This window comes from Triplophysa dalaica, chromosome 14, assembly GCF_015846415.1.
Source record: "Triplophysa dalaica isolate WHDGS20190420 chromosome 14, ASM1584641v1, whole genome shotgun sequence".
Classification (NCBI taxonomy): Eukaryota; Metazoa; Chordata; class Actinopteri; order Cypriniformes; family Nemacheilidae; genus Triplophysa; species Triplophysa dalaica.
This window is the reverse complement of record NC_079555.1, coordinates 2,444,160-2,568,045: the sequence shown is the minus strand read 5'-3', so window position 1 is coordinate 2,568,045 and position 123,886 is coordinate 2,444,160. Positions and strand designations below refer to the sequence as shown.

The 123,886-nt window shown below is 38.4% G+C and overlaps 8 protein-coding genes across 10 annotated transcripts; 3 read left to right on the top strand and 5 right to left on the bottom strand.

Moving 5' to 3' along the window:
- Nucleotides 1-3,262: 3,262 nt before the first annotated feature.
- On the top strand, nt 3,263-5,078 carry si:ch73-167i17.6 (regulator of G-protein signaling 9-binding protein). The gene has a single exon (XM_056766579.1). It carries the CDS (start codon nt 3,813-3,815, stop codon nt 4,539-4,541), a length of 729 nt encoding a protein of 242 aa, XP_056622557.1. The 5' UTR covers nt 3,263-3,812; the 3' UTR covers nt 4,542-5,078.
- A 4,245-nt stretch (nt 5,079-9,323) lies between these two features.
- Nucleotides 9,324-14,170, bottom strand: LOC130436055 (uncharacterized). The gene is made up of 13 exons (XM_056766964.1): nt 14,064-14,170; nt 13,501-13,712; nt 13,280-13,417; nt 12,874-13,012; nt 11,831-12,386; nt 11,599-11,740; nt 11,219-11,362; nt 11,082-11,140; nt 10,783-10,958; nt 10,292-10,686; nt 10,085-10,181; nt 9,812-10,001; nt 9,324-9,650 (listed from the first exon to the last, which is right to left on the bottom strand). Exons 2-13 carry the CDS (start codon nt 13,503-13,505, stop codon nt 9,508-9,510), a joined length of 2,184 nt encoding a protein of 727 aa, XP_056622942.1. The 5' UTR covers nt 13,506-13,712; nt 14,064-14,170; the 3' UTR covers nt 9,324-9,507.
- A 7,076-nt stretch (nt 14,171-21,246) lies between these two features.
- LOC130436054 (uncharacterized) lies at nt 21,247-26,288 on the bottom strand. Its single transcript, XM_056766963.1, has 13 exons — nt 26,156-26,288; nt 25,532-25,743; nt 25,311-25,448; nt 24,905-25,043; nt 23,795-24,398; nt 23,564-23,705; nt 23,166-23,309; nt 23,029-23,087; nt 22,730-22,905; nt 22,238-22,632; nt 22,027-22,123; nt 21,754-21,943; nt 21,247-21,592 (listed from the first exon to the last, which is right to left on the bottom strand). The coding sequence occupies exons 1-13, from the start codon at nt 26,276-26,278 to the stop codon at nt 21,450-21,452; spliced, it is 2,562 nt and encodes an 853-aa protein (XP_056622941.1). The 5' UTR covers nt 26,279-26,288; the 3' UTR covers nt 21,247-21,449.
- An 8,766-nt stretch (nt 26,289-35,054) lies between these two features.
- Nucleotides 35,055-42,306, bottom strand: LOC130436056 (uncharacterized). Its single transcript, XM_056766965.1, has 13 exons — nt 42,193-42,306; nt 41,496-41,695; nt 40,990-41,127; nt 40,776-40,890; nt 40,146-40,344; nt 39,076-39,217; nt 38,810-38,965; nt 38,672-38,727; nt 38,430-38,605; nt 37,920-38,320; nt 36,349-36,445; nt 36,091-36,271; nt 35,055-36,009 (listed from the first exon to the last, which is right to left on the bottom strand). Exons 1-13 carry the CDS (start codon nt 42,235-42,237, stop codon nt 35,855-35,857), a joined length of 2,061 nt encoding a protein of 686 aa, XP_056622943.1. The 5' UTR covers nt 42,238-42,306; the 3' UTR covers nt 35,055-35,854.
- A 3,314-nt stretch (nt 42,307-45,620) lies between these two features.
- golim4a (golgi integral membrane protein 4a) lies at nt 45,621-59,311 on the top strand. Of its 3 annotated transcripts, none has more exons than XM_056766709.1 (16): nt 45,621-46,173; nt 49,291-49,365; nt 50,230-50,279; nt 50,862-50,915; nt 51,326-51,476; nt 51,840-51,922; nt 52,681-52,764; nt 53,901-54,068; nt 54,186-54,386; nt 54,524-54,801; nt 54,938-55,014; nt 55,136-55,203; nt 55,330-55,467; nt 55,630-55,698; nt 55,782-55,868; nt 57,243-59,311. In XM_056766709.1, exons 1-16 carry the CDS (start codon nt 45,897-45,899, stop codon nt 57,372-57,374), a joined length of 1,992 nt encoding a protein of 663 aa, XP_056622687.1. In that variant the 5' UTR covers nt 45,621-45,896; the 3' UTR covers nt 57,375-59,311. The 3 variants fall into 3 exon arrangements, with proteins under 3 accessions (XP_056622687.1, XP_056622686.1, XP_056622685.1); XM_056766708.1 differs by having other exon boundaries at nt 45,623-46,173; nt 54,536-54,801; nt 55,282-55,467; XM_056766707.1 differs by having other exon boundaries at nt 45,623-46,173; nt 55,282-55,467.
- A 975-nt stretch (nt 59,312-60,286) lies between these two features.
- LOC130435906 (protein tilB homolog) lies at nt 60,287-65,045 on the bottom strand. The gene is made up of 7 exons (XM_056766782.1): nt 64,852-65,045; nt 63,057-63,183; nt 62,685-62,778; nt 62,480-62,607; nt 62,047-62,189; nt 60,840-61,037; nt 60,287-60,541 (listed from the first exon to the last, which is right to left on the bottom strand). Exons 1-7 carry the CDS (start codon nt 64,860-64,862, stop codon nt 60,430-60,432), a joined length of 813 nt encoding a protein of 270 aa, XP_056622760.1. The 5' UTR covers nt 64,863-65,045; the 3' UTR covers nt 60,287-60,429.
- Nucleotides 65,046-65,720: 675 nt separating this feature from the next.
- On the bottom strand, nt 65,721-87,534 carry serpini1 (serpin peptidase inhibitor, clade I (neuroserpin), member 1). Its single transcript, XM_056765528.1, has 9 exons — nt 87,463-87,534; nt 71,348-71,610; nt 70,876-71,100; nt 69,348-69,542; nt 68,289-68,493; nt 68,001-68,110; nt 66,873-66,959; nt 66,476-66,565; nt 65,721-66,395 (listed from the first exon to the last, which is right to left on the bottom strand). Exons 2-9 carry the CDS (start codon nt 71,598-71,600, stop codon nt 66,322-66,324), a joined length of 1,239 nt encoding a protein of 412 aa, XP_056621506.1. The 5' UTR covers nt 71,601-71,610; nt 87,463-87,534; the 3' UTR covers nt 65,721-66,321.
- A 361-nt stretch (nt 87,535-87,895) lies between these two features.
- pdcd10a (programmed cell death 10a) lies at nt 87,896-94,936 on the top strand. The gene is made up of 8 exons (XM_056766863.1): nt 87,896-88,056; nt 90,160-90,329; nt 91,467-91,520; nt 91,958-92,075; nt 93,292-93,418; nt 93,848-93,926; nt 94,229-94,311; nt 94,425-94,936. The coding sequence occupies exons 2-8, from the start codon at nt 90,240-90,242 to the stop codon at nt 94,504-94,506; spliced, it is 633 nt and encodes a 210-aa protein (XP_056622841.1). The 5' UTR covers nt 87,896-88,056; nt 90,160-90,239; the 3' UTR covers nt 94,507-94,936.
- The last annotated feature ends 28,950 nt before the right edge of the window (nt 94,937-123,886 follow it).

Genomic DNA, 123,886 nt, shown 5'->3' with positions numbered 1-123,886 from the left:
GGTCTTCCAGCAGGTGCAGCCTCAGACACATCCTGAGTCATATCGTAAAGTGAAACAATATACAGCATCAGAATTGTTGTATTGAAAATACTGTGGTTACAGATTTAAACACGGACAATATCGATCGCGATAAGCGGTCTTTTTTATAGGTTAACTGTTGTTAAGCATAAGTTTTTTTTATTCATGGCATCTCACAGCGAGTTAATTGCAGGCAAAGTCCCTGAAGAGATGCTTGGAAGCATCTCCCTGAAAGGAACAACGGTGACATAACCGAAGCAAAGTGTTTCCCCTGTCTGGGATTCTGTCTGCAATGTTCCTGCTATAAGTGCAGATACATAATCATCACACAGCTCGAACTTTGACCTGCGTTTGCATGTGCGCTATGAGGGTAAGGTGAAAAACAAAATCAATATTTACTCCTTATTAATGCATGACTGATCCTCTGTTCAAATATATTTGGCATTCTAAACTCAACATGTCGTCTTTTTCATAAGAGCAAATATTCCAGAGCTGTTCATCCCAATAATTTTGTTCTCTCTAGCAAACTACACCATATGGTTTTAAAGACCATTGCTTTGAATAAAAGCCTCCGAAACAACACCAGAATCATGGGTTTGATAGCACCCATAAGAAAGAAAAATCACATAATAGACCGCTTTAAAATCTCAGTTGTTTCTCCTCCTAGACATCAGTGAGATTTAATAAAGAGCTGATGGAATTTTATTCTGTCTCATCTGCGTCTCAGGTATTTCTCCTGAGAGAAAGAGTCAGAAATGATGTCTCCATTAGAGATTCTAAAAAAGGTCTCAACAATGTCGCAAACTGAGCTCAGATTTGAAATGGCCCTGAAAAATAAGTAGCATGGAACATTGCTTTTTATTTCTAAAATCACTATAATTTGTCAGCTCACAATTAATAATGCAGAGCAAGACATGTAATCCATCTGTCCCTGGATTCATTATGTCAAACAAGTGTCTGTCTGTTAATGAGAGGCTCAATCTGGCATAAGATGTTTTGAAATGAGATGCTATTGAATGTAACACATGGTTGAGTGGTTGCTAGTGGTGATTAAGTGAAAGTAACCCATGGAAAACAAAGCCTTGTCATTAAACTGAAAACTATACAATGCTGGAGATGTTATTCCTTACGTGACTCACATTTCCAGATGCATCATTCGGAAAGATTCCCTCTTTCTTGTTTAAATTAATGAACTCAATACAAGACAAGATAAACTACATGGCCACTAAACAACATTTTCAAAATCTTCTGTGTTCTGCAAAAGAAAACCATGCAGGTTTGGAATAACCGGAGGGTGAGTGAATTATGTAAGAATTAGCTGTTTTGGGGTGTACTGGCTCTTTAAATCCGGTATGTATAAATACTGTATGATTCAGAACTGAACACTTGATCCACAGTTTCAGAAATGCATCTAATAAGGTTGCCATCCGTTCGCATCGGTCTGCGTAGAATTAACACGCTTTGAAATATCGTGTAATACGTACTCCAAACTTCAATTTTGCGTGCATACCCAAAGTTCGTGTGCCCCTTGGTGGAGAGCAGCCATTGTGAAATGAACAGGAAACATTGAAATAATGAAAATAGTACTGTTGGGTTGAGGGTTTAGGTTAGATTATAATATGCACGCAGGCTAACATTTGGGCTGGGGGACATGTTAATAAGACAAATTGCCATTAAATATGCACGCACACAAAAATTGGCGTATCACATGCATGTGAAAAAGTTCAAATGATCACTCACATTTAAAATCAGTGCCAACAAAGTTATCTAGACTGTTCAAAAGATTGTTCTTGCACTAATACAGCTTGTACTTTGAAGTAAGCTATTCTTTCTGTGTTACCCCTGCGGAAAAAGAGACTGCACAGGTGGAATATGTAAAGATGAAACATGACCCTATATATTCAAAACAAATATGGAGTCTGCCCCATATTGTAAATATGGCAATAGGCCAATTATCTAGAGGCATCTTATGAGTAGCCTATTTGATGTAAGTATAATTTTGGCATGTTTGCTTCGTCTAAATCAAGAATGACTTGCTCTTTTAAAGTCCAAATGTAAGCCTTTGTAAGCTCTGCTGGTTAACAGAATAAACCCTGTAAGCTACTCACCGTCAACACTTCAATTCATGGATAAAGTTGTGAGGTGTTCCCAACTCACTGAGCTACATGCTATATTTTGCTATAGACTCAGGCAGCCCTACCTTTAGTGTTATGGTTTTATGAATATCGACTGATTAAATACGACAATGCATGTTCTCATGTGACTCTGTCACCTGTTATGCTTTAATATAATAAAAAAATACTGTATACATTTCAATGCATAACACCTTTGCCTTGTTTAAAGTCAAGCCATATCATACATATATGTATGTTTAAAAAACTGTACATTTATGTATATAAAATCATAACATAATATAATATACAGTTCCCTAAGTTTTTGTGTGAATAAAGTACAGAATGATATTTCTGAATGCTTTGCAATTGAGACTGGAATAGTGTCATTTTGTCAGAGTGATGTCATTAAAATAGTTTTACTAAATTAACGATTAAAGTGATTTTTGACCAGGTAACATTTGTGCCTGCTTTCGATAATAATAACATTTCTATTGAATTGAACATTTAAATACAAATGTATAGTTCAATGGATAATTTAGCTAACCTTTCATTATACAATTTGAGATTTTTACATCATCTGAAAGCTGAATAAATATGATGTATGAGTTTTTAGACTATGAGAATATCTGACTGAGATACAACCGTTTAAAACTCAGGAATCTGAGAGTGCAAAAAAAAATATATTGATAAAATCGCCCTTGAAGTAGTGAATCAGAGGCACTGTGGCAGACCATCCACTCACAAAATTTTTTTTTTTATATATTTAAGGCAGGAAATTTACAAAATATTTTCATGGAACATGATATTTAGCTACTTAAAATCCCAATGATTCTGGGCATACAAGAAAAATCGATCGATTTGACCCATACAATGTATTTTTGTCTTTTCCAGACTGGCTTTGTGATATATATAATATAACATAATAGGTTCCGTTATACTTTTACAGGTTTATAATATTAGAAAAAATTGTATAAAATGCTATTGGCCAACCAATCGCGAAACGTTTGTGTGATCTTCCAGCAGGCTACTATTAGAGAACATCCTGCACTGCCTGTCTATTCCGCTAGCAAGCTTTTATTGGAAGGCTGAGCATCACCAAAGCCTAGAGAGAATAGCGGATTGCTGCATTCCGAGTATCTCTACATCATAATCGGCTCGGACAAACAATACACGTGAAAACCACCGGAAGAGAAGGCAGACATTTGTTGACGTTCCATCTTTAGAAGATCCGAATGTTTACACCGCTCTTTCGGAATGCCCGCGTGACGTCATACGAGGCAGACGTACCAGTTGGAGTTTCGAAACAAACACCTGTTAACCTTCACATGGACATCTGGCGCGCGTTAACGTTTCGCGCAAAGAAGAGGAGCGAGCGTTTTCAGTTCACGCTCCGCACGCCCACTGCGCGGACACACTGAAGCCGTGTAATCTCCGGCAGCGAAACTAAAGCCGTTTAGGGATCCATTAAGTGATAAGCCCGACTGCTCTCTGTCACCGTCAGGGAACATGGACGGTGAAGAATTCGATGCATTTGTATGGCTGCTCCGCTCTCTTGGCAACTAGAAACCGCCAGCATCAGCACCAACGCGTTGCTGTTGGTATTATTAATAAAGCGGACTGACCATCTTGCACTTTGTTTTCTGGATTTCTAGGAAGAGTGGTATCCATAGCTACCCAAACATGGGCAAAGATGAATGCAAAACGATGTTGGACGCGCTTAACAAAGTGACGGCTTGCTACAGGCATCTGGTCAGCGCTTTGGGGAGCACGTCGGATTCTCAAAATCTGCGCGAGGAGCTGAAAAAGACCCGCAAAAAGGCGCAGGAGCTGGCCGTGGCCAACAGGACCAAACTGACGGCTCTGCTGAAAGACACAAACACCAGCAAAGATGACCGCGCGGAATACGAGCGCCTGTGGGTGCTCTTCAGCAGCAGCATGGAGCTGCTGGAGGTGGACATGAAACGATCGCTGGAGATCGGGCAGGATTTCCCGCTGAAAGTGCCGACGAGACACCTCATCCAGACCGGGATGACCGGCAGCACCACGACCGTGGCGGCCAGAGCCATGAGCGTCCAAAACATGAAGTACGAGGGGGATGCGAACATCGACACCACCGACCTCAAAGAGCTGGAGAATGAGATCGAGAAGGTGGACCAGATGATGGAGGAGATGGAGATGAAGGTCCAGGTGGCCCCGTGGGCCGTGGAGGCGAAACAGGAGGCGGGCGCCGAGTTGAAATCCACAGTCAGTGTCGCAAACTCATCAGTCGGGGTTATTTCCATTTGCGAGGAGGAACCTAAAGAAACGATCGAGGGAGAAACTGATTTGATGAAAGTATTCGCGGGGATCATTTTCACCGCGGTTTTACTCATTGCTGGAATTCTGGGATATTTGGTGATCAATCTTTGAGTGACAGTTACTCTCTATAATGGCCGAAGATTTTGATACATATATTATTTGGCCTGTCAGGATGACAGTGGCTCAGGGCTTTAGATTTTCCGTCTGAATGTACATGTAAGGCAACGACATGTTGCGACAGTAGACATGTATACAACTTAAAAATGCTCTTGGTGTTGAGTATTATCATCTATTTAAAGAGAAATGAAGAATACTGTTGCTTCTACTAAGTTAAAGGTTTAACAACCGATCAGGAGTTCTTTTATTGGGAAACGAAATTCACTACATCACGAAAATGTAGGTTTAGCACACACATTCAATAATTGTCATGCAAAATATTTTACACACTTGAGCATGTAAGTAGGGCTTTCATCACTGATGAAGAGAAGGTAAAGTTTACGACTGCGATCACAGATAATTCAACAGGTAGGCCTGTCTGATTTTGTTCAGTTTGTATAGGTGGCATATCTTTGTATTTTTGAGGATTTTGGAACTCCTCTCTCAGCAAACTGCGTGGCCCATCACTGTTTTGTTCACTGAAGTAATGAAGCTTGGGTGGTTTGTCTTTTCATATTTGGCAACAATTTAATATGATAGTTGAATTGTACATATGAATTGTACTTATGGTGAAACTAGTGTACATACAATATATTTATTATAATAAATCAAGTAAATGATGCTTGCATTTTCTTTGAAGGTTTAGGCCGGACCTAAAGCATATTTCCTTATTTCTCCTCACATATCTTATGCATTCATACTTTTTACTGGATGTGGTTATTAGAATTTATAAATACAAATTCTCACAGTTTATTTATTCAGAATTTGGGATTTAGATTGACTTAAGTATTTTTGGCAGGTTCTTCTTGCTCAACATATTAAAAGGATATTTATAGAAGTATTTAGAATCCTATTTAGTACTAGTTTGAAGCTCTAGTACAGATCAGACTGAGTTAGTATTTTTTTCCTTTTAATGTGATTAGTAAGTCCTCTTTAAAGCCAAAGAGTGCACTGAGCCACAGACTACGTCATTTACTGCTTGTCTTTTACACAATACTTTTAGGTGATTATCAGTCTATATGTTAACATTTTCCCTCACTAAACTAAGAGCACATGATACAAATCTCATCATATAGCCTATAATCTCCTGTGTACAATATGGCCGAGTTAAATCGATTAATGAAGCTCCCTGCCGTGCCCTGTGACTCAGGAGCCCATAATGATGGGAACAACTGCTTGTTAAGTGGTGTCAGGTAAGAAAATCGATGCCATTTAAAGGCCAAGTTACACATCCTGCAGGTGTCTAACATTTATTGGGAACGCCTGAGAGTGATGATTAAAACTGTTGCAATGTGTACAGTCCAACATTATAGCCGTTTGTTCATAAGCTGAAAAGTAAAAGGTTTCCCACTATACATTTACGTAGGCTATTTGTTTAGTCTACAAATATGATTAAATTCTGCATATAGTTCAATTATCAAACATGCCTTCTTTAAATGGAGAGATGTGTTTCTTTAGGATGCACATGGACTTCAACCCTTAACTCTGAACCTCAACAACCTTTTCATTTCTGCACAAATTAACATTTCTACCCTGATGTAGAACATATGGTGGCCGGGAAGTGCAAAACAAAACAATAAGTCACAAAACTAAAAACAAATATAAAAGCGAAATAAAAAATAAGGACAAATTGGAAAACAAGTAAATAAAACACAACAACAAATCACATTAACCCAAAGGGACAGATTAAAGACTCTGCTCATGCATGCAGTGTGAAAAAGTACCAGACACACATCTACTCCGATGCAAGAAGAGACAGTTTCAACTTTTTTAACAAAATGGCATTCGAACGATAACATGCTCTGAATCACATATGCATGTCCTTCTTAACATTGAGCATCCTGGATATCTTGATTGATATTATTTTCATCCAATCAGCAGTAGCTATCTCATTCCATCAAAATACCTACTTTTTCCTGTTTGACTGATTTGTTGTAGTGTTTTCTGACTTGTCGTTTTGTTTCCTGACTTGTCGTTTTGTTTCTGATTTGTCTTCTGATTTTGTTTTTAGATTTGATATTGCGTTTTCAGATATGTCATTTTGATTTAAGATTTGTTTTTTTAGTAAAAAAAGCATTTAGTTTTGTGATTTGTTGTTAAGTTTTGCACTTCCCGGCCACCGTGAAAAACAGCCTTAACATCCTTACAGGGCTTGTCTGCCACCTGGTGGACAATGACTGTCTCGAAACTACCGGTATTCTTTCAAGTTTTTTTTATGATTAAACAACACGAATGCTCGCCATTTATATACCTCCTTCTTTTCAATTAATTATGGGGTTTCACGTGAAGTATGCTGTAAACCCGTATCTCGTTTCAAATAATAAACATGTTAGAAGTATCTGTATTCATGAGTTGTTATAAAATGATCATGAGAAAGTTGTCCAGGTTTCTTTGCTGTTTTGCTTTTTCCCATGATTGCCAACACCGCTCCATTACAGAGACCTGACATAAGATATATAAAACAATTTAGACGAAGCCTTTTTGTCTTCTCAAATGTCTGTCTAACCAACAGAAATACAAAGAATATTAAAGATATTTTAGGACTTTAAATGTTGCTCATGAATCGTAGCCAATCGTTTTTTTAGGCTACTGCTTAACGCAGCATTTTCAGTATTGCTTAACCAAAACATGACAAGGCACTTATTTTATACAACTAAAATAAAACAACACAACACAAAAACTTTACAAAGGAATAAGGCACAAGAAAACAAGTTCAGTTGAGTTCATGAACTTGCCAACAGCTTTGGGCGCAAGAGATTCTGACACTAGTAAACAAGGCGCGCGCGAGTCTGACTGCAGGACGCGGGAATTCTGAGGTAAGACGAACTTTGGAAACTTTCGCCTCACAATTAATTTGAAAAAGCGGTAAAATAACACAAGAATAAGGTTTAAGGTTTGGCACTTAGGTTTAAGTCACATACAGGTGATGGGGTCAGTCAAAATATACATTGATTTTCAGAACCGCACCTTTATTGTAGGCCTAACTGCAAGGAAGATGCCACGGAAGCTTCATATTTACTTTACTGTTTACTGTTTTATGTGATTGGTATTACTACGAATTAGAAAAACATCTTGACCAGGTTGTTCATGCAATAGCTTAAATACAATAAATTCTAACAATATAATAATTCAACAAAAATACATAAAGGCCCTGTATTATAGGGGCCGTTTTGCCGGTAAGGGATTAGATTAAACCAGGACAGGGCATAAATTAAATTTAGTCGTTTACAAAGTTTACAAAAAAACATTACTTTGCACAGTGCTCAAATTGAACCAAGTCTCACGGGGGTCCCCCATAAGACATTTTTTTGGTGGGGGTTACTTTGCAATATACAAATTAAACATAATAAACATTATTTCATAATAAAATGCATAACTATATACTATTTATTAAAGACAGGCTTACATAAAAGAACTGTCTTTTTATGTATTTTAGATGAAATCAATGCAGGCTTGGTGAACAGAAATGACTTTTGAACAGTAGTAGACGTCCAACAGAATAATTCTACCATTACAAATGCAATTTTTACTATTTTCCCTAAAAACAACTGGACGATTGATACTTTGTGATAATAATGTTTGTTCCAAAAGGACTTGTTTGACTGCAAAAAACGAGTTTATTAGATCTCAAAAATTGTAACCGGCCGTCTATCTGTGTGTTAGTGTTGTGGGGAGGCTTCCATTTCCCGACTGGGTGTTGAAGTTTATTATTCTCCATTTTTAAGCTTAAGTTATCTTCACCGGAGCAACACCAATCGAGCAGTCATGTCCACGATGTCCTGCGCTTAGCTGTCTTTACGACGTGGGGCGGGGCGTTTCAAATTAAAAGAGACAGGACACTGATCGCACCCAATTGCGTATAAATAACACGCTAATGCATTATCGTCTAATACGTACTACAAATTGCGATTTTGCGTGCATATGATACGCCAATGTTTGCTTGTACCTGGGTGGAGAGCAGCCATTTTTAAACGTACATGAAGAGGAAACACTGAAATATTTAAAATAATAAGGTTAGGTTTAGGGTATGGGTTAGGGTAGAGGTTATAATATGCACGGACGCTAACATTAGGTTTAGGGTTTGGGGACAGGGTAATGAGACAAATTGCTGTTTAATATGCAAACACGCTAATTGGCGTATCATATGCACGCAAAAAAGGCGTATTTATGCACGCAAAATTGCAATTTGGCGTCCGTATTATACGGTAATGCACAGCGCGTGTTATTTATAAGCAATTGGTGCGAATGGGCTGAGCCCATAAACAAACTTAATATAAATTATTGTTAATAATTAATTCACGAAATTTACAATATCGATAGCATGAATTTAATCACGTATGTCATTATCAATTTTACTCCAATAAAAATAACTCTAAGTCTATTTTTTTCTTCTTATGGGAGGTCCCTAATGCCTTATGGGGGTTCCTCGATCCCCCCAGTCCCCCTTAAATTCGAAGCACTGACTGTGCATCTTGAGACAAAAATTGAACTGATCATATAGTTAGGTTTTTTTCAATAAAGACACCTCTAAAATTTAAATTAGTTTGGGACTAGTCTTATCTCAAACCGCCCCATACTGTTTAAGCGCATTAATGAATCAATCCAGGTTTATATCATTAAACAAATATGGATTGGCTAACTGTTTTTTATAGAACAATACATTTGTAATTCCGCTTGTACACTCTTGAGGGTGTGTGCTGTTCAACCAATCAGATACTTAGATTCTGTAATTTTTATTTGTCATCACCAACAAAAAGAAATGCATAGACAGCATTTAGAAGGACCTGCATTGTATGTTTATAAAGTTCCCATAACATGCATTCATAGACAATAATTTGACGGAAATCTTTAAACATTTTTAAAAGCCAAGATCTACCCTGAGAAAGCAAAGACATGATTACTAAGAGGAGTCTGAGAGGATCTAAATTTCACTCGATTGAAGAGGCTGATATTTGATCTGTGGTCGTCTGGTTCTGTAGATAAGAACACCACACACCATGCCAACCGCTGCCAGGAGACATCCAGCAATGAAAACAAGATTCAGGTTCAAAGCTGTAGAGGTCACTGGAAACAACAAAGGAATCAGTTAATGTGTTGTGTAGTATTTGTAGTATGAAACGTCAGCCATATTGCCAGTTGTCTTTGCATTTAAAAGTGTGTCCACTTACTTTTAGCAAATACAGAGTGATTACTTCCTTTTTAAATAAAGTATCCAAAATCGTTACCTTCACGCTCCACGCTCCTCTTCAGTCGCAGGGGTCCCTGAGAGATTAAGTGACTGGCGGTCTCGATTGCTGCCTCTCTTCTGTGATGATGGTGGGATGGTGGACTGACGGTGCTGTTCGTGCAGCCCTGAGAACAGCGGGTGAAGGGATTGTATGCCTCACATAGGATTACTGAACAGCTGATGAACACCTTAAGAGAAGAGAGGAATGCATAAGGTTTTCTGCTGACAGACATGTACAAATCTTTGTTTGATTTAAGTTTGTTTATTTTACCTGATCATGAAGGCCAATAAATTTGAAGGCTTCCAAACTAAAGCGGACAGTTGGCTCATGGCTTGTGTAGAACTCTACCGTTCCATCCAAGGCACACCTGAAGAAAAACAATGAATGGACTGCCAAACACGAAACACGATACAGAAAAGCTTACAGGCTCCAATGTGAATTCATTTGCGTCTGTGTTTCTTGTTGACCTGTTCTTACCCATTTTGAATGATTGTATAGGGCGTTGGGTAGCTGGGGTCATTGTATGGTGTCGCAACACATGACTCGACAAAAAGCTCGGTGTCGTTGATGGAAGACTGGGATTCAATCTGCATGTAGATCCTATCCCCAAGATCAAATTCTGCTGGATAGGAGTTCATCATTGCGGTGTAGTCTGCCGTTGGGAAGAGTCCGAAATTGTACGTAAGGGTACCGAAGCCTTTCTCTGTAACGGTGTATATGTTTCTCCTCGCAGTGAACTCCATTGAAATGTTGTTGCTCTTCTCATAACGACAGGAGAACTCAATCTCCACCTCATGCTTTCTCGTAATAATGCTGTGAAGGTCGTCGGTTGAGACAATTTCGTTTTTGAAAATGATATAGCGTTCATCTTCCTGTGAAAAGAATCATATTGGGGATTTTTATTTTGTTTCAATGGAGGAAAATGCAAGTACTTTTCAACTTGTCCAAAAAAAGAGAGAAAGATTTGCCTCGATCAGGGTACCACAAGCGTTGAGGGAAATGTTTGCTGAAACGTGAGTGTCGTTTGAGTTCAAGGTACAGGCTGGATCGTTGAGTCGCAGAAAGTCCTTGTGGAGGCCAATAGAGTGTTGCTGCTCGATTTCAACCACCATGTTGGTTCCAGTGCAGGTCACGTGTGCATTTACTGTGAATACAAGCAATCAAGAATGAATCGACGATTTTGCATTGTTTGTGATACATCTTAGAGCTCTGCTTGACACTGATAAAGAATTCAATAAAAGTAAATAATCAGAATTTTATAACAAACCGTTGTGACGTCCAACGTTGACAATGATGCATCTCATTTCAGACTGATAGATGTTCGCTCTGGAAATAGGTAGGAAGAGTTAACTTTAAGGGTTGCTGGCAGTGTCTAAAACAAATGAGTATGAATACTATGCCCACCCATCTGAGGCCTCAGCGATGAAACATATGGGAAAACTTTCTCCAAGGTCATCCCTCATTGGTGTCCATCTGATGGCGTACTCTCCAGTGCTCAAAGCATGCTTAGTTATGTTCAGGGGGCCACTAATGATGACATCATGGACCCTGGGTATAAAACAGCACATATTAAAAACATTCGCTTTAGTGAATTAAGGGGATCAATTAATTGTAAAACCGCCACGTAAGCAGTGTTACTTAATAAAACTAAGCTAAATTATTTCCTTTCATTATTTTTTCATGTCAAATGTTATTTTTCTAAATAATTGTTTGTTTTATGCAATACAATGCAACGGTGTGTATAACTAAGCCTATGAAATGTTGTGAATATTTTGAGTGCTTACGTGGTATAAGCTGCTGTGGCCTTAACCCGAATTTCAAGTTCACGGAGTGGTGCGGCATGGATTTTTTCTCCATTTTGGGGCGTAGGGGACAAAAAGTGAGGAATGTAGAGTCCCTCAGTGCATGAAGGAGCAGGTGGATCAACTAAAATGATATCCAAACAAAGGTTTGTAAACGACACACTTAAGTTAAAACCCATAGTCAAAATCCATTAAATTACAGAGATGACCTTACCAAGAAAACTAAATTGTAGTGGGATCTTGCTTAACGGTTCGTAAGAACGTTGATGTGACGTTGTGGTCTGCGGCCAATACCACCCTGGGGTTGTCATTGGAGGTGTGGTAGGTTGTTGGTTATAGTTCCACCACCCCCATGGGACAGGCGTTGGTGGCATGGTATTTTGTTGGTTCTGCCACCACCACCATGATGGTGTAGTTGTAGCAACATTATTTTGTTGATGATTCCACCACCACGGGGTAGTCGTAGATGTTTCGGTAGTTGTAGGAGGTTCAGTAGTTGAAGGTGGTTCTGTAGTTGTAGGTGGTGTAGTGGTAGTTTGCTGTTGATACCACCACCACCAGTATGGGTTTATTGAAGGTGTGCTGGTCGTGTATGGCGTTGTGTAATATGCTGAAGGGTTTTGCCTTGCACTCCCTAGAGGGCACCTGTAAGACCGCGAGCCATCAGAGTAGGCGAGAGTGGTGTGTTTTTTTGGGAAGTCCTCCAGAACCAGCTCAAATCCATAGACACCTGTGTTGTATGTACTGCTGTACTCTAAAGTGCAGGCACCCTATGGGGAATAAATATGAACACATTAAAGGGATACTTCATCAAAAAATGTATTCACCTTCGAGTTATTCCAAATCTGTATAACAATTTATTTGTTCTGATGAACATCAGATATTTGGAATGATTCTTATAACCAAACAGATCCCCCCCCCATTGACTCCCATATTAGGAAAAAAAGAGTCAAAAGTGCCCCAGAACAGTTTGCTGTCCTAGATTCTTCTAAATGTCTTCTTTTGTGTTCAACAAAACAATGGGGGGCAGGATCTGTTTGGTTACAAGCGTTCTTCCAAATATCTTTCTCTGTTTTATCAGAACAAAGAAATGTATACTGATTTGGACCAACTAGAAGGTGAGTAAATGATGACAGAATTTAAATTTTAGGGTGAACTATCCCTTTAACATAGCCTCAATTGAACTTTTCACATACGGTATTGTGAACGTTTGTCATGCCAGAGATTAAATCCCAAAAGATTTACACCTTTTCTTACCTGATTTAGGTGAAAACCACTTGGCTGGTCACACGTGTAACATTCACTGTTCTGCTGAAGTCCATATCTGCATCTGACCTTATCACCGTCTGAGTCAAAGGCCATTATGTGGTAGGTACGAGGGCAGTTTTGGGGCACACTTTATGATTTGAACATACAAAAACAAGTTATTCACCAAGTCAATTGTTGCAGTATACTGTATTTGAAAATAATCCTTAAGTGATCATTTACTTCTGATGTTGGTTTGTGTGTATTTTATCCATTAAGAACAACAATGAGAAAACGATTTAAATGTCAAATTATTATAAGACCATGACTCTAATATGGTCCTGACACTTTAATAATTCTTATTCGTTGTAAGTCTCACTAATACATATTTCAATGTCAATGAAAAAAACGGTCTTACCGTATAAGTGGTAAAATAGTGGTGAGAGGGGACCGGTTGGGTGCATTAGTGTCAGATCTTATGCCAAGATCTACATGCGTCCACAGTATCCAACTATTAACATAGTTTACAGTGGGCACCCAGCAGCAGGAATTAGCCCTATAATACAATCAAAAAGGATCAGAAAACACAAAATAAAATGTTTTTTAATCAACAAAGCAAAATAGTGTCAGAAGACTTACTGCATATCAAATGGTGTGTTTCCGTGGACGTTTCTTATGACAACAGCTTCATTTTGGGTCCAAGAGTTAGTGTAAGCACTTCTGCCATTAGAGCTGCGGTCAACCTGTCCAAAGAGCCGACTGCTCTCATAGCCACAGTCTCCAGAGGCGCAGTAATAGTATTGATAATCATAATAGCTCTCATCATAGTTTGCCTTGATCCGAAATTCAACCTTTTGATTAAAAATAGACACTTTTTTTCTTACACTACAACATAACAGCAGTTACATCTGCATCTGTGAATGTGTTATATGTTAAAAAAATTATCTGAAATTAAACGGATACTTTTCTTTATTTTATAAGAACTTTCAAATTACAAAAAAGCTCTGAAAGCAGGTATCTTTATCAACTTTATTATTTTGTTGCTGCATTTCTTTGTTTGGTTTTTTAAATAATTGTACTTGCTTATTTTTAATATTTTTAATGAAAAATACTTTTTTGAAAAACATTTTCTACAGATATGCATTTTAACTTATAGAAAAAAGTTACTAAACATTTTATTTAAAATTTCAAAATAGCCTTACCCTGATGCTCCCATCTGGATTGGTTCCTTTAGTTGTGAAGGTCAATGAGCCTCCATAATAGTGTCCTGCTGAAGCGATGGACACTAGAAGAAGTAGATTCAATACCACTATTGAAGACATCATGGTACCTGAATCCTCCAGCTCACTCTACCTGTAACGCTCTTCTTTGCACATCCTTATATACATCTCAGGTGTGAAGGGAGGGGTTGTGAAGCTTGAACTGTGTGCTTTTCAATCACATGCAAAAAACAAAAGGGCATTTCCTTGCCTCTTCTGAGAAATCACATGGGTAAAATGTGAAACTACTGATCAACTGTTTCCATCCAAATTTTATATTGCATAGAATGCTTGCCAGTCCAGAGTATTAGAGTTTTAGTTAGTTTCTACCTTTTAAGTTTCAGGTTTGCTTTTCTGCAGCTTGTTTCTGTTGTTAATAGTACACATTTCCAGAAAATAAAATATAAATCTAAATGCATTTCCAGAATGGATATATGGATGTAATGTAATGTAACTGTGACAAATGTTTTCTCCTAATATTAATCTTGTCTTTGTGTTTACTTTAGTTACTGCTTTCTCTTGCATTCCTCTAAAACAATGATGTGACGTTGGGTGTAAATCCGTTTCAAACAATACTTGTTTGCTTTCTTAAAAGTTAAAGAAATAACTCATCTTTGAGCTGAAATTCTCAGAATAGAAGTATATTAATATAATTTGACATCTTAAAGTTATTTCAAAAGAAAAGTTTGTTGATGAATCAGTTTTCCAAAAGCTTATCAAAGTAAGAAAACAATGTAAATCCATTCAGGTAAAACCTGTTATCTGAGATTTTTTCGCTATCGATTATACCTTCGGTTTATGATGAATAAGATCACCAGCCTTTTAAAACAAGTGGCACAAAAACTAAATCTATTTGATTAGATGTCTTATAAAAATAATAAGTCTAATTTTATAGCAATGAAACATGAGTTTTTCTAAATACGATATATGTCCTGAAACCTACACATTTCTTGATAACAACAAAACCACATATAACGAAACTAAAATGTAAATCATATCAGGTGAGAATCATTTCACTATCGATTGATAATTGAAAACTATATTTAATCAAATTCTTTCATTTATAAACAGTATATCTCCAAAATCATTCACAAAAATATAAGCAGAGAACACATCGATCAACATAATATTAGCCACTACAATAAATATAGGTTTTTAATTAGGTCGTAGCCATTTATAAATTCATACCAAAACTTACTCAGTTAAATATTAATTTGAAATCAAATCAAATAAAAATACGAATGACTGTAATACAAAACACAAATTTTTAATATTTCTCTGTATTTTTCACTGAGAACTCTAATGATAAAGAATAACAAAGTTCTGTGTTCATGACAAAATCTGAATTTAAGTATACTGCGTTCACAATGACAAGAATGTTTTTTGTTCCTGTTCAGATCTTGTTGTCATAGTCATCAAACAAACACCAAACACTAATGTACATAAGACAACGGCAGTGAGGAAACTTTAGTTTAAAAAACAAATACTTAATTTAAGGGCTCAGTGTCTACTTGTTTAGAATTGATATTGAAAACTTTATGCGTAAAAATTCATGACAACACAATGTCTTTTGACGGGTCTGTTGTGGTTTTTTTGGATTTCTTTGACACAAATGATTTCTTCAAATGAAATCATTTTCTCAAATCATTTCTCAAATGATTTCTTTGACACAAATGATTCAAAATGACATTTTGAATAAAACAGCACATAGCAACACAGTTTTCTGTGACGAACAGTTCTAATGCCTTAATGTTCATTTTAATCATACAGTGTCTTGGAATCAATGACGTGTTGTAGACACAGTGTTAGTCTCAGATCCTAAAACTGCTCAGAAACATAATAGAAACAACTGAGACAATGAGACAATTGTTAAAATGACATTTATTTAATTTAACCACTATAAGCTTTTTATAAATATACAAATAGTTAGTTTTGTAAGAGCTTGTGACATTTCTAGTTTGTCATCTTGTGACTTCTAGTAAAAGGAATAATACTTTTAAACCTATAAAATCATGCAAGAAAAGGCCAGTAGTTAGTTTTGTTTTGAGAAGGTGTTGTCTTTTAATTAATATAATTATTCTATTGTATTTACAAATTGTTCTTTGTTCTTTTGTTACATGATGACCAGGATTGACAGGCATGTGTTATAAAATGAATTCTCGGTAACACATTCAGGAAACAGAAACCGGTTGTATTGCATAAGCAAATGAAGCTGAGGAAAACTAAATTATCTAATGCTGGATTATTGTATGTCCATCTTTATTATGCTTTAAAATTTGTATGCATCTTTACATGATGGCAAAACAAGCCCAGTAAAAATAACGCTGAAGTTACTATACAACATAGTGCATCATTTTTGCGACCAATTTTTTAAGCCAGTTCTACATGAAATTTTAAGCAGCATTACCTTAATTTCTGTAGGAGGCATTGCTTAAATTTTTGAGTTACCCTGACCCTATTCCCAGTGAGGGATTTTGCTTAATGTTTTAGGTCGGTGTGACTCAGAATTTTAAGTTGTTTTTACTAACACATTTCTGTTATTTCTTCCATAAAAGTCTTGTTTACCCTCATAATAAAATGTAAGCTCATTTAGATTAATAATTGTATGTTCTTAAAACCTGAAATACAGAAACACTGGACAGCTGTAAAATGTTAAAAGGTTTATTTTTTCACTGAATGAATTTAAACATTAAACATACAGCAGTTCTGACATTTAAATTTCATTGCACAACAAAACAAATAAACAATGCTAAACAACAGACATAATGACAACATTATAATAACAGTAACCATCAACATGGATAAGGCTAGTGGTTTTTAATGTTTTTTTAGTATTTGTTGTGTTGTATGCATGAGTGTATATGTGCTTTTTATGACAGTGAAGAGTTATGTAATATTATATAATTTTTGTGTGTGGTCTTGTATGCTTGCATGTTAAGTGTGGTGCTGAGCTGAATATGGAGATCTGGAGTATGGAGACCCCCCTCTGGTAATTAGATCACTGTGTGCTCCGCAAAGGCACATTAACTTTACCATTATTGTCCTGAAAAAAAACAACATGATGTTAATGTATTATATCAATATAGTATAAAATATATAATTATACCAGACGCGATTTCTTTAAGACTGCAAGGGAAGCTCAGCTTCCCCTATAATTGTCAAAAAATGAATGGTCAAATATATGTACTATTATGTTAACATTTTATTGACTAAAAATGCGTTAAACACGTTCATCTCGAATGAAAACAATTTCGTTCAGAATCAGCTACTTAGGTCGGCTGACTCGATTTCCTTCTCATTCATTCCCGTAGTGTACAGTGCATTACTCTGTTGATGCCCAGCGTCCATTGACTTCAATGGGGCTGCTTTAAACAGTTTTTTTCAGTGCTTAGAAAACAGATTGTCATTGGATAATGCTGCGAATATGTCCCGCCCACGGACGCTCAGCGTCTCTGGGATGAATGGAGGAGTGGGCTGGCCCGGTCTCCGGGCGTCTGCGTGATGATTGGAGGGTCTGTCATCTCTTTTTAATCCACTTTATGTCCTTAAACGCTCGTTTTTTGGGGTCGACAGCTTATAAAAACGTATTTCTCATTTTTTTTAGCTTGTTTGCTATACACATTGTCACATATCAGCTTTTAGACATTTTTTTTTTTTTTTATAAATCATAAATGACTAGGAGGCGGCAGCTTCTCGCAATGCACAGAGACGGTTGGTCTGGGCGTGGGCGTGGTCTTCAGATTATGACGCGTATCACTCTGTGTCTCCATTTCCAACTCAGTCCCATCGCGGATTTTGCATGTGTAGTCGAAAGACAAACTGCTGCAACCTTCATCGTATATTTCACACAATTTCACACCACATTCATTGTTTCAGTTTAACATAATTCCCACATTTCCTCCCGTTGACTCAAATATATATATATATATTAGATCGTTTGTTCATTAATTCATATAGTCTGAACTAGCCAGCTAGCAAACTGCACACGATGGCAGACAGTGCTAATATTGTCGACCTGATTTTGGCAAAGCCATTAGAAAGTCTTCCTTACGAGGAGAAACTTAGAATTAAACAGCAGGGCTGATCAACACCTAAGATTGATTTAGTGCAAAAATAGGGAAAAGTAACAGGTCTTTTCAGCTCTCTTGGTATGACAAAGTTAGCTGGCTGACTGGAAGTGCTGTGAAAAAGAAAATGTACTGCTGGCCATGTCCTTTAAAGTTATGGCCATCACTTTGATTCAGGGAGACTGAGGTCTGAACTTCAAGTCCTGTATTCAGATCAGGACTTGCAGAGTAACAGGGGAAAGCTGTGTGATTACTTGGTGTTCCTTAAAGACATGGAGTTGGACAGTGCAATGCCTCAGCTTTACAAACTGTTCTCATTAGTGGCAACAATTGGAGCTACATCTGCAGGTGTAGAAAGGAGCTCCTCCTGTTTAAAGCGGCTCAAGTCCTACACCCGTAACACAATGGGCCAAGGCCGCTTAAGCAGCCTAGCTCTGCTGGCCATTGAGAGGACACTGGTCAAGTCACTGGAAAAGACGCCTAGTTGGTACGACAGGGTTACAGAGCATTTTCTTGAAAAGGAACGTAGGGCAGAATTTACATATAAATAAATGGACAATTTTTATGATTTAGGCCGAAAATGAGCTTCCCCTCTTTAAAAGATCAGCAGCCGCCACTGAATTATACATACTGATAAAGAATCAATGTGAATATGTTACAGGCATAGGTCTGCTGCATCATGTGGATTCAGCATAGGTTCTTACCTAGTTCTGTATAAGTTCCTCACTATGAAAATCAGGTCTCCTAAGATTATTTTAATGCATACTGGAATTTGCTTCGCCAAAATATAAAACAAACACATAAAAGTCACAAAATGGAACTTTACCAGAACTTCGCAACATTGTCATAGTGTTATGTCACACTAACAAAGTTGATTGTAGATATAACACTTCAGCGTTTTGTTCACTCACACTGCTCAGTATGCAAAATGTGTGATTATGATACACACAAACAATTATATAAGAAAGTAGAACAATAGCCTAACAATTAGCAGACACAATTATCCTCTATCGTATCTGCAAAGTGACAGTGTGCAGTTTTATGGAGCTTTCTTACCAACACAATGCATTGAGATTTTGAGCCCGCTGTTCTGATCTCCACCTCGCACTTCAAGCTCACTGTAAACGGTCACACCTTGTCTGCACCTCAAGATGCAACATGACAAAAGATAACAGAAAACATTAAGAACAAGGCGTTTGTCGCGTTGCATCTCATCGCAAGCACGCGGTATAGATAAACAGATGAAAGGTAGACAGATGAAAGGTTTGAAATAAAGCAATGACTGCTTCGCGGTCTTTTTAACTCACGTAAAAACGTTGTCTGTTAATGTGCCGTTGTTTGAAATTAAAACTAAAAAGCTGAAGGAGCTGGACGGCGAATACAACTCTCAACGTGTTTTCATGCCTTCATAAAAGTAAGCAATCGTGATTATTTTCCATAAATCTCATTTATGAAAAGAAAGATGTATTCTCACAGAAGTCGAAGTGCACTGTGCACGATTGTTTCTGAACATTTGATATCTAGGAGCTTATTTATAACACTATACGTACACCCTAACAATTAAACTTATTTAAAATAAAAACACTAAGAAACATGTATCTTCTCACTTTTGGTGGGATTTATTTTATAAAAAAATTTAGTGTAATACAAGTTAAATTTACTCACCTTTATCGTCTGAGGAGATGCTTTTCAGAAAATGGCCGCTAGCCTTGAAAGCCAGTTAACTGCTGTGTCACGTGATCTAACCAAATCTTAAAATGTTTAGTCAAATTGACTAATAACCAGATTCATGCAACTTTACTAAAAATGACTTGCTGTGCTTTCCCCTTATTTTAACCAAACCGCAATCTCAATACATTTTGTAACATTTATAGCAAGATATTGAGTAATGTTCATAATGATTTTTGAGGAATCTCAGCCTATTTAATTGAGCCATAATTACTATGAAACTGCATATTTCCTGTCAATTATTAAACATGACATGACATGCTAAATTGCGCAAAAATCAACTTTTTTAGATTGCCTAATCTACTGAATCTACACACAGGCTGGCGAGCGCCTCAAGAGAGCCCCGCCCTAGAGAATCTTAGGGATACACCGATATTTAAATTTTGGCCAATAACGATAACCGTTGACAATTATTGAATTGAGTAAAATTTCCACTGCATTTGTCATTTGCTCTGCAGTCTGACAGGCTTCGGACAGACGGGAGAATACTTGTCACGAAGCAGATTGGCAGAACCCTGGCACAGACAGGTAAAGGTTAACAAAAAATATTTTAATAACTATAAACAGAAAATAAAAAGGACTTTTATACATAACAGGCACACAGTAACTCGTGAGCACGCAAAAAGGTTCTCTTGAGCACGAGAAAGTCTTCTGTTTTTTATTTTCACCAACGTCCCTTCCACGGCTCGTAAAAACATGGCATGGCACTCATTTTATACAACTAAAATAAAACAAAACAACACAAGTTCATGAACTGGCCAACAGCTTTGGGCGCACAAGATTCTGACACTAGTAAACAAGGCGCGCGCGAGTCTGACTGCAGGACGCGGGAATTCTGAGGTAAGACGAATTTTGGAAACATTCGGCTCACAATTTGAAAAAGCGGTAAAATAACACAAGAATAAGCTTTAAGGTTTGGTATTTAGGTTTAAGTCACATACAGGTGATGGGGTGAGTCAAATGTACCTTTATTATAGGCCTAACTGCAAGGAAGATGACCCTGAAGCTTCATGTAGTTTAAACCAGGACTATGGCATTAGTTAAATTAGGATATTTAAGTCGTTTACAAAGCTTACAAAAAACATTACTGTGCATCTTGAGACAAAACAATTGCACTGATGATATAGTTTAAGACCAGTGCAAGTTGTTTTTGACAAATCTAAAATTTCAATTAGTCTGGGACTAGTCTTATCCCTTTCTGGGAAACCGCCCCATACTGTTGAGGTATGAGGTTTGTATCAGTAAACCACTATTGATAGGCTAAACTGTTGATTTTTATTTCTAATTCCACTTGTACACTGAGGGTGTGTGCTGTTCAACCAATCAGATGCTTAGATTCTGTAATTTTTATTGTCATTAGCAATTAAAATAATTCCATAGAAAGAATTTAGAAGGATCTGCATTGTACATATATAAAGTTCCCATAACATGCATTCATAGACAATAATTTGACAGAAATCTTTAAACATTTTTAAAAGCAAAGATCTACCCTGAGAAAGCAAAGACATGATTACTAAGAGGAGTCTGAGAGGATCTAAATTTCACTCGATTGAAGAGGCTGATATTTGATCTGTGGTCGTCTGGTTCTGTAGATAAGAACACCACACACCATGCCAACCGCTGCCAGGAGACAACCAGCAATGAAAACAAGATTCAGGTTCAAAGCTGTAGAGGTCACTGGAAACAACAAAGGAATCAGTTAATGTGTTGTGTAGTATTGGTAGTATGAAACGTCAGCCATATTGCCAGTTGTCTTTGCATTTAAAAGTGTGTCCACTTACTTTTAGCAAATACAGAGTGATTACTTCCTTTTTAAATAAAGTATCCAAAATCGTTACCTTCACGCTCCACGCTCCTCTTCAGTCGCAGGGGTCCCTGAGAGATTAGGTGACTGGCGGTCTCGATTGCAGCCTCTCTTCTGTGATGATGGTGGGATGGTGGACTGACGGTGCTGTTCGTGCAGCCCTGAGAACAGCGGGTGAAGGGATTGTATGCCTCACATAGGATTACTGAACAGCTGATGAACACCTTAAGAGAAGAGAGGAATGCATAAGGTTTTCTGCTGACAGACATGTAAAAATCTTTGTAGGATTTAAGTTCGTTTAATTTACCTGATCATGAAGGCCAATAAATTTGAAGGCTTCCAAACTAAAGCGGACAGTTGGCTCATGGCTTGTGTAGAACTCTACCGTTCCATCCAAGGCACACCTGAAGAAAAACAATGAATGGACTGCCAATCACGAAACACGATACAGAAAAGCTTACAGGCTCCAATGTATGTGAATTTATTTGCGGCTGTGTTTCTTGGTGACCTGTTCTTACCCATTTTGAATGATTGTATAGGGCGTTGGGTAGCTGGGGTCATTGTATGGTGTCGCAACACACGACTCGACAAAAAGCTCGGTGTCGTTGATGGTAGACTGGGATTCAATCTGCATGTAGATCCTATCCCCAAGATCAAATTCTGCCGGATAGGAGTTCATCATTGCGGTGTAGTCTGCCGTTGGGAAGAGTCCGAAATTGTACGTAAGGGTACCGAAGCCTTTCTCTGTAACGGTGTATATGTTTCTCCTCGCAGTGAACTCCATTGAAATGTTGTTGCTCTTCTCATAACGACAGGAGAACTCAATCTCCACCTCATGTTTTCTCGTAATGATGCTGTGAAGGTCGTCGGTTGAGACAATTTCGTTTTTGAAAATGATATAGCGTTCATCTTCCTGTGAAAAGAATCATATTGGGGATTTTATTTTGTTTCAATGGAGGAAAATGCAAATACTTTTCAACTTGTCCAAAAAAAAAGGGAGAAAGATTTGCCTCGATCAGGGTACCACAAGCGTTGAGGGAAATGTTTGCTGAAACGTGAGTGTCGTTTGAGTTCAAGGTACAGGCTGGATCGTTGAGTCGCAGAAAGTCCTTGTGGAGGCCAATAGAGTGTTGCTGCTCGATTTCAACCACCATGTTGGTTCCAGTGCAGGTCACGTGTGCATTTACTGTGAATACAAGCAATCAAGAATGAATCGACCATTTTGAATTGTTTGTGATACATGTAGGAGCTCTGCTTGACACTGATAAAGAATTCAATAAAAGTGATTAATCTGAATTTTATAACAAACCGTTGTGACGTCCAACGTTGACAATGATGCATTTCATATCAGACTGATAGATGTTCGCTCTGGAAATAGGTAGGAAGAGTTAACTTTAAGGGTTGCTGGCAGTGTCTAAAACAAATGAGTATAAATACTATGCCCACCCATCTGAGGCCTCAGCGATGAAACATATGGGAAAACTTTCTCCAAGGTCATCCCTCATTGGTGTCCATCTGATGGCGTACTCTCCAGTGCTCAAAGCATGCTTAGTTATGTTCAGGGGGCCACTAATGATGACATCATGGACCCTGGGCACATATGAACAGCACATATTAAAACAGCACATATTAAAAACATTCGCATTAGTGAATTAAGGGGATCAATAAACTGTTAAACCGCCACGTAAGCAGTGTTACTTTATAAAACTAAGCTAAATTATTTCCTTTCATTATTTTTTCATTTCAAATGTTGTTTTTCTAAATAATTGTTTGTTTTATGCAATACAATGCAACGGTGTGTATAACTAAGCCTATGAAATGTTGTGAATATTTTGAGTGCTTACGTGGTATAAGCTGCTGTGGCCTTAACCCGAATTTCAAGTTCACGGAGTGGTGCGGCATGGATTTTTTCTCCATTTTGGGGCGTAGGGGACAAAAAGTGAGGAATGTAGAGTCCCTCAGTGCATGAAGGAGCAGGTGGGTCAACTAAAATGATATCCAAACAAAGGTTTGTAAACGACACACTTAAGTTAAAACCCATATTAAAATCCATTAAATTACAGAGATGACCTTACCAAGAAAACTAAATTGTAGTGGGATCTTGCTTAACGGTTCGTAAGAACGTTGATGTGACGTTGTGGTCTGCGGCCAATACCACGCTGGGGTTGTCATTGGAGGTGTGGTAGGTTGTTGGTTATAGAACCACCACCACCATGGGACAGGCGTTGGTGGCATGGTATTTTGTTGGTTCTGCCACCACCACCATGATGGTGTAGTTGTAGCAACATTATTTTGTTGATGATTCCACCACCAAGGGGTAGTTGTCGGTAGCGTGGTAGTTTGTTGTAAATGCCACCACCACGGGGTAGTCGTAGATGCTTCGGTAGTTGTAGTTAGTTCAGTAGTTGTAGGTGGTTCAGTAGTTGTAGGTGGTAAAGTGGTAGTTTGCTGGTGATACCACCACCACCAGTATGGGATTGTTGAAGTTGCGCTGGTCGGGTATGACGTTGTGTAATATACTGACCGTTTTTTCCTTGCACTCCCTAGAGGGCACCTGTAAGACCGCGAGCCATCAGAGTAGGCGAGAGTGGTGTGTTTTTTTGGGAAATCCTCCAGAACCAGCTCAAATCCATAGACACCTGTGTTGTATGTACTGCTGTACTCTAAAGTGCAGGCACCCTATGGGGAATAAGTATGAACACATTTAAGGGATACTTCATCCAAAAATGTATTCACCTTCGAGTTATTCCAAATCTGTATATCAATTTATTTGTTCTGATGAACATCAGATATTTGGAATGATGCTTATAACCAAACAGATCTCCCCCCCATTAACTCCCATATACGGAAAAAAAGAGTCAAAAGTGCCCCAGAACAGTTTGCTGTCCTAGATTCTTCTAAATGTCTTCTTTTGTGTTCAACATAATAAGTAATTTTATTTGTTCAATGGGGGACAAGATATGTTTGGTTACAAGCATTCTACCAAATATCTTTCTCTGTTTTTATCAGAACAAAGCAATTTAAACAGTTTTGGAACAACTAGAAGGTGAGTAAATGAGGACAGAATTAAAATTTTAGGGTGAACTATCCCTTTAGCATAGCCTCAATTAAACTTTTCACGTACGGTTTTGTGAACTTTTGTCATGCCAGAGATTAAATCCCAAATGATGAACACTGTTTTTTACCTGATTTAGATGAAAACCACTTGGCTGGTCACACCGGTCACATTCACTGTTCTGATGAAGTCCATATCTGCATCTGACCTTATCACCGTCTGAGTCAAAGGCCATTATGTGGTAGGTACGAGGGCAGTTTTGGGGCACACTTTATGATTTGAACATACAAAAACACGTTAATCACCAAGTCATTTGTTACAGAATACTGTATTTGAAAATAATCCTTAAGTGATCATTTACTTGTGATGTTGGTTTGTGTGTATTTTATCCATTAAGAACAACAATGAGAAAACGATTTAAATGTCAAATTATTATAAGACCATGACTCTAATATGGTCCTGACACTTTAATAATTCTTATTCGTTGTAAGTCTCACTAATACATATTTCAATGTCAATGAAAAAAACGGTCTTACCGTATAAGTGGTAAAATAGTGGTGAGAGGGGACCGGTTGGGTGCATTAGTGTCAGATCTTATGCCAAGATCTACGTGCGTCCAGAGTCTCCAACTATTAACATAGTTTACAGTGGGCACCCAGCAGCAGGAATAATCCCTATAATACAATCAAAAAGGATCAGAAAACACAAAATAAAATGTTTTTTAATCAACAAAGCAAAATAGTGTCAGAAGACTTACTGCATATCAAATGGTGTGTTTCCGTGGACGTTTCTTATGACAACAGCTTCATTTTGGCACCAAGTGTTAGAATAACCACTTCTGCCATTGGAGCTGCGGTCAACTTGTCCAAAGAGCTGACTGCTCTCATAGCCACAGTCTCCAGAGGCGCAGTAATATGGTTGATAATAACATGAAATCTCATCATAGGATTGCTTTATGCGAAATTCAACCTTTTTGTAAAATAGAGACCAGTTTTTATATTGGTTGTGAGTTACACTTCAGCATCACAACAGTTACAGTTCAATACATCTGCATCTCTGTAAATACGTTTGAAAAGTAATCTGATAATAAATTTGTACTAAAAAGAAAAAAATCTGTTCAGGGCACAGTTGGTTTTATCAGATTGATATATAATAATTGCAACTGTTTGGGAATTTCAATACATTTACACTATTTGCAATAGAATATGCATTTTGATATTCTAAAATTACTTTATTGCAGAGATTTTTGCCAGGTTAAAAAAGTTTTTTGAATAACAAAAGCCCCTAAAACACTTATGCAGTATTTCATTTCTACGTCACTGAAAAAAATATTCAAAGTTAATAAATACACTTCTTTATCATAAAAGAAAAATAGCCTTACCCTGATGCTCCCATCTGGATTGGTTCCTTTAGTTGTGAAGGTCAATGAGCCTCCATAATAGTGTCCTGCTGAAGCGATGGACACTAGAAGAAGTAGATTCAATACCACTATTGAAGACATCATGGTACCTGAATCCTCCAGCTCACTCTACCTGTAACGCTCTTCTTTGCACACCTTATATACATCTCAGGTGTGAAGGGAGGGGTTGTCAATCTTGACCTGTGTGCTGTTCAATCACACGCAGAAAACAAAAGGGCATTTCCTTGCCTCTTCTGAGAAATCACATGTTTAAAATGTGAAACTACTGATCTACTGTTTGTGATTCTTAAAGCAAATATCTCTCCAAACCATCCAAATTCTTTACTGCATAGAATGCTTGCCAGTCCATAGTATTAGTGTTTTAGTTAGTTTCTACCTTTTAAGTCTTAGGTTTGCTTTTCTGCAGCTCAATTTCTAAAATGTGTTGTTAATAGTATACATTTCCAGAAAATAAAATATAAATCTAAATGCATTTCCAGAATGGAGATGTGAATGTAATGTAATGTAATGTAATGTAACTGTGACAAATGTTTTCTTCTCATATTAATCTTGTCTTTGTGTTTACTTTAGTTACTGGTTTCTCTTAAATTCCTCTACAGCAATGATGTGACTTTGGGTGTAAATCCGATTCTTGTTTGCTTTCTTAAAAGTTAAAGAAATAACTCATCTTTGAGCTGAAATTCTCAGAATAGAAGTATATTAATATAATTTGACATCTTAAAGTTATTTCAAAAGAAAAGTTTGTTGATGAATCAGTTTTCCAAAAGCTTATCAAAGTAAGAAAACAATGTAAATCCATTCAGGTAAAACCTGTTATATGAGATTTTTTCGCTATCGATTATACCTTCGGTTTATGATGAATAAGATCACCAGCCTTTTAAAACAAGTGGCACAAAAACTAAATCTATTTGATTAGATGTCTTATAAAAATAATAAGTCTAATTTTATAGCAATGAAACATGAGTTTTTCTACATACGATAAATGTCCTGAAACCTACACATTCCTTGATAACCACAAAACCGCATATAAACGAAATTAAAATGTAAATCATATCAGGTGAGAATCATTTCACTATCGATCGATAATTTATAACTATTAATCAAATTCTTGACAGTATTTCAACAAAATCATTCACAAAAATATAAGCAGAGAACACATGCATGGATAAAAATATATTAGCCACTATAAGGCCATTCTTAAACATACTCAATTAAATATTGATTTGAAATGAAATAAAATAAAATAAAAATATGAATGACTGTAATACAAAACACAAATTTTAAATATTTTTCTGTATTTTTCTCGGACAACAGAAATGATAGAAAATAACAACAAAGTTCTGTGTTCATGACAAAATCTGAATTTAAGTATAATGCGTTGTCATCTGAGCATTAGATTTATCTTCAGCATCACAATGACAAGAATGTTTTTTTTCTTTTTCTTTTGTTCCTGTTCAGATCTTTTATAAAAACAAACCTTCTATTTTTACTTGAGTTGTTGTCATAGTCATCAAAACAAACAACAAACACTGATGTACACAAGACAAAGACAGTGAGGAAAGCTTAGTTTCACTTTGTGTACAACAAAAAATAAATACCATTGCATTAAAGGGCTCATAGTGTCTACTTGTATAGAATTCATATTGAAAACTTTATGTGTCAAAATTTATGACAACACAATGTCTTTTGACGGGTTTGTTGTCGTTTTTTTCCAAGTCTCAGATTTCTTTGCCACAAATGATTTCTGTTGACATTATGAATAAAACTGCACTACATAGCAAAACAGCTTTCTGTGACGAACAGTTCTAATGCCTTAATGTTCATTTTAATCATTTTAAGCATACAGTGTCTTGGAATCAATGACGTGTTGTAGACACAGTGTTAGTCTCAGATCCTAAAACTGCTCAGAAACAAAAATAGAAACAACTGATACAATGAGACAATTGTTAAAATGACATTTAATTTAATTTTACCGCTGTAACCTTTTTATAAATGTACAAACAGTAAGTTGTGTAAGAGCATGTGACGTTACTAGTTTGTCATCTTGTGACTTCTAGTTAAAGGAAAGAAAAATATGTCATTTATCAGTCGAATTGCATCTTTCGTCTTGCTATGTAAAGCACTTCAAACCTTTTTATATGGAATTTTCTGGAGGCCATAATACAACACAAGCAGCCTTAGGCAACGTTACTGACTTTATTGCCTTTTGGCAATATTTATATATAATTGTTCTATTGTATTTAGAAATTGTTCTTTGTTCTTTTGTTACATGATGACCAGGATTGACAGGCATGTGTTGTAAAATGAATTCTCAGTAACACATTCAGGACACAGAAACCGGTTGTATTGCACAAGCAAATGGAAAACTAAATTATCTAATGCTGGATTATTGTATGTCCATCTTTATTTTGCTTTAATATTTATATGCATCTTTACATTTTGTGACGCATTGTTGTCTAGAACTCATTGAGGTAAAAGAATAACTAAGATCTGATCATCATGTTTCTGACATCTCTGTTCCTGGACCTGCAGGTGCTGGTAACCACCGTCACGGCCTCGTACTACTATGGAGGCTCAATGACTTTTAACTCGAGAAGAAACATTAATGGATCCTACCAGGTAAGAATCTGTAGTGGTTTTGAATTTTTCCAAACCATTTTGTATTTGTTGGGTTGATGAAAGTAGCATTTAAAAGTAATTCAAGGTGTTCTACAGACTGCAATCAAAATGTAAGTTTGTTGACTTGTAGGAGTTTGTTTGTCTTAAGGTTACTTTTAAGGTAGTGTGCATCACAGAAGGGTTTAATAAGTGTTTATCTTAAAAAATGTATGTTTTTCATGTGTGCATAAAAAAGGATAATCAAATTAAATTATGATGCCTAATTTCCCACAAATACATCAAAGCTTTTAAAACTTAATCGACTGTATGTACTTTATGTACAGTGAGTTTACAGTTTACAGCACCAGCATTACCGCTCAGTCTCCCCAAAGTTTATCTCTTGTTAAGAGGTTGTCATGAATTGTTTCTCCATCCAGGATAGTTATTTATAGGAGCAATATTAAAACTAATCTAATTCAGGTTGACAAAGGGATCCCCGAGTGTTCAGCTTTTAAAGATAGAGCACACTACAGTATTTTGCATATACAAGATGAAAAAAACTAGAGCCGTAAAATTATCAGGCATGTACAGGTGGCAAACTTTTTGGCTAAGTTAGTTTAATGAGCCAGACTTTGTGTTAACATTAGAAAAAGCATTAGCTCACATGAACCAACAATGAGCAAAATAATTTTTTAGCATACATTAATATTTGTTAATATTAGTTTATGCCCATAACATTTCTCATGTTTTAATTTCAACTGATACAACTTTTTAGTTCATGTTAGCTAATGCAGTCACAAGCGTGGTAGTCGAGGCCAACAAAACCCAGACCAAGACAAGAGTGAGACCAGAGGGTGTCGAGACCAAGACAAGACCAAGACTTTGAGGGGAGGAGACCAAGACAAGACCAAGACTTTGAGGGGCGGAGACCAAGACAAGACCAAGACTTTGAGGGGCGGAGACCAAGACAAGACCAAGACTTTGAGGGGCGGAGACCAAGACAAGACCTAGACTTTGAGGGGAGGAGACCAAGACAAGACCAAGACTTTGAGGGGCGGAGACCAAGACAAGACCAAGACTTTGAGGGGCGGAGACCAAGACAAGACCAAGACTTTGAGGGGAGGAGACCAAGACAAGACCAAGACTTTGAGGGGCGGAGACCAAGACAAGACCAAGACTTTGAGGGGAGGAGACCAAGACAAGACCAAGACTTTGAGGGGCGGAGACCAAGACAAGACCAAGACTTTGAGGGGCGGAGACCAAGACAAGACCAAGACTTTGAGGGGCGGAGACCAAGACAAGACCAAGACTTTGAGGGGAGGAGACCAAGACAAGACCAAGACTTTGAGGGGCGGAGACCAAGACAAGACCAAGACTTTGAGGGGCGGAGACCAAAACAAGACCAAGACTTTGAGGGGAGGAGACCAAGACAAGAACAAGACTTTGAGGGGCGGAGACCAAGACAAGACCAAGACTTTGAGGGGCGGAGACCAAGACAAGACCAAGACTTTGAGGGGCGGAGACCAAGACAAGACCAAGACTTTGAGGGGCGGAGACCAAGACAAGACCAAGACTTTGAGGGGCGGAGAGCAAGACAAGACCAAGGCAATCCAGGACAGAGTCGCGATTTGTTCCACAAAACTCTAAAAAGTCATAATAAATATTACTAGAAGTAACTTGTGTGATTTATTGTGCAGAAATGAATGTGTATTTTGGTATGTTTTATGTTCCATGTTTTATCACCCTCCTACTATAACATATTAACATTTTTGTGCATGTAAAAATTCCAACTAAACATTAATTTAAGTCTGCGACCTTATACAAAACAAAAAATTCAGTGACTTAATTAGTTTCATTGCTTTTTTATCTGATGAATAGCAAAATAGCTGTGTGTTGCTCAGAAATGCACAAAAGTTCAGTTTAATAGTGTCAAGGTCCTGTCCTTCCAGTCCTGAGTATTCGGACCTTGGGGACAGAGCCGTGACAATATCATGTCTTGTGTGTGTTTGTTTCGTCTTGTGTGGAGACACATGGCGGTTTGTTTTGACATTTCGCCACTTGTGTTCCGTGTAGCTCCGCCCCCATCGTCTCTCTGTCTAGCTTCCCCTTAGTGTTTCTCCCTCACCTGTCTATGCCTCTTCCCGCTAGTTGCACTCATTGTTAAGTCTTGTCACCTGTCCGTCCCGATCCCTTTGTCATCGCTCCTCATTAGTTTCCCCTTATTTAATGTCCCTGATTCCCTTGTTGGTCGGTTCTTTGTACTTACTAGTTACTCCGTGTTAATACTTCGTGTTCGTTATTACCTGTTGCTACTTCGTGTCTGGATTACCTTATTCCTGCTTCCCTTGTGTTTGGATTTATTATTTAGATTATCCTAAACTTTGTTTTGCCCCCTCGTGGGAAGTTTTCTGTTTGTCAGTATTGTTTACTTTCTTGTTTGCCCCATCGTGGGTTTATTATTTTGTGCCTTAATAAATATTGTTTAACCCCTTCACTTCTGCCTGCGTCTGGGTTCTGTCCGACCGGACGTGACAAATAGTGTCTTTAATTTAAGTCACTTATTAACTAAAGGTTTATTGAATAATTATACAAAATCAATATCATATCAGATGTTATGAAATAAAAAAACAAGATCTCATAAGTACCCATTTTACAATCAAATCTCATATATTGTCATTTTCTTGACAGGTTTCTTTAAGAAAATCCCCCGTTCTTATCTTACCAGCAGTTAGAGTGACAAAATTAACAGAAGAATCAAATAAGTTGGTATTATGGGCAAAGGGGCCCATGCGCGCTTGGAGCCCAGAAAGGGGAAGAAAATTGCAAATAACAGCGTTTCCGAAATATTCGTTCTGCCGTGTGCTTCTCTGGCCCATGCACATGGAGGTACACACAAACAAAACAGTGTTTCTAAATGAGGAAGTCTGTCTTTTGATATAGTCTTTTACGAGCCCTCTAGCGCCTTTAGTTCAGAAGAAGCAGAGCGACATATTTAGCGACTTCTGATTTATTGTTGTAATTTGAGTTTAAAAACCCTCGCAGTTGTCTTAAATCTTAAAAGGTAAGAGGTTTGCTAACACTTTCTTTGAAGCATGTTTGTATAATGCATTATAAAAGTAGTTTTTAAGCATTGTAATGCACCTTTTAATGCATTGTAATGTCTTATAAATAATTGTTATTACAGTTAAGACATTATAATTCAATTAATTACTACACTACATATTTTAAATTGGTTATAATTCTGTACAACTACGTATAATGCATTACAACACACATTATGAAGAATTATAATGCATTTTACACTTCAATAACCCTTTATAATGCATTATACATTCATGGATCAAGTTTTTTTTTACTATTATTTGGTGGTGTTTTCTTGCCAATTATGAATTATTTTATATTGATGTAATGATGACAGTAACTGCTTTACTTTACCAATATTTAGCCTTCATTTTTAGATAATCTGAAGTGCTTTTACATACATTGCTAAATGTATACATACCCACACTAATGATGATGTTGTAATAGGCTTAAGAAGTATACTTGTAATACTCGTTAATGCTGTTTACTGTAAAACATTATACACTTAAATAAGAATGAGAGTCGCAATGTGCTTGTTATAGAAACAAATTACTCTAAACTGTATACTATATAGAAATATAGTATAATGATTGACAAAGACTGCCCTTTTATTCTTAGAAAAAATTAGGATGAAATTGTAGAGAATTGCACTTAAGAACATTCTTAAGACTTTCCTTTAATTTAAGTCTTACTTCAGAACAGTTCTTGTGAATCCTGCATGTTTGTGTTGAATGATGGAAAAATCTGACAGATCTGAATTGCACCACTGAGACCAGGGACAGTCGAGAACGTCAAGACCGAGACAAGACCATGACCTTTAAAAATAGTCTTGAGAACGGTATAGAGACCAAGACCGGTCTCAAGTACTACAAAACTTCCCGTAACTAATGATAAAAAAACAACCAATTGTAAAGATGTTTTGCTTGTTGCAACTGCCAAAAAACACAGAGCCATATAAAAATAATACATCTTCCCATATAAGGTCTAATGGTCTGGTCAAGGATATTTTAAATATTCCTTCAACATCTTTTGAGACTAACTCTAGGTTAAGTTTCTGTTTGAACGCAGATATTTCTATGTCGTCACGCTTTATGATTAGAAGTGATTCGGATCTATTAAAAACACTTTAACATAACAGGGTGTCACAGACCGATGGATATGCTGCGTGACTGTCTATAAAAGAAAACACGCCATGCAAAAGAACATTCAGAGGAAAAACGATTAAATTACCTGCTGAATAAGATAAATGATGGTGCAATGAAACAAAACATGTGAGGAACACACCAAACTGTACGAACCAGAAGTTGGAATGGAAAACTTGAGTGACAAGACAGATAAGAGTTTCATTACTGCCATTCATTTCTCACAGGCTAAAAAATATGAATCTTTTATGCTCAATAGAGCACAAGATGTTGACCTAGTATGTGAATTTCCTCCTTTTGATCGACATGTGCTTTCACGACAGATTTACATTCAGTTTTGTATTAAATCGTCCAAACAGATGTAGATCCACAGAAACAAATGAAGAGTTCCAAAATGAGATAAAAAAAATCATGTTTTTTTTTATGTTTCATTTCTTATTGTGAAAGCCACCTGAATTTTTTTAGTTATAATGGCTTATATCAAAACAAACCAAATGAAGTATGATTGAAATAAATTGGAACGAACAAAAAAAATGGTTTTGGAACCAAACTCTAATGTATAAATAATTGAGACAAGGATTTACTGACAAAGTTAAAGTAAACATGACGTTGTTTTTGTGCACAAAGAAAAAATATATACAGTAAATGTTTAAGTACATCTTGGCCTATCTTCAGTGCTCTGCTCTTAGATCTCGGACTTGGAATTGTGTACATAAACTTTTTTCTTTTTCTTTAATAATGAATTAAACCTACATAATTTGAAAAACTTGAAATATACAAACTGCAGCAAAAACTTTTTTTGTATATTTCATAGGTCTAACCATGTAGACAACACATCTTAACAGTGTTATGGCTTCAGTTTCAGCTTCATATTACTCCCTGGATTAACCAAGGGCCTATTTACTGTACATACAATATATATACGACTTTAAGTACACATTGCAGTATAAAAAGTGTGCCAATTATTTTCACTATTCTCCATCTTAGCCGTTCAACAGATTTGTCTGTTTGAACAATAAACACAATCAGGATATTTCAAGCTTCACCATTGAAAACAGCAGCATTAAACCTTGAAATTAGCTAATCATCTGAAAAGGTTTTTGTATTTTAGGGCAGAACAATATTTGAACCCATGCAACTCATCTTCATGTGTGGCCCAAGTTGACAACATATACTGTATCAGTTTTCTTAGTTGTACTTATCCCAACTACGTGTCTTTTGTGGTCATGTAAGCAAACATTCATTCAGTGTGCTAAATGACACATTACAGCACAATCCACAATGATCTGTCAATTCTTCGACAGGGTACACCTCTCTACAGTATTTCTTCCTGCTTGTTTCGAAATACTCACTTTGTTTTGCAGGTAATGATTGACAGATTTTTAATGATTTTTTAAGAGAATGCAGAGAACTCAACACACCTGTCAGTCATAGTAGCAGTACAAAGGAAACATTGAAACAAGATTGGTTTCCTTGAAATGAAACTGATTGTATTTTTGAGAATACATAACATGTTGTCGCATTATTTTGTCGACTCCATGCACATTAAAAAACCTGAAATTATGGTTAAACCATGACTCCAATATTAATAAAAGATAATCAGACAATAACATAAAAAGGATATATTGAATTGCTCTCTAAACATTTTACATAATGACCAAAACTATACCATTTAAACCGATGCAAATAAAGAAATTACTCCTTTAAAGCTTTTTACACAAATATTTACTTTCTAACATGCGCTTTAATAAAGTGGGTTTGCAGATTTCTATACAATCCTTGTATTCAGCAAAAAATGACCAACCTTTATCTTCCTTTCTTTTCATTTTTCAAGTTCCAAGAAAAGCTTAAACTCTTAGAGAAATAACACATGAATTTCATGTGTTTTATATGTAATCATGTTGTTTTTTCATGGGATTCGTACTACAATGTTTTAATAGAAGATGTTTCACATCCTTTCTCTTAGGGAATGCATTTTTTGATTTCAAAATATCATTCTTTAATATTCTGATAACAAATAATTCATTCTTAATCTAGTCTAAATCATATAATCTTTTATTTGCCTGAAAAAGCAAAATGAACTCAAGTGATATGAACTCAATCCCACATTTTTGTCACTTTATTTCATACACCAGGAAGTTCATTATTTCCAAAACACCTTCACATATAATAGCACAGGAATGATTCTGTGGACTGTGCTCAAGATCTTTATTGGGAGCATTTCAACCGCTAAGTTGATAAAGATTTGTTTACAGAAAATGCCCTAATATAGACACGACTTATTACGTATTTTTTTTGACACTTTATTTAGTTTCATTTAAAGTCTAATGTACCGTAAACTTCTGAATAAACAATGACAGCACACGAATGTGCTTTAAAGAAGATGAAATCAAATAATGTCGATATTTTAATCTTTCTCTTTCCTATATAGTAAAGGTAAGGGTATCACCCATTTAGTTGTAACTTTTTGTCTTATTCTCATAGATTATTAATAATTTACTGATTGTATTTTGTCCCAGAACTGTTTAGAAGTACAGTTAATAAATGCCAGCTCATTCTCAACATCCATGCAAAAGTTCACAAAACCTTCACAACAATACATGACCTAAAAAAGGTGGCTTATGTTTATTAAAGCATGTTATGCCAAAGAAAAAAAAGACAGTAAGGCTCTAAACTGAAAGCAACAGAACAATAACAGGCATTCAAAAGATCATTGTTGCTCTATTTACCTTACAAAACTGTTTATTTAAGTTATGAAGATATGTCAGCAGACAGGAACGCCTAGAAACTCCATTTATAACTTGGGTAGATATTGGTTGTGCATCTAGTCTATATGATCTCAGAAACTGGACAAAAGATGTGTACGGTCAAGTCCTCGTGATTTTTTTGCCTTGTACACCAACAGCCCCACCAGCATAATGATGGTGATGATGAAGAGTCCCGCAAAGACACCGGTGCTTGTGCTGATGTGCACAGCACCTCCATTAACTGAGGCTACAAAATAAAAAACAAGGGTCAAGACCCTTATTAAAAGTCCCCAAAGTTAAAAGTATGTTTAACTCAATCTTAACGTACCATCCACCGCGTGCTGAGTCTCTCTCGACACCCGCAGGGGACCCTGAATTATGTAATGTCTGGCTGTTTCTTGGTTCAAATCTCGTCTACGTCTGGCAAGGGATTGGCTGAGACAGCCCTGGGCACATCTGGAGTTTGGGCTTCCTTCCGCGCACAGAATCACAGAGCAGCTGATGTACACCTGTCCACACAATATTACTCTGATGAAGTCAAACAGTCCCGCTCACATCGATTCATTGTTCCATATGATTGACATACCTCATCGAACAGTCCTGTGAACTTGAAAGCTTGGATCTCAAAATCATACTTCATGGAATCGCCTGGGTACACCTTGACTGTTTCGTCCAGAATACACCTATATATAAATCAAAAAATTTGTAAAAATTTTCCTTTTCAGATTCAATATCCCTTTGTTAAAAGAAGCACTAAAAACAATATATTCATTGTGTTCTTGTCTTATTAAACAATGCATTATCGTAATATCTGTATTTATCATCACTTAAAATAAGCAAAACAGAAATCACTAGAAAACCCCAAAAGATCAAGTGTCTGTGGATTATGAGCTTGGACTGTCATGAAAACCCTGCATTTAACCAACATATAATATTTCCTGATATGCTGCCAGGAGGTGTGACTGTAGAAAAAAGCCATTGTGAAATAGGACTGTGTGATTTTGAAGGACACTTCCCGCTTTCTTCACGAGAACGAACTCAAAACCTTTTTATTGATAGCCTAGAATCTTAAACCTGCAACCAAAAGGTTTTCATTTTGGAAAGTACAGTGTGCCATGAATATACCTGATCCCACTGGTTATGGGATAGTACTTAGAAACCCTACACTATATATTAAAAACACTACATCTATCATTAGAAGTGCCTGCTTTTGATATTGCTCATACTTTTGTCTGGCAGACTATACAACAGGTTAAAAATGCCAAAGACGGACACTTAAAAGTACTCATATTTACATTTATTTATATAGAACAGTGGTTCTCAACCTTTTCAGGGTCGCGACCCCCTGTAAACCCATTTTAAGAACTGGCGCCCCCCCCCATACTGAACAATGAGGATAGTTAAGATAATGTATAAAATATGTTCTATATATAAACTATATATAAAGGAGCAAAAAACACCTGTATATGACAGATTGATCTCAAGAGATCCGTTTATAAATGTAACAACCCTGCTGATAAAACCATCACAGAAATTAATGGATCCATTAAAGTATAGTTTATTATGTTTATTGTAATATTTTACTAAAACAAAATATTAAAGAGTAAATATTTTGTGGTTTTTTTAGGGTGCTTCTTTGGTTTATTGAGTGCCAACAACAAGTTTACGTACATATAAGGTGTAAAAACACTTTCATTTTCTAATCACAGGCAGTTATTATTTCCTTACTTCTTGACTGACTCCCAAGTGAATTATTCGGCTTGTCTGTCTATCCCCTCCTTTCTGTCAGCCTACTCTGATCTGATTGGTCAGATGCTCTGCTGTGATTGGTCTATCGGGTATAGCGTTGCAGTGTCGCAAATGGAACGTAAGTGTGCATTACACGCAGTGACGCAATTCTGACCCGGAACGGAAATTATTATATCAGCCGACTCGTTCGCGTGATTCTGAGTCGACTCCTTTTTTTTACCAAGCCAAGAACTTTGTTATTCATTCACTTTTGGTTTTAAAACTTGCCAGACTGCTAACATTCACACACAGAAACATTATACACTACATGATATGTAATTTAAAGAACATTGTAATAGTTACTCTTTAATGCTTTTATTTCTAAGTGGCTTTAGATAAAAGCACAATGTGATGATGTTTAAGTCTCACCCGTCCTTGATGATGTCATAATAGACAGCACTATACGGGTTGTCCTCTGGAGTGGCCCTGCACGACTCGATAAAGAGTCTGACCTTCGGGAGAGCGGAGTGAGCTTCAACGCCCATGTATAGCGTCTCCATCAGTTTAACCTCCACTGGATACAGGTTGGGGTCCACTCGACTACTGAAGCTGTTGTCTGTGTAAACTTCAAACGAGTAACCGAATGTGCCGAAGCTGGATTCGGTGAAGATGTAGTCAGATTTATGGTTGACGTAGTGGCTGGAGACACTGGCCAGTTTGGGATATTGGCAGGAGAAGCCAATCTTGACTTGGTTGCGTCTGGTGATAACGGCATTGCGTGTCTCAAAGGAGTCGATCTCGTTCTTGAAGACCATGAAGTCTCCTGAGTCCTGAATGGAAAGATTTATCATGCAGAAGCAGCTACCAGCTTTACTGAGCTGCCAGGTACTTTACAAGCAAAATTCAAGACAACCTTTAAAACACAGCAAGTTACCGTACCTCGACGGTAGTGCCGCAGGTGTTGAGTGACATCGTACCCAGGATGTGAGTGTCGTTGGACGAGAGAGAGCAGGTGGGATCTCTCAGCTGAAGCCAGTTCTGATCGATTCCCTCCATCGAGGCTTTATTCACGACAATGCTGATACGGTCACTGCCACAGATCACTTCTGCTTCACCTTAATACATACAAGTTTAGTTTCGATATCAAGTGCATTATGAGACTTTTTAAATAAATACATTACCTGTCAGAACCCTCGCTCTTGCCACGACCACGACGATGCATCTCATCTCCGACTGACTAGTAAAGAAGAAACAGACACAAGCTTCTCAGAAAGTACACATGATCATTAACCAACCGTTCCAGATATACCTCCTTATACCTGTGAAGCGTCTCCGCTGTGAAACACACAGGTACGTGGCGATGCAAATCCCTCTCCTGCGGCGTCCAGGTCAATGTTGCCACGGTAACTCCGTGTCCCTCATCTCTCAGGGTCTTAGACATATTGAAGGGCCGGCTGACCTGAAAATCTATGATGCTGCAAAAGACAGATCAGATCATTCATGGCGTGGGCCTGTACAGAAAGACACTGAATTTTCTTTACAGTCAAGTGTGGATAAATATATATTTTTTTAAACAACATCAGACCTGCTGCCTGAGCTTTTGGCTCGGAGTAAGATCTCGTGAGCGTGTCCCACAGCGGCGTGATGTACATCTCCTTGTAAAGAAGATGGTGTCAGGAAACTGGGCTTGTCTACACCCGGCACACAACTCTGAACCGGTGCGAGAACTGCAAGACAGGGTTACAGGGAGACGTTTAAATACACTGGCCTACAGAATTCATGAATGACTTTGAAAAATAATCCAAAATATGAACATTCTGTCGTCATCAACTTGTCATTTGTTTGTATCCCTTTCATTCACACGGGTGTTATTATGTACTTTATAATAGAATCTGGATATTAAGTGCAACACAAATTTCACAAAGACGTATTATTATAATACTTAACAAATACTGTATTGTACAAACAATACAAGCTCACTTTTGCTTTTGTTTCCATTCCACAAGATAAAGAACTATAGAAAGGGTTTATCCATGTTTGTTCTTTTGAAACGTCTTACATGTTCTCTATTCTCTAATAAAACCAGTTATTCTGGTTATTAAACACAATCGACTATCCAAGAAAAAATATATATTATTTTGCTGGACAATAATAAGTCTAATATCTGTCGACTGTACAATACAATACTTCTCATTACATTTATTTTTAACATTGTATCAGACCGGGTTGACAGCCGCAAGTTTTAGATTAATGCATACAGTTGCTTGACAATCATAAAATCAAGACATGAGGAAACAATCTGATATAATTAAAAGGAGTAGCTCACTTCAAATTTGGCCCCCATTGACTTTCTATTGTTGGAATAAAAATGACTTTGGAAAGTGAATGGGGGCAAATTTTGTAGTGAACTTCTACTTTAAATTGTTTCAGATTGTTTCGTCATGTCTATTTATTTACTTGACAAGTTTTCATGTAATAACTGGCATGTCGTTATAAAATAACATCTTCAGGATTTACCGTAACTAAAACATGCTTTAATTGACCGTTAACTACAATTAAAGACATCTTCCACCCTGACGTGATCATTTCTAACACAGATAATCACATTTTGGGGGTAAAATACAGAAAACCTATTTGCATGTGATTTTCACATACTTTCTACTCCAAACTGTAGAGGCACTTGACTGAGCGCTGTGGGGTTGGAGTTGACAGTCAGATTAAAAGCATCTTTGACTGAAGAGACTCCGTCACTGTTGGTCACAGTTATTTCTGAAACGGGATAATCCTCCAGCATGAGCTCGAACACATGCAGACCCACATCCAATGAACCGGTTCTGTGAAGAGTACATGAGTCCTACAAACAATCAAAATAAACAACGTTAACCAATGACACACAAAAAAAGTATAAAACATCCCTGGAGTGTCTGTCTTTGCCAAATATTATATACAGTATTTATATAAATATTATATATACTGTAGTGGTTCTTAAAGGGGGGGGGATCAAAGATGGATCCAGGGGGAGCACATATTTTGTGTCATTTTATGAAATATAGAAATTTATCAGAACTCTCATGCAACCAAACATCAGAAAAATAAGACCACCAACCAAAAGATTGATGTCGTTGTGTTTTTGATTAAAATTCTTTATTCGAGAGGGCCACAAAGCGATGCAGTCAACACAAAAGGGGCCTTTCAACAAAACAATTCGAGAACCACTGACCTAAATTAACAGACACAATGCATTTTCCGCCCAAACAGCGTTTTTTTATCATTAGAAAGTAATACCTCATCCAGATGTACGTTTGGGTGATGACTGCTCATGTCGGATTTGCATCTCACAACATCTCCATCTGGGTCGTGTGCCAGCAGGTGCAGACTCTGGAAACAATTCTGAGGAATCCTGATGACAGAACCACAACCGCATTTACAGACAAAGACATTTCATGAGATCTATCTAATAATAAACACGTTTTGTTTGTGTCATTCTTAAAGCACATACCTCATGAAGGGTATTGCTGCTGAAACAGGGGATCTGTTTGGAGATTGAGTGTCTGACCGTCGTCCAGTGTCAACATGAGCTTGTAGTGACCATTCACCGACACTATGAACATTATCTTCCCAGCAGCAACCCGAGTTACTGAAAGACAACAGGTTTTATACATTTTTTTGTGTTTCGATAAATAATAATCGAGTTCACATAGCTAAGAGCTGATAAATGCCTGATAATCTTTGCCCTACTTGTTGACATATTGGCTACTTTACTTATTAACTTAAAAAGTTGACTAAGAACAACAGCTTTTATAGTGTCAATATGGGCATTTGGGTTTTTATGCACATTTTTTCGTCAAATGAGAGTTAAATTAAGTATTTATCAATACAAAGTAATAAAGCGTTACCCTGCTCATTAACTTTTACATTAATATGCAACAGCAATTAAATAATACAAAATATAAGAATAGCTTATTAATAAAAAACATGATTACTCATGAATATAACTGATCTCACCTGAGTATGAGGGGAGCATTACTGCTGACATTGGCGATCATGTGAACCTCTGACTGGCACGATAGACTCTCAACCAAGTGTTCTTCATCTGTCACTTCAGGTCCTGTTTGGATGATTTCTCCACAGGTTGCGTTCTCACAGGTCCAGTCGAGATGAGTAACACAGAGACCCCTGCTGGACTCTCTGAAGTAAAAGTGCATCTGCCACATAAAGAGGAGACGGGGCTAGTTGTCACACAGAATCAATCTTTCTCATTTGATTTCTGACGTGAACAGGCTATTTCACATGGGCCCAAAAAGTTGAATGAAAAATTCAGCGTTTTATTTCCAGAACAAATACTTTTGTTCGCAATTTCTTACAGTATCATAATTATGCAGTACAAAACTATTCAGAAATAGCTAGTATACATGTATAAGGTTGACAAATATTGTCTTTCAAATTATTAAAAAAGCATGAGCTATGAGATTTACCTTAAAAACATCTACTAAACCTTTCCAAAACTCATTCAGATTATATTGTTTATTCTGTAAAGAACAATGTTCACTCAACAGCTATTAAAAAAGAACATTCTGTAAAATATATGAAAATATGAAGAAAAGGTTTTTTATAAATAGCAATAAGCATAACGATAACAATAGATTCCAAAGTAAATAATATGAGACAAACTTATTTGTTTCTAACCTATACCCTCACTCACCTCCACCAATCCATCTGGATACCTGTTTCCAGGGGTGAAAGTCATAGACCCCCCAAAGAAACCTCTGGCTGGGCCCACAGTGAGAGCAAAGCTCACCAGCAGCAGTACCGCGGTACGTGCCATCGTTTCTAATGAAACAGCACTGTGTGCAAAGGCATGAATATAAAGAACTGGGCGGACACTTTCTTTTTCTGTTATAGTCTGACTGGTTCAACCAGAATACAATTATGTGAAGAAACACATCTTTTCTATTTATAATCTCTAATAACAATCACTATTGTGTTTGAAAAGATACACACACACACAGGGGGGTATTTATCTGGGTATTAATGTCAATTTTATTTATAAAATACATATTTTTGAATCTTACACACTTAATCTATGATGCCATAGAAGAAACATTTTTCACTTCCCCAAGTTAACCATTTACTGAAAGGTTCATATTTCTTTCTTAGCTTTCTTACCAAACAAACTTTTTTTTAAGTTTTCATTTTTTTTAAGAGAATGTTCTATTTATGTATACAAATTGTAAATATATAAAATGTAAATGTTAATGTATTAAGGAGCTCTACCAACGTTTAATAAAATGATCAACTGCAGACACTTCATTGCTTTTAGTCTGGACATATTTATCATATTTCTCCTGTTGACTTAAGAAGCGTTTCTTGCTGCAATTGGCCAAAAGAGGGCACCCTTGCTTATTGTAGTTGCTGCAATTTACTAAGAAAGGATAAACATTTTTAGATAAGAACAAAACATCACACGTCCATCATAGCAGGGGAAACACATTCTGACAATATTACAATCAGATAATTTTGTTTAATAAGCAAAAAAATCTAATTCAAACTGATGTATAGTTGACAAACCAGTATATTTTTATATCTAAATATAAAACAAAAACATAACATTAAAGCTAAATCAATGACTAAAGTGTAATTAGACTACAAAAAAAGAAACAGACTCTTATCATAAAAGAACAAATATGATAAATGGCATTGCATGGCATGAAACACATGTTTCACCTGTTGATATAAGTGTGTATGGCTCCAGTCCAGACTCTTCACAGAAGTCCACATAATAAACAACTAGGGTATATACAGTAATACTTATAATACAACATTTTAGTACACGCGTTGAAGGAACACTGTGAACCCGGATCACAAAACCAGTCTAAAGTAGCACAGGAACATCTTTCGGTAAAGACTAAAATTGTATGGGTCATAATAATTGATTTTTCTTTCATGCAAAATTCATCAGGCTATTAAGTAAAGATCATGTTCCATGAAGATATTTTGTGAATTTCCTACATGACATATATAAAAACTTAACTTTTGTGAGTGGATGGCCTGCCACAGTGCCCCTGATTAACAACTTCTTAGGCAACTTTCTCAATATTTAGATTTTTTGCAGTCTCAGATTCCCAGTTTTTAAACAGGTTGTATCTCAGCCAGATATTGTCCTATTCTAACAACTCATACATCAACAGAAATCTCATTTATTCGTCTTTCAGATTATGTAAAAATCTCAATTTCAAAAAATTGACATAAGACTGGTTTTGTTGTCTAGGTTTAGGGTTCCCCGCTGCATCTCTTTTCTTAATCGACCATGTTCTTCCATCTAAATTGGTATGAACCGGATATTTTATGGCATATATATTTATATTATAAGGTGATAATGGTTGGACAAAACAGCAGTTGATGAATAAATAAATAAATAAACAACTGACATACTGAGAACATCTTCTAAAGCTGGATTAATCTATGCGTCCAAATAAATGATCGGCTCGTCCGACAGATAGCGACAGATCCACTCGACATCTATAAAAGTTTTCATATTGGTTCTCAATAGTGATTTGTGAACATACTGTACTGTAATTGCTTTGTCATTTATCTGCATGGTTTTTACATCACATAAATAATAATGACGCGAATCACATATAATTCTAAACTATTGAGTTTAAAAGTAAACTTTGACCCAGAGCTTAATTCCTGTTTGATTTGTGTTGTCAACAGTTTGAGTTACCTTGTTTACTCAAGTTTTGTCATGTTTATTCACCAAAAAGTTAAAAGTAACATTATGCATCACAGTAATGGCCTATTTTTTGCTAGTGAATTACCAATGCTCTATGTATGCTACTGTTAAAACTGTTTAGGTTATAGGCAGGCTATACTGTATATACTAATGCACATAGAGGATATTAAGACATTAGCACATTGCAAGTATTGATAAAATACATACAGTACATTAGAGATAATGACAAACTTCCTTTTTAAGCGAAAGTGTTGGTGTTAAACAAATCCCATTGTGTTGCTTATGTAGTTTATGTATTAGATCCTTGAAAAAAAATCTTGTCATCTTTTACACAGGTGCAAAGTATGCTAAACAAAGAATTCGGACTGTGCACATGAAAACCTGACCTATATGTGTCAGTTCTCATAGCTCTTTAATGAGGAGAAAAATATTTTAAATATGAAATATATGTCATGCACTCCATCCAGGGTGTATCCTGCCTTGATGCCCGATGACTCCTGAGATAGGCGCAGGCTCCCCGTGACCCGAGGTAGTTCGGATAAGCGGTAGAAAATGGATGGATGGATATATGTCATGAACAAACCTATAATTTATTCGTCTTGTTGAGCTGTCTGTTTCTCTCTCTGTTTTTTCCAGTATTGTACAGCAAAATGGTCAATGACCGTTATTCCATTGTGCTATATAAATAAACTCAACTAAACTAATGATATAATATCTGCACATAGTTATTTTAGTGCAAATAGCAAGATATTAAGAGACTTAATACTCAATGGACAGAGCTTTAGGATAGGGGAAGGGGGAAACACATCCCAAACTTCTGTTTGGTGAGGCGTGTGGCACAAATAATAATACTTACTTCAGCTTCAACTAAGAGGGAGGATATCTTTTTAAAGGATTAATTTGAAACTACACAAAAGGTTTTTGTGCAGTATATAACATTCCCAGACAACCTGTCTCCTGCTGCGTAAACATTCAAAAGCGTTCATTTATTCTTTGCGAATAAAGCTGACTGAATGTGCATCTTTAGTACATTTATTTCCCTTTATCACTCTTACTGCGTGAATTAGAATTGATATATTTTTTTAAAAATTGTTTTACATTGAACATTTATCAAATATAAAAACAACACAGGAATGGGTATCTCCTGTTGTGTGTAGCCTACTTGTAAAAAGTGTTTCTATTTTAGCTTAAAAACATTTAAATTATGTCTAAAATATGTATAATAAATGTCGTACTAATACTTATGATAATTCAGTTTAATGCATAGTGCAAAATTACTTTCTTAGCTGACAGTTTTTAGGAGCTCGAAAGGAACACACCCCTCCCATCGCAGCCTCCTTGATTGACGTGAGCCTCTGCCAATCGTAACAGTGGAGCGTTTGTCAGAGGCGGGACTTCCCTAAGCTCCAATGCTGGATATTGTACAGCAGCTCTAGGTGACACGTAACGAAAGGTACGTCCAGGGCCTTCTTAAACTTTACGTGAACAAGTTAAAACGACTTATTTCCATAATGTAAGTAACGCGACAAAACTTCCACCCACTACGACAACCGTTTTCAAGTCAAATTCATCTCTTAAAACTTTGCAAAAAAAAAAACACCTCGAGACTTTTCGAAAGACGAAACGCACAGAAATGCGTTATGTTTTCATAGCATCTGGACATATATTTTTTCATGAGGAATCTCGCAGCTGTCTCGGCACCGAAGGGTAAGGAGGGAACCATTCCCAGGAAACTTTCTGTGGACTCCAGGAGGACGGCGATCATGGGCAACGGCGTGTGCTCCAGGAAGCAGAAGAAGATTTTCCAGTCGCTCTTACTGGTCACGGTGGTTTTCGGGATGATTTATGGTGGGATGGTGTCTTACGAGATGCACAAACAGCTGACCAGGACAGAGGCTCTGGCATTAAAATACCAGCAGCACCAGGAGTCTCTCTCAGCTCAACTTCAAGGTAAAAAAAATATGACGTCACGACGCAGATCCGCGTTACATTGTAGCAAAGTTTCAACATTGATGCGAGCAGTGTGTTCGAGTTGCGTCCTTGGTGTTCAATGATATTAACTTGTTTGGTCTGGGCTGATAAGAAAAACTTTGTTGGTTGGTTGGTTGTATAGAATAGAATCAGTGCTGCTGCCTAGTTGTTAAAAATCTGTGGCTGTATTACAAAAACATCCCCCCAAAAAAACTTATTTAGTAATTTAAAACCTATTTAAAACATTGAATTTGTCAAATCTTAACTTGGGCCTGATGATAGGATGTCCCCCTAATGTAGTAACAGCAGCCAGGTTGCAGATTATAGATAATTTTGTTATGAGAAATTTTGCAAATTTGAGATGATGAGATACTGACAAGTAAAACCTGTTTCTGCAGGTTTTCCAACCATTTTGACGTTTCATAAGTGTTTTATATGTTAATAAAGATGCATTTATTCTTATATTCTGAATTTGGTTGCATTGCATTTACACACAGTTGGTCATGTGACAGAAAAAGCTTCATAAGACAACTTTCATTTTGTAAGAACTGTGGCATGTAAACCGTGTGTTGTTGAGTGTGTGTCACATCTAGCACAGGAAATGCAGCGTTGCAGTAAAACAGGTCCATTCATGCGCGATGAATAGTTAAGATCAACAGCAGTTCCTCGGTTCAACTGGTTACAGAAGATTCTTTACATTCTTTTCTCCTTTGAAGTATAGAGTCCAATGAACCTGTCCTACGGTATAATAGTTTTCAAGTATTTGTATATACTACGTTTGTATATAACACAGCATTATATACATTGAATACATGCGCTTCATGTGAAGAAGGATTGGGGACATATCTAGTCCACTGTTTTGCACTGTTGCAAAGATGCTTTAGAGACTAAACATTATGTAGATAAGGAAAAAACTAATAATAAAGAACAGGAAAACTATATAATACACACATGCTTTTGAAATATGTCTATTGGTAGAAAGTGAAAGAATCAAAAAAAGTTTTGTTGAAGAACGAATGAAGGAATGGACATATTCAAGGAATGAGGTTCATTCATGAGTTCACTCAAGTACAGGATTGCTTCCTAAAATTAGAGTATTTATCAGTTGTTTTTATTTTTAGTACTTTTTATATTAAAAAATATGTAATTTGGTTAGACAAAAGAGACAATCTTGTCCAAAGCTCACTTTATTGGCAAAGCTGATGTTGTGGTGAGGTGGCGATAGGGTCACGAACAAACACAGCAATGTTTTGATAGCGCCACAGAGCCACAGTGTTTACACTTTTCTGAGAGTCATCCTGCGATCCGTCTCTGCATAATAAGCTAAAGGTTGAAAAACGGCCCACATCGCCTCTCATCAAATGCTATTCCTGAAACCATCATCATTATTTCCCTGAGCAAAGCACTTAACCTCACATTACTCCTGCGAAACTCGACCTGTGAGAAGTGTACCGAAAGGCACTTTGGATAAAAGCGTCGGCTTACTTTACAATTTCGCTGTTATCCTAAATCGTCGTTTCTGAAATTGAATGCACTGAAAGTAACTTTGCATGGAGTTATCTTTGCATAAGGGTGTGGAATAAAGAATTCACAACAAATCATGCTGTTCAGATTGTTCTGACTAACTTCTCAACCTCCGGGCAAACATTCTCGCTGTAAAACATAAACAAGGCTTTTAGGTCACGACTTATTACCTGGAACGATTCCAAGAGATAATATTATACCAGTTCGGCTTCATGAACACTTTGGTTATCACGACTGGCTTTTTTGTGTATCTGCGACTTTGTTTTCCAGCCGTTGTCATTGACTCATTACTTTCATGTATTTATTGGCTTATAACCTGTGCCTAAAATCTCACTCTTTCGCTCTTTTGTGTTTGTGTGTTCTGGCTCGATTCACCCCTCTGTAAGTGTTTTATAGCTACAGAGAGGAAGAGAAGAAATGGCCCTTGTCTTTCAGATTAAATACAAAGGAAGCAAAACTAAACGAAACAGTTGGCAGTGACAGATTCAGCCGTTTTGTTGCTTTGCCATATGGACTTCCATTTGTTTCATTGCTAAGTTTCTTTCATGGCTCTTTTAAGAAGTTTAGAGTTAAGCTTTGTGTGTGTTTTCATACGCAAGCATAGTTTGTTTGTTTGCGCACTATTTATTTATGTAACTTACAATTTGTATGTTTTATCACGCATGTACGCCAACAAACGTATTGGAAAAGTAATGTTACAGTGCTAAAGATGACACGAGACCTGTATATATTCTTGTACACTGGTTTATACAGTAATGAATTTAGTTGTGAATTCATATATGATAAAGCAATGTTTCTGTGGACTGCTTTCGAGCTGTACAGCCAAGATTAATTTCATTATTTCTAGATGCCCTGTAGATATATGACCGCTGTATCGCTTAAAAGTGAATATGAACGCGTTTTCTTTGCAGTATTTGAGGCCTGAATAAATACAGAGCATTAGAAACACTATTTTAATTAGAAATTCGGAAGAAATATTTCAGGGAATGAAACAAAAAGGATAACTTTACCTAAACACGTACATATAAATGGTAAATTAAATGTAAAATAGTTTTTCACGGTTGTAATTGTTTCATCACTTTTTTCACTTTGTGCATTTTGCTTTAATCTAAAATGATTTACCGAATGCATTACAAGACAAGCATTCTATGAGCATGTCTGTTCTCTTGGGATTAAACCCATGACCCTTGTGTTTCTAATGCAATCATATTTTTTACTGGATGTGTCTGGTTCGTCATTTTATTGGAAGGATATGTGAAGTCAAGAGACGTGAGGACAGAACCGCAACTTCACCCTGATGTTGAGACGAACACAAATATGAGGAGGGAGGGTCCTGTCAGGCTTCATTTCCTGTGGCATTTGAGGTTCGAGGAGGGTCATTGTATTGCATAACCGCTCATGTTACATTTCAAAAGTCATTGCACATTTAGGGCAGTTGGGTAAACCTTTCCTTGATGCCATCAGAGACATTAAAGGAGGCCAGAGCTGGCAGTTGAAGGGTCATCGGTTCACAAAGCGGAAGTATTCTTAAAAAATTGCACCAGTTAATTTGTCTTTATCTCTTTCTTCTAGTTGTTTACGAGCATCGCTCCAGGTTGGAGAAATCTCTTCAGAAAGAGCGTCTGGATCATAAAAAAGCTAAAGAAGGCAAGTGGAATTTATGAGTGCATAATTATTCATCGATGAAGAGGAAATGACTCGCAGCATTCCAGAATATCCATGATTGGATAAAAATACAAACCGAAGCCACTGATGCACGCTGAGATCACAGTGTAAAGATAATTGCTTGTTTTATTGGCTTTCACAATAGAAAAGTGACAACAGACATTGTGGTTTCACTCTCTGGATGTCTAAATTGAAGAACGAGGTTTCAGTCGACAGCCAAATGTCTATTCCAGGTTTCACATCCTGAAAGACGAGTAAAGTCTTCCTGTGCCACATAGCATCTTATTTCTAAAGAGGCAAATTATGTTTATTTATTTTTATGTTCAAATTATATGTGCATTCATATATTGACTCATTTATCTCTGTTCTTAACATGAACACTGTTTAAGATGTGGGCTTCCTTAGATGAACACGTGTTCCTTTCTCATATTCTTAAAGGGATAGTTCACCCTAAAATAAATATTCTGTCATCATTTACTCACATTCGAGTTGGTCCAAATCAGTATACATTTCTTTGTTCTGATGAACATAGAGAAAGATATTTGGAAGAATGCTTGTAACCAAACAGTTCTTGGACCTCATTGAAAAATTACTTTATCATTTTTGTTCTGTTAAACACAAAAGTAGATATTTTGAAGAATGTGGGAAAGCAAACCGTTCTTGGTCACTTGACTACCATGGTCATTTTTCCTACTATGGAACTCAATGGTGGCCAAGCATTCATCAAAATATCTTTCTCTGTGTTCATCAGAACGAAAAGAGTTAGTAAATGATGACAGAATTTTCATTTTCGGGTGAACTATACCTTTAACCCCCCTTACCTTTTGTTACCTTTGTTCCTTACAGATTTTCTTGTACACAAACTAGAAGCCCAACAGTCTCTCAACAAAGACAAGGTAAGTCATCCAAATCATGACACCGGATCCAAACAAAACATAAACAGCATCAAATACATTGACTTTGGTGTAAATGTAATGGTCGGTCAGTAGCACATATTTAGTAACTGGTAAAGTGGCTCAATCTGGTACTTGAAATGTCACATTGAACATTCTTTAATTATTTCCTTTAGCACAATGGATATTTCACCCAAATTCTGTCATCGTTCATTTAACCTTATGTGATTCAAAACTCGTATAAGGCTGTTTATTCCGTGGAATACAAAAGAAGATATTTAGAGAAATGTCTCAATGGTTTTTGTGTCCATGCAATGGAAGTCAATGGGGGTTTCGAATGACATAATGGTGAGTAAATGATGTCAGAATTTTGGGTAAATCATTGATATGTTTCACTGCTACAGAGCTTGTCTCTGTATGGTGTTATTGTAATCAAATGTACATGCCCTGCAGCCCGATGCCCATCTGTTTCCTGCTGTGTGATTGGCTCACATGTCTTTGTCTGCCGTGACCTTCGGTGGTACCGTGATGCAGCTCACAAAATGATCACATCTGTTTGTGTTTTGTGTGTTTGTTTGTTTACAGCAAGATGCCAGCGTCAGGTTTAACTCTCTGCATTCTCAGCACCAGATATTAAAGGTCAGTGGCAACCGTTTTCTACATGCTTGTTCTATAAAGCATCTGATTCGTAAATTCCCTTTTAGTAAAAAACATTCAGACAAACTGTAAGGCTTAAAGTGTTTTATATTATTTTGAGTTTTATTTTTAGGTATTGTTTAAAGTTTATAACCCAGGGGCTCACTAGGAGACTTCAACCGATTTCCAAGGGGGGGACACAAAGAAAGAAGACATAAGAATTAAAATAAGCTAAAACAAAAGTAATTTCAGTGTTTGGATATTTTAATAACAAAAATCTTTCAAAATTGTGATATCAAACTCCAAAATATTATTTTGGCTAGAAATTGTGTTTGAGCTACTGATATAACTCATCCGTACTTTTGCAAACAGATCTTATATAATCCACTGTTGTGTGTGTATTTATTCACCAGAATCAACATGATGATCTTAAAAAACAGTATTATGAACTACAAGAGCGACATCAGCTACAAGGAGACGAACACAACAGGGCTGTAGATGAACACAAACAGAAACTAGATGAACTTCATCAGATCAAACAGGCTGAGGTTTCTAAACTCCAAGGTATCACAATATCATTCACAAATGTCTTTGCACACTATTTATTACTTTACTGTTTATTCAACATACATTAAACATTACATTTCAGCTCCTGAACAATAATAGAGACCAAGATAACATAGACACTTTTAACACCTAGAAATGCCAATACGCATGCATTTACTAAAATCCATCCCAGAACATTTTAACTTCACTCTGGCAACCACCCACAACCCAGTAGCATCCTAGTGATGCCACTAAATTGTACATGCAGTATAATGCAACCTGGTCAGGGTCTTAGTCAGGTTTTTGGCTCCACCTGTTGTTTGAATGCAGTAATTACAAGCTGCAGTCGGTTCATGTTTCTCCTTTCTCTCTTTTCTTCAGAGAATGTTTATAACCTGCGTGAGGAGAACAAGCAGTTGAGAAAAGCTCATCAGGACATCTATGTCCAGCTTCAGGATAATAGGGTAATGCCCCAAGGGATTATGGGTATTGTGGTTTATTTGCAAATCTCACAGACTGTCAACTGTAAAACTACCACATGCAAATGTGGGGCATGACATGCAAATGGTATTGTTATTCAGCCTCATTTCCAAGAACCATCTCTTTTTTTCTATAGACGGTTTCAGCGGCAACAAAATAAACAAACTTTTTGTATGACTTCCTTTCTTCCGCAGAACACAAAAGAAGATATTTTGAAGAATGTCGTTAACTGACCCCCATTGACTTGCATTGGTTTTGTGTCCACACAAGTGGACAAGTGAATGGGGACCAGTGCTGCCCGGTTACCCACTTTCTTCCAAATATCTACTTTTGTGTTCTGCGGAAGAATGAATGTCATACAGGTTTGGGTGAACTGGCACTTTAACTTCTGGCAGACCTCTGCAAAGAATCAATAACTGTTGAGTCTAATTTTATACAAATAATAAATAATAAAATATTTATAAAAATGATTTTTTTTCTAAATTAAATATAGAACAACTGCCGGACCGATAATCAAACATACACCAATAATTTACTTTGGGCCAGGTACGCCTGTCAGATGAAATCGTCTATATAACATACTCCCATCACATTACATACTATTGATATTCTTTAGTTCATCAATTATGAAAGTAGGATTATATTTGTAAGTTTCTGTATCTGACACCTATATCATAAGACCTGGGTGTCAGTCTGCAGTTTGGCTTGTTTCATTTATGTTTGATCATTTTTTCTCTCATAGCAACAGCACAAGAACTTGAAATCGTCCCACGACCAGCTTGTGTTGACCCTGGAGGACCACAAGAGTGCGCTAGCAGCAGCCCAGGTGTGTGTGTGTGTGCATTAGGCTGGGACATGAGTGTGGGTCCTTCTTAATATGCATCCTCGTTTCCTCGCTCCTCCGTCCTCCATCCTATGACCCGGAAACCGATCGAGCACAGCCATCTTTAAGGATGTAAGGAAGGGGTGGAGCTACGACGCGAGGATGCAAAAATAAGAATCAAGAAGCACCCTGTGTGTGCTGTGCATGCATTCCAACAATTGCCCTACTGAGAAAAAACCCCAGGAAAAATCTTAATCGTTTACTACAAACATCATCACAAACCATGAAATGTTTACCATTGAAACCATATTTTGAGGGTTTTAGACCATGTTTTGATGGGAAATGATGTCAACATGTGTTCCTGTGGCTCTATTAGGGGAGCATTGCGTTAGGAGTGGAGTGATTTCCCAGTTTAGTCCCCAAGGAGCGCATATACTTATAAATATTTATAGATGGAATGCACTGTAAGTCGCTTTGGAAAAAAGGGAATGCCAAGTAGAGATGCACAAATATAACATTTCTCCAACGATACCGACAGCCGGTTATTGATATCTGCTTACACTGATTTTGAAGATTAAATGAATATTTCTTAACTTTCAGAATGTTATCAATTCATTTAATGACTATTAATATTGAATCTCAAACTGGTGATGCTTCTTAACATTTTCTAAATACAGAGCACAAATCCATTGCATTTTCCTGTCTTCTTTTGATTGACAGGATTGTGTCTGTTTTGAAACTAGCGGCAGTGTGAAAAGTGCTTTTATAGACAAACACACCAGTAGAGACCCAAAGAGATTTCTAGATTATAGTTAAATCACAGCGATTCACATTTTAACTCATAAATCCATCAGGACTTCTGTGATGGTTTCTTTCACCAGGGTGATCTGGAAAGATAATCCACGGAGCATTGTGGGAAATATGCTCAGGGCCTGTTTCAAACATGCACGAAAATTACAGTTTTTTTTGCTGTAGTGTGCTGCAACTGTTTAGTTGATATTCTCCTCAATGTGTTAACCCTGAACTCACTTTATAAAGCAGAATACAACAGGAACGGTGAACACGCATACTGAGGAGAATGTATATTTGAAATGGTGTATTTTTTGACCGTGGTTCTTCCCGGTCTCTGTGTTATCCAGGTTCAGGTGAATGAATATAAAGAGCTGAAGGAGACTCTGAATAAGATGCCCAGCATGAAACAGACTGCGGCTCAACCTCAGCAACATGGGGATGCTCGAACTGTGCAGCCGATGCAGAACAGAGCACCTGCTCACACCGAAGAGCAGCTCCAGGAAACCGATCGACAGGTATTAAAGCCTGTTCTTACAAACAACAAGACTTATATAAGAATCCATGCATGTTTATTCTGAGGTTAAGGTGTTGAAGTTTTACATTACTCACATGTGCGTCTCATGTGGCCTCAGTCGCACCACAAGGATGAGGATGGAGACGTGGGAGGAGCAGAAGAGCGGAGGAGAGAGCTCGCGGAGGAGGAGATGGAGCAGGCGGGGCAGCCTCAGAAACTGGATGAGGAGGACTTTGATCTAGCCCATAATGAGGTGGAGGAGCCTCTGGCCAACCAACCAGATGAGAACGCAGTAGAGAGAGAGAAACGCGCTCAAGAGGTGAGATGAGATTTAAATCATTGACATGTTAACTTGATTCCAATTGCAAACATACGGAGACGATCCGCGTTCCAAAATGTACCTTTTGGTCGTCGATGTTTTATTCACCTCCATTCTGTTTGAATGACTTTACACAGTCTCACCCCCAGGTGGCGCCAGAAGAGGCTCAGGTGCAGCATGCGCAGGTGGAGCGGGTGAAATCTGCTTATGAACAGCAGCAGGAGCAGCAGCGTCTGGCTGCGCAGCTGGCAGACGAGCGCAGACAGCTGCATCTGCGTCAGGAGGCTCTGCAGAGACAGCAGTTACAACAGCAGAAAGAGAGAGAGGAGCGACTGCATCTGCAGAGAAAGAGAGAGGAACAACAGAACAGAGAAGCTGACCTTAAAGAACAACAATTCCAACAAGAGATGCTCAGGTGAAAGACCTCCTCTTTTCTTCTCTTCTCTTCTCTTCTCTTCTCTTCTCTTCTCTTCTCTTCTCTTCTCTTCTCTTCTCTTCTCTTCTCTTCTTTAATTCATCAAGTAAATACTGTCATGTTGTGTATTCATCAGGAAGAGGGCACATTATGAGAGCATGGATGCTGATGTTGTCCAAGGAGAGGAAGACGCACGTATCACAGAGGAGAAAGGTCAGACTCCATGTGACGTCACCAGCACTTGACATCCATCCAGATGAAAAAAAGTGAACGTTTAGTGCAAACCTCAGTGTTTTTCTATTTCTGTAGGTGATATTTTATCTTTTATTTGTAGAGAGGACCAAACATCAAGAAGAACCCAAGCGTGGTGGAGAGGAGCATGTTCTCCAGGAGGATATAAAGGTGTGTTATAGCAGTTCTGTACACTCTTTATAAATGTGTGAATGTCTTTGTTTTGTGACGGTATACGTCGACCCATAGCACCCTGTAGAAGCAGATGTTGACCCTGAGAATGACCCTAACAATCAGGGCGAGGATGAGTTCGAGGAGGCGGAACAGCAGCAGCATGGTGAGGCAGAAGAGGAGGAAGAGCCGGTACCCGTGGGACACCCTGACATGCACCTGCCCAATAAGAATGAACACCAGCACGCTGAGGAACAGCTGGTGGTGAGTGACAGACACGCATCACAGTCAATCACAACGTAGTTGTTTATGTTACTTCTTTGGAAAGGAGACATTCAGACCAATGAAATTGACCAATGCTACTCATCTCAAGTTTAGTTGAATCCGAAAGGGTAGCGTTAAGATTTAGTTTTGTGTGTCGTGCAGATTGCTGGAAACCCGGACCAGCAGGAGGACAATCTGGATGAGCAGTACCAGGAGGAGGGAGATGATGAGGTCACAAAACCACACAAACACACAGTGACATAAAACACAGTGACAATAGATTATTCTTTAACATGATGATCTTGTGACTGCAGGCTCAGGACGAGATGATGGAAAACCAGAAGCGCGAGGCGGGGAGAGAGGAAGGGGGAGACCCCTATAATGAGGAGAATGGAGAACAGGTACAAAAGACAGATGTGAAAATATTCAGACATGTACTTCTTTATGTATTTGGATGAATTATCGCTTTTTGTGGCGTTACTTTTCTAAGAAAAGAAGCTTGGGTGTTATGGAAAATGAAACCGATCAGCTTACATTGAAGCATCTGTATCCCCAGACCAGAATATTTAACAGATTTATGTCTGGGATTTTATTTAGATCATTTGGTTATTATAGAAAGAATATCCAAATTGTATACATTTGCATTTATTGAGATGACTCAAGATTCAAAAATGTTACAAATTGAAAATATTTTGATCTCTTTTACAAATGCACAATGATAATAATAACAGGAGAGGGGAAAAAATGGCATAGAAAAACTAGCATGTAAAAAGAAAATGTCTAGAAGGACATCTACCCATATACACATGTGTGGTAATTAAAATGAAAAATTAAATAATTAATGTTGCACAGGGTTAGACAAAGAGCTTCACAATAGGGAGAATAAAAAAACATGTAATATATGCAAACTTTAACAATGTAGAAGAGACATTAAGAAACAAAAAAGATATGGAAACATTCAATGTCATCTAATCTCTTTCAACCCCGTTTACAATTTCAAGGTTCAAAGTTTATTATAATCCCGAAGGGTGATTTTTTTTTTTTTTTTTTTATGCAATTTCCCTGAGATCCAAGTTAAAAATAAAGCATATAAATGGATTCCAAATATGATTTAAATATATTTAAATGTCTGTGATGTACAGATCTGAACTTGAATTTTTATTACTTTCTATTGAAAGTTGTGATGTCAAAAAAAAAGTATTTCCAGAAGAAACCGTCCAAAACTGTTTTTATTTAAAAGCACTTTAATACTCATAAAACAAGATATATTTACTGTTTACATGTTGATGTTTGCACTTCTTCTATTGTACAAGTTGCCTGTGTAACTGTAGACGGGCGGCAGCGGCACAGTCGGGTGAATCAGATCAATTCCTAGTGTCCGATTACTGCCGTGCCATCTCATGACCCGCCTCAGTGCACTTTCCCTTTTCACATCGTCTGTGACATTCAAGCAGAGGTCTCAGGAAATATTTAAAAAAATTTGAGAAACACCGAGTTAAATAATGAACAATCATACAGAGCTGTGCATATATAAAGGAAGTGTCGACATGTCATCATGTTGCTTCAAGCCCATATGACTTCCATAAAACACAACAGGTGAATTTCTAATGAATACCCTAGTTTGGCCCGCCGTACATAGGAACATTTTTAGGTTTTCAAATGACACATACGTAGATGTGAGTTTATGCATCTTCCTGTGCAAGCAAGCAGTTCTTTGCCATAATATGTTAACCAGACTTTATGAAGACGAAAATGAATTTCTTTTGTGCGTATAGGAAGATGCCCGACATCAGGATGCCATGAAGAAAGATAAACGCCCCGCTCAAGATGAGGAGAACTACGAAGAGGAAGAGGAGGAAGAGCAGGGTAACGCAGATCAAGCAGCCAATGGCAGGGCAGAGATGTGAGCCGTTGGGAAGGAAGGACAGCTGGATTTAGATCCTTTTGAACATTGAACCCAATGCGTTGGCTTGTTCTGATGAATAAGAAACATGTTCCCTAACTGGTCTGCGTTAGTCAAATGAAGATGCACGAAAGCAGCGCTGACCACTAACAGACCGGACGCCCTGCTGTCTGTCTATGCGATTTGTTCAAATTAAGAATAAATACACTACAGGACTTTTGCTCGAATTTTGCACAGATTTTCAGTCTGGACTCAAAGTCTGTGCCAGTCTGCAGATTTGATCAAATATTGATTTCAAAAAGTCTGCAAGTGTATGATGTCTAGTTTAAAACAAATCTGTTCAGATCTTAAAAGTCTTGTAGTGTATTCCAGCCATTAAATACGTACGTTTGGCTTTTTAACTGATGTTGCAGGTTTGTTGCACGGATTTTAAAAGCGCAGATTTTAGCCGTCTGAAAGATTTCCCAGGTGACACTTTTCATTTGACACTGACATTATTATTGAATGATGTCTTTCCTCGCAGCTGCACGTGTCTTCGAAGTAATATTGTAATACTATTTAAACAATACATAGCTTTTCAAATGGGTGAATCTTCCTTTCAGGTGTTTGGAATTAATGTCATATTTAACAATAACATGATGCACACAAAGGAAACTCGGAGTGAAGGACAGGCAGCAGTCAACAATCAGCATTGACTGCTCAATTTGCCAAACACTGGCCACGCCCATCGACCACATTTAACTGAATGAAAATATGTTAATAATGCATTATCAGTGTGATTTGACATTACACATTCATGTAGTGACGTCTATAGATCCAAACAGATGTAGTGACGTCATTCTAGCACGCAAGTGTTGCTGTCGACAATTTTCAATTACTTTTTTATCTTAGATTTGTGTTAACTGTACCGCTGCCGAACCAAAATCGTTCCGTTTTCTATTTTAAACCAAGTGCCTCACGATACAGGAGAGATTTTGACAGTCTCTTGCCAAGATGCTTCGGCTACTGACCTCTCGTCAGAGGTCTCCTTTATGGTAACACATTTGCCTTTTGTTTTTTATTCCTAATTGTCAAGTCAATTCACAACTGCCAAGTAGTATTCTAGTATAAACTAGCATTAGTATTCAAAGCTAATGGGCCTAGAAGTCGGTTGCCTTATAACATTCAACATCAGTCTAGAGTTTAATGGCACATTGAAAGAGATTTGATAATAATGAGACATCGTGTTCAGATATTTGCATATTTGAGGAGTAAACAACAGTTGCACGATTTACACACGATTGTTTGTCCAGAATGTATACTGAATCACTACAATAATGGAATATCGTATTTATTTTGTATTTACTTGTTCTGTCTTATATATCATCTTTCTTGTTTTTTATTTTCAAGACACCAGATTTTTAGACTGGATAGTTGATGTAATTTTTGTGAAACCAACTTTGTTTGATACTTTGTATTTAAATAAATGTATCTATATGTGTATACAATTTTGTAAACGTGAAATATATCCGTTTTGAGAGGTTAATTTGTGTTCCATCTTGTTGATAATGGCATGTGAGCAGAATAGAAAATTGGTGGAAGGGTTTTATAGTTTATCTTCCTCTTTTAATCCTGCACAAACGTTGAGACTGGAGGCTGACCTATTTTTTCTTGCTTGTTGACCTTGAGTAGAAAGAGAGTGTTTTCTTCCATCTTTTATCCACCCTTTATGTCATTCCAAATGTATATGGATTTCTTTCTTCTGCAGGAAACGCAAAATAAGTTATTTTGAAGAACGTTGGAAACAAAAAAAAAACTTTGACCTCGTTGACTTCCATTGTCCGCACACAAAACCACCGAGACATTTCCCAAAATATCTTCTTTTGTGTTCCACAGAAATGACAGAATAAGTTGTATTTTTATTTTCTTATCTTTGAAAATAAATGAAGACACTATAAACTATGTTCCTGCTGTTAGATAATGCCGCAATAATATGTTTTGACTATATAAATGCTGTGTTTGTGTTATTCTCCTGGCAGGCATGTGTAATGAATCTTTGCAGATTATGTTCTCCATGGGGAAGCCGCGGTCTGGTGACAAACAAAGCCGCCTCTCGCAGATTTAATAATCTGTATAATTTTGTCAGATCTCTCGTTTCTTCTCGGCTCAGACTTGAAATTGACAACAAAATTAACACAGAATACTGAAGCGCATATGAATTAGTGATTGTGCTGAAAGGCGGAGGCGTACTATAAAGCGTCACGCTACACATTAAGCGAAGGCCTATATGAAGACGTTGTTTTTTTCAATATGTGAATTGTGAAATTCGGTGATGTCGGGGTTTGGTAAGCAGTTCATCGATTGATAAAATAATTGTAAATCTTTTTTTTTACTAGAACATAGTCGGTATATTGTTTTAAATATAGTAAACGCAATATCATTACTACGGCTTATATACGGCAATTTGGATCAATTACATTTGTGTAAAATTTAGCCCTGAAAGTGAAGTTTAACTTGAAGTCGCAATAAAGCGAATAAACTTTATTTTGGAATCATTCAGTTCTGATTGTACTTTTAAGAAATCGCATCCATGTCGTGATTCTGGACATCCACCTGACCCTCTGAGAACCTGCGGTGACATCATCAGCCGATCAGCAGAGTCACATTACTGCATCTGATTCCGTCTCTCTGCCCTCTTTTCACACCATGTCAGCTGAGCATCGCTCAATAACACCCGAGAACCGACACGGCTGTCAAAACAGTCTTCAGGATAGTGTGAACTTCAAGATCAGGGTTGGCTGGTCATTGAGCCACCGAATAGCCCGAATAACCAGCAGCAGACGCTCTGCTGATGAACCACAAAATGTCAACAGATTACAGATTTTGGGTGTTCAGCTTAACTTTTCTAAATTGTATGGATCAAATGTAAAGCAGAGGTACATAAATAGCTTTAATTTGTCATGAAAATGCACATGATCATTGAAAACGTTGCATTACAGAGACTTGCAGTATTTGACAGTACACTGGATTAGACATTGGCTTTAGGTTCTGTCTTCGAGGCTTAAATTCAAGAGCTGCCGTCACAGAATAATACAAAACCTGGCTGCCGCCGGTGACGGAGGAGGAACGCAATCTTCCGGCAGCTTTGGGATGCCATCCAGAACCAGGAGGTTTGGCAAACAGGCGAACACGCTGCAGAGAAAACACATAGGTGAGTCTGAATCTCTCGGCTCGCTCCGAACACTTGATGATGGAGCAGTTCTTGAGCCAAATCTTTATTTCGCTAAATTATGATCTCATCATCTCGTATGGCTATTAACTCTGGATGTAATGTGGTTTTCGAGACAGATGACCTCCCTCCCATATGGCTTTTGACATTAATTGAAAGATGTAATTTACTGATGAGTCCACTTCTCATGTTTTGACATGGAGTTATTGAAAGCTGAGTGGTGTTCTATAAATAACCTGAAGATAAATCGGCCGGTCTCACCGTGAGCGGTAGTGCTCCAGAAACTGGCAGGGGTTGCGTTTCAGGGTCAGAGACCGCAGCGGCGTGTTCCTCAGCAGACACAACTCACTCAGGGAGGAAATACTGTTTTCAGACAGGCACAAGTGCTGGATAGCGGGAACTTTTGGCAGCTGACGGACGGACGTCAAATGGTTCCGATGAAGATTTAGGATTTTACATCTGTAAAAACACGGGCATGCTCTCGATCACATTTAAATAGATTTTGCGATTGAATCTAGAATTTAAATCTGTCTCTTTTTGGTTTAAAATAAAAAAGATTTAGCTAGCACAGTATATAGAGAATAATTGTTGAAAAGGGTCTCCTTACTTTAACCCAATTCACAACCGTTTAATATAACAATGAATTATATTTTTGAGCTGTCAGGTCTTTGGATTTAAGTAAAGCAACCTTTTAAATTATGGATTGCACCTTTAAAAAGTAAACGAAAAGAAGACTTTGACTTTTACCACCTTTGTTTATTACATCGATCAAAGTGACGCGTTCCAGAAACACGTGTGGATTATTTGTGATGAAAAATATATTAATTTTAGAAGATAAAATCTAGAATTTGATATGCTAATATTTGATATTCTCAATTCAGGACTGTCGAACGATAACTCGTGATTGCACATCCAGAATAAAAGTTTGTGTTTACATAATATTTGTCTGTGTACTGTGCATATTCATTATATATTTATATCCACACGTACACATACATTTATACATATTTAGGATTTTGTATTTACAGTATTTATATTTACAAATCATTTATATTATATATACATATATGTTTTTTCTTAAATATATGCATGTATGTGTCGGTGTTTACAAATACAAAATTAATATGCACGGTAAACAGACATATATTATGTAAACACAAACTCTTATTTTGAAATGATACATAATTAACAGTTTCCTATTTACTTTAAAATAAAATGGTCATATGAGATTACACCACAAGGCTTAAATTGCACAACATGTATTTTATTACACGAGCACACACAACAACTACTGCCATATAATGGGATGGCGTCCAGTGAAAACTCACTTTCTTGCAAAAGGGAATGATTATTAATGCTACATTACACTCCTGGCTGATGTACAACAGATGAGATGACCAGATTATAGTCTACATCTGTACGCTATAGTGTTAGCATGTATTCAGAATCAAATGATTTAGTTTCACACCTTGGCAGTCTGACAGAACTGAGATCTTTCAGGGAGTTGTCCACCAGCTGAAGATGTTCCACTCGAATGAGTCTCTTCAGAATACGAGTAAAGTTCTCTAGCTGGTATGGATCACCCAGATCCTGATAAGACAAGTTCAGTACCTGCCCATAAAACAGAAACAAAGATGACATCGCTTTAATTGCTCTTGTATTGAGATTATTTTACGTATACAATCCACATTCATTTTACACCTCCAATACTCTTCATGTATTTCAACAACTTTCTGTTTTTATTTCTTAACAATTTCCGAAACAAAACACAACTGCGGTGGTATTTTGAAGTTTGAAAGATGCAGTTGGTAGGGTGTTCCTGGTAGACCGATGGACATGGTTATTAATACCAGTGATGATGTCAGCATTATGATTATTATAAATGAACAAGTTAGGCTCACCGCACAGTTCTCCCAGTTCTCCTGAAGTCTCTCCTCCCATTTCTGTGTTCCCTCCTCTCTCCTCTTTCTCCTGCCGCCTCTGAGAAATATGTCTTCGCTGTTAACAGACAGCTCCTCTTCAGCGGGGCCTGTTTGAGGACATCATCTAAATAGATGCAATAATACAGCGTATATATCATAAATCACCTGATAAATGAAGTCTTACCCTCTCTGACTCTTGGGCAGGCGAGCTGGTCTCCACGCACATCATGCTCCTCTAAACAGTGCCACGAGGCGAACCTGAACCGACTGGATGGCAGCTACATGAAACAACATTCAAGACACCATACAGACACATGGGCTGTCAATCAAAGCACGCTCTTCATTCACAATACTGACCGAAGTAAGTCATTGCACCATAACGTTGATATTTAGCGTCACACACAAATCAGTGGTATTACTTTACTTAAAGCATATATGTATAATGCATAATATTTGTAACTACAGTTTATACATTATAACACTCATCGATTCATTTTTAAACTCAGCATTTTAATAATTCTTACTAACAACATTTAATGTATTACAACATACTTACTGGTGTGGCAACAATGCCGGAGTCTGGAGTCAGTTCCACCGAGAGAGGAGTGTGTGTATCGCTTAACTCAGAGAAGTGAGATTGAGACTTAGGAAAACTTTCACTGCTGGTAATCACTCCAGAGGAACTGGAGAAGAGAGAGAGAGAGAGAGAGAGTGAGTGAGTGAGAGAAAGAGAGTGAGGGGGAGAGAGAGATTTCTTTTAAAAGTATTCAAGCAAAGTTTCTTTACATTTTGAACCATGTACATTTTATGTGATATTATGGTCTGTTAAGCAATAGTGTTGTTTGTTAATTATCGGTAATCTCGTGAACAGCCTTAACCATAGAAAGCATTTTGTCCGTCGGGAGTTTATTGCATTTTTAGACATTCTGTCATAATACTGAAATGATTAAACTGTTAACGCATCAGAGACATAAAACTTTTGTTGAAGCACGTTTATGTGGTTAAGTTGACTGAATCATATTAAATGTAATTGTTGACTTTAATTCATGATTTTACTATAATAATTCTATGTGAATAAAGTTGTCAAGTCAACTTTCAAAGAAACAGAGAAGTTTCTTTTAAGGAAATTAAAAAGGTATTATTGGATGTTTTTCTAAACCGTAATATTATGAAGAACAAAATAAATATGACACTGTCTGTGAAATCCAGGCTTCAGACTCATAATCTTATTATGAGATAAGGTGCATCAAAGTTTGATTTTCACTATGATTTTAATCTTTCAATATTAAAGATGTCAAACCTTTACATTACTGTGTGTGAGATGATTTTATGTAGAAAGCATTAAATAACAAAAAATGACTTGCTGGGTCTTACATCCACAAATGTCAAATATTTTTCTTTTGTATTTTAATAATTTGTTCCAATGCAAATCAACACAGTAGTCACATAAAGGGCATTTTAAGGTGCTTTTGAACCGTTTTTTAACAGCACATCTGTCTGAAGCACAAAACACAGCACGCACACATGATGTGCTGTAGAATACGTTCTCTATATAGGCAGCTCAGTAGTTGTTGAGACAAAGCCGCAGCAGGTAATGAGATCCTGGGCGTCCTCACATCCGCTGGGCTGAGGCTCTGGTGTACATTACTCTGAACTCTGCACCCTGATCCGAATTAAAGCCAGCTGTCACTAGAATAGCACGTCACCAGACATTATCTCAAACAATTGATAGTAGAATAGATAGATAGAATAGATTTGATAGATAGAACTTTATTGTTCATATGTTTTCAATTGCACAGGTATTAATACACTATGTCTAATTTTTTGGTTGTGCTGCTGCTTGCCTTATAGATACATATATATTACCTGCTGAAAATAAACACTGATAAATCCTAATGGATTCAATGGTTAGATTGGGAATTGTATTGATTTCAATGGACACTATAATGGTCTCTGTTGGGAATGTGTTGGGTTAAATTGGAGGGCTATTCTCAGGCAAATGGAATCCTATAGAACACCATTAAATCCTACTGGAATTTTGTAGTGGATTTAATGGTAAACAGCTTGGTCTATTATATTATTTGCAATGGATAACATCAGATTTTCAGTTGTTTTATTCAGAGACACTTAACGATTAGCTTTAGTGCCATGTGAGTATGCAATATTGTGAGTATTCAACATTAAATATATTTATAACATAAATTGTGACAATATTAAACTATTTAAACATCAAGTTCATTTAATGCCCATATGTGATGCAAAAACAGCATCTTAACGGTGTGAAACAATAAACTTAAACCCACGAAGCAGACATTTTCAGGTTACAAATAAACAAAGCGAAATTTTCTTACCTTTCGGACATCTCCTTCGGTTCTGACAGATCCCTTTGGCATCGACACGCAGTTAAGATTGTTATCAATGAAGAATATAACGCGCTTTCCCATTGATGGTGGAATAGCAGTCGTGTTAAAGTGCGACAGGTGAGTGCGAGTTCTGCGCATGCGCGAAACGCCACCAGGTTCAGTGATCCGCGCGCCGAGGTCAAACAGGGCAGCGAGTGCGCGCGTGTCTAAGGTTGCACTTCGGTGACTTTAGGAAAGAGTCCCAGTGTGATTGAAAGCAGTGTTTCATATACAAATACTAATAGTGAAAATGCTTCTCATGTTTATTCTGATAATCTGCAATAAAAATAGAATGAAAAGTTGGATTTTACATAAATATGAAGCTATTTAGTAGAAGTGTGCGTTATTTCTAAATGATTTGAGAAAGTTTAAATCCAATTTAGAAATATAACAAAATATTTTATATTTCATTCATAATGTTATGGTTTTTAAATCTTACAGTGTTGTTTGTTAGAGTTAAATTTGAGCTTTAGTTTTTTTTCCAGAGGTTTATATCTCCCACAGAAAGCAGATGGTGTTCACAGAGTTCTCAAACGCATCATGTCCTTCATCTTTGTTGTTATTTTGTGAGCAAATCTCTTTTTAAAAGCTGGGATGATTCAAACCCAACATTTGCTTTTCCCACTTTTGATGAACGTATTATAAAGAAGAAAATGTTAATAAATGAAATACTATGATCGCTTGACATTGATCACACACAGTCCTGTAAAAATGTTGTCTTTGTTATATTGTTCAATAGCCGAAGTGTTTCAGTGTTGTTTTTGTGTAAAGCTAACAGGTCAAACTCAATCCTGCCGTCATTGAAAAACAGAGAGAGCTCTCATTGACATTCATCTTTATTTCTGAAATAGAGATAACAGCTGGTATATTTTTTAAACCATCATACCAAATGCAGTCTCTCCAGTCCGCCTGAGTTTCCATGGCAACAGCGCTACCTGTACATCCAACCTTTCATTAAATCAAAAACTCATATATTTATATAATAAGGCATATTAGTATGTGAGCAGTACTTGAGCCACGTGGAAAACCAAGACGGAACCGAAATTAGGACTGAGATAACATTGAGAATACTGCGCACGTCATAAACACAATAGCAAATATACAGATCTAAGAATACAGGAGTGAACAATGCTGGTGTTGTCTAAGACATGTGATGGAACATGAGTCCGTGTAATGGAGCGGTTGCAAAGACGTATTAAATATTTACAGCTTTGTATTTCTGGTGTGGTTAAAGCTTATCAAAACACAATCACCTTTATCATATAAATATTCTGCGTATATAATAGTTTCTCATGTGTTAAGTAAACAACGGCGACGTCATGAACCAACAAACTTGTTTTGTGTGATGATTTAACTTTGCGATTTGTAGAAGATACAGTTAGTAACTCGGTTTGGTGTAACATTGCCATCACAGCAGTTTTACATATCAAAGTTGTCGTCAAAGGGCTCGATGACTTCAGGGGTCATGACGCGGCCCATGAAAAGGATTGACCCTATGAAAGAAAGAGAAATGATTCACAAATAATACACTCACACATTTGTTTATGTGTATTTAGTACAGTGGCCATTATACCTGTTTTTCTGTTTCTGATGATGAAGAAGAAGGGATGATCGGCCATGACCTGAGGGTACAACACCAGCGTCCTTGTCAACGCAATCATACCTGCAAGAGATAAGACGTGATTGTGAAAGAGTCTTACCAAGACCACACGATGACTCTGACACATGGTGACCAGCAGGGGGTGCTTTTAACATTTAACAATCTACAAAATTCTCCAAGCAGTCTAGTGCACTGAAACACAGAAAAGCGCATATAGATTAGAAAGGAAGTGAAGGTCAAAGAAAAAAGACAAGGTAAAATGAAGAAAGACTGATAAGGAGAAAATCAAATAGTAAGAAGAGCAATGAAGCGTGGGGAGATATAGAGAAAGTGTGAATATTAGATAATGAAATTAGAGAAAAATAATCACCTGATCCCGCAGCCCCCTCTGCCCCCTCCTCTGTCACTTCCAGGCAAGCTTTCTGTACCACCTTCCCAATAAATAGATTCTGTCCATCTATAGACCAATAGAGAATAAACAAAGATCGATTTAAAAATCCATTTCATTCTCTAAATTATTCATTAGCGGATATCATTATGGATTCAGGGATTAAGAGAATTGACGCTTTGTGTATGATGTTTTCATAGAGATTTATGATTCATGTTATTTTACCATGTAGGTTTAAACAATAACATTTCTTCATCTTATCATCGTCAGAATCTATAACAAGTGCCGTAGAACCAAGTCCTGCATGTCCTTCAGCTGTCAATTACGTTTTGGTGGCCATCCATACCCATAAGAAAGAACAAAATCTTTTCCATATCTCAATATTTCTTCCTAGACATTCCCAGAGTTTTTAGCAGCATCTAGTGGAGACATTGCGAATTGCAACCAACGGCTCATTCCACCCTCCCTTTTCACAGCAGTACGGCAGCTCACACTGGACAAATGCTTTTCGCTTTTTTGCTGAAGAAATTAACGTATTACAGCAGTTTGTCCGTATCGGGCTACTGTAGAAACCACATGATGAATTCCAACCCGTGGTGTATGTTGAGAGAAATAGCTCATTGTACGGTAATAAAAACATTCAGCTTTATTATGTAAGGTCTTTGTACACCTCTGAAGACATAGTAATGTATATAATATTGCATTTCTTTCAATAGATCCGCCAGAAAAAAAGATGCACTGGACCTTTAAGTCTCATCTTTTGTAAGAGATGAGAGAAAGAGTCAGAAATCTGACAAATGTCTCAAAGTTTCAGAAGGGATGCCAATAATGTGTCAAACTAAGCTCAGAATTGTCAAGTCAATATTATTGCAGTCTCAATCTGAATTTTTCGCATCAAATTTACCCAAATCCAGATTATTTACCTCTGCAATCTACATTCATTTTGGATTTGATGAGTATTCATGAAACAGTCTCATTTTTTTCCATTTTATTTCTCTTATAGGTCATTTTAGATGAAATATCATAGATACTCAAAAGAAACTTTAAACTCTATCAAATCTTCTGAGCTATGAAAACGCAAAAACGCAGGTCAACAGATTTAATGAGTACCTTCTGTCTCAGCTGTCATGGCTGACAGATCTGCGTCTTTGGTGAAGATGTTCTTGATGCCCAGCTGCTGCAAAGTTTCCTTCAGATCCATCTTCTGTTCCACCTTAAATCTAAATGCGCGAATACGCATGAACAGGTCAATTTTTGGCTTCATTGCTTTTGATGCTAAAATATCAAGTGACCTCACAAATATGACAAAACCCCCCTTTAGTTTTAAATTTTGCATTAAATGAGCCACAACCCCCCCTCACCCTTTTCATTTGTCCCTGGTGATGATTCATGACTCACCTGGGCAGGTAGACCTCCACCTTCTGTCTCTTGACATTGTTGGCCCACTCCTCCAGCAACTGAGCTTTGATGATGGGCTCCAGGCTGGCCAGAGGAACCTCTTGACGGGGCAGGACAATCATCATGCTCATGTCTTCACCGTCATAGAGCATCTCCAAAACCTGATACACCCCTCCTGCCTCTGTGGTGCCATCGCTAAACTCTCCTGAACAGCAAGAACGGGATGAGTTAGTGCGCAAAACAACACTGATCCTCAATGAATTCCATTAGATAAACACAAAACCACCGAGACGTTTCTCAAAATATCTTCTTTTGTGTTCCACAGAAGCAAGAGTCATAAACAGGTTTTTGAGGATGAATAGGCTTTTGTTCTTTGGGTGAGATGGATGTGACAGGCGCACTGCAATCATTCTGCGGGACCCTAAAGACTCGACCCTGAATCAACCTGACCAATCAGCAGCGAGCCATGAAGAAACAAAACTATTGAGTCAAATACACACATCATGCAAACACAAGTCCAGGATGGAATATAGCAAAGATCCATCTGTGTCTGTCTTCTTGACTCATGCTTTTTGATTTTTAGTACAATATGAGTGTGTTAAATTCTTAACTTTAGTCTTATATGTGGACTTAAAGTCTGGAAGTTTTGATTGTTTTTACTTCCGTGTTTTGACGCATTTCCGAGTGAAATTAAATTTTGAGTGAGAAAAACAGTGGGCGTGGCTTTCGTCTTTCTCTGCGATTTGATTGGATGCGTGAAACAGCAGTTGCATTTAGAAATGGAACTGGCAGCAGACTGACAGTTGAAGGGGAGGAGTTAACGGAAGCTCCGCCCAAGCCGACTAAGATACGTCATTTAAGATAGATAGTCATTACAGGAAGGAAGTGCATTTTCAGATTTTAACTGAAGATTATGAAGGCAAACGAATTAAAAAAAGAGAATGACCCACATTGATATACTATTTACAATTAACGCTGCAATATTTCATGAAAAAATAAGAATTGTCAATTTTAATTTCAATGGGACTTTCTATCCCACACATCACTGTCTGTTCTCACCGTAGTAAAACTCTCCCTGTTGGTACATCATCAGGGTCTGGACCTCACTGCCATCATCTTTGGTGAAGGAGAAGGTTCTGGTGTTTTCTGGTCTGAACTGGTTCTTCCAGCTGCCTCTGAAGTACATGGCGTTCACCAACATGATCTTTGTAGCGCTGCTGAAGTCATCAGCCGACACCAGGTTGTGGATCTTGCCTAAAGAATAAACAAACCCACAGATAAAAGTAAACGCCACATCTAACCCATCTTCACTTCTTCTTGAAACAGGAAAGAAGAGGCGAGCTTTTGAACTGCATAAAATCTTCATCCAATGCTTTGAACTAGTGCTGGAATCAGACAGTCCTTTTGCAGAGAAAATAGATCTTTCTGGAAATATCTTTGAGCACAGAGTCATTATCATTCAGAGTATGACTGATCTACTTGAGTGTCCTACTTTACTAAAGTCAGCATGATTCTCCTGAACACTATCCATCCGACCATATTTAAAAGACCTGAAAAAAACATTACTAATTGGATTACGGTATGAGCTATGACTATATTGAAGGTGCATTTCTACTTAAGTCGCATCTGATATAAATGTCAAAATGTAGAACTAATCATACACAATTTACATAAAACATCATAATAAATTGAATAAAGGGATAAGGGAAGCATTGCAAACTGCCAGTTTAGAGGTTTCTGGTTTACTGTTTTCTGGGTTAGTTTAAAGAATGAATTAATGGCAGATTTAATATACATAATGTAAATAGATTTATGTCAAATTTATAGTTGGTCTCTTCACAGAAATTAGAAACAAAAAACTCATCGTGAACTTACAAGCGTATCCAAAATTTTATTCAATGCGGCATATTTGTGAATCACAACCTAGCAGGAAGGTTTTATAAAACAGACACATGGAAATATAATGTATAACAACTGAAATTCAATCGTTTTACCATTCAAAATTTGTGTGCACAACATCTGAAAATCCTGTTTTGCACATTAATGCAATAAAAAAAATTGCAAACACAGATTGCTTTTTGTGAATATATTATGTGTATGTATTCTTTCATGTAGATTAATTATGAGATAGGTATTAAGTGAAATTGGCTACAAATGTGTGAATTAAATATTTTTGTAAAATGGTCTTTAGACTAATCTTACTTGAAACTATTTAAAGCTGCAATGTATTACTTGTTTAGTTAAAAATAAAAATATACAAAATCAATAAAAAAATGAAACAAAACTGTCTCGCCCTGATTTACAACTATAAGCTTAATCCATACATTGCCTCGGGTCAGATTTTGCTGGAAATGTCAGTTTGATGTCATTTGACTTCAATCCTCATTAAAATAAAATTAAGTTGTTAAAGTAACCTGTAAATAAAATAAAAAAAATAGTTTTCAAAAAGAGATATCTATTGTAGCAAAAGTTGTACATTGTGACTTTAAAAGACAAAGATGATTTCTTCGATATGTCCTGCCCCATCTTACCGTTTAATTGGGAAACGCACTGTTGGAGATGTACGTACGGCTGTAAGTTAACTTACTCTCTGTGTGGTTTTCGACCCATGAGTTAATGTGTTCAGACACAGCTGCTGATTCGCTGAAGTCCACCGTCTCCACCTCAGCTCTGAATAAGATCTTCATGAGTTGCAGAAAGTCTTTGTTGAAGCGGACCCCCGTCTGCAGGAAGAGCGAATTTACCAGCCGTACCACATACGTGTCTACAGACAGCGCTCGGGTGAGGTTGCTCATCAGCGAGAACTCCTCATCTGTGGAAAACATGTGGGAAAATGCTTTAATGTTAAGTCTTCTTCTTTAATTCATAAACCTCCATTGTCTTGTATTATTATTCCAACTTTTTTATTTTTGTCTTAGAGTCAAATGTAATAATGCCATGATATGTAAGCAACTGTGAGAAAATGTGGAAAATGAATAGGAACAATCATAACCGAAAGTTGGAAAAGGTCAAAACGTGAAAAGTAACGAATAAAATGCGTTGCATTTTCATGCTTTTACCTTCTCTTAAATTGCTGTAGCCCAGCGCCTGTCTGATCTCCTCTAAAGAGGATCCGCGGGCACCCAGTTCCACCATGCCCAGAGCCAACTCCACGCTCAGAGGAGAGAAGATGATGTTCTCCTCACCCCCCAGGATCTGAAGCTGGTGGTACATTCTGACCGAGAACTCCGCTGTTACGTCCAGGGGAGCGTCTGCCGCCTGGCAACCGCAACCCCTTAGCAACATGAGTGGTAAGAGTCCGAGCAGCAGCATGATGAACGTGCTGGAGAGAGATGAGAGAGAATGTGTGAGAAGAAAATGATAAATATAACCGTGTGTGGATGACAGACACATCACCAAATTAAACACGAAAGGGGAAATGTCGTGAAAAACAGGATTTTAGTACTATAGTAGTGGCCACAAGTGATGTCCAGACAGCTTATTTGGTGCTCATTTTGTGAAAATATATTGTGTGTGGTACAAAATGGAGACAGCACTACAATAGTTTAAAAAAGTATTTATTTGACAAAGTTATTTGTCAAAAAGGCAAACTACCATGTATACTGGGTCTTGACTCGGTAAGCTTTGCTCGTGTGTTCTGTGTTTGAGCAAAGCCTCTTTAAATTCTTCTCAAAACGGGCATCACTTTTGACTACTATTGTATATACTTTAGCATAGTTGTTGATGATACTGTATGTCTAAAGTATCTCTAGCTCATCTTTTGTAGGACCTGCATTATACCATGAGAGTTGTACTCTGCACTACATATACAATGTCTAGTATTTACAACCGTAGAAATAATAAACATCATTATTTATTCTGCAGTTCTAGATGTTTTGTTGTCGTTCCAGTCCAGTGTCTGTTGAATTTCAACAAAATCAAACCTCAGGAGTGACATAAAATCATCCAACATCAACGTTAAAGAGTGACAGCATGACACATGAAAACCATGATAACGATCCAGGTAATCACATAAAAAATATTTTGAAAAAATACTTTTCCTTAATGCATATAGATGTATAACCGTTGTATTGCTCAAAAGTGAATATGAACTTGTTATCTTTGCAGTATTTGAAGTCTGAAAAAATTCAGAGCATCTTTTCTGTTATTTTCAGCTGTTTCTCTAGATTTCATGTTTTGCAAATTGATGCAAACAGAAGCAATATTATAATTTAAAGATTGGGATAAATGTTGTTAGTAGTTCACAGATTTAATAGAAATAACATTACCCCTTAAAGCATACCTATAAATAGTAAATTCTGAAAAACTGAAAATAATTTTGAAACAGGCTCTTTATTTTTTCCAAGGCTGTATAGATACGCGCGTGTATGTGTCTGTATAAAGTATGTGTATGTATTTGTTTTCTCTTTCCTTACCTATTTCGGATTATTTTTAAGTAATATATCCTCAAAAGGGCAGTAAATCGCTTCCCAGCTCATTCTGATTCACAACTTTCTTGTGGAACATTCTTCCTAACTCGGCCCGGTCAACATCCCTCACAACATTCAAAACACTACTTAAAACCCATCTCTTCTGTGAATACTTTATAGACAACAAAAATAAAAAAAGAACCTCTCAACAGGCAATGGTTTAGCTTTTGTTGAAACTAGTAACTTTATATTAGCACCTATTGTATTATTTCTCCTGTTTGACATATCGCTTATAGCTCTGTGAACTCTCTGTTAGTCGCTTGGGATAAAAGCATCTGCAAAATTACTAAATGTAAATTACACGATGCATCTGTCACAATGGTAATGTAACCAAATTACAGAAATGTGAATAATATTGTTGGTGAAAAAATGGATACATATGTTGCAGGCGTGATGCCGGGTTGCACATGTGTACAATATGGCCTTTTTAGTCGTCTAAAAAGCATGTATGCATCTCTGCAATATGTGCAAGTAAAAGTGCACATGACTGAATGTACACACACAAACTGACATATGCATGGAACTCTATCTTCATACTAACATGCCACAGTCGGTGCTTTTGTTGTTGCCAGGCAACAGCGCTTTCCACACAAACAAAGAATGCAGAGGAGAATGTGGCCTTGTGCCATTGTGTGATGGAGAGAGGCGGCACAGGTTGGGATGAAGACTCAAGAGTGTGTGTGTGTGGGTAACAAGCATGTGCTGCTATTCTATGTTTAAGAATGAGACCTGTTTGTGTTTCAAGACTCCATTTGAATAAAAACAGCTAAACCAGTTTTTATTATTTTTCATAAATAAAATAAAAATTCACCATCATTCACATTGTAAAAATAAAAATTAGCCTGATTTGACATACAATGTTTTTTACATTCAAAGATGATACCTCAATACCCTCAATTTTTATTTTTGCATTATTGCGTGTCTCAATTTATTAAGAAAAATGTTTAAAGCAGCCAAGGTCACGTGATGGAATTTGACCAACCATCAATTAAAAACGTCTTGGTTACGTATGTAACCTCAGTTCCCTGATGGAGGGAACGAGACGTTGTGTCGAGAACGACAGATGGGGTTCGCCCTTGAGAACCAATCAACTCTGACTACTATAGAAAAGGCCAATGAAATTTGGCGAATGAAATTTGCATGCCGGGCTCCGCCCCCGGATATCCGGTATAAAAGGAAGCCGGCGTGCAGCATTCATTTACCTCTTGTTCTGAAGAGCCTGAGATCCTCTCACGACTGCAGCAGAATACGATACGTGTTTGTGGCATAAGGGACACAACGTCTCGTTCCCTCCATCAGGGAACTGAGGTTACATACGTAACCAAGACGTTCCCTTTCTGTCGGTCTCTCGACGTTGTGTCGAGAACGACAGATGGGGTTATCTATGGAAAACGCCACAAACGCTGTATCGCGTCACAATCTCAGCGAAGCGACGGTAACAAGCCTGGGCGTGTCAGCTCGACGCTTTCGTGAAACTTGTAACCTACCAGTGTGGTGGTCGGGGGGTTCCAGAGCTTTCTGGGAGAAAGATGGGTACAGCCCTGACCGGTAACCTTTCACGGACGGGGCCTTAGCTCTCTACAGGCGAGAGGCCGTCCGGCTCGGGTTTACACCGGGAAAAGCGCAACTCTTAATCAGAGAAGCGCTGCAGAGGCCACCTCCTACCCGTGGGGAGGAATATGGTGGAGATATGATATGGTCTCGTCCTTGGAGGAGAACGCATGGAACGGGCGGACTGGGTAGTGCCGCGAGGTGGAGGTCCACCTGGGGAAGCTCATGGGTTACCATGTGTGGGAACCATTGTCATGAGGGTATAACAGACGGAACAGCCCACGGAGGGGGTGTTACTGCGTCCGATAGCACAGGTCCGGTTAGAACTATCTGTGATAGGTCATAAGGTTTCCCGGCCTAAGGGGGAAGGCTGCTCTGCCCAGCCAACCCCCAGGAGGTGCTTGCTTAGTGATGGATGGAGTGCCTGTTCTTAACCAGTGTCTGGGTAAGAAGGAAGGTTGGTGAGGTACCAATTTTCTTAGCCATGTGTTTGGGTAAGAAGAAAAGGGTAAATAGCACACTGACCCAACCTCTTGGAGGGTGGGAAGGTGCTTTCGCAGGCATACGCCCCCCCGGATGCCAGTCCTACATGTCGCCACGCAGGACGTGGGCTGACACCGGGTTTACGCGAAGGTTGTTAACCCTTGCGAAGGTGTTTGGGCGTAGCCCAACCCGTAGCTCTACAGATGTCTGCTAGAGAGGTGCTTCTGCCAGTGCCCAGGAGGTGGCTAAACTCCGGTGGAGTGAGCCCTCACTGCCAATGGGCATGGGAGATTCTGAGATCGAAATGCCGTCGTAACGGCATTCACGACCCAGTGCGCCAGACTCTGCTTGGAGACAGCCTTCCCCTTCTGCTGTCCTCCAACACAAACAAGGAGCTGGTCAGAGCTACTGAAGCTCTGCGTGCGGTCCAGGACACAACACGGATGGGGTTGGGTCTTCCTCCCCAGTGGGGAGCGCCTGCAAGTCCACCACTTGGTCCCCGAAGGGAGAAGTGGGAACTTTGGGCACGTATCCGGGCCTGGGTCTCAAGATAACGTGAGAGTTACCAGGGCCGAATTTAAGGCAATCCGGGGACACAGAGAATGCTTGGAGGTCCCCTACCCTCTTGACGGAAGCGAGCACCAACAGGAGGGCCGTCTTACTCAGGTGAGGAAGATCGGAACCTCTGAGGGGCTCTCAAGAGGGTATGGAGCGGAGATGAGGCGGATTCCGCCCTCTCGCGCCCATTAGGAACCTGGTGACCAGGTCGAGTTGCCCTAGAAACTTTCCATCAACTGAGTCGTGATGAGTAGCGATAGCGACTACATACACTTTCAGTTTGGAGGGGAGATCTTAGTCTCCAGTCTCGTGAGAAGGGGAACACAATCCTGATCAAGCACCTCAGTGAGTCTTTTCTCGTGAGAGAGAGAGACACCAGGACGAGAAGAGGCGCCGTCTAGAGGCGTGTGACCGCCTAGTAGATGGGGCCCTAGCCTGGGTGATGGTCTCAGCCATAGAGGGGGAGTAGCCATCTCAGGATTTTCTCGTCCCGTCTAGAGACCAGACATGGGTGTTCCAGAGGTCTGATCTGGGATGCCAGAACGTGTCCTTCCCCTGAGAGAGCAGGTCCTCTGTCAGGGGAATGGTTCAGGGGGAGTCGCTGTTCAGAGCATCAACTCTGAAGCCAAGTGCGGTTAGACCAGTGTGGTGTAACCAATACACTTGGTGCTCCTCTTCCCTGACCTTGCACAGTGTTTGTGCAAGGAGGCTCCTGGGGGGGGAAGGTGTGCTTCCGCCCGTCCCGTGGTCAGCTGTGCGCCAGGGCATCCGTGCCGAGGGGGTCTCGGTCAGGGAGTACCAAAGCAGACAATGGGTGGTGTCATGGGAGGCAAAGAGGTCTATCTGTGCCTGTCCGAACAACACCCAAAATGAGCTGGACCGGGGGTGGAGTCGCCACTCTCCGCAAGGCGTATACTGACGAGAGAGCGTGTCGGCTGTCTGGTTCAGTCTGCCTGGGATGTGTGTGGCCCGCAGGGAGCGGATCACCTGCTAACTCCACAGGAGGAGGCGTCGGGCAAGTTGTGTTAGTTACCGTGAGCGTACACCACTCTAGGCAATTGCACAGCGCAGACGGGGGCCCGTCCAGCGCCCCGCGTCTGCGTGCCCGTTGCACACTGCACCCCACCCCTGCAGCGAGGCGTCCGTCGTCACCACGACGTGCCTCGTAACCTGCCCGAGGGGAATCCCCGCCCAGAGGAAGGTCATGGAAGACCAAGGGGTTAGGGTGCGTCGGCAGCAGGGCGTCATCACCGTGCGCCTGCTGCCTGTGTGCCACGCTGTCCTCGGAACTTGACTCTGTGGCCAGTGTTGAAGCGGTCTCATGTGCATCAGCCCGAGGGGTCTTACCCCCGCGGAGGATGCCATGTGTCCCAGGAGCCTCCAGTTCCAACACTGACTGGGCACGTGCTGCGGACAGCTGTGCCGTCATGGTGACAGAGTTTGGTTCCATACCGAGAAAGAGGATGCTCTGCACTGGGGAGAGTTTGCTCTTTTCTCGGTTGACCTGAAATCCCAATCGATCTAGATGCCGGAGCACCAGGTCCCTCTGTGTACAGAACAGATCTCACGAGTGTTTGCCAGTCGTCGAGATAGTTCAGGGACAGACCGAAAGGGAGGACTCTGTACTGATATGCCCACCCCTCGAACTCGAACCATGGGAACGGGGCAGTGTCGAGGGGATCGAGACATTAGAGTAAGCGTCCTTCAGGTCGATTGCCACAAACCAATCCTGACACCTGATAGATGTCAGGATGCGCCTCTGCGTGAGCATCTGAACGGCAACTCGTGAAGGTGCTTGTTCAGGGTACGCAGACCTATGGCAACCCGCCGTCTTTCTAGGGAATGATGAAGTGCAGGTTGTGACCCACTGAACGTCTTGATTTTGGACGAACTCGATGCCTGTTTTGCCAGAAGTCTCTGGGAAACTGGATCGAGTAACCAAGACGGACCACCCGCATTAGCCAGCGAGACAGTGTGGGCAGCTCTTGAGCTCCCAGGGACTGTACAGGGTGACCAAGGGGGCAGTCTGCTTCATCATTTCCACGGGGGGTGGTTCGTCGGCTGGCGGAGCTAACCATCTGTCGCGGGGGGTCCCCGGAGGGAAGGATGGCTCCGCCTTTTTACCTGCCTGGCGGGACAATGGCACGCACTGTCGGTTTGAGAGTGGTGACAACTGTCGTATGTGTACGACCTCACGCCTCGCCAGGGCGTGAGGTCGGTTCGCCGAGCACAGTCCAGTGGAGTGTGGGATCGGCTGCAAGTACACCCGGGGAGACCGAAAAACTCTGTGAGTAAGTGGGCGCCAGGCCCTGAAAAGGGCCCGGCTTTGGTGACGAGGCAGGAGTCGTCACGTGCCGACCGATCAGAGCCGTGGCTGTGATGGTTCGGGCCCGATGTTGTTCTCCCTGGAGTCTTCTCGTCAGTGTCCCTTCTCGTGAGAAGTTTGCTGACGGGGTGGAGGTTTCCCCCTCGACCTCTACTTCCGGGGTGCCGCCTGTGGGGGCACAAGAACCGGAATCGATGTCGAAGGGGTCCTGGGTTGCAGGGAAGCAGACGTCACGCGGGATCTCGGAGGCCTTCCGGCGGCCGAGTCGCGGTGAGAAAAATGTGGTTAATTGCCACTGTCTGCTTCACCGTCAAAAACTGCTGAGCGCAGTCCTCGACGGTCTTTACCAACAACCCACCCTGCGAGATGAGTGTATCAAGAAAGCGGACTTCCTTGGTATCACTCTTCTGCACAAGGTATAGCCGGGGGTGTCTCTCCTGGACCACTACCGTGGACATCGTCCGACCCAGGGCCGCGCTGTCAGCGGCGGCACGGAGATCCTGCATTATACCCAGGTCGGTCTTACCCTCGTGGGGCTCTCTCAACGCCTTGGCCTGGCGGACCTGCAGGATGGCCATGGCGAAGAGAGAGGAGGCAGCCTTGTCCGTGGCATCGCAAGCCCTCGACACCAGTGATGCCGAAGTCTTACGTGCTTTGGACCGTAGGCATGGCCGATTCCCCCCAGGTGGTAGCCGTCCGCGGCACAGGTGCACCGCGGGCGGACGTTCCACTCGGGGGATCTCGACGCAGTCCTTGGCTGCCCCACCATCGAGGGAAGTAAGGGAGGTGGAGCTGGTTTTCACTGGAGCGGTCCGAGAGTGGAGCGCTCCAAGTTTTACACAGCTCCTCATGCACCTCCGGAACCCCGGGTTAGCATGAATGACATTTCTGCTTCCTCCTAACTCGACCGCTGGGGGTGGAGCTCGGATTCGTCAGAGTCGGATGTCAGTCTCCCTCCGATGCTGCGAGCGACATCTCATCTACGTCACACATCGTTCCCGATGTGTGTGCGTGAGAATCCGGACGGTATGCCACCGCCGTTTGGGGAACGTTCAGAAGAGCGTATCGGGGTGCGATCGGCCCGTGAGCACTTAGCTGGCGGGTTTACGTTCGCAGAGTTCCCCATATCACTAACGCTGCTAACGTGGGTGGTCATCGGGGCCGTAGCCACAGATGTCACCGCTCGGGTAGCAGACGAAATGGTGGCTGGTTCCCGTAGGAAGACAGCCACCCGTGACCGCAACTTCTGAATGACAATCTGCCCGCAGTGCGCGCAGATATGTCAACGAACGCTGCTTCAGTGTGCTGGACGCCCACACACCTAATGCAGCGATCGTGTCAGTCCCCTGCCGCACCCAAGAGAACAGCGGGACATGTCGTTCTCGATGTGTGTGCGTGAGAATCCGGACGGTATGCCACCGCCGGTTGGGGAACGTTCAGAAAAGCGAATCGGGGTGCGATCGGCCCGTGAGCACTTAGCTGGCGGGTTTACGTTCGCAGAGTTCCCCATATCACTAACGCTGCTAACATGGGTGGTCATCAGGGCCGTAGCCACAGATGTCACAGCCCTGGTAGCAAACGAAATGGTGGCTGGTTCCCGTAGGAAGACAGCCACCCGTGACCGCAACTTCTGAATGACAATCTACCCGCAGTGCGGGCAGATGTGTCAACGAACGCTGCTTCAGTGTGCTGGACGCCCACACACCTAATGCAGCGATCGTATCCATTCCTTTCCGCACCAAAGAGAACAGCCGCGCTGGAGAATGCTCAGTCAGTCCTGAAAAGGACTTTTAGATAAATCTCACACCCTCGGAACTGCCGAGACGCCCAGGGGAAGGTCGCTGCAGGTAGGGACGATCCGCTGCTACACGTCGTAGATCCGGCAGTAGAAGAAGACGACGAAGAATTCATTGAATTCGTTCAGTTCGTAGTCATGAGCGAAGGCTCTGAAGAACAAAAGGTAAATGAATGCTGCACGCCGGCTTCCTTTTATACCGGATATCCGGGGGCGGAGCCCGGCATGCAAATTTCATTCGCCAAATTTCATTGGCCTTTTCTATAGTAGTCAGAGTTGATTGGTTCTCAAGGGCGAACCCCATCTGTCGTTCTCGACACAACGTCGAGAGACCGACAGAAAGGGAACCTGCTGTTCTCAGTCTTCAACATTCTGATCCGTCATGACCCGAGCCCATCACCTCTAAGAAATTCACTTGCACAGACGCTGGGTTTGTGTCACCGGACCTGACTCTGGTGATCGAGATCTGGCCTGAGAAACAGACGGCCGGTTGTGAATGCAGGAGAAAAGTGTGGGGTACACCTGAAGACACCATTAGACCTGCCCGACCTAACAGAGGTCTGAAGGCCACCCGGGAGAACACAACAAGACCCACAACCACCTTAATGGTCCCAAACAGAAAGAACCATTCAGCACAACTTCTGGCTCTTGTGTGGGCTTTTCTTTTCTCTGGTGATACTTTTGGGATGTTTGTTACGATTAAACCTTCATGAGTCCATCATTCCTCATTCCAGATGAGTATGACTTTATTTTCACAAATGAACGCAAATGATTTCAGAGTTATAAATGATTCTTGCGTGGATAGTTGCAGGATATACTCTATGAGGTTGTTAAGATGTTGTGGGTGTTTGCCTGACTGTTTTAGACGGTTGCTGTTTCACTATCAGTGATACTAATAGTGATGCTAAGTGCCTTAGCAAACAACACTAATGAGACTATGACAAACTGCCAGTGTTTGTATCATCACACTGAGGCCAAAGAATTTCTTCAATTCAAAACGTTCAGATTTTTCACGACTTAACGCCAACAAAACTGTCAGTTTCTCCCCCAGCAAAAATCACATTTCTGCATTTCACTTAACTCAACACACACACACAAAGCAATTGCTCCAAATATGTCTTATCCTCCCATCTGCCTTCAAACTGTACTTAACTTGCAAGTGCACAGTCAAGACATTTCCAAAATGAGGGCAGCGTAGGCGCTTCTTTAAAGATCAGATGACTGTCTGATAAATTCGTCCTGAGCACAGAAAATAAGCGCTAAACAAAGACTGTATGTATACTGATGGGAGAAAATACTAAACGTTCAAGGTGTTAGCTTCTACTTTAAAATATACAAATTTTACATTTTTTGCTTGACTTAAAATCCTTTGTTCATGCAACAGAAAAATATAAAGGATAACAATGCTCAAAAGCATGCATAAAGTGAATGGAAAAATTTGAGTGGTGCAAACTACAGATAAGTAAACCTAACATACATTTCCAGTGCTTTCTTAATATTATCAGTACAAATGCTGTGAGGAATACCCATAAACCTTTACACCTGACATTTTGTATTATTCATGGTTTTTTTAAATAATAAGCACTTTTGGGTCATTTCTATAGATGTAAATAAGATGTATAACGAAATTTAAGATGTATTTAGTATAATTGATGTTGTTTTATCGTGAATAATCGTTTTCTGTGAAGTCTATCATTCAGTAGATTCATGTTTGCTTTGGTAACCACAATTACCACAATAAGTAAGACACACATCAGAAATGCAGTATGTTGTGTGCTTCTGTGGAGAATCATTCATTGACTGCATCAAAGCAGTCATCAATTATTTCTATGATATTTGTTATAATAATATACTTCACTATGCTACATGAACATTAAGATTAATTAATGAAATATTTAAGTAAGTTGATTGAACTCGTTGAGTAAGTTGAATTTACTTGATGCAAAAATTGTGCACATATATTTGAAGTCAACACATCATTTTTTACAGTCTACAGCATATCTGGGAATATGGATTTTATTTAAATATAGAAAAATGCATAGGAAAACAAAAAGCGGAAATAAAGCAAACATTGACTACATCCTCTCTTCTTTTTGACTACAGCAGTTTCTTCTTGGTCTTGACTCAATAACCTTTGCTACATGTATTGTGTTATTTTTGCTAGACTCGTTCAATTCTTCTCAAAACTGAGTTTCTATTTAGATTTAAAGCACAACCGCACAACATGGATACCCTTTTTAAAGCATAATACATCTGAATAACTTTTCCAGTGTTAAACAACACTTTTGACTCTATATGAGTAGTTAGTTTCCACAGGACTGGAAAAAAGGGTTGGTTCAAGTTTAAAAAATAAGTTACCTGGTTGCCTTAAAATTTTGAGTTAAGTCAACTTAAAAATATAAGTCAACTCAACGACTTTAGTCAACTCATCCAGAAATTCATTGAATATTTGTTATATAGTATAAACATATATAGTTCAATTAATAAGAATAGTTTGATTACTTGAACCAAGAAAACACAACAAATCACTTTTTACAGTGAGTACGATGTATTTATTATTCAAGTATTATTATAATTTTTTGAACCAGGACCAGCTCTAAATGTCCCAAAGATGTTCATGCATTCACACTCAGATGCATCTGTCACCATCAAAACACCATCCTTCACATCCATCAGCCCTTTTGTTTTTAACACGACGGTCCAGAGAAGGCAGAGGGTATAATGTGACTGAAGCCTCTAGAGGACAGACCCGCTGGAGCAGAACCGTCAAAGAGAGAGCTGCGTTCCACCGCATGTGAAATGCCAAAGCAGGCTGAGGAATCAGACATTCAGAACAGAATCTGCAGATGCATTGAAAGACGACGGTGATAGGATGTTTTTCGAGGGCTGGTTGAGGAGTTAAAGAGGCATGGCCTGACAGCGCTGTGGTCAGGGGACTCCACTGGAGACTGGAGAAGATGGTGCGAGACGCGGGTCAGCTTTAATTAAAATCTTTTCCAGGCTCCATCGCCTGCAGAGTACTGCGGATAAGATAAGAGAATCACTGGAGGAAAAGTTATTGCTCAAAGGTTGCTCTTCCACAGCCCAAGAGATACGATGGGGTTTCATTTAGGTATGTAGTCTCAGGAGGAATAAAAATAAACAAATGAGACGATTGTTTACATCCAAGAAGAGTATGGATGTTTAAAATGAATAAAAATAGTCTGGATTTAGGTAAATTTGATGAGAAATGATCGAGTTCATATCGGGATCTTTAATAATATTGGCTCTTTGGATTGCAGACTTAACAAATCTAATGGAGACATTTGTCACATTTCAGTCTCTTTTTTTCCCCAGGAGAAATATCTAAGACGGGGGATACTTTCACGAAAGTAACCCTCCCCCCCTCCATTTAATCTTATTGATGTCTACGAGAAATAATTGAGATATATGAGATCTCATCTGTCTTTTTCCTTCCGGGTAAGAATGCAGAAAAACATTTGTCCATTGATTCTTTCTTATTCTGATCTTGACCAGAAAATTCTGCACCAGGTCTAGCATTTACACAGTGAAAGACTCAAGTTAACGTTACTTTTCTTAATCAGCATTCAGAAAACTGAAACCCCCAAACTAGGATTTACAGATTGTATTTTCAAACCAATGCTCTCATCCACCCTGTGGTCATGTACCACTCGGGTCATACTGCAGCATCATTACACATTTAACATCTGGCTGTTTCTAGGGCTCAGAGTAAGAAGCTTTAATCACAGTGTGTGTGTCTGTGTGAGATATTATCTCTCTGTCCGCTGCTGGAAAATTCACAGAATACAGGGCAATAAATCGCTGCCACCAATGAGACCTCATGGCTAATGCATCTTGCTGTATTATAGATGATACAATGCATCTTATCTTCATTGCACTGCAGACCCCAAAAAACAAATCTCACTTCCCACTGCATTCAGTGTCCTTTTGCCCGTGTCTCTTCTCTTCCTTTAAGAAAGAAAAATCCCAGATGAGATCTGTTAAACATCAATGAGATTAAATGGAGAGTAAACGTCCGGTTATTTCTGCTCCATCTCAGATGCACGTCTCTCTCTCTCCCAGCATGCAACGCTAAAAACATTTTTGGTGCTTTTATTTTTGCCAAGTTCAAAGGCACTTTCCCTCTCTCTCCTTGCTGACGAGAGCAGACGTGACTCAGGATTGCAGGCGTCCTTCAAACAGGGTGAGAGAGTGTCGAACCCAATCGCTCTTGGGCTGCCAAAGCTCAGCCTGCTCAACTCTCTGCATTTATTCAGCTGTCCTTCGACAACTGCTGTTCAGCGTTTCTATATGAGGTTCATAAGCACCTGAGACAGCATCTCCAACACAAAAGCTGAGCTACGAAAGAACTGAATGTAATCTACATTTTCCTCTGGGCTAATAGTCTGATTATTGATTTTCCTTAAAATAATTTTACCCCATTTTCTAAAAACAAGTCGAAATCCTATTTGCACTTACAGTTGAACCAACTATTTATAAAAATACTATTTGTAATGTATGTATATTTGTATTTCTAACGTGAACTGTATGTAAATCATTACTTCTTTTTACTTCTAGTTTATTTTAGTCATTGCTAATGTTATAGATATTACAGATGATTTCACAGTTATTAATTACAATAAAGTTTTGACAGTTGCAAAAAATGCTTTTACATGACCAACAATGAAAAAATGTGGTAAGGTTTTTGAAGATGTCTTTTTGGAAGTGGGTCTGTTGTTAAGGAAACATTGCTCATATTTCAAAGGGTTTAAATGATTTTTTTGGTAACTCAGAGTACCGTATAACATTAATTTTCATCTTTTAATTTTTGCTGTACAACAATGCACCCACACAGACTATACGACTTTTCATTTCTGTGGCTGTTTAGCCTCACCATCTAGCTGTAAATCTCATTATTTTGAAGGATTTTTAGTTGACAAATGCAGTTGGGGGAAAAGAAGCACACAATGTACCCAGTGCACGGGACAAAATGAGAAATATTGAGACTAAATGAATATGTACTTGCTGTAATGAAAGTCAGGAGAATGAAAAATCTGCCAGGCTCCCTTGAATACAAAGAGACCTCTGTCCATATTGTTCACATCTTCTCATAGGCAGAGAAATAATCGCTCGACGCCTGCCAGCGGTTCTGACCCAATCTGCTATGAGACGCATTGAGTAATGATGCCAACAGCATAAAGATGCAGTCCACGGTCTTGACACATCATTGAAAAGCAATCAATAACAAACAGATTTGCATATGTTTAGAAAAGCAGAGATAAGCCTAAAGAACATGTCCTGATATATATCATATACGCTAGAGACAACACAGATGTTTTCGGCATACTTTCATAGCCATCTGTGCTTTCCAGGGGGCAAGCAATGATCAAAAACAGAGAAAACTCCAAATCACTTACATAAACCAGCCAAGCTGTCATCCAAAATCAATTTCTATTGGCTGATGGTTGCCTAAAAAAACTGGTGTTGTATTGTGCTAGATTGACAGTATCAGCCATTTCATTTAAAAGAACATTGAATGTTTTCCTCTCTGAGCTGAAACATGCAGGCAGATACAGCCATGAAAAACAAAGAGATCATTCAAAATGTTCCTTTATTTAGCGGTTCTAGATGTATCGGGGTCATTCCAGTCCAGTGTCTGTTCAAAAAAATCAAACATCAGGAGTGACATATTAAAGTCATCCAACAGCAATGTGAAAGACTGACAGCATGACTAGACACATGAAATCTGTCATAAAAATCCAGGTTATCAAATAAAAATAATATTTCTAAATGCATGTAGAAACAGGACAATTTTTTTGCTTAAAAGTGAATATAAACCTGTTTTGTTTGCAGTATTTGAGGTCTGAAAAAATAAAAGAGCATCTTTTCGCCTGTTTCAGAAACATTATTAGTAGTCCACAGAATGAAACAAAAATGATAATTTTACCTAAACACATACCTATAATTAATCAATACAGAAAAACTGTAAATAATTTTGAAATGGTCTCTTGGAAATGATTTTACCTCAACTGAAGAAAACAGATAATCCAGGAAACGTTTATTGCTTAGATGTCTTTTAAGATCTAATAAAGTACTCAGTCGTGTTTCATTCAAGTATCAGCTTAGTTTCAGATGTTTTTTGTTTACAGTAGAAATAAAAACAAAAGCAAACAAGACAGTAATTGTTGAAATCCACAAAAAGTGGAGGTGTAAATGAATGTAGATTATAGAGTAGTAAAATAATCTGGATTTTGGGACATTTGATGAGAAATGTTTGAGTTCAAAAATTGTCCGTAGGGTGTGAGTGTGTGAGTGAATGAGTGAGTGTGTGTGCCCTGCGATGGGTTGGCACTCCATCCAGGGTGTATCCTGCCTTGATGCCCGATGACTCCTGAGATAGGCACAGGCTCCGCGTGACCCGAGGTAGTTCGGATAAGCGGTAGAAAATGGAATGGAATGTTTGAGTTCATGTTGAGATCTTCAATAATATTGACTTTTAATTGCAGACTTGACAAATCTCAGCTCAGTTTGACACATTGTTAACATCTCTTCTGAAACTAATGACATTTGCGAGATTTCTGTTTCTTTTACTCCATATAAACACAATCATGTCTAGGAGTAATAATTCAGATATTTAAGAGATCTCATTTGTGATTTTTCTTTATGGGTCGACGTACACTAGAAATAACAAACAAACATTAAAATATCAGATATTTAGAGTCTTCTCTAATCTGCAATGGAGTAAAATTGAATAATAAAAGACATCCATTTAATTTCAGTTGAACTAACATTGCATGTAAATGTTATTCATGCTTTCAAATTAGAGGCTCATCCACACCTGCACAACAACAGTCATCCCGGAATCAATAAGCATTCCTATTCAAAGTGACCAACAATGAGTCCACACGCATGTATGTGCTCTCGTGTGACTGCCAGCCCTACAGAAAACAGCACACAGTTTGATATAAATTGTTGCAACTCTATTCCAACTCCTTCGCACCTTGATGCAGCTTGTTTTCTATTGGTTTCCACTCTTCTCCCTTGCCTCCTCTCTCTCCTTATCGATCTCTCGCTTTCATTGCCTCCCTTCTTGTACCAATTGCACTTTAACACCTCATTGTGCCTCCCTCTCCTTTAGTGGTCCCTGTATCTCTCTCATACATCCACATTACAAACCCTCTCTAGCACACCTAATCTCCACGTGAGCACGTCCCACCAGCTTCGGACAGAACAAACCAGTTATTTTCACACCAGCCCATGCATCGAGGGGGCTTGAAAGGGAGGTGCGGTCTCCGATTCAGTCCTCCTGCTCGTCTCATTTACAGAAACATGAAATATAGGATTTTCTCGCGGGAGATGATTTACGCATCCCCAGACACGCGTTCCCACGCCCAGCTGTGTGAAGATGCGATGTTGCCTGTGGTCCCCAAATCCCATCTGTTGTCCCTCCATGATTCAATAGAAACACTTTAATGATTAAATCTAAACAATAAGGATGGTTTGAAAATAGGAAAGGAGAAAAGGCAAGACCACATGCAGGGTAGCAGAATTCTATGTTATTTAGTGTGAATAAATACTCACAAATTTATAAAGACAACAAAATGATGCTGAATTTTATATACCAAGGAGTTTTTTCATGCAGAATGATATTTTCTCAGCAGAACAGATTTTTTATATGAATGCACGTACAGTTGCATAAAGTATAATATCACAAGTGCAATGTATTTGTCTTACGACGTTTTATTACATATGCAAAATCGGACTAAGAATGAATACATAAAAGACAGATTAAATGAAAAGATATTTAGACAGATGCGAAACCCCTCACTTGACCCATCATTAAAGGGCATCACATCTGCACGCCGTATCACGCAGAAAATATAACCATCATACCAAATAGCGTGATGACTATCAGTTACAAAATGTACAAAACATATTATTTTAATAGATGGTAATAAATAAAACGAGTAGAAAATGCGTAGAAAGTCATACCGTAAGATTTGAGACGAGAGGGTGATGTTGGGCAAAGCTGATGTTCAGGGCTGCTTTCCTCCGCGCATTCACACACACCTTTATTATGAGAGGCGGACCCACCCCCTCTCTATCCCGATTGGTCAGACCTAACTCTGCCTTTGCGAATGTTAAACGCCTGTGATATTTAACGTTTTTATTTTTTAACTTGTGAAGTAGCATAACTTTAAAATAAATGGTCACTTTGTAACAAAATAAATCTTAATTGTTCCTATGAAGCGACTCAATACCATGATTGGCTAAATCGAACGTCATTCTTCTCACCGTACCTCGTACGGTTCCAACTCAAGTTGTGGGAGTTGTAGTTTTAAATCAAGCCCAGCGCCTCTTGATGTCTTTCATCGGACTGCGAAACGTCACACCCCAAGTCGTTCTATTCCAACGCTGTCCGCTGATTGGTTCTCGTCGGAACACGGCACCGCCCCTCGGTCTTTAGATTGGTCATGCAGAAAACTTCCGTCTTTCGCAAGCGATTTCAGACAGAAAGGAAAATATTCAAAAGAGTTAACGAGGCTAAACAGCGATCGGATAAACACCTTAACTAACTCCACACAGGTACGAACATTCCTATTCGTTTCATCTGTAATCGACGGTGTTTATTTAACGTCAGCTTTGGTTCCCACGAAAGTAATGTGTATTATGACTAGCAATCATTTAGCTAACAGAGTCTTTAGCAAACCTGCTAACCAGCTCATCACAATAGATCTGAAACCAAGAGACATTTCGACAATCATCTTATTCAATGTGTGTTTTTACAACGATATCGGGTCAGTATTTAACAGGAATTCGGTTCTAGAGACGATTTAAAGGTAAATCAGTTTTCTAGACAGCAAATCAAGGCCTGCTGGAGACTGAAAGAAAAACAAGGAATTTGGACAATGTTTAAAATCACATCATTTAACGTTTAAAGGCGTTTGTTTTATGTCACCGATCAAATCGGATTATACAGTTGTTACAGTTTGATACTATGTTATATTTAACAAACGATACGTTTCTATTTGGGATCATTTCGGGTCAGTCTTGAGAATCATGGGTGTTGTGATAATGATAGTGGTGATAAATGCGATGACGTTATACATGGGTGTAAACATTAAACATCTCATACATTTGAGGAATTAAGAATTTCATTCAACGGATCTGATTGAAGCAGTGTGGCAAATGGGTTTGGGTCTGATCGTTAGATCATCATTTTTTTCCCACTGACAAATACTTTCACTTATTTATTTGTTCAGCTTTATTTCTATGGTGTCCTCCTAGAGTAAACAAACAGATTAAGACATGACGGAGCAAGGCTTATATTATCCACATTTCCTAGTGTGAAGGCTTAAGCGAATTAGATTGAAATGTTAGTCACATTATTTTCCTTGATGTACTGAAATACTGGTCTGGGAATGATTGAAGTTAAATGACTTTGTTCTTCAATTGTAACAAATTGTATATCTGGTTATTAAAATCAGATTTGTTTATTTTGATTCTTGAGCCAAGAGACATTCGGCACAATTATGATTTATTTATTATTTACATTTTTACATTAAATAATATATATTAATTTTCATCAGAATGCTTTGATTGGCCAGTTTTCAGAATCAGGGATATCAGAATCAGATCTGTGCACTGGACGGTAAATTCTTATCAGTCATTTTTAATCAGCGATTAAACCACAGATTATAAGCAATTCAATAAATGTCCGCTTTGTCATTGGAACGGTTGAATAATTCCTTCCACTCAAGTGAGGCCAGATTCATATTCTTATTCACTTGGGCTGCTATGTATTATAAGAGAAAAAATGCAGCACAGGTGGATCTGACTCATGATTCACATGCATTAGGGGGTTACCTGTATCAGGCCGACTAGAGACGCTATAGGAACCAAGTGTTGCTCGCCCTTTGTCAAGAGGAAAAAACAGAGTCATTATAATGCGTTTGTATGTAACCTGGCAACCATGTTTTATAAGAAGGGTGCTGGCATTTCCAGTCATTGAAAGTGACTACCTGCTCTATGTAATGACATCACAATCTGATCTCTGTTAATGTCATTCCGATAAGGGGCCAAAGGCCTTCCGATGGGGTTGGAATGAATGTGACTCATGGCCCTTTTGTCCATTGGCCAAAATTGGTGTTATTGAGATAAGCGTACCGGTACCTCACTTTCTTATGTTTATTGTTAATTGTAGTTTGAGAGGAGCCATGACCTTCTGCAGAAAACAAAAACTCGCACTACTATTTATCATGTAATAAAGTGAAAGAATGGTATGTTGTTATGGATGTTAAGAGATAACTTGTCTCAATAATTTTATTACTATCTAGTTGACGCATATCTTTTAGAGAAGAAAGTTCTATTTATAGAAAATATTCAGAAATGATTTACCTTTATGCAATCGAGAATAGATATTATCATCTTTTTAGGCCATACAATCTGAGATTGTCATCATAAAGGCATGTGTTTTGTGTTATGAGCCTTTATTCTTGTTTCGCTGGGCACGTGTGTAATGCCTTAATCTCGAAACTCCAAAATGGCAGATTCCATCAATGGCTTTGCACTTTCCATGGATATCACATCTACCCTTTGATGGTGATTTGAAAATGTCATTTCCTTGCCTGTGAAATGAAATCCAGCTACCCTTTTATAATCTCTTCCTTGATGGTGCCCTTGTTTTAGCGTCCGTCTTGGCGCCCCCTCATCGCGAGACCCCCAGGAGTGAATGACGCTCCCCCCATCCCTTCCGCGCCCTGCTGAGGATGACAATGGAAGAGATGAAGAATGAAGCGGACGCGACCTCCATGGTTTCCATGACGCTCTACGCCGTGATGTACCCTGTCTTCAATGAGGTAAATTCCTTGAAAGTGGTTGTGTTAAGGAAAACAGACGCTAGTTAAGGATTACAAGATGCAAATTGTCCACAACCACCTGTACATTTACGTTTTTTTTACATTTACATTTATGCATTTAGCAGACACTTTTATCCGAAGCGACTTGCATTGCATCATCCTATACATTTTGTTTCTAAGTAGATGCAATCCCCTTGGATCGAACCCATGACCTTGGCATTGTTAGTTTTGCACATAGCACTGGTGCTACAGAGGTTTAAAGTTTTCTAGAACAGAACAAACAGTTGTCGCACATCTATAAAAGATCAGTTATATTATAAAAAATATATACACATAATAAATATTTATGCCTAGTTTATCACGAAGGATGTTAATGTTACATTCGGGTTAATTAGGGCCATATAATTTAGTTTTCCCCAAGTTATTTTTTTCTATTTAAATATTTTGTTTTATTAAGTTCTAGGTTTTTTTAAAATAATATTATATTTGTCCACATCCTGTAGTATACTATTATATTATTTACTATGATAAAAAAAAATGGCCATTTACATGCTAAAGACATTTGCGTTGTAAGAATGTACTGTGAGACTTTTGATATAAAAACGGGAACTGGTAAGTTACTGTTTTATCATGAATATGTAATAACTCCCTATTAATTTTAAAGAACGTTTGGGCATACCAATATGGCGGCGCAGTAACTTCAGTGTAATGACATCATGAGCAATCCAGTCATTTATATAGATCAGTGGATCCATCACATGCTGAACTTTATATTATTATATAACTTGATTAATATTAGATTCTTTAAAAATAACACAATGAGTTGACCCATGTTTTTCTTTGAGTAAAAAGACACACTAAATCACATTGGTTTAACGCCAAGCGTATAATCCTTCAAGTCAGAATTGAAATCTTCACGCCGAGATAACACAGCACGTCTGCTTCACACACAGCCCACATGCTCTCTCGTGGATGAATTCAGATTGCTTTAATTAGAGGCAAAATCTACACCCACGACAAACCACATTTCCATTTTTATTGTCCTGATGATGACTGTATGTAATGTAAGCAACACGAAAACCAAACAACCTACTTTATCTTGCATTAAATGAATATTTATGTGTGTGTGTGTTACAGCTGGAGAGAGTAAATTTGTCTGCAGCACAGACGCTGAGAGCCGCCTTCATAAAGGTGAGTAAAGCTGACGTCATTCTGATGTTTTATAATGTATGCAAATCAAAAATGAATAACATTGAATAACATTTAAATATGGAAATATCAACAGTTGTTTAAAAATCATGCTTGTGTTTGTAATACTAATATGTCAAGGTTTAGATTTTCATTTTTAGATTAGGGCTTATTTGTAAAAATACGTAATGTATTAATTCTATCATTCCCATGTGTAAGCACTGCACATGTCCTTTGATGATGCTGTCATAAATAATATTTTATCCACAAGTTGATTTGTCTTAAGGTTCGAGGTTTGATTGGGAAATTTTATATGTTGCTTAAACTATAAAGTTAAAATGCTGTGTCTTTTGAGTAGGTGTTTTAATATTCATAGAAAACACCAGATAAAACATCTTTAGAGGATCTTTTGGACTAACTAAAGTCTGCGTTTGTGTTAGGCAGAGAAGGAGAACCCAGGACTGACACAGGATATTATCATGAAGATATTGGAGAAGAAGAACGTGGAGATTAACTTCACAGAGTCTTTATTACGCATGGCTGCAGATGATGTTGAAGGTGCGTGTGAATTCAGAGAGATGTGCTTTATTGCTTGCAGTCTCAAGTTTTGTAACATTACAGTGTTTTGCATCTAGGGGGAGATGTTTCCCTATGAATTAAAACACATTTACGATGTAATCTCTCTATAAATCCAGGTTTATGAATGCACAGTCTGTAATGCTTCCTTGTGCTGGGTTAAAATGTATAGAATGATAAATTTACTTCCAAAACATATTGAATATTATAATCCTAGTTTTGTGTCGCGTTTTGTCTATGATAAAGTGTGCTTGTGTGTTTTTGGGTGAAGAGAGACATCTGCTTTGCATTACATAATCTGTGTTTGGAATGTATTTGTTGCTGATTGTCAGTCCCTTTACAAATATATAATTTTTTATTGGGAGGCGTTTGTCCTCATAACAAATAATACATTCTCTTTCTGTTTATAATAAAAGAACAATTTCTAAAAGACAGAAATCGTAGTTACTGTAAGGAAGTTTCAGTGGAAGGACACATATTTTCAAATATACACAGAGTTTCAAAAATATAGGCACAAGAACATTATATGTGTTGACATGAGGGTGGTGTGGGAAAATTGCTCACAGATAAGAAATATGATGTAACTGTGTGTAATGCGCTGTTTTTAGGTAGAGAAAAGTCCACCCACAGGAATTACGTCAGTGTTGGGTTAACCAGTGATTCATTAATGCTAAAAAAACTACCAAAAGATGCTTTAAAGGGATAGTTCACCCAAAAAAGAAAATTCTATCATGCTCATGTAATTTTATACCTGTACACCGAGAAAGATATTTGGAAGAATGTTATTCATTTTCCTTACCAGGACATTATTGACTACCATAGTAGGAAGAATTAAATGGTAGTCAAAGGTGCCGGAGAACTGAAAATTGCTAACATTCTTCCAAATATCTTTCTCTGTGTTCATCGGAGCAAAGAAATGTTGACAGGTTTGAAACAACCTGAGCGTGAGTAAATGATGACAGAGTTTAAACCTTTGGATGAACTATCATTCATTTGCAACTCTGACTAGTGTGCTTCAGCTTTTAAAAACTAAGAAATGACTGGAAAGATTTTTTTGTAGCTTTTGACTCTAAAACATAAAATCAGAGGATCAAGTTTAACCGCTACCGATCATGAATCATTCTTTTAACGACAGGTTATGAGAGACGTGTTACTATGGTGACTGACTGTTTCCCGTGGCCTTGTTCTTTGTGTGTAGAGTATATGATTGACAGGGCCGAGCGGGAGTTCCAGGAGCTGAACGAAAGGGCTCGCGCGCTGAAGCAGATCCTCAGCAAAATCCCTGATGAAATCAACGACCGCGTCCGCTTCCTGCAGACAATCAAGTAAGAACACTTTCACGCTGATATTTGATTTTCTTAGTTTGTTAATTCTCGTTTATTAACACGGTAAACTTGGGGTATGGCATGTTGGAGTGGATAATAATCATCCAGGTGGATGCTGCACATTGGTGGTGGTTGAGGAGAAAAAGCCATGAAAAGCACTTTGAGTGCCCAGGAAAGCGCTATATAAATGTAACCAATCATAATTATTATAATCCAAGCAGGGGTTTTTATTTAATCCATCAGGGTTTGAGCGGATAGTGAAAAATATGCGATGATATTTGCTGATGTTTCACAAAGCTTTTATTACATCAGCAAAGAGAAAAGTGATAAAACATAACAAGGATTTAACTCACTTTGATGATGCTGAATGCATTGTGCACATTAATACCGAGGACTTTTATTAAGGGAATTTGTTTTTGGTGTCCACAGAGACATAGCCAGTGCCATAAAAGAATTACTGGATACAGTCAACAATGTCTTCAAGAAATACCAGTACCAAAACAGAAGGGTAAGAGCCACCCAGAATTACTTTCCTCAGATGAATCCACAGTCATGACATCTCTACCGCTTTGTGCCTGTTTTCCCTTTCGAAGGTCATTTAAAAAATTGCAGAAAAATGTTGGCAGATATTTTAATTGTATTTTTGTTTAAAAAATTTAACCAAATAATGTAAAAAAGTATTTAGACTTGTTTGGCCCTTTTACTTTCACTTTAAAGAAATGCAGAATCATTTCAATTTAACACATGTGTTAGGGAGAGGAGTCATTATGATCGAGTCTGTATTGAAAAAACTCACTTTGTGTTTTCCAGGCACTTGAGCATCAGAAGAAAGAGTTTGTGAAACACTCCAAAAGCTTCAGCGATACTCTGAAAACGTACTTCAAAGACGGAAAGTATGTTGTTTCAGATCTTGATTATCAATCATCATTATAACACTAACATGCATCCCTAGAATTTGAATGTGCACAAAACGAATCATTTATTTCCAATTTATTCTCTCTCTTAGGGCGATAAATGTGTTTGCCAGTGCCAACCGCCTCATCCACCAGACCAACTTGATACTTCAGACCTTCAAAACTGTCGCATAGTAGTCAAAGATTTTTTTTTTTTAATAACCTTTATATGAACAATGTAAAAAACCCTTTGGACTGTAATTTATGAGTCTTGTCTCCTGGAGCTAACACTTAAGGCAGGATGGCTTCTATTATCACTTGTAACCCCACATCTAATCTGCTTCATTAGCTGGAGTGACCGGCCAGCGTATCTCGTATCCTGTGCTTCACACTCACGCTTTCTCCCTCTGTTTTGCTTCCGATGTGTTTTCATTCTTTCCGGTCAGTCCAAGAGAAAGCCAAATGCCTGGGAGCCTTAGGGGGGAGAGAGATGCAGGCATTCTACACGTGCTTGTATATGTTGGGGTCTCCTCTGATGCTTTGAACTTGAATGAGAGATGTATATTTAATAGATATTTGGTAACAGAATTATTCAATAAACACAGCACATGTTGGAAGATTTAAACGGATGTTGTTTGGATTCTTTACTATGGGGGATATTGGCACTCATTTAACGCTTGCTAAAGCAGGTGTCACAACCATTTTTGGGTGCATCGGGAAATCAAGTGGTTTGTGGAAGAGAGGTATGCTTTTACTTTTCTAAACTTGCTTTTCTGCTTAAATAATTTATTAAGACCACCAGTGTAAGGTTTGTAAGCTCTGAGGCACTTTAGTTCTTCTAATGATCACAAATAGTTCTTGTTATTCATGAATTTTTTAATTCGTTTTACAAGAAAGGCAGACAAAATTGTGAAGCATTTTTTCTTCAGGTGTTCAGTTACAGTCTATAACAACAGGTTTGTGAAAGAGTACATAAAAACAATGCCAGCAAAAATTGGAAGATGTTATCAAAGCCAAAGAAGGGCACACTAAATATTAAGTTTTTTGGTTACTATGTGTGAAATTAAGACTATTTGATATTTGTCTGATAAATTCTTATCCAGGTTTCGACAACTCAAAAATTACATTCTCTTTATTATGAAAGGTGCACTAATGAATATAAAGCATTGTACATTGTAGGAGGAAACATGTATTATTAAGTTACATCCATACAAGAGTATCTTATGTATGTTAGTATATATATATTTATATATATATATATATATATATATATATATATAAAATGTATGTACTTACTTTACGATGAGCATTTTTTTCATAGTACAGTCAAATCTTTTTCATCAGTTTTTACACTTTTTTTTTTGATTCTTTAAATGGCCTTAGTTCAGCAACCTCACAATAAATCCCATCTCTATTTCAGAAGGTAAGAATTGCAAGTTTTAAGTTGTACATGGTCAAAATATGTTTGGTAAAAGAGTCAACTTTTATTAGTCTAAACTTGTGTTGATACTTTTGGCTATAGCATGTAATGCACTATATTGACTTGTTTAAACACATAAGCTATATCTTTATAATTAATAAAGCCTTGGATATTGTAATAAAATTTGCGCTCTGGGCCGACAAATACCATTATGAACTGTTTGCCATCCCTGCTGAAAAAAACGTAGAAATTCAATAGAAACCACTACAGAAATTCTAATGGTTGCCATTAGAATACCATTACAACCCAATTGTTTTTTCCTTTAAAGACATTCCTTTTTGTAGTGTGCTGTGGGTATTAATCCAGTATGATATAACATCCCAGAAACAGAATCCATCACCTACCAGTAGACACCATTACAGTGTCCATTAAAACCAATACAAAACTCTTTTAGACCATTACAACTTCTTTAATGGTTTCTATTGTTTTTCTTCAGCAGGGATTGAAGCCCAGAACAGAAAAGATTGAAACAACAGAAACCAATAAAGAAATTCCAATGGTTTTATAATATAATAATAATAATATTATGAACCATTAGTTTTTTTCTATTAAAACCATTACAAAATTCCTTTTTGTAGTGTGTTTTTGGCATTACTCCAGTAGGATTTAACATCCAAACAATAGATTCCATCAAATACCAGTAGAACCATTGCAGTTTCCATTAAAGCCAGTACAAATCCCTTTATAATCATTATACTGTAACTTCTTTAATGGTTTCTATTGTTTTGTTCAGCAGGTTCACCACATTACTAGTAGACCAACAGTGAGAACCCTTACAGTTCCCACTAAACCAGTATAATTGCTTTTAATGGTTCTCTTGTAGATGTGCCTTTCGTAGGAACATTTTTTCATCGCTTTTTACTTTCTTTCTATGTTACTCGACTGATGTACTTCAGGATCTTAATACCATCATTATTCACCGCATTCATTCACTGTTTTCCTCAGGTGTTCTTGCTATTGCTCTAATGCATAATGCATCCAGGCCCTGTGTCCCAGAGAACCTCCTCTCTTCTCTAGACTTTGATTGACAGCTGTTACGACCTGACACCATGGAGACCGCGAAGGGATGCTGAAGTCGACTGACTGCGAAGACTTGTGAGGGAGTGAATATTTTAAAATGAGGTGCTGTGACATTCGCTTTGATACGAGTGTGTTTCTCAGTTCCAGCTAAGAATGGCTTTAAAGTCCCAGTGAAATTAAAAATGACAATTCTTGTTTTTTCATGAAATATTGCAGCGTTTATTGTAAATAGTTTATCAACGTCGGTCATTCTTTTTTATTTTATTTGTTTGCCCTCATAATCTTTAGTTTACTGAAAATGTAAGACATCTGAAAACGCACTTCCATTTCAAAATTCAACGGCTGTTTTATACATCAAATCAAGTATCAGAGATAGAAAAAAGCCACACCCACTATTTTCTCCTTTCAAATTCCATTTCACTCGGAAATGCGTCAAAATACGGAAGTAAAAACGATCGAAACTTCCGGTTCACGGGGACTGAAAAGGTGATGATTGTGTAATACATTTCACTTCTATGAGGAATATTCTAGCTATAGATTTGATAAACATTATTGCAATTGTTGTGTATTATGGAAGCCACATTTCAAACATTTATTGGCCCAGTGTATAAAAGTTAGCGGCATCTAGAGGTGAGGTTACGTATTGCAGCCAATGGCTCACTCCCTCCCTTTCGAAACACTACGGTGGCTGACACAGAACTAGGATGTCGTCACATTTATGATTCTTTGTCGAAGGAGATAATGTATTTACAAAACACGTTCTGTTGAGCAGTTTGTCTGTTTAGGGCTTCTGTGAAAAAAACATGATGAATTCCAGGTAAGTGGACCCACGGTGTATGCAGATAGAAATAAGATAATAATTCATTATTAATAATAATCAGAGATTATAAAATAATAAAAACATATCGCTTCATTGTGTAAGCTGTAAGGTCTTCATACATACTTCACACTCCGAAGACAAAGTTATGTATATTATATTACATTTTTGTAAATAGTTCCTCCTTAAAATAACAAACTGGACCTTAAATGGAAATTTTAGGGAGTTTCCTTTCAACTATCAACTCTATTTGATTTGTATATATTTCAGTCTTCACAGGGCATATTTCTACTTCCTGTATGTCACTTCCTGTTTTCTTTTTGAAGTCTATATTGGCTTAGTAAAGCAGGGCTATAAGTGTAATGAACACGTCAGTGCCCAAGTGTCTAAATATGATGTGAAGCGTCCGACGCCTGCGAGAATCAACAGCCGACGTGGAGTAGAATTTGAAGGACTCGGCCTCATTTAGACTGCGTGCATCCCTGTGCACTCCTCACCAGCCGCATATCAATTAATATGCAAATCAGTGGCGTTTTATTAAACCCCTACTCATACATGCCTCGCTACCTTTTTTCATTTCATGTCTTTTTGATGTCACACCCAATGAGTTTCAACAGGGCAATTAGGTGTTTTAACGCCTCACTAATATAGCAGATCATGTTCTCTCTCTCTCTCTCTCTCTCTCTCTCTCGTATAAACACACGTACATGCGTTCCTCTTGAATTATATAAGAATTCTCCTTTTCTCCAGCGGCTTTTCACCTTGTCACTCATAATGGCGCTTGTCATAATGAAGGTCCTCGGGCGCTCGCTCACTTCAGCGCCGCCAGCGTGTCGGTTACCGTCAGCAGTTTTCCGCCTCTGGGTTCGGCCTTGTCATCGAATCATCTGGGCTGTGCTCTGCTGCCTCACGGGATATCGGCCCTTCCTCCCCCAACATGTAGATTAGTTGTTAACTCGTTTGACTGACTCCATTTGACATGCTACTCCCCATTCATTTCTTATTTAATTTCATTTAACCGCGGACCATTCTCAGTTCGGTTTAAACGCGGATGGCCCGAGGCCTACGCTGGTGTGGTTTACCAGAAGCTTTTCACAGGTTTAATAGATTCTTTCTGTAGGCATTATATTATTATATGGAAAGACACACAACCGCAAGCGTTGTGAGTCGACGGTGGGTATGTTGAGCCCCACGCTGGGCATGTAGCCTTAAGCCAACATCCAGAGCATTCTGATATTGGAGGGTATTTTTTGTTGACATCTTGACACTGAGGGGCTGCAACCCAATGCTTGATATACTGGCGTGTAAATTTGTCTGGGTGTGTTTTCTGGTCTTGGCCCCGAAAGATTGTTCTGGAAAAGATCGAAATAATAGAGTTTGAAGTAAACAAGGAACAAACCGAGCCGGCGCAACGGAACATGAAAAAGACTTGTTAATTGAAAATTGTTGGGTGCTTTATCTCTGGAGCTGTGGGCGGGATCCTTTTGAAGTCTCACTTCCATGGGGAATCATCTAGTGTTCAGGATTAGACACGCAGCACGTCTCGGTGCGTCTGTGGATGTGTTCAGCCTCAATCCTGTTGTCACTCTGGCCGGATGGATGGCGCTTCCCATAATCCCTCAGCTGCTCTTCAGTATAAAGTGTCAGCTCTGAGTCTTTCTTCATCGTGGAGTGTTTCATTGATTACTGGTGCCTGAAGTTTTATCCTAATCTCACTATACGACAAATTGTGGGGTGTTTTGTTTTTGCGTCGGAACTGCTCACTTCTGTCGAGTGACACCTTCTCTCTCCTGTTATCTCTTCACCTCTGTCTATTTTAAAACACGGATTCGTTTTTGTCGTTTGTGTCACGGATTCGTTCGCTCGCTCTACACCTGCTGCTGCTTCCAAGTTTTTCATTTTCTTCCTCCCGTTTCAGAGCTTCCTGCTGATTTTCCTCTTAGTGCCTGAAGAGAGAGAGAGAGAGAGAGAGAGACACCAGGGCTTCTCAAAACTTTCATTTCAGGACCATGCTTGGCGGGTTTCATCTTCTTCAAGACACACCAAAGTTTTTTTTAAATGAAGATGGTGGAAAACAATACATCACTCTTTTACTAGAGTGAAGTTTTTATTTTCCTTCTCCTTGTATGAATGAAATTAAAGTTCAATTGCTAAACCAAAACACCTTATGGTAAGATATCAAAACCACTGTTATTGCTACAGTAGTTATCTTTAAATATAACGTGCAGTTTTCTTTTATAAAAGCTTCTGTTCCCTCTGGAAGTTGAACAAACGGAATGGGATTAAAGGGACATTTCTCCCCAAAAGGAAAATTCAGTTTTCATTTACTCGAGTTGTTCCAGATTTTTATAAATTTCTTTGTTCTGATGAACACAGAGAAAGATATTAAGAAGAATGCTTGTAACCATAGCGTTCTTGGCTACCATAGTAGGAGAAATGTCTTTATAAAGTTCTTTGTTTTGTTTAATGCAAGAGGGGATATTATTAGGAATGTAGAAGAGTAAAAGGAAGCATCCTTCCAAATATCTTTGTGTTCATCAGCACAGCAGTACGAGTTCATTATGATCTCAGTTTCTAGAAGTGAGGAGGACAGAAAAATGGAACGTGAGAGATGCTGATGGATGAGAAGGAACGAGACGACGGCAGATGTGACGGAGCAGGAAGAAGCGTCGAGGTGATGAAGAGGAGGGGGCTTCAAACACACGTGTCACTATCTGATGAGAGCCGCGAGGAGGAAGACTGTGAGCCAAAGTTACAAATGAAAGGTTCGAGGAGGTTGAGACTGAGCCCGAGAGATTTGTGCCCCCTTTCTGTAGTTTTACTTCTGAAAAAATAAACAATCAACACTTGATCTGGCTTTTCATTGTGTGAAGTTGTTGGCAGACACTTTCTGAGATGTTCTTGCTTTTTTCTTTTTGTGTCTTTCTTTTTCACATTCTTGCAGGTGTTGGAATCTTACAGAGCACCCGGAAATGCTTTCATGAAGAGAAACCTCATCTTTTCATGTCCTTCAGCAACACATTTATCTTTGCAGCCCGGAAGGCCGACACGATGAGAATGACTAGCCATAGGAGAGCCTTGTCACCTGTGTCCTGTACAGTTCCCTCTTCAGACAGGTGAGGGCAGTGTGGAGCTGTGCTTCATGAGCATTCTGTTATTTACATACAGAAACCATTGCTGAGGTGGGGTGGATGTTCTGCATTAGATTGGATGAATGCTTTATTTAATTGCAGGAGTTTTAAACCTTTACAGACCCCTACCCAAAATTCAACTCCCAAAAGGGGACCTCGTTGTATTTATTACATTAAAGTATGTCTTTCATTCATTCAAAAATATCTCTTGATATATCAGCAAACAAGACCTGGCAGAAAACTATAGGTTTATAGAATCTATTAATATGTCAAGTTGCTGTTTAAGTTTGAAATTAAATGAACTTCCATAATTCTTATCTTTAAAGCTAAATGTGAATTGTATTTCTTTAATATGTGTGCTGTTTATGTATAAAGAGCCCTCAACGGTCTCATGAATTCAGATTTATCTTAAATCCAACATCTGCAATAAACACTTTTCAATAACACTTCTGAGATCAAATGATCAGATCTCTGCTATTCATAGTAACGTTATTGCTCTTTATTCCTCTAGCATCTGCTTGACAGCTGTTGTCTCATTTATGTCGATTTTAATTTCTCATAAGGAGTTTAAAGTAGACACTTAAACCTAGTGATGCCAGCTCTGCAGTGACCTGGTTGCTAGTGAACACAGGTCAAAGGCGATGCAGTTTGCCGGTCGTCATGGCAACTCAGCATCTTCAATCATAATGCTGCATCAAACATCTGTTCACAGCAGGCGCAGAAGGTGGGTTTGGCTTATTGGATATAAACAATGTGAATTTAGGATTCAAACAAACAAATATAATCTCATGTGTGCAATCAAAAACCGCAGTAAACGTGTTGAATTTAGATTCTGAGTTTTCGTTTATTGTAAAAAAGTGTTATTCTAATGTTTATAAAAATGTTTTTCTAGGGTTTGTGCGGTTGGTTATGGTTGTCCAGTTGATAAGTAAATTTGTATTTTTTAAACATTTTCATTCTATAGAGCATCAATATATTTGGTTTATTCAACTGCTTAATCTGAATCGTGTCTGTCTTTAGTTGTACACATGCAGTGTTTGACAAGTTACTCTGAAAAAAAGTAATGAATTACTAGTTACTAAATACATATTCAATAGTGTAAATAGATTACTGTACACATGACTCTCTCCAAAAAGTATTTAATAACTTATTACTTTCTATATCCTACATGAACCTTGATTAGTTAAGTGATTTAAGGATAGACATGAAACGGCTCTTCTAATCCATTCAAATGAATAATATAAAACTACATAAAGTTGTATTATTAACTGACCCAAGTATTACAAATGTGAGAATTATACATTAAAACACATATTTTAAAGTTAGACTTGTTAATGTTAAATGTTAATTCCACACATACATTACACAAAGTATTTAGTTTAATTACATCATAAGTAACTGTATTTAATTACAGAAAAAATATGGTAATACCTTACTTTACTTTTTCGAGGGAAAAATACAGTAAAAAATACAGTAACGAATTAGTAAATAGTTACACCCAACACTGTACTCTTGTAAAGTAAAAAGTTTGTGTTATGGCTCAATTTCAAGTTCTGCTCAATAAGTTTACATGCCCCTGCGCATCCATTAAGAGTTCTTTTTATTTTTTCATGTTGGAAAATAAGAGCAATCAAACAAGAAAAATTCTGTTTTTTATTAAATACTTCCGTGAGAGAATGTAACCCTGAAGCTGTCACTGATGTTCAGGGACGCAAGACACGATATTAAGCACAAATGTTATTTAAACTTTTGAATGTAATATATTTGTGTAAATTAAGTTATTATTTCGTCTCCTTGAATATATGTAAATATCTGTTATACGGCAAACAGCATCCCTGGGGTAGTGATAAAACACTTTTTTTACTTTATGGTATCTTGTTATTTTTTTATTTGAATGTTTCTGCGAGGAATATTTACACGCTTATGAGAACAGTATCCTTCTGTTTCTTTGTGTTTGAGCATTTGTGTCTAAACAGAAACTGTAAGTTGACATTATCTTATGAAAACATCTGCTGAAAAGAATAGTTGTTGTTCTTCTCGCATTATTTGTTTGGACCAATTTGTTCTGTTTGTACATTCTGTGCGTTTGTATCTGACAGCATCTTTGTTTTTTCTATTTGCTCTCACACTGACAGAAAAAAGTAATTTGTTGTTGGTTAAATTATACTTTTATTGCTGAGACACAGTCAACACTGCGCGTAATAAGAACAGGAACAGGTGAATGTGACACTGTTTATTTGGATCTTTTGTCTGTGTTTCTTTACCATCAAACAATTTGAGTTGCGCTTCATGCAGGTTCAAAGTGAGAATTCATTTACATTCAATTCATCAAATGTCTCATAAATTGATAGCCAGTATTTATTCATCAGAATTTTGTCAGAGTCTGACACAAATCATTTCACTCTGCATTCCTCCTACCATCTTTTTGTTTGCTCCGTTTGCTGTTTCTAAAACTTTTTCGGTTTCAAATAAAGATTGACAAACACACAGATGAACCCCAAAACACATAGCAACGTATTTGGATGTATTTTTTTTATTCTGTTTTCATTTCAGTAAACTCGCATGGCATTCTGGGATTGGGGATCTGATCCCTTCATGTCTTTTTTCTTTAACTTTTCTTAAACTCTCTCTCTCTCTTTGTCTGTTCAATATTTACATTCTAAATGTAGTCGGTTCTCTGTCCAGTTCATTCATTCATCATGTGATGGAATCCTGACCGTCACATTCTCATCTCCTCAGAGGCTCATCACAGGTGTACACAGCCCTCATCTCTCTTTCTGCTCGTGTCCTCTGTTCATCCTCTGCCCTGTGGCCCTCTCGTCTCCCGCGCCCTCATTTTCTGCTCGATATAAACAGCAGGGGTTGTTTGAAGAGCTCTCATCTGTTTTACCAGCGTTATTCAGCATCTTAACATAATGTGCTTGTCTCTTTCCAAGACTCATCAAAGAGGGAACCAGAACAGCTCGCTTTTATCTCTGCCCGGGTGTCGAGAAAAGGCACAAAACAGTTTGCGTTTATGGAAATGAAAGCGTGTGCATACATCTATCTGCTTGTTTGTCTATATGTCTGTCTGGGTGTGTTATGAATGGCACAGGGTAATCACACAGACGTCCGTGAGAGACGAGTGCAGAGATGATGAAAGCTTTAATAGTGTCTTCTCTTGTTTTATCAGAGAAAGTTTGTGTTGACTTCATTCGCTGTACTGCCTTCAAACTGAAATAATGCATGGGGTGTAGTGTAATGAGCTTCATTCAGACATGTACATTCAAACACCCCAAGATAGGCTATTTTAATAAAGTTATTGCAATATGGTTATTCCAAGGTGGACAAGTAAATTACTGGTCAGATTTTCACAGCCTTTTTCAAACACAATGTGGTTAGTAAGGACAATTCTGTTGTTTCAGTCTTATGTTCATTTGCAGCATTCTGTGGTGTTATTTGTCTGTAAAATGTTTACTAAATTCTATTGTAACTCCCGTAGGCTTGTCTGATGTCTGATGAAAGAGTGAACAGAACTACATCAATGGGCCATAGACCAGCCCTGACAGCTATTCAGAAGACCCTAGCAGACACCTGGAAACGACCTGGCAACCACATAGAAACGGCCTGGTTATGTTTAAGAACACCATAGCAAATAGCTAGAAATGCATCGGTGACCATGCAGTACATTCTAGCAAACTTCTAGAAACTTTTTTCTACCCAAAACATCCTAGCAAACACATGGAAATGCCCTGGTTACCACCTAGAGATGCCTGGTAACCACCCAAAACATCCTAGCAACACATAGAAATGCCCTGGTTACCACCTAGCGATGCCTGGTAACCACCCAAAACATCCTAGCAACACATAGAAATGCCCTTGCAACCACCTAGAACATCCTACCAACACATAGAAATGCCCTGGTAAACCACCTAGAATATCCTAGCAACACATAGAAATGCCCTGGCAACCACATAGATCAGCCTAGCAAACACCTACATGTAGAAACGCCTTAAAACCACCCAGAACACCCCTAGCAACCACCTACAAACAACCTGGCAACCACCTAGAAGCGGCCTGATATCCACCCAGAACACCCTAGCATAAACATAGAAATGCCCTGGGTACTAGAAGCCTGATAACGACCCAGTACATCCTAGAAACACATAGAAATGCCCTGGGAACCACAGAACACCCCTAGCAAACACCTAGAAACAACCTGGCAACCACCTAGAAGCGGCGTGGTAGCCACCCAGAACATCCTAGAAACATATAGAAATGACCTGGCAACATAGATCACCCTAGCAAACCCCTACATGTAGAAACACCTTAAAACCACCCAGAACACCCTAGAAACACCCTGGCAACTAACTAGAAAATCTAAGGACACTGTCTAGAAATGCGCTGAAAACCCTCTAGAAAACCATTTGAAACACGATCAAATGTCTCTGTAACACCCATTAGGCCTACACCTGAACTTATTTAAGACACTGTGGAAGCTGTGGAAGAGTAGCGAATTCGCAACTACTGACAACTTCACAGAGTACTGAGAGGACAATTAGAGGATGATGAAGTGGAGGGGACCTAGTATGCAAAACAGTGTGCACACGCTTCTGAAATAGAGAATGCACTGTAGTGTGAACGGAGCATAACTAACAATCTATTTGGAACATTCGTCCTGTCTGGATTATCCTGATGCTCAAATTAAATTATGTTTATTGAAACGGGCCAGGCGTGGACAGAGGCGCGGCGAATCTGCATAAAGAGAGAAACTGTATTTGACTGGAGGCGGATTGTCCCTCCATATTCAATCTCTCGACCGTGGACGTGGCGCTCGCAATTTTTTTTACGAAAGCTCACACTTGATGCCAATGTACGTCAAACTCTGTAATTAGCAAAAACTAAATTTTCCTGTTTTGTAACCAAATTTCGAATGAGCATAAATCCTTTGAGCATGTCCGAACTATTAACAAGGACACATATTAACGTTGCGAAGGTTTGAGCACACAATAGGTGAGCGGGAGACTTGGGATTTATCCCCCGGCTCTATCTGCACACCTCAGCGACTGCATTAGCGGACTGATTGGAATGGATGACTGTCATGTGCTGGATAGTTGTTTGGACCTTGAATAAGTATATGGCCAGTGGGCAGATGAATAATGGAAGCTGTGTGCTGTGGCTCATTTTCTCCGCACCAGAAGCCATAACACAGACGTCTTTAACATTCCTCCGGTTGCTGTGGTGTCTGAGACACCCGGTTGGACGCAGAAAACGAGAAAACTTTTTGAAATTAGCCTTTGATGGACTTTATTTCTCGTAGAGAGCTGTGATGAGGATAATCTTACCAAATAATAGCACCGGGGATGTTCTCTGTTAGTTCTACACAAAGTCTTGTCAAAGTTATAAGGCCAGTAAATCGAGTAAATCTCTCTTTGTGATTCGTGCTGGACTCTTGTGCCAAAGTTTGTCAGGTTAGTGGCACATCATTGCTTTCCCCACCTGTATATTGCTTTGGATAAAAGCGTCTGCTAAATGACTAAATGTAAATGCATCAAATTTTTGACTTTTGAGGCACTCAATCACAGTGGACGTAATAGAACTCAGTGATCAGAACTGCGTTTTACAATTAATGTCAGCAGACTGACAGTTGAAGGGGAGGAGTTATCAGATGCTCCGCCCAAGCCGTTTAATTTAATTCTTTTGAGATGGATCATCATTTCAGGGCGGAAGTGCATTTTCAGATTTTAATTGAAGATTATGAGGGTACATGAATCCACATTGATTAGCCATTTATTATAAAGGCTGCCGTATTCCATGAAAAAATAATGATTTTAATTTCACTGCGACTTTAAACTTTATTCAAGCAATCTAGTTCTACGCAACTGTTTCTGTGTATATTTGTATGTTAAAGCTTAAGAAAACACACTTAAGAAGTCACTGCCTGGCGTAACTCCAGAAAGATGGTCTCGATAGCTAAGTGGTTTTGGATAAGGGAAAACAAATGCAGGAACCTCCTTCAGAGTTAGTCATCGATTTGTCTTGTAAGCACAGCTCAAAAAATCATTACCAACTTCATGACGGGTGATATTTTTTGGAGAGAAATGTTCCTTCTCATCACTGCGATGGGGAACGTTTCCTTTTGTCCTTGAGAAACAAAGCGAGCCCGACATCGCAATGGAGTGATCGATGACTCTCGAGCGCGGCGTTTATCAATCCGCGTAACTTTTGCCAAAATATAACGCTTTATCCAATGAGGATGGATTGGATTTCCATTCTCATTTTAGTGCTGTAACAACTCAGGATAATTTGTGGCCACACAGTTAGCCGGTAGATGCAACGCTTGTTTGATGTAATGGCTTAACAGACCGTGAAATGTAAAACTAGTTAGGCTGCATCTGGCTGTATGTTATTATTGGTAAACAGAATTGTATTGGGAAACGTTTTTGTACACATTTCTTCACACAAACGTATGGCACTAAAGTGTTGCGTTTCAAGCAAGTGTGTACTTCAGGGCTGATGAACTTAGTATACAAATATCTCATCCAATGTTAGTTTAGGTTTGTCAGAGCTGTAATTTTTTAAAGAAATTTGGTAAAATGGTTGAAAAAAGGTCTCGGTTGTGTATAACATCAAAACTGTGTTCCACTGACGAAATTAAGCTGTGTGTGTTGAGATCACACGAAGGTGAAGAAAACATGATCTGAATTTACATTATCCATCCATCCATCCATTTTCTACCGCTTATCCGAACTACCTCGGGTCACGGGGAGCCTGTGCCTATCTCAGGAGTCATCGGGCATCAAGGCAGGATACACCCTGGATGGAGTGGAATTTACATTATGGTTCAACAATTTTTTTAAGCCATACCAGGGCCATGATGCCGTCTTTTATAGTTTGTTCAAAACTACAGTAAAACTTCTCTTTTGTGTTGAGTCCCTGCTCTTTTCTTCAGGTGAAACTCTGTCTTCCGGCATAGGTGGAACTGTGTCTCCGTTAGACTGCTTCCATTGAGTTTCTGTCATCTAGGACCAATGCTGAGACCCCGTCAGACCTGATCTGCCAGTTAGTCTGCTAGAGAAGACCGGATTAAAGTGAAAGATCGCATCTCAACCTGAGGTCTCGCTACAAATAATAATTATCCCAATCTGTGGAAAGTAGCATATTTGTTGCTTATGCATGAAATAATACAGTTTTCATACCATCACTTGGCTGAGAGCTCTCTCTTTCTGTCTCTCTTTCTCACTATCTCTCTCTCTCTCTTTCTCTCTTTCTCACTATCTCTCTCTCTCTCTCTCTCTCTCTCTCTCTCTTTCTTTCACTCTCTCTCTTTCTTTCACTCTCTCTCTCTTTCTTTCACTCTCTCTCTCTTTCTCTTTCTCTCTCTCACTTGTTCAGTCACTTTTTGCAGTCTATTACACAAATGTGATCTGACAGCTGTTCTTTAAATTGTTTAATGACTCCAGCACAATTTTCTTTGAGTCCCTTCATTGCACGATTACTTCAGAAACTAATTAAACTTTCATAAATCACTCTTACAAATGTACATGCAGACGTTTGAAGGTTTTGGAGGTTCAGACTGAAAAGTAAAGCTTGTCTTTTCTGCGCCAGTGGTGTCAAAAGATGCAATTGGTAAAACAATTTCGTTAAGCAGACAACATTACTAAACTTTCCTCATAATTGGACAAACTCGTGATGTTGTTTAATTCATTCATTTAATGCCGGCTGGACTGACTATGAATGAGTTGCTTCATTCTGCATTTGAAAAAAAAAGAAAAAGACATTCTTCCTTCAGAATGATCTCTGCATTCCTTATGTAAGGTTTTTATATAGTTTCCTTTTACTTTCTTTATCTGGTGGCCTCATGTCATTTAACTTGTCATTAAAGAGACTTTGGTGACATTCCAACGTTTATTCTCACACACTTGGACCCAAAGGTAGTAGATCACAATGATTTATTTGATTTCGAGCGGATATGAGGAACATCTCACAGTGGTAAGCAAGTTGTGCAAGAACTACATCAGGGTTAAGATCTTCCTGAGGTCCCTGAGAGATCAATTATTCTGACAGATGCAGGAGAATCAGGGACTTTTCTGTGTGTTACAGTAACAAATACTAAGCGTGTGTAGCTACTGATTTAATTTATTCTCTTTGGGTGAATGTTTGCAATGAGAATTGTTTTGTCCTTCAGTACTGGAAACATAAGTTACAGGAGAACATTGATGTCAACCTGAAATCAAAATTGACAAAATTGTCTTTCCTAATGCAAGGTTTTGGTCTTTTTGTGCATATTTCATCACTGCATTTATTTCTAACAAAAATGTTTATTGTAAAAATCTTCATAATCAGAATGCAATATCTCTGCCATGCCTTTGACATTATGTTTTAATAGACAGAACTTGCAATGCGTCAATTGGGTTTCTTTTATAGGTCATGAGGCCTACAAAGTGAACATACTTATCAAAGCAGAAAGTGTGACTTCAAAATATGATTTGTGGGTGACAATGATTGACTTGTTTTTACAGTTTAGTTGAAAGTCCCTGGGAAATAAAAAAAATGGCAATTTCATTTTTTTCATAAAATATTGCAGCATTTATTGTAAATAGCTTACCAATGTGGGTCGTTCTTTTTTTTAATTAGTGTGCCCTCTTAATCCTCAGTTAAAATAAAAACACTTCGCTTAGAAATGCGTCAGAATACGGAATCAAAAACGATTGCAACTTCCGGTTTACGAGGCCTTAAATAAAAAGCTGATGTTTGAGTTACATTTTAAAGGATAGTTAACCTAAAAGGAAATTTCTGTCATCATTTACTCACCCTCATACTGTACCGAACATGTATACATTTCTTTGTTCTTATGAACACAGGAAGATATTTGGAAGAATGTCAGTAACCAAACCTCATTCACCAATGACTCCCACAGTAATTATTTTCCCTACTATGGCAGTAAATGGGGATGAGATGTGTTTGGTTACTTTTAGTAACCAAGAATTTTCCTAAGTTATTCAGATTTAAGACTACCTGAGGGCCTGTTCATTGTTGTACAAGTGGTCTTGTACTTGACTCCCTTTTACTGTCTCTAGTTAGGTTCATAAAATCATAAAATCACAGACTGTCTAAAAGTCTTAAAAATGTGTGGTTGGGTAATAGAAGACGTCCCCCTAGGAACTATTAAAGAAAGTACACTTTTAGGATCTCAAGGACACCCTGGAGTTCAGGTCCATGACGGCGCAGGAAACAGACAGGCAATTTTATGCAAGTAACTTTACAGGTTTCATACGAACTGTGACAATAAGAACTGACACTTTAATATTTCTCTGTGAATTTGCCATATTTAAAATCCATTCCAGCAATAAGGGGGAATCATTTTAATCCGTTCTAAGCTTTCTATTTTTGAAAAGCAATAATATGTTTTCCAAAGTTATTTTGCTTACAGTATTTTATCTAAGCATATTCACTCTTTTTTTGCAGTGGAACGCCTTTCTGTGTGACGTTGTTCTTTCAAAGTTCTTTCAGCACAGGTTATTTATAAAAAAATATATATTTTTAACTGTATAAAAAAGTAAGTTTGTGTGTTCTGTGATACTGTGCTGAATATTACAGGTTGTGTAGTCATACGTTGACCATCAACCAGAAGCTTTTTTGAAATCCATGAGTATTTGCTCTAACCAAACGTGACAAGCTGCAGAACATTTTATCGACTTGGCTTGGTTTCTATTTTTCCAGTTTTGTGCTTGGCTACTTCGAAATCACGTTGCCTCAAAATCCCTCTCCATGAAGCTATATATTAAACATCAAATATTTATTGACTGGCTGATCTGGTGTCATGCGTTAGTTTCATGTTCAGAGTCAATAAAAGGACCGTTACCATTGCTTAAATAAATACAATCCAGTGATGTGAGATTTCGTTCTTAAGCATTGCTCACCTGAACACTGTCTCTGAGACATGATCATATAAATGCAATTTTTAAAGTTGAATAACTTCCGAAATTATTTGTCTGGAAAGAATTAACAGTGATTGCGCTGCTTTGTGGCAGAAAATAAAGATAAACATTATATCCCTCTTGGCTTCTCTATGTGTGTTTGTTTTCAGTGTGTGTCCAGGTGTTGTGTTTTGGCAGACCGTATGAAACAGATGCTATGATGTGTGTCCCTGCATACTGTGATATCAACCTGCCCTCTGTTTCGTTGAACCCTGGAAAAATGAACAAACATCAGATCTCCTCTCAAGGAGTGTGTCCGTGAGTCCAAGGTCAAGGGTTTTCAACATACAGTATTTTTGGTAACAAGATAACTTAAAATGATTTAATATAAGACAGGCATCTACATTATAATAATAATGATATGTTTTGGACTTTTTGAGATTATTGAGATCTAGACTAATGTAGACAATTTCTCTTGATGCTGTTTTCTTGGCGTTATCAGGTATTTTTGTAAATGTACCGCTGTGATGGTAATATCATACAAGTTTAGTAGTGTCCTGACGGCAGGTTTATATAAAGTGAGCATTAGGCGTTGATTGACACACATTAAACAGAGCATATGACTGAATGAATCCTCAAAGCAGATATCAATGAAACCTTACTAAATATTAAGTTTGCAGCTGGCTCAATAACTTGTGTCTGGGACTTGATGAAGTTATTGACTTTGGCTCATGCTAAATTTCCCCTTTTTCCGCAGGTACAATGAAGATTTGGTTGTCTTTTTTTTAAACGGCAAGCAGGATTTGTGGTGCAAAAGTTTTAAGGCCTCCGAAGTAGAAGAGGATGACATAAAAAATTGGGCTTCCAAAGTCAGCGCAGATAAGTTATTCCTGCTCGGCTCTGCGCAGGAAGCAATTGGTTTGGCGCTTTGGGCGTGTTCCAGCCGGTGGTGGAAAAAATGGGCACAGTTCATCAGAGCGATGATTCTGATGTGAATAAGACCATCCGTCCGTTACCAAGCAACGGTTCGGCTCGTTCCATCATCAGTGCCGGCCCAGGAGACAGTACAGAAATGTTGTTATTGATGGCTCCGTACACTCGTCTAATCTCTCGGCTGACACAGAGGGTTTAAATAACCACAGGAGAGATCAGGACAGACGTATGCGACTATGCATGCTGCCCGTTTCCCCACCGGCAGAAGAGTCAATTAAAGTTGGAGAACTTTTGAATCCGAGTCAAAAGTGACATTCAAGCCAATTAATGACTTAATATTTCAATGTGCTACTGTATGATTTCCAGATGCTTAGGGCACCTGTTGCTTCTGGTGTCCTGAGAGATGATGGTAGTAGCTGTGGAAATGAGAAGACTTATGTCAGACACAATCCTTGGGTTAATGGAATTGGTTTGAGCCAAACGAATGGAATGGGGTGATCAAGATTCTGGCAAAGATTTTGTCTCAAGTTTATTTGATGAACATGTTTTTCCACTGTTGGTTGACGGTTCTTGGTCATTGAATCTTGTGGTGAGTAAAGTACTGTACTCTGTTATTCTTACTAGACAGAATTAGCTGTATATTTCTCCTAGTAAACAAACAAGATGATGAGACCCTCTGTGATCACTGCCGAGTGTGCAGGTAAGATTTGGAAACCCCATGTTTTGCTATCCAGGATCACATTATCCAACTTTTGTGCCGTTTTTTCGAAACTGGATTGATCCAGATACACACTTTTTCAGATGACCAAATCTGGATTAGTATAGTGTTCTACGGAGGCCCCAAAGGGATGTGGTGATGGAAAAATATGAGATGGGAAACAAGAAATATATACACATAGGCCTTTATACTGTATACCACTGCTTTTGTGTTTACTTAGAAATAATTGTATTGTGTTCACCCAAGAGACTTTGTGCTCACCCACAAAGAATTACTCTTGGTTCATCACTAATGTTTACAATCAAAACATTTTACATTGAGATTATTTTATGCTGCCTAAATCTGTTTTTCTTTACTGTAGTCTAGATTTAAAAGCTCAATAGAAAGACTAATGTTTATTTCTAATGAAAGTCAAAGTTATCAAGAGAAAGAGATCATGTCTGCGTGTATATGTAACGAGAGTGTCCAGGCAGTGACGCGGATCCAATTGAAATGTAGATTTAATTAAATAATAATTTACGATTACAAACCAAGGTAATCCACAAAACGTAGGAGGCACAAAAACAAAGCATGAAACAAAGACCAACACCAAACAAAGGAAACACTAGGGCTTAAATACACTGGGATAACAAGGAAACAAGAAACACTTGGGGAAACTAATTAAAAAGAAAAACTACAAAGGACTACAAACATGGCACACAACAGGAAACAAAGCAAAAGTCCAAAACAACAGGGAAACACAGAACAGAATCGTGTTGGTATATAACATGATATAGAAGTTGTATTTTTGTACATTTTCTGTTCCTGAAAACCACCCTTCTGCTGGGATCAGTAATCCAGATTTTTCTTTGGATCAAAGGTATCCCAGTCTTATTTAAAAGATTTGAACAACACAAAGTGACAATTTGATCGAATTGGATTTTTTGATCTAATCAAATTCTGTCTGTAATTATAAAGCAAACCTGAACACCTTGATAAGATAGTTCAGGTGTGTTTGATTAGGGTAAGAGCTGAAATCTTCAGGACGGTCGATCTCAAGGAGTAGGGTTGGTGACGACTGACCTAAAGCATAATGAAATTGACATTTATTTATTATTGATATTTATTAAACATATAACTCTTACAGTTGTAAAGTTCTGGGGCCGGATTATAAAAACTCTTAAGGAAAAATATACGATTGATTTTAACATAAATTATAGAAAGCTCATAAGAATGTTCCTTCTCAAGAAGTTCTCAAATAATTTCTTAAGAACATCTTCATTTTATCATAAGAATGAGTTTTTTCTGGAATAAAAACACTCCTTTGTTTTTTCATAAATCAGATTTTTCTTCTTAAGAATGTTATGTGAATGCACCCCCTGATGAGCTTTTTTTGGAGCTCATATTTCCTCCTATATTTAACGTTTCATTACTATACTTTTCTCACAATATGATCCGGTTTTAACAGTGTAAATATGAGGTGTTGGGTGCTACGCTTTCACGTGAACTTATCTGCAGAAATGACATCAGCAGTGCATGTTGGAAAGAATGATGGAAAAATCTTGCTCACTCCTCACACTGCCTATACAACATGCTCAAAAGGAGCAAATGCACGGCACTCATCTGAAATTCAAATTGATCCTGCTCAAGTGATTTGGACCCCAAATTCTCAATTAATTGTATCCATGGCGTATAATATATGTGTTGCATACAGCTTACGGCTAAATACAAAAGCATCAACCGCCTGAAGCAAAAGTTTGAGTGTTGTGCCTCTGAGCTTGGGCTCGTATTAGCATATCAAATTGAGTTAAGCAAGCAGTGCAGTTCCCCTTCTGTTCTATACAAGCGAGCACTGTTATTTGTCACTCAGTCTGTTATCCTTGAATAGGACGACTGTAGGTTTTAAATGAGTATAAAAATGTATCTTTCATGCACAATCACAAATGTGTCTACAAAGTCAACAGAAATGGACCAATGCCACAAAACAAACTTAGTTTCCATTGATTCTAACTTTGCTGGTCTCCCCAGACACCCTTTACAGAAATGGTTTATTTTGGGAAGTAATGCAATAAAATGTGATGTCCTGAAATATTATGAAATGTTAGGCAGGTCTTTAGCAATCCTCCGCACTTTCAAAACATTAAGCAGTCATCAAAGATTAAGCATTAATGGTGCGTCCTCCTAACAGCACACAGAGATAAGATGCTGTTGTTCTTTATTACTAAGCAATTTTATCTCGTATGAAACTAAGGAAAAAATACCTTAATTGAATTTCTGTTCCTATCAGTAGTGAAAATATGAGGCGGCCGAGATGTAAACGGATTGCCACACACACTTAAAGCAGAAACTTGTACTTGTACAGGGTTGAACGAAAGAAGCACAATAATATTTTCTTATCGTGTTTTTCTCATTCGCACACAGATGTAAAAGAAAGCACAGGGTTAGTTTTTGGAGGGTGGTTAAGCACAGGGTTAGTTTTTGGAGGGTGGTTATGCTTTAATATCTCTGATCTTAAATGTTGCTGACCTTAGCATTCTCTTTAAAAACCTAGCATTAATTTGGAATCCTTGACGCATGTGTAATCTAAATTATGCAATCTAATGAATATTTATGCCTCTATTAAAATGTTTTTTTAATATTGAATATATGTATACACATTAGACTGTATGCTGGTTCTATATACAGTATAGAATCCTGTTGGGGAATAATGCTGGGAAATAGGGCCAACCACATTTATTATTCTAAAGTATGCCTATTACAGTGTTTATTTAAAAGTTAGATGGAAGTATATGAAGTTCAGTTGAAGATGGTGTTGGGTGAGATTTAGTGTCAGATGATTTGCTGGGTGTCGCTGTCCGTGGTGCTGATGTTTTTTTCTGACTTAAGTCTGCTTTGGTACATGGATCTAAGAAGTGATTTGCTATTAAAAATAAAAGTTTACAGTAAAGCACATAGCCAGGTCAAGTCAAGCTTTATTGTCAATTCTGCTATACACATATACTGTATATAAATATATATACATGTACATATGTTTATATATTGCTACACACAGAGGATTGAAATTCCATTTCCCTCAGATCCTTGGTGTGATACACCAACATAACAAGACGAGAATTGAAGATAAAAATAATAATAATAGTAAGATAAATAAAATTAGTATATAAAATAAATGAAATATAAACAAAACATACTAAATAATATATAAAATGAAACTAAATAAAGCAAAAAATGTATAGTATAGAATGATACGAAAGTACAAAAATGTTATTGTGGAACTTCTGTCATAATTCATTCACCTTGTGTTGTTTTATTTCAGAGAGTGAAAATCTGGAGGCGTTCCACCGATGTGTGATCTATTCCACAACAATGTATTTAAACCCCTAAGAGCAGAGCTTCAAGAAAGTTAATTTGGTTCTTTATGTGTAAATTAGGTGTAATTGTGTAAATTCACAGAGGTGGTTTAAAGATCAACAGTTCTGTCACCTACGAGAGAATGTAGCTTGTAGTGAATGTAAAGATAATATGATCGCACCATTAAAGTTGTCCTTACTTCCTCTCTTTATGTAAATGAATGCGGTGAAGACACGCAGGTATTCATTAGAGAGATGGTCATTAGCAATGGTTTACTGATTCTGTGTTTTTATTAGCTGTTGTGATTGCCAGTAAATGTAACCTTTTCCGCTCTGCTGTTGCTAAATGGAGTTATCATCGTGGCATTCATGAAGTGGCCCTCTCAAATTTGTACCAATTAAGGATGAGACTGAACTTTATTGGTGAGTGGGTGGCTGAAATCCATTTCTATCAGGCAGATGTTGATAAAGTTTGCCCTAAGTTGCAGGTTATTTGGACAAGAACAAACCACATATATACGAAGGGGCTTTCTAACGTCTTAAACTATTTTGGGGGGACTTTTTCCATCCTGAAATTGCTGATGCAAATATAAAAAGTGGACTATGAGAAAACACTGAAAATAAGCAGAAGCCTTTTTGTTTGCAACATCTAGTTGGTTGGATAGTTGACACTAAAATACATGACAGAAAAAAAATATATATATCGAAGAGTCAAAAGTTCAAGAACTTCCCTTATTATTTTCGAAGGATAATATCAACGGGCTTCTTGTAAAGTTTAAGGATACGTCACTGTACTGTTAAGCTGCTGGTCTACGGAGAGACGCCTAACAATAGTGAAACAAATAGGAAGGAGTCCATTAGTGAGACGTCCTCCTGCCTGTCTTCCCCACTTTAGTGTAGAGGTAATGAGATCTGAGACTACATTTCCTCATCTTTTTCACTTTCCATCACAAGCGTATTTTTTGTCCGTTTCTTTGTTCGGATAAGCGTGTGGTTTCCCCGCGAACAGTAGACGATCGGGAGATAAACATGCTGAGAGCAAATGGATTCTAAGGGAGCTCGTTCAGGAGGCTTTTGTGCATGGGCGCAGATGGGAAGAGGTGTCATAAGTGCCTCTTCATGACTCAATGTAGGAAAAGACAGATGAATGGCTCAGGAATGAAGTGTTGACCTTTACAGGCAAATGAGAACAAAAACACTCAAAGAGAGCACAGTACTTAAGAGATAACGGGCTGATGAAAACTTTTTTAGTTTTGAGGTTTTTGATAACTATGAGTGAAGACATTTATGCCAAACTTAGAAATCTCTGAAAATCACTACATTAGATAAGTTTGCCTTTTACAAAAAAATATTTCATATCTCTTTCTGACATAAATATCAAATAATTCTTATAGATGTACAAAAATGACAAACCTTTTTGGAAGTAATACAATTAAAGACATACTTATGCTAACGTGCATGCGATTGAAAAATTTATGAATTGGAACAGAGACTCTCTCCCCTCCTCCCTCTCTCTCTCTCTCTCTCTCTCTCTCTCTCTCTCGCTCGCTCACACATGCATTCTTCATCTTTCATAACTCAAAGATTCCCAAACACAGACGCTCCAAGAATCTCTTCATGTACAGACAGTTGTTCAAGTGTTTGTCTTTCTGCCCTCACACTCTTACTGTCAGTGATAATGTATGCAAGCGTGTGTGCGTGTGTGTGTGCAGTAGTAGATCTGAACCCTGCGTGCAGAACAAAGAGACAAGCTCATTACAGTCTCATCTGTTCAGCTGACTGACTCCTCTGTCTCTCACTCTCATCCATCTCTCTCTCTCTCTCTCTCTCTCTCTCTCTCTCTCTCTCTTACTCTCATCCATCTCTCTCTCTCTCTCTCTCTCTCTCTCTCTTACTCTCATACATCTCTCTCTCTCTCTCTCTCTCTCTCTCACTCTCATCCATCTCTCTCTCTCTCTCTCTCTCTCTTACTCTGATCCATCTCTCTCTCTCTCTCTCTCTCTCTCTCTCTCTCTCTTACTCTCATCCATCTCTCTCTCTCTCGATCGGAAGGGAATATGCTCATAATGATGTGATTTCTTGCCTCTGATCACCCTGTTCCTGGCTCTCATGATGACCAGAGTAACCAGACTCTTAGCCCACCCTGGCCACATGTGCCCACTTGCACTGTAAACACACTTCCCTGTCAGCCCCTTTAGACTGATTACAAGTCAGATCACGTACATGCAAAACACTCACCATGAACTCAACTCATGGTAAAAATGAGAAATCACAGACTAATCGATCAAAACAACAACAACCGCGTAGCTTGATGACGCTGTGTAGAAGCGTGGAATGATGTGAGTTTCTCAGGACTTAAAAGAAATTGGAAACATTTGACGTATTATAAGTACTCAACTGAAAAAAATATATCACATTGGCCCAGTGGTTTTTGAATATTTTACTAAAAATTTCTAACAAACTGTACCTTTACACTTAATCCGACACCCATTTATCAACCATTCTTGTTTGTTTCTACTGGTTAAGATTAGCAATCTCAAAAATTTCTCAAGTGATTTGTCATGGTGTGTAATGAAAATGAAAGATTTTAAATTAACATGAAGCTATCCCATCCGTTCAAGATCAAACTATCTGACTTCTGCTGCTTGGTCACAGTTTTCCATTTGCTATTTGCTTCCTAATTGAGTTAACATGTCAATTCGATCAGCAGATGTGTAAAAAAAGGACAAAAAAATCTCCTCCTTGTGAGAAATTTCATGTCTTATTTTTTCCTTTTGAGGTCAATTAACGCTCGCTGATACTTCATGTAACATGTCTGAGAACACCATTAAATCATCTGAGCTATGAAAGAGCAACAAATTATTCTCCTGGGCTCAGTCATTTGTGGTTGACCTGAACTTTTTTTATCTAGATCTTTCTGTGACACTAATGACGTAAAGCCGCGTGTCGGAAAGCCCTGTCTTGCGTATCCAATCTTTCTTTGACTGATTTCATCTGCTATCTCTCTCTCTCTCTCTCTCTCACCCCTCCCTTCTTTTTCCAGATTCCAGCGAGCCGCTCATCTCGACAGCTGTCCATCAGACCTTCACTGAGGTTAATGAGGAGGCGAATGGAGGCACGCACACATTTTCCTCAGCCATCCCTCCTCTGCGGGCAGTTTCATCATCTTGACATGAGGGAGAGGCCATTACGACAGTGACAGATGATTATGTCCACCAATCGTGAACTGAGATTGATAGATTGTGTATGTGCGTGTGCTTATAAGATGCAGTCATCTTCAAGGTCATTGATTTATGAATAACCAGTTTTTCATCATCTTGTTAAAGCGGATCAACACATTAGTGCACATTGGGTGACGACACACTTTAATCCCTAAATTGGACTGAATCAGATCGATCACGGAGCTCAGTTGAGAAACATAAACCGGGACAAAACTACATTTCAATGTGTAGGATCAACATTATCCATTATGCATTTTAGTTTGTATGGTTCATTCCAGCGGACAGAGCGAAGCAGACTACATTTTTCGTCCGGATGACATGAGAGTGAGAGGCATTAGTGCCAGGATATTACTCTGTGGGTGCTGTGTCATTTCTGTGTGTTAAATCATTCAGGAGAGCTATGGCTTTTACCCCCTCAGCCAGAAAAATACCCAGAATGCAGTGTGACAACGCAGCCCCAAAGCCACGTCCACAGATATAACTTCAGTTCTAATATCTCGCCTTGTCCAATTTCTGCGGGCGCGGGGCAGAGGAGCATGAGAGGGGTTATGCATACAGAACGTTCCATCTGTCCTCTGGTCGACGCTGCGCTCGGAGCCCCTGGAGAGCAACAGAAGAGACACCCAGCTCGAATAATGAACTCTCACACAAATAGGGTGCTGCTAGCAAGTTGTCTCATTTTAAATTGAGAGTGGTTTCGGTCGCTTTCACACTCTGGTTTGGATTTAGAGAACTGTTCTTTTCTTTGTTCAGAACTGTTTTATTTTTTCAACAAAAATGCATGAGCTGATTGACATTTGGTGGTTCCAGACAACCCTCACATTGCACATCTCATATTTTCCTGTCTGATGCTTTTTTGTTTCTACTTCTGTAAGTACTTTATTGGCTTTTTTGTATAATATTGCCAAAGCATCAAAACATCAACAAACAAAAGAGTGATGAAAACCAAATGCATGAATATAGATAATAATGCCCAGTAGTGCCAATATGAAGAGTAATACTAGTCAATAAAAAGCATGTTTTTTGTTTCATATTTTCTTATTTATTTTATTCTTAAAGGCATGGTTCATCCAGAAATGAAAAACCTTCATTATATTCCATTCCAAACCTGTATGAATTTCTTTCTTCTGCAGAACACAAAAGAAGATATTTTGAAGAACGTTGATAACAGAACAACACTGACCCCTATTGACTTCCATTGAACCGACACAAAACCACTGAGACATTTCTTAAAATATCTTCTTTTGTGTTCCACAGATGAAAATATACTACAGGTCACATGACGTGTGCCAAAGCATTTGCAGCTGGGTAAATAGTGTAAGTATGTAAACAAACAACATGCCTGAAAATTTTTGTGATAAAATAATATAAAGTTTGATGTATTTAGTGCAACTTAAAGTGGCATAATATTTAAATATACAAAAACCGAAATAGAGAGTTCCCTCTCGTATGATATCCAAAATTAGGTAGAGGAGAGAAAGAGAGATAATGATGATAATGCACTTGTCCTTGTTAATCAGATCATCTTTTGGCCTTTTGTGTGTTCGGGCATGAAATTAAAAATGTATCAGCTAAAGTTCAACCTTGGTGTTAAAGAGAAAATACCGCTGGGATAGAGATGGAGGTGCAACAAGCTACTCAACTTTTCTTCAGAGATGATATTATATTATAATTAAAAACTACAAGTGACTCTATGCAGGTTGGTGGGAGTATTGAATGTCACGCAAAGTGTTTGGGGGATTGTTATTTGTCTAGTGTGTGTGTTTGGGGGGGGTGTGGAGGGGATTGACTCATGCCTACTTTGCTAATTAAATCTCAGTAACACATCAAAGCGGGGCTAAGCTAATGTTTCCAATGGCTCACTCTGGAGGTAAGACTCCGCCGTAATTCATAATGAGGGAATTAAAAGATTATCCTAAGAAGATTACAATGATGCATTGAATAGCCAAAGTTTTACTACACATTATAAATATTGTAAGCTATTTACTTGGAATAATGATTGTGGCGCTTGGATGCTAGTTGGTGTGTATTATAGGTTTTTAATCAAAGGGCACTCCAACATGATTTAAAATATCCATTGTGAAACATGTTACCTTATAGAATCAGCATCAATTACCGGTTCATCAGAGAATGTTGAGACACAAACTCTTGAAAAGGGATAGTTCCTCCAAAAATGAAAAGTCTGTCACGACATGCTCTCCCCATGTTGTTTACATATGTTTTTTTCTGCAAATCTCAAAGGAAGATATTTAGAAGAATGTAACCAAACACATCTCATCCCCATTTACTGCCACAGTAGGAAAAAAAAGGGAGTCAATGGAGGATGAGATCTGTTACTGACATTCCTCCAAATATCTTCCTTTGTGTTCAGAAGAACAAAGCAATTTATTCAGGTTTGGAACAAAATGAGGGTTTGCAAGTGATGATATAATTTTCATTTTTGGGTGAACAACACGTTTAAAATGTAAAGGTGCAAAAAGGTTCTTCGTAGCAATGCCATACATTAAACATTTTTGATTCCCCAAAGAACTAAAGGTGCCAAATTCGCATGTTTTGATCCCAAACTCAAATTTGATGTGGCATACATTGAACATTTGCTAACCTAGCTGATTCACTTACTAGGTTTTTAGTCAATTTTTTAACACCTGAATGTTATACATTTGTTATTTATGTTCTAGATGTTAACCACGCAGTGGACATTACTTACTCTCGACCGTTAATCGTTCCCTAAGGCATCTAAGGTATAAAACTGTGCTGTATAAATGACTTGAAACGGAAGCAATGCCACCTGTTTTACACCTGTTGTTCATTGCACCCTATTAAACCACTAATTGATGCTTAAAACTTCAATATGAGGGAAAAGTCAGTAAAGCCAGTATTAAAGTTTTGGTAACACATGACAATTTTGGGTTCATTTACTCAAAATTATGTTGTTCCCCATAGTTTGTCTTCTATTCAACACGAGGGGACATTTTGAAGAGTATAAATGCTCCTTACAATGCATGTAAACCGTGGCAACCCTTCACAGAGGCAGTTTTAGCAATTCTATCTTCCTTAGAGTCTATCAGCATCTGCTGAACGGTGTCATCTGTGGGCATGAAAATGTGTCATGGGGGCGTTTGGGGGAAATGTCCGCCGCAGCTGGTCGCATTAGAAGTCTTATCGTCCTACGACAGCCCTGAGTGCGAAGAGGCCGTCGCACTTATCTCTTCACGGCGTCTTCAAAAACACTCAACGTGTTCAAACCTCAGGTGAGAAACCACCCTGCTGGCCAAAAAGACCTCAAGATCAAACCGTATGCTAATCTCTGCTGACATATAAATGCGGAGCTGACTCAATGTTTGTGATCCCTTCTGTTAAAAAAAATTAAAAATTCTTGCCAAAACGGCCATTGAATATTCAGAAAAAAGTGATTTTCAGAGATCTGAAGAAGTCTGGGGTTTAAACAGTTCAGACAGTAAACTCTAGATGGCAGTGTGGCTATAAAAACAGCTCAGCTGAGAGGCGTTCTGTTGCATTTTTCTTTACAGTTACCTAAATGCTACATATGCAACCGAAACATGTTTAACAGGCAGGAAGCGCAAGCGAAAGGAAGGTTAAGTAAGGTCAGATTGTTTTGTTTTTATTGATTATCATATGCAGCAAAAGAGGACATTCAGAAGAAAGGCCATGGCAGAACGCTTTCATCAAAAGCTGGCTGGAGATTTACTTCCTCAGATGCCAAGCACTACCTGAAACTCGCCAAAGGTAAAATAGGACCATCATAAATTTTCATGAAAATCATAATGAAGCCGTACGGTCACGCCCTAAAAAAGGATGAATCCGGATTGAAATGGACGTTGTCTGGAGTGCAGAAATGTGTCCTCAGAGTCCCGGGGCTGTGGCGAAGGCGTGTGTCCGTCCATCACATTTTGAAGATGATGAAAGTTTGACAGATTTTCTCAGGTTTTTGTTTCGGGCGTTTAGCAGACTCTAATTTAAAGATGTAATACCCTTCTATGTGCATCTTTCTCTGTCCTGTCATTGTCTTTTCCCCACCTTTAACTTTTTTTTGCCCTTTACATCATCCATGGGGAATTGACTGGATCGTGAATGATCAATAACAGAATAGAGGCTGCCCCCAATGTGTATGCAGGGGATGACAATCGAGTTCTCAATCTAAGCCAAACATTTAATACATTAACGTTTTATTCTTTGAAATGACATGCAATGATGACTCAGGATGTATATCAAGAAAGGTCAATTCAACTCCAAACATTTCCTCTCCGCTTCTCTTCCCGGGTCGGCCAAGAGCAGTTCTTTTAATGAAGTCCGGATTGAAGCGTTGAAGATCCGAGCTGTGATGTAATTATCCACCCTCTGGTCTGTCTGCACAGGGTCTGCTTTGGCTCAGGCCTGTGGCTTGTGGAGTCCAGCGGGCTGCGGGCTGCCAGGTCCTGATGAGAGGAACTTCACGCTTGTCTGATTTTCATCACCCTTGTATTTCTCCACTTAATCTCTCACTCTGCCATTGTCAGTCTCTCATAGCATACTTATCTCTCTAGATCCATACATCTCTCTATCTCTCTCACTAACAATGTTGAGTTTTAGAAATCCTGCTGTCAAAAAGAATGTCTGCTTTGCAAGTGAAAAGGTCACTTATTCCCTTTTTATCCCCGAAGCGAAGGGGCCGACACGAGATGTTTTTTGTCCTTTTATCACGTTAATCTCTAACTGTTCAGAGATTGACGCGTCTGCAAATCAGATTTTTGCCCGTGTGACGTCTCCTTGCTGATGGCGTTATAGTGGCTGTAAAGGGTGCGAAAAGGCTTAGCAAGATGTCAAAATGACCCTTCATGTTGCCACCAAAGCATCATGTACAGTATGTGCTTTTGCTTCATAAGCATTGTGTTCCAAAACCTCAAGTGACCTCACTACTCTCTACCATAGAGATATGGCATTCATAGACGCCTCATTAACAGTTGTTTCTATGGGCTGCTATATGTTTGCCATCCGCCATATAGGAACGGTCTGTGAACACACCACAA

What these genes read in the sequence shown, in the direction of transcription:
- si:ch73-167i17.6 (XM_056766579.1), top strand. Translation starts at nt 3,813, where the DNA reads ATGGGCAAAGATGAATGCAAAACGATGTTGGACGCGCTTAACAAAGTG.
- LOC130436055 (XM_056766964.1), bottom strand. An exon ending in ACTATTTTACCACTTATACG is followed by an intron (nt 13,013 to 13,279) that starts GTAAGACCGTTT and finishes CAAATCATAAAG; the next exon opens with TGTGCCCCAAAACTGCCCTC. An exon ending in GTGGTTTTCACCTAAATCAG is followed by an intron (nt 12,387 to 12,873) that starts GTAAGAAAAGGT and finishes TATTCCCCATAG; the next exon opens with GGTGCCTGCACTTTAGAGTA.
- LOC130436054 (XM_056766963.1), bottom strand. Translation starts at nt 26,278, where the DNA reads ATGATGTCTTCAATAGTGGTATTGAATCTACTTCTTCTAGTGTCCATC. An exon ending in TATACAATCATTCAAAATGG is followed by an intron (nt 22,124 to 22,237) that starts GTAAGAACAGGT and finishes GTTTTTCTTCAG; the next exon opens with GTGTGCCTTGGATGGAACGG. An exon ending in TTATTGGCCTTCATGATCAG is followed by an intron (nt 21,944 to 22,026) that starts GTAAATTAAACG and finishes TCTTCTCTTAAG; the next exon opens with GTGTTCATCAGCTGTTCAGT.
- LOC130436056 (XM_056766965.1), bottom strand. Translation starts at nt 42,237, where the DNA reads ATGACTTTCACCCCTGGAAACAGGTATCCAGATGGATTGGTGGAG. An exon ending in AATGCTCCCCTCATACTCAG is followed by an intron (nt 41,128 to 41,495) that starts GTGAGATCAGTT and finishes GTTGTCTTTCAG; the next exon opens with TAACTCGGGTTGCTGCTGGG. An exon ending in CAAACGTACATCTGGATGAG is followed by an intron (nt 40,345 to 40,775) that starts GTATTACTTTCT and finishes GATTGTTTGTAG; the next exon opens with GACTCATGTACTCTTCACAG.
- golim4a (XM_056766707.1), top strand. Translation starts at nt 45,897, where the DNA reads ATGAGGAATCTCGCAGCTGTCTCGGCACCGAAGGGTAAGGAGGGAACC. An exon ending in TCTCTCAGCTCAACTTCAAG is followed by an intron (nt 46,174 to 49,290) that starts GTAAAAAAAATA and finishes TCTTTCTTCTAG; the next exon opens with TTGTTTACGAGCATCGCTCC. An exon ending in AGGAGGAGGGAGATGATGAG is followed by an intron (nt 55,699 to 55,781) that starts GTCACAAAACCA and finishes TTGTGACTGCAG; the next exon opens with GCTCAGGACGAGATGATGGA.
- LOC130435906 (XM_056766782.1), bottom strand. An exon ending in CCGGCATTGTTGCCACACCA is followed by an intron (nt 62,779 to 63,056) that starts GTAAGTATGTTG and finishes TGTTTCATGTAG; the next exon opens with CTGCCATCCAGTCGGTTCAG. An exon ending in AGTTCTGTCAGACTGCCAAG is followed by an intron (nt 61,038 to 62,046) that starts GTGTGAAACTAA and finishes GTGTTTTTACAG; the next exon opens with ATGTAAAATCCTAAATCTTC.
- serpini1 (XM_056765528.1), bottom strand. Translation starts at nt 71,600, where the DNA reads ATGCTGCTGCTCGGACTCTTACCACTCATGTTGCTAAGGGGTTGCGGT. An exon ending in ACAGGGAGAGTTTTACTACG is followed by an intron (nt 68,494 to 69,347) that starts GTGAGAACAGAC and finishes CTTGCTGTTCAG; the next exon opens with GAGAGTTTAGCGATGGCACC. An exon ending in AGAGGGGGCTGCGGGATCAG is followed by an intron (nt 66,566 to 66,872) that starts GTGATTATTTTT and finishes TATCTCTTGCAG; the next exon opens with GTATGATTGCGTTGACAAGG.
- pdcd10a (XM_056766863.1), top strand. Translation starts at nt 90,240, where the DNA reads ATGACAATGGAAGAGATGAAGAATGAAGCGGACGCGACCTCCATGGTT. An exon ending in ACCAGTACCAAAACAGAAGG is followed by an intron (nt 93,927 to 94,228) that starts GTAAGAGCCACC and finishes TGTGTTTTCCAG; the next exon opens with GCACTTGAGCATCAGAAGAA. An exon ending in ACGTACTTCAAAGACGGAAA is followed by an intron (nt 94,312 to 94,424) that starts GTATGTTGTTTC and finishes TCTCTCTCTTAG; the next exon opens with GGCGATAAATGTGTTTGCCA.